The 144,179-nt window shown below is 38.5% G+C and overlaps 1 protein-coding gene and 1 long non-coding RNA gene across 6 annotated transcripts; one reads left to right on the top strand and one right to left on the bottom strand.

Moving 5' to 3' along the window:
• The first annotated feature begins 52,358 nt into the window (after nt 1–52,358).
• ZNF608 (zinc finger protein 608) lies at nt 52,359–140,382 on the top strand. Of its 5 annotated transcripts, none has more exons than XM_032676160.1 (10): nt 52,359–52,383; nt 57,427–58,473; nt 92,377–92,632; nt 129,038–129,125; nt 129,592–132,046; nt 133,780–134,197; nt 134,758–134,930; nt 135,836–135,989; nt 137,233–137,314; nt 138,353–140,382. In XM_032676160.1, the coding sequence occupies exons 2-10, from the start codon at nt 57,586–57,588 to the stop codon at nt 138,357–138,359; spliced, it is 4,521 nt and encodes a 1,506-aa protein (XP_032532051.1). In that variant the 5' UTR covers nt 52,359–52,383; nt 57,427–57,585; the 3' UTR covers nt 138,360–140,382. The 5 variants fall into 5 exon arrangements, with proteins under 5 accessions (XP_032532051.1, XP_032532050.1, XP_032532052.1 ...); XM_032676159.1 differs by lacking the exon at nt 52,359–52,383 and adding an exon at nt 54,107–54,421; XM_032676161.1 differs by lacking the exon at nt 52,359–52,383 and adding an exon at nt 55,378–55,396.
• LOC116780817 lies at nt 112,656–129,103 on the bottom strand. Its single transcript, XR_004354640.1, has 3 exons — nt 128,987–129,103; nt 128,759–128,824; nt 112,656–112,763 (listed from the first exon to the last, which is right to left on the bottom strand). It is a non-coding gene; the product is annotated as an uncharacterized LOC116780817 (long non-coding RNA).
• Nucleotides 140,383–144,179: the final 3,797 nt, after the last annotated feature.

The raw sequence follows: 144,179 nt of genomic DNA, 5'->3' as shown, positions 1-144,179 counted from the left end.
AGCTGGAGTGAAACCATGGCAGAAACCTAAACAAGTTGTTTTAAAATCCCTGCTTTCAAGGTGAGCTAAAACAAACAATATTGTGGCTTTGGTCAAGCTAAAATGTTAAGCTGCTGCCAGGTGAAGTTGTAAAATGTAGTATTCCCATTTACCTCTCAACTTCAGAGATAGAAGCATGCTGTGACATAGTGAACATTTTGGTCTCCGAGAACTTTCTTCAAATTTCAGAAAATAACCATGACCTCTTTGGATCTTTAAACTACAGTCTGGATAAAATGAAATGAATATGGAGTTGAAATTAATATCTGATCTTTGTCCAACCAATCTCAGCATTTTAACCTTACCTCTGGAGCTGAGACATCTGAAGAAAAGTGTCTAGGGAAAGCTCCCAGGTGGTGACTCTGCACTGGCACTTTGTGTGCCCTTTCAGTCATTTAGGTCTCACAGCTCAGTTTATAGCAGAATATTATCTAAACTAGAGCTTCAGTGCAGTTTTCCACATTTGCTTCCTCCATTTCCTTTGTCTGAAAGCCTGGCATGCATTCTGTACGAAGTCTCCTTCACACTGTCCATTTTGCTCTGCAAAGAAAAAGCATCATTAAGCTGAGTTCCTAATTTCCACATATATTTCCTGGTCATTCTTCAGTCTTGACTATGTACAGTGCTATACTATGTACATTTTAGTACATGCTTCCCCCATAGTAGCTGAGAAGATTATTTGTAGATTGTTCAGCATTTATTTCCTTCCCTGACAGCTTTCCTTACTTTAATGATCATTACTGGTCAATAATGCCACTGATCTGAGAGACGCTAAAAACAGTTTGGATACTTGGCTTCTGACACAGGAGCTTCTTTGCCTGGGGAGAGGGAGACTCCTTACTGTGAAGCCAGCAAAAAAAGACCCAAAACTCATCCCCTACCTTTTCAGAATAGCATTTTGTTTCCTGTGATCTGAAATGTGTTTCAAAACAGCATTCACTTAGTCCTGTCTTCTCCTACCATTGCTTTTCCTTTAAACAGTGAGTTCCTCTTGTCATCCTGCTGTTGCTATCTCTTTTTTCACTTTGCCTCTTTTCCTTTCAGTGTGTGTTGGTAGAACATGAGAGCTAGCCTGGCATTTGTATTTATAGCTTGAATTTAATTGAAAGTTTTGGATGTTTGCAATGAGAAACTGAAAATTAAAGCTGTGTCTTGACAGCTTTGGAAATGCTGCTCATTGAACTCCCTGAACAATTCAGAAAACATCTCAGCTGAAGAACAAAACATGGCTTATGTGACGGTGTTACAGCAGTTGGAGGAAAGTACTAATACTATAAATGCTTTATATTACTTTGCATAACTGGCATCCCAACCTTTGTTTAATATTCAAGTAAGATTAGACAGATAAAGAAGGAAGGCAAGAGGAGGAAAACTTAAGCAAGCCTTGGTTAAGGCAGTCTAAAGGTCAAAATTATAATATTAAATAAATCTTACATGCTTTTATAAACCTTAATTTATTGTCTATGTGCAACTGACATTTTAGCTTTGGGTTTAATACCAAGCACTTCAAAGTATTCTTGTAGAAGAATAGTCGATAACCCTCTTACACAGTATAATTGGAATTCTGCATGTTAGAACATTTGGTTTCTGAAAGATTTTTGTAAATGTTAATAGCTGTCTTTTAAAATGGTGTAAGTGTGAAATGCTATGAAAAGCAAAGGTTTAAATGTCACCATGTCTATAATTTTTATATTGTAAAAACTAAATAAGTTTTTACAATATGAAGAATCTAAAGGCCTGCTGCAAGTTTGAAGATATAAGCTAGCTCATTATTAGTTTTTTGAAACTGATATGACAGACACATTTTGTAAAACTATGTTAATTTTAGGCTAAAATACATAGTTGAACATTTAATTGTCTAGAAATGTTAGAAGTGCAGAGTCTTCCTATTTACTGGTATCCATGATCTGAGTATGGCAATAAAAGGACTTATCTGGAAAGCCTCCCAGGGTACCATTAGAAGTATTGTCCTCATATGGAACCACTGGCACTGAGACTGAAAAGCTACTTATATTTCTTTTGGTTGAGCACCATGATTTGCACCTACCAACAGGATGCTCTGGAATAGCTTGCATTTTTTTTTGGGAGATAGGTTTTGTCTGACTGGAATGGAAAGCATAGAAGTTTTAAAGGCAAGAGTGCAGAGCTTTTCCATTCCCTTGCAATGACTTTTTGGATTACTGAAACTTCAAAAGCCTGGTTTCCATAGCCTAACCCTCTGCATTCTTTGTCAATTAAGTTAATAGCACAGTAATGAACATGCCACAAAAAAAGAAGGAACAATTATTTATGGCATATTTATCCTGCTATATTTCAATATATTTTAACATTAGTAGCTCAAGACAGCCACAGTCTCAGAACTTTTTTGAGTGTTACCAAAGGTATCTTCCTTCCAGTCTGCCTAAATCAAAAGGACAATAACATTCAGGAAAACAGAAAAACCCTTACACATTATAAAGAGCAGGTAACACAAACAGAAATCACTCCAAGAACCCTTTGTCCTCTCATGTAGGTTTTAGGAAGCCAAAACAATCTTTTCCTCACATACTGTAATAATAAGGATTTACTTTAATCAAAACAAGATAATATTTGTGAGTTAAAAGAAAGTACTCTTTAAAGTGTCATTGCAAAGTCTGTGATTCCTCATTCCCTAAGATAATTTCTTTAAGCAGTAGACTTATTTGCAAGGTTTTTATCAAAAGAGTGCATCAAGAATTTCCACAATTTTGGCACTCACATCTCCATCCGGGAAGAAAAAATAACAGGGACAGAGAGCGCATCCTACAGCAATCAGCTACAGTGTCGAGGATGGGAGGCCATCTATCAGGAGGGACACACAACTGGTAGTTCATAGACTTACTGTAGCAGAAAAACTTCTGTAACTTGAATTGTTGGAGCTCATTAAGTACTTCCAGATCAGAAAAGGGCTGTGACATGTTGCGATGATTTCATTGCAATACTGTGTGCACCTTGGGCCTGACAAATCTGGGAATGAGGGGGTGGCAGGGAGCAAAAGAAGAGAGAACGTATCAACCTGCGTGTAGGGAATGTCACCATGCAACGGTGGACAAAAAAGGATGCTCTAAAGACTGGAATTAGGACAGTGTGGTAAGTTCTACAGCTTACATTGGAAGAATGGGTTTACTAATATTCTTTTCCATGGTTCCTTTTTACTGACTGCCATGTTGCTTCTATGCAACACAAGAATCTGGATATATTCTTATGTAGGAAATATGCTATTCTTCTCACTGTCCTAGAAATTAGCAAGGAACAGTACAAGGAGAGCTGCTCTAGAAAAGTGAAACTCAGTCAGACAGAAAATGAAGAATGGTTATATTAATTTAGCTTTTGTAAAAGCTACTGCTTAGCCAATCAGCAAAAATCTGAGGGTTTTTTCCCATCGAAGAGTATTTATGGCACCATAACTCTCTGCTATTACCTCTTTTTAATATATATTACTGTTAAAAGGGACTTAAGGTATATTCATTTATAATTTACAGATTTGTTTTTAATTCTCCTCTTCTCTTATATAATCATTCTAGCTATTTTCAACATTTGAAAATATTATATTACACATTCTGAAAGCCAATCCACTGACCTTAATAAACACATTTTCTCTTGTAAGAAGAGATTTTTTTAAAAATTATAGAGGCAACGTAAAAGACAGTTGCTATCATCAAGTTTCTTATTTACAATAACAATGGAAACCTCCATCACATGTAGAATCCAGTAGGCTAATATGAATATGCAGTAAATGCTAACTGAATTATATTACGTTGGAAAAGCACATTCGTTCATTTCACATCTTGAATGATGCATGATTTTATGATGACATTTCTCAGTCTCTGCATTTTCCTTTTTTTTCTCCAACTTCCATCTTTTTGGTTAAAGGAAATCATCCAGTGACCTTGAAATCTTCACTGGTATTTTCCTGACAGAGAAAGAAGCTCACTTTTCTCATTTGCAAAAATGAATAACAATTTGATCATTCTTAAAACTTCTAAAAGGTTAATTATGCTCTCTCCACGAGCACTGAATAAAAACCTGCTTTATCTCTGCCCAAATGAAACCCACAGGGCTCTCATTCTTCCATTCTGCCTGGAGACTAAATCCTGCAAGCTGTCAATTAACTCCTATCAGCTCATAGATCTGTGTGAGCTGCAGATGATTTTTTCATCCAAAAACTATGACAGCTCTCATTTACCAGAGCTGTTGGGTGACTTTAAAAAATTCACAGCAGGAAAGTGTTATCTGGGTTTGGGCTTGCTGGAGAGAAAGAGTGAGAAACCAAGAGGCAGAAAGGTCCTGGGTTAGAGAGAGTTCATTCCTAGCTGTAAGATTTCCGTCTGGTTGCAAAACCCCACTTGAACTCAAATTGCATGTTTTAAGCAATAATAGAAACTGAACATGGACATGTACCAGAGAGATGTTTCCTTGAGTGTTTGGTTTTGGGTTTGAGCTTGCTTTTTTTATATTGCTGCAAAATAGCAGTGAGCCACAGGCGAGACAATATTGGCAAAGGACAGAATTAGTAGAACTTTACCCCAGTGTCAACTATTTAGCATGCTGATATTACTTCTGGATTGAAAAATTGCTTTTTAATTTGGAAGTCAGAATAGTAATCTGAAAGTGAAAGAGTGAGAGACCATAAGAGTACAGTTTCACTTACCTTGCAAGATGAATGTTGTTTCCAAACAAATAGAGGAAGTAAAAAAATTGCACTGAGCATTAGGTGATTACTGTATTTCTGCCCACTTATTTTATTTTTGCACTGTAGGGTCAATTCTTGAAGAGTCAGCTACAATAACAACAAAGCCCTAGGAACTGGTGCTGATGGCTCTGTGTATGTTAGAAACTTGAGTTAAAGTAATTAATTTTAGGTCTATTTTAAGTTGATAGTGTTACAATTAGCACATGCATGGGACTTGGAAATCCGGGTTTTGCTCATGGCCCTGCTTTGACCTTTGGAAAACTGTTCTTTCCCACTCTCTGATACTAATGGGTTAGCTGTAAATATCAATGCCTACTCTTGTAGACAGGCAAAATAACAGCTCAGTGTACATCAGTATCCACTGCTAGACACTTACATCATTCAATTTGCAACTGAAGAGAGAAATAAAAATTACAAATCTTTACTGAATAGAAAAAAAAATGATCCATCTATTGCATTCTCATCATCTGTAAATTTAAAATGCAAGTGCTTTGGGACAGGCACAATGAGACCTTATCTTGTTTCAAAAAAAAACCCCAGTAGTAAATGCATTACTCTTCAGTTGTGAAAACAATTTGAGAGCTAATTTAAAAAAGAAATTAGTCCTGATGTAGTTCCACATTTATATTATATGAGCTTCCCTTTCTCTTTCTTTTTCTAATGTTTCCTGATGTGATGAAGCTGTCACCAAGTAAATCATTCTCAACATTAGTCAGTTGACCGAGCTCAGTACAGGGTAGGATGCATTTTATCTGAGTTGTAAAAAAATTTTACTCTGAAAGTACTAGGAAAGTCCCACTATTGTTAAATATACCAGGATTTCACATCAGTTCTAGCAGCATTAATAAATGAGACGTTCCTGGACAATCTGCAATTCTGTAATTGTAGACTCAATTGGTTAATAGAAAGGGAAAAATCAATATTTAAATAAATAAAAGCTAAAAGATAACTATATTAAGAATAACTTTTGAAAGCACAAATGTACCTAGAGAACTGTCTGATAACGTGGTACCTGATTTTAGGGAAGTTCCATTTTAGCCTTGTATATTAAAAAAATTATTAGTGTAAGTACTCTAATTTTTTGGCTCTAATATAATTAGAAATGTGGAATGAAATGATGAGTCCTTTATTTTTGACAAATTTCTGAAACAGACTGAAATGTGGTATATTAAAACATCTCCATGAGGCTTTATCATCTTTTCATGAGTCAGCAGCACAAACCGTCATGCAATGTATGTTGTTTATATGGCAATATTCTTCCACTTCTTTGAAAGGCTGCAAATTCTCAGTGATTTAATTACATTTTAAATGCATCAAGAAACTTTAATGAAAAGATTTGAACATCTTAAATATGCTATCAATATTACCTAATGCAAAGAGAAATGGAAAACCTACTAGTCAGTAAGTCATTTAAATGGCTGAAATACATTTGAAATATTCAAGTATTATCTGATTTCACTTCCAGGTTCTAACAAGTAACCATAGAAATCATCATCTTTCAGAAGTAGTCCTGGACAACACAGCTGAGAGCACAATGTCACTGAACAATGTTCCAGTGTCAGAATAAATATTAGAAACTGGAATTCAAGATGTAAAATCTCTGAGCACCTAGTAAACTACTAGGTATTTTTATTTGTTCACCTGTTAGTCTGTGTATGAAGAAATATCTATTCTTGCTTTTAATCCTCTATTTTCCAGAAGATTTTGTGTTTTCCTTCCTAGTCTTTGGTCATCCTTGTTTTCCATTCCTTTCTATCGCAATTTCTCCAGCTGCAATGTACTTGTTCCTGGTTACCTTCTTTGGGTTAAGAATAGCTTATTTTCCATCCAAAGTAACCAAATACGGATGCGTAGTTTTGTAATTAATGCACTAGCAAAGTGACAGGAAAAACATAGAACAATGTGGCAAAAAAAAGTCAATTACTTCAGTGAGAAATGTGTTTCAAAGTTACATTTGCCAGAGGTAGATGGCTCGCCACTGTGCTATATGCAGCTCATTCATTAATGGTGTGATTTTGGGATCCACCAAGTAAACAAAATCGAAGATAGCATGATCAGGACAGTACAGTCAACTGAAATACATGGTTTTCACCAGTCTGAGGGCAAATGGACGGGCTGAATGTCTAAATGGTTCATGGGAGACTCAACAGAACAGTTCATGCCTTGGATTAAACTGTGCCCTTCAAAGGAAGGCCTGACTTCTTCCAGATATTTTAAATGTCAAAAGGAAAGAATGTATACAGGGAAAGAGGGAGTCATTTTTTGTGTAGATTAATATTCCTTGCTGTGTTACAGATCTAACAATTCTCCTCATTACAGATGAACCAGTGACACTCTGGAGTTCTCTGTGGGTGGGTAGAAAGACATCGACAGCTCCTATCTGGGAAGCTCCACTTCTCTTGTCACCAGTATTCTCCTCTTCCTTCCATTTAGTCACTGGACTTGCAGATTCAACTGTCATTTCCAGGCACTCCTAGGAAGCAGTTGGAGCTTTTTGGCAAAGAAAATTTGAATAAGCCCCTGCTAGTCAAAAGTACTGTCAGCTTACTGCATTCCTTGTCCTGTGAAATCAGCTTTTTCATCCACTTTTACCTCAAAAGGTGGAGCAGAACTTGGAAACAACAGCTTATAGTCAAAGTTTGCTGTAACAGGAGGTGCAGTGCATCTACAAAGACCTGCAGTTGTATACTCCCACCAGGTCCAAACATGGACTTATAAGAGGAAGTTTCAAACGTTTACCAGTATTTGCCAGTTCATTACTCTTAGCTGTGTGCCAGTGCAAAACCACCCTTTATGCAGAGTTCAAAAACACTCGTGTATATTCAAGTTTTTATTTTTAATTTGCATACCATTTTTTTTGTTAATGCAAAGTAGGAACATATGAACCCCTAGAACATTTTTGCAAGTGCTCATAAACAGAGAACTAGTAAGCACACTCAAGTCTTCTGCCAATAACAAACTGGTTTTCCTCATTTTCCATTTTGCTTGTTTGTTTTTGTGTAAGGGCACTCTGATTTCCAGATAACGCTTTATGTAGTATTTCATGTTTCTAACAAATAGCTAGATTTGTGGAATGTATCAAGGATGTAATCATCTTGGTATTCACATTACATTTCTAACCATTTCCCATTATAATCAGGATAAAAATTCCCTTTGATTTCAAGGAGAGTTAGATCAGACCATGAACGCTTTATTTGTTAAAGCAATGTTAAGTGCTGCTGTTTGCTGACATTGTTTCCCAAACACCAGCGATTGTTCATTGACCTAGACGTGAACTTGGTGGTTTTTTTCTGCCTCTGTTTATAGACACCCTTTCCCTCTTGTGCTTAACTACTCTAGTCGGAGACCTGTTTGACTTGCTGAGAATTTGAGATGGACCAAATTAGAAAGCCTGCAAAAACTGTTTATAGCCGAATATGTCAAAACCAGTATTAAAAAAAGGCACAGAATTAATATTTACATAGATCAGGGACCTCTACTTTACATTCCTGTTGTACCATTAGTCAACCTTAGGAAAGAAGAGTAGTACTTGGAAGGGGAAAAAATAGCAGCTCACTTAGTAATCCCTAGACACGGGAATGGAAGCCATTCCCTACTGCTCAGCACTTCAAGGTGACAAGGCAATGCACTAAGTTTCATGAAATTCAGTATCTTTTCCAAATGCCTGTCCATAATTGTGCAGGACACAGAGACCCTTTTGCCTAGAAAAGGAATCTTTTTCTCTTTCTTTCTTTCTTTTTTTTTTTTCCCAAGCTGACAAGCCTGTGAAATCTGGAAAGGAAAGAGAAACAAAATAGAAAGAGAGGCATTCCTATCTGCAGATTGCTTCAGATGTAATGATTATGATTATAATCAATGATGACTTTTCATAGAACAGTATTTTTTGACCTCAGTTGGGTTCTATATGAACTTGCTCTTATACACATCAACACTACTAATGCGTCACAGCAAAGCTGCATGATGTTTCAAACTTTCAGTTCCAGTTGTGTTTGCAACAGGGTCCCAACACTAAAAAAAATTAGGTATACAATGATATTAAAGACTTACTGACTTCAGTAGAGTTACTTTGCTGGTGTAAATGAGCACATGGGTTTTTTTCTCTATTATTCATTTCATGTAAGATCAGAATAATTAAGGACATATCTTAAAGCTCTCAGGATATCAGTTCAGAAACAAAAAAGCCTTCCCACTTCTTTTCTTCATATTGCTATTTTTAAATATTAAACTATTTTTAAATTATTTCTGAGCTTTCTAACTAAATGAAAATCTCAGAAAAGTCAGAGCTCACTACCAGATAAATGCTTTTCAGTGCAAACTCAGCACAAGAGGTACATTTTATCAGGAATAAGATAACAGACAAGTTAAAAAATATTTCTTCCTAGTGAGAGACGAAATAATATCACCTTTGAGATCTGTCTTGTTTTCAAAATATTATAAAACTGATTATCATTTTGGTCAAAACTCAACAGTCGTCTTGAATTTTTGGAGGGTTTTCTTCAATTATGAGTGTTTTTCCATGATGCAAGGCACCCAGAAGCAGCTTCAGCGTGGGGAATCTTCTACATCCTCCATCACTGCCTCTAGTATAGCAGTGTAAATAAAGTAAGTGAAGAGTTTCATGGTAAAAATGTAGATGAACATTTAAAGTTTCTTTTTTTTCCCTATTAATCTTCAGACTAGATCAGTGCACACCTACCCTTTATGCTCACTGAAATGTACTGAGGAACAGTTCTGGTGTCTGTGCCCTATGCTGGTTCTTTGAAATGACCACACTTATCCAAAATATATTTACTGGATAGATATATTTTAAAACATATTGAGCAAACAATTGAGCTGACACATTTGAGTAGTAATCTTCAGTAGGAGAAAGGAGTAGAATAGAGATGAAGACTGGATATGACACCCTCTTGAATCAGACATGTCTATACATCACTGCTCTTTTTGCAAATATCAAATCACACTTGTAATTGATGTATGTGACTGTATTGGAAGTACAAAAACTGGAAAATATAAAAATAAACCTGGTCATTGTCCTGGTGCTCTCACTGACACAGAAAACTGTGCATTTAGAAAGTGCAAGCTTGTGAATTTCAGAGATTTGTATCCCTTATGCATTCCATTTTCTTTATACTAGTACTTATAAGTTTAAATAACAAGAAAAGAGACTTCAAAAAACATTTGAAGAATAGGTGTCTAAAACAATTGTAACAATTTTTGTCCTGAAGTACGTCAGACTGAACAATTTTTAATTAGAACATCAGTGGATTCTTTGCTGAAGTGCTCAATGCCTGATCACTAGTTACCTCTGTAAATACCTTACTGATAACAGCAGATTATTATCTGATTGATTTGACCTGAGTTTGTGAGTAATTGAATATACTTATTGCCTACTTCTTCCATCTTTTTGTGATACTAGAGCAGATCTAATGCCAGGCAAATACAGGCATGTTCACCTCACACCACTGTCCAGATTGTGGGAAGAGGACAACTTAAAAAAACTACAGTACTCTATCTTTATGCTCAGTAAAGTCAATTGCAGAGAGAATCCTCAGTTTCATATCACAGCCATTAAAGTGGCAATGGATGGTCTTTCTCTTTTGTATATAGCATAAAGCATTTCAATACCATAGGAGTTTCATTTCTGTTGTTTGTCTTGCACACTAGTCCAGGATTCTGTTTGTTGAAAGTACCTTTTCCCTCTGCTGAAAAGTAAATAGATGATTTTATTCCACAACATCCCTCTTGCCCATCAGATATATATTAATACACTTGTAGGCAGTCACTGAGTGAAATAGAAAGTTTGAAATTACACAGAGCTATCTGGAAGGTTTTTTAGCCAGAAAAAAAATGCTATAATGGATTTCCATAGCAACTTTCTTGCACAAAAGGCTATTCCATGTGTGAAAGTATTGTCTTTAAAGAAAAGGCAGGTTTACATTATGTTTAGACTAGGACAAAGATAAATGCACCAGAGAGGCAGCATGGCCTCTTGGAAATTGTTTCTGTGTAGGCAAGAGGAGAATGTCATGGAGTGTGGTGCAACTGGACATAGGCTATGTTTTGTGCTGTGCAGAAAATTGATTGCAGTCTTCCGAATACATTTACAATAACATTTGCTGGCAAAACCATTAATCTGATTGTACTGACTGTTGTGCACACAACCTCTGTAACATCTGTGAACAACACGTATCATTAAATTACTGTGCTGTAAGAAATACTGTTAAAAGCGAATTTTAATGGTTATTTCTTAGCAGCTCTGAGGGAGCACTGGCAATCATATTGCTTCTTCACGGGAGCCAGATGGCTTGAATCACTCAGAGAGGCTTTGCAGCACTGAAAGACAGGTTACTGAATTTAAATGATCTACTACAATCATTAGAATTCCTGAAAATGTCCACAAGTCATTGCACACAGGTATTTTCATATTACACCTTGAATACAAGAAGATTGGCAATGAAAAAAAGGAGATGGATATGAAAAGACCACCAGGCGCCCTGTCTCTGTTACAATAATGGACCCAGTTCTGGAGTTGCTAACTACTTTTTACTGCTATTTAGCAGTTACAGCTTCAAGAGAAATAAACAACACATACTAAGAAAAGCAAACCATTGTTGCATTCATGACCTTATACCAAACATCCTTCACATTCAAGCTCCACTGACTGGCATGCAGATTTGTTTCACAAACAAAAGTAGTGTTTTCTCTCTAAACAATTCATTGTGAGCAATTTGTCATTGCAAACAGCTTCTGGCAGTTGACCAGCTCCTTTCAGATAATCCTTCTTTAAACCAACTGGCCATCAAAATCTTGCCTCCCAACAATGGCACCAATTCATTCCTAATTGATAATTTGTCTGAATTTGCTGGATGAGATGGAATGAAGCTTGCATGTTATAAGAAAGATGGTGAAAACGAAGTTGTCATTCAATTGCCTTTCTCCTCATCTAAATAATGCCAGGTCATTTTAAATTCTCTCTTTTTCATGGGCAGCATCTGAACCCACAGCATCTTATAAGGCCAGAAGAATGTGTTTGACCAGAGCTATTGATTAGGCAGTACAGACACATACTTCAGATATAAGATCATTATTTTCTTTTTATTGTGTGGAAAAAACATAGTCCATAAAAAAAAAAGTTCAGAGTATCAAAGAAAGACCATGATTTAAATATGACACGAAAATAGGGAAAGAACCTGCAAGCATCACAATAAATGTAACACAACAAATGTTTGAAAACAGGTAACCCTCAGTAGACTGAGAGTCTACTCAGTTCATATTTGGGGAATGTGGAACTACTAATTATAGTTTGGAACAGAAGAATATGAATATTCATATTTACACTACATTCTTAAAAATCTTAAAATATGGCTTATATTACTTTATTTTACTCTTTTTTTCTCTCAGTCAGCAGATTTTCATTTTTTTTATCAATCTCAAATGCTGCAACTAATTGAAGGTATGTTGAGTCAAATCAATTTATATTGGCTGTATGTGTCAATCACCTCTGAAAAAAAGACTGTTAAAAATATGGTGTTGGATTGAGAAGTAGAACAACTAAAATTCATCTCATACTGCCATGGTGATCAGTTTCTGTTCAGTTTCTTGTGTTCTCTGTGATCTGAAAGAAGCCACTTCTGCAAGGTGTGAGTACAGTTTCTCATCTGAAAAATGAGGACACTAATATTTTTCATCTCGCAGGTGATGTCTGCTGCTAACCTCTTTGGTGTCAATGAAGGCCATAGGTAATTTGGAGATGAGAGCAACAGAAAGGTCTATAAATAAGACAAAATGAAATACGTGAAGGAGGAATTGATTTTAGTCAGGGCTGATAATATTTCTTGTCAATACTGACATATTAGTTTCATTTTCCATTATTTCTAGATATTTTAGTTAAGCTACAAAAACAGCCTTTCCATCAGTGTTTAAGATGTCTTATTTATTGGACTGTAATCAAGTTCCAGTGGCTGTGTAACTCCAGGGTAAGTTACAAAGTGTTATATTATATAAATATACACAAGATGATTATTCTTCTTATTCAACCCTCTAGACTATAGAATCAAGAACAAACTTCAGAACTAGTAGATGACATGAACCAGAGATCTGCCCTGAGATCTGAGAAGCACTCATGTCTCATTGGTTGTCCATTCCCTTGTCTGTGTTCCATGACACTACAGCTTTGTTTATGTACTTTTAAAGAGGAAAAAAATTGCTACCACGCATGAAAGTTGAAGTGCCTAAGACAATTAAGGCTGCTGTAATTTTCAGACTTTTCTTGTATTGAAAATTAAAAAGTTAACACGATTTTGGAAGGCTAAAGGGCTAGAGATAAGGTCAAGCCCAACATTAATGTAGGATTTTTTTTATTCTTAACATTTGTTAAACATTACTATGACATGAGCCAAAGTCCCTGAAAAAAATTGCATTCTCACTCTCAAATGCTATAGCAGTAAAAGACAAAAAAAATATACAGTGTGGAAATGGAAAATGTTGGTCTCACAATTTCTCTTTCCCTTTCTAGACATTCACGAGTATAAAACTCCATGTCCATTATGTGTGAGCCCTTAAGACATGAACTATGTACTATTTAATGTCCTGATATTTTAGATCATATGCTTTTTAGCTTGAGTTATCATGAGGTTCATATTTGCAAAGCTGAAGCAGTTTTCCCTTGGCATTATTGTCATCTATATGTTTAAGACATTAATCTAATAGACTGTGGTGAGCGTTTCACCATACCTGCCTTGGTAAGATTTTTTTTTTTGTTGTTGTTGTAGTCACTGGACATCTAACTTGTAGGTCTAGTGCATCCTATTGCATCAGGCCACATATGAATACCCTCCAAACCACATACGTAAGCATTTCTGCAACTCCCAAGTTCTGGGTAGTGTACCACACTACCTGCTACAGTCCTGGATCTCTCAGTGCCATTTTTCTCTCCAGATTTGAGCTGTACCAACATTTGCATAGGAATTGTGCTTAATTGGCTTGCTATACCACTGAAACTATTGGGAAACTATTGGTTGAGCAATCATTTTTCTCATTTCCTCTGTGGGATATGAATTCTTGACTTGTCTGGAATTATAAATTAAATACAGCCAGTACTATTGCAAGCACCTTTCATTTTGCAAGCTTGATCCTTGATACATGAATGTGCTAGTACCTGTGTCCATTATCCTTTCTAGCAGTTTCACAAGGTATCTGTAACAGAACAGCCAACTAAAAGGGACCCAGAAGAAAACGGTCTTAAAGTACCAGGTAGGCTTAATACACTTTCAACAAGACCTAATTCTCAGACCACATGGCAGCCACAAACCTGCTGAAACTACTGGAAACAAGGTTCACCAGAAAGCCAGTAGCCATGATTAAAAACATGTTAGTTACAGTCTCATAGCTAGACCCTGAGAAAAAGAGAGGAGTTACAACTTCTTGGATCAAGTGGCACTAATGTACCAAAGATCTAGTACAAATTTCATGTGCAAAATCTCAGTTTAGAATGTATATTTAAAAATATATCTTCATGCATAAGTAGTCTCAAAATAATTTTTACTAAAGTCAGCAAAATCTACTGCATGACTATGTGTAAAGAAACATAGTCTTGATGCATTTGTTCTACTTTTCAATTTTCTGATATATTCCTGAAATTAAAGACCTTATGATTAAATAAACATAATGTCTATGGATATGGATGCATATGTATTATGTGTATGTATACACGTAATATATACACATATATATGTGTATGTATACACATATATATATTTATATAAATATAATTTTTTATATACATAAATAGATATGTAGCTCCTTTCTGTTATCCAGATACTGATCATGTATGGAAGGAAAGACATTACAAGAATAATTCTCTAAGAAAATATACACTGATGCCTAAAGAAGCTGAGGAAAAAACTCCAAAGCAATTTAACTGGAGATGAGATAAGAAAAGGATTTAATTCGGTAACAAGACGCGCAAGCCCCCATGCCTCAGATGTTGCAATTTATAATACTGCCTGTCCAATCCAAAGTTTTCCCACCCTATGGCTTTTGCCCTGATCCACCCCCATCCTGCTCCCTGGGAATTGGGGCTGGGGTTTTTTTGGGACCCTCTCTTCATCAACCATCGTCTTCTTCAGGGTACCAGGGGTACACAGTGATCTAGTTCCTGACCATGTTCTGCAGTTTGGGCCAAGGTACAAGCATTCCCCAAACAGAACAGGCCTATCTAAGAGTGAGACTAAACATATTCTAATGGAATCCAGGTGTAGAATTGATATGGGGAGCATGGAATGGGGTAATAGGGTTGGGGAATGTGTCTAGTTTCTGTGCTAAGGGCAAGAGAATAAATGCTGCTGCTTCTAAATCTACTTCTACTATATAACTACTTATAAAACTTATAAAAATTAGAAAAGTCAAAAAAAACCAAAACGGACCTTAAGGTATCACACAATATTCATGTCCAGAAATCATTTTTTCCTTTTTTTTTACTGAGCATAGGAGCTCTAGGATTCTGTATATGATGTAGAGCTTTTGCTCTTATTTACCTATTTTGCTAATGTTATTTAACAATAAAAAATATGTACTTTTATTCAGATTTATGCAATGTCATTGAAGGTGACGGTTTACTTGAAAGTTAAGGAGAATAGAAAATGTTTTATAAGCCCAATCCCTTTCAATATAGAATATACTTGTAACTTTTAAATCCAAACAGTCAACTGACAATTCAGAAGCAACTAGTAATAAAAGCTGATTATCACATGGTTTCCATCATGTCTCCCTGTGTTTTAAATCTCTTAACTTCTTTCAGTAAGATCAGTCTCTGGGGCTAACCTCTCCCACGTGAGTAATGCTATAAGATTGCCTTCACTACAGAGTACAGGAGAAAATGTTTAAGTAAAGGTAGAGACTCTATAAATCATAAACCACTTTCTCAGATAAAGGCCATTAGGTAGGTCTGTGTACAAATTTGACACTTTGTTTCCTTGCCTTTGACAGCCATTTAGAAAGGCTTAAATATACAAGATCTGACTGAAGCTTTCAAAAATTCATCACGGAATATTTGTTAACCTTGCTCTCTATTATGATAGCTGTAGAATGAAGATAATGCTCTTCAAATGGAGATAAAGTACTGTCTTTCAAAAGATTATCACCAGTCTTAATCGAGTTTGCTCCTACAGCTGAACGGTCGGTGACCTTGTTACTCACACAACAAACATACCTGCTACCTTATGTTTACAGAGGGGGTACTCTAACCAGGCTGCTGAGAACTGCTCCACAGGTCTGTTATGGTTCTACCTTCAATAGATAAATTAGGGAACTTAGCTGAAGGGCAATATTTCAATTACCTAAATACCATAATGTGTGAGACTTGGTTAAATTTCAAATGGAGCTTGTGTATACTGATCAGCTGTTCTGGTATGATAGAGACATGCTGAGTGCTCAGCAGGTGTAAATCAGTGTGGTACCAGAGATTTCCAGGGTGCTGTACCACACCTACTCCTGCTTCAGCTGAGAGGCTGCCCAGACAGCTGGCTGCCCTTTCCTTCAGCAAAAAAGGAGTTCTGAACAGATAGTGAAGGATCTTACCATATAGCTATGTGGCTTTTCAAAGGCCCTTTTTTGGTTTTGTTTTATTTCAGCTAAGAGTACTCCTACACCTCCTTATTTGACATAAAAATTTCAACATCCATTTTTCATATTATAACATGTTGGCTTGACAGGAACTGCATTGCAGGGAGTTGACACTCAAGCCAGTTATGCCCTGGCTCTTGTTCTTTGCAGAGGTGTTGAGGAGGAGATAAGATTGTTATTATCTCTAATGGTATTAATTCCTGCACTGTATGAGTTTGGGACTGTCCATATCAGCCCAAGTTCAGCAGAATCAGATTAAACATCACAGGTTTAATATGCACTTTTGCAGAGAGAACACTTTTCTTTTTTTCTTCCCCCTATTAACAACGTGACCTTTATTGGAATCAGCACCTCTTGATGTTGCACAATAGCACAGCATGGTAAAAGATGAAGCTGGGGTGAAGGAACAGCTCTGTCTTTTCTGAAGCAGTCTTTGCATTGGTGGGCAGAGCTGTCTGAGCATGGTCCAGAGTCAGTCCTGACATGAAAGTTAAGCCAAGACCATTGTAAGATAAAGCATTTGGCATTACAGCTGGTATACACCTTGGGGTTATGAGACTTTCTCTATTTTCTTCTCCTGTCTTTTTAGTTTAATAGCTATTGGGTTTACTGAGTATTTTTTTCATACCTTTTGGGGGAAAAAAAGGCCTATTGAGAATGTTGTTGAACACTTCGATGCCTCAATAGCAGTGGAAGTCACCCAGCACCACACAGAATCAGACCATTAGCAAAGATACCTTCAAAAGTTGGAAAAAAAAACCCAACCAAAAAACCTTGTTGTACATTTCTCAAAATTGTAACCAAGGAAACAGTAATATTTTTCTCTCACCCTAGAATTTTGAAATGTTTCAAGGCCAATAATAATAATAATAATAAAAATTAACTATTCTCTCAGAGCATGATGACAAACCTTCATAAAAAACTGCAAAATTAAATTTTTTGTGTTTGACATACCTCTGCTCTCTTTCACGTCTGATTGGTCTTCCTTTTCTCATGATTTCTTCTGCTTTTGCTGTTACTAAACTGTCCCTGGAACTTTACCTTATACAATTCTACACCAGGATTTGGACAAAAGAAGTAAAAAATCCTTTGAGGCCTTTCACTCATTTACCCACACTGCTGCTGCATGAGTTGATTATCCCAGGAAATGGTTAATGGTGCTAAGTGTTTTTATATACTACAGCAAACTCCAGGATTTGACTGTTGCTTTTGTAAGTGAGCTCATGCGATTTTATTTTTTTTAGGGCAGAGGAAAGACTGTTTTAATCATATGGCTATGAGCTGAGCTTCATTTTCTAAGAAAACAGCACATGAGACTTCCTTCATAAAAACAACAGTAAAACCTTACATCCACAGGGTGGGGGTTTTTGTGGGTTTGACACAAAATTATTTTGCACAACCTCAAAATTATGCCTACAAGGCACAAATATGACAAAGCTAAGCAGATTCTAGTATTTATCTTTTTTTAGCTATGCCTTTGGGTCAGCTGAGCTCTGCTTTATGGAGAGATAGCTGTGAATGATCTCTGCATCCTCCTTCCCTTGCTTGATTTGTAAAACAGCCCAGGGCCCTTGGCAGGAATGCTGTACTTGTGGGAGTCACTGTTGCTTGGTTTGTAATTACAAGCAAACCCCATTAAGCTCTCTGGGTCTGAGGATTAGACTGTATTGCACAGCACAAATGCAGGCACAACAGCTTCATGCCATCAAGGTAGACAGAGCCACGGCATCAGTCACAGGGCCTCTTGTTCAGCTGCCTTCCAGAGCTCACAGCCCTATTCCCCAGAGCAGATATCACTCACCCGCAAAACTCTGACTCAGGAACCACAGTGGAGTGGCATGCTCAGGAAGTTCACAGCTAGCCTCCCTTTTACACACCCTCTCAGGCCAGTGCCAAATCTCTGATGTACTACTTGAGGACTACTAAGTTGTCTTAACACAGGGCTCCTGAGGGCACCTTTGTTATAGATTTTGGCTAGCAGATTTAGTCTGGTGAGGCATGTTAACACTCATATAAGCCTGTGCAAATAGAAACCGGCAGACCAGGTAGCTAGGCTTACAAAAACAAATTTTGCAAGTATCTGCAAATGCTTACTTTTGGTAAGCATCCAAATCAGCTACTCTGACCTTTCTTTTAAATTTACACACAAAGGTCTTGAGGAACTAGCACAATCAACTTTACAGAGTAAAAAAGCTAAGAGGTTTCAATTTTCAACTGAAACCCTCAGTTTGAAGAAAGACCTCACATTAACAAGGAGCTGCTAGAGAAGAAAGCTTTGTTTTCTTTGAAGAGATGACTCTGATAACTTCATCAGAGTACCTCTGGGTACTATGATAGCACACTATTGAATATTAGTGGATAAACTACAGAGGAAGCCAAAAGATCTTCTTAAATCTTGTATAGTGCTGAGGCTTTTATTATGTTGCACATCTATTGCTTGTAACACCTGAGTTTTAGCAGGTTTCCAAAGAACGCATTCTCTTAATTAATAACTATAACCGTGCTGTTGCTCTTCATTGCCATATAAGAAATTAAAATGGTTGAGACTAGCATTGTCTTTGATCTCCTGCACTCTTTTCCTGTTACTTGTTCTCCTGTCATTGTTCTATGTGAAAGGCTTGCTACCTTGCTACAGTAAAGTGGTTTTGGGCAGGTCATATGCATGGAGGGTAGGACTCAGTGCTTTGCTCTTGCCTAGAATCACAAGTGAGAAGGTGGTGGCCCAGGTTTCAAGTTTCTGCCAGTTTCTGGACAAGAACTTCCGTCATCAAATACAGGCTGAGCACTTTGATTGTTTTAAAGAGTCAGAAATATGTTGCATATGTAAGCACACATGCTCTCCAAAAAAGGACTGAGCACGTAAATTTAATATTTGTAGGTGGGGAGTTATGCAGTTGTCAAGAGACAACTGCATGCAGCAAGACTGATCCACTCTCAGCTATGGCAACTCACAACAGGTTACACAAGCTGCCGCATGCGAGGTTTTTCTGCATGATTGCACATTTGACCTTTCAAATTCAAGCCTGAAATGTCAGTGATAAATATTTTTGTTTGTTATACAACTGTAGCAGTGTAATTGTTTTTACTATTACTCTTTGTTTTTTTATTACTCTGCGGTTAACCCCAGGATTCTAGAGGAACTCTTGCTTGTTGTATTACACATGTTAATTTTGTTTATTGTGCACATTTTTTCTTTTTCATTACTCAAAAATAAGGCACAGTGAACCTGTTGCAAGTAGTCACAGTTAAGAAAAAGTCTATGACTCCACAGAGTTGTTTGTTCAAAGGGTAGCCAGGACAAAAACGGTTTGCAGAGCTTTTCCTTTTACAAGAAAGCACTCTTTTACAAAAGCATTCTTGCAACCTGGTCTGTAATCTGTCTCATGGAGAGTGTTTGTTTGCTTGCCTGTTTGTTTATTGGTTTTGCTTCCCTCTTTGCTGTTTTTATCTGTTCATCTCTTGTATGGGCCATTCACTTAAGAGATGGACTCAATGATCCTTGTGGGTCACTTCCAGCTCAGAATATCTTGTGATTCTGTGTCTTCTGCCACCTGAGCAGGAAAAATCACCCCTTCTCATTGGAAGAATGGAAGAAAAAACCCTTTCCTCCACTGATCTTTTCACACCAGGACATCTAGACAATGCTAGTTTTTGTGTAGCATTCAAATGGTTTAACTAATAATGAGCTGGAACTTGAGAGAAGTTACATAGAATTCTTAGAGATAGTCCCTAGAACTTGGATAATATTTATTACAAGCTATCTTAGGCCTTTCACAGTCCTTCCAAAAGTCTGCAAAGTAAAATATAATTCACTTACTAAATTTGTGGCAAAATTCGAATATTTTTTCACAGTTTTCTTGAAGATTTCACCTGAAGAGTACTAAAAAAATAAAATGACCATATCATTATCCTCAAGGGCAGGTCCTCATCTGCTATATACATATCTAGATAGACACAATTTTTACATGAAAACACATCTTCTACATTCTCTGAGTCCTTGCAAATGCAATGGTAAATCATTCATCTAACTAGCCAATAACATGACAGAAACCTCAATTTGCATCTATAACACAAGAATTCCTATATGATATTCAGCATAAACAATTTACAGCAAATGCATAAATTACATTTGGGATAGCCTGATTGGTCATATTATATAAAACCTCCATATGTCCAATACAGTGGTTCACCCAATAACAGTTGATCTTGGGAAATTATTATCATTAGGGTTTCCTTTCTGCCACCAGTGTCAGCTGTGTTCATCTCTATCTGCATATGTTTACATGCAACTATTTTAAATGTTGTAGAAGAGATCATAGTTCATTTAATACCCAGGAGAACTTGTCTTCTACCTCTGTGCTACCACAGTATCATATCACAACTGTTTTAACACACTTCGTAAATGAAATATACATTTTCATATCTATGGCTACTACACTAAGATCAATAGGTCAAGCATTTTATCAGCAAAATGACACTGGAGTATCAGTGGAATCTAATCCCCCAAACTGGCAGAGCGTAAAGGCAGTATTCCTTATATGTCATGCTATATATGCTACCCAGAGTGTTAGACTTCAGTGGGTGAGTCAGCCTGTTCAAGGACCTGCTTCATCAGGCAGAATCTATTTTTTCCTTACTAATTTGAAGGAGTAGAAGGAATATAGAGAAAATACCCTCCTAAAGCTAAGTGCTTTAATTCGGGTGTTTTTCCAAATTTTATCATGACCTGTCTTTCCTAGATTACTAAAGGTTAGATTTTCCAAACAATTCTAGCCACAGCAGACAGTTTTAAATTACCTGGGGTCCTTGAGAAGGGTTCTTAAGTGGGCTATATGGTATGCCTTTGAAGGGATTTAGGCATGTGTCAAAAGGGTGCAGTACAGCTAGCACATGTAGCACTGAATTTGCCATCCTAGCTGGCCAATTAGTACTGCAGCCTTGTTCTGAATCTTCAGCCTGAAACATCCTTGTGCAGAAGGCTGTCTGAAATCTTTCCTTTGAAGATCATTTCTCTCTCCTTTAAATATATCTATAAAGTATGAAACTTGCATAGAAAATCATCTCATCAGGTACCTCTCTAGCCAGAGGGAAATTAAACCAACACTTCCTTCTTCTTCTCCCCTATCAAAATCACCAAATGAAAGGGTATTCATTTGAGTCACTCATGAGCTTTTTTGCTGCAGCTATTTTATTTAAAAGAAAATAATACAAGATTGGTAGGGTTGAAAGCAGAGTGAAAGCAGATTGTCTAGGTTTTATTCTGATTTCTGCTTCAAGGTCTGTGCACATGTGTATGGAAAGGGCCAAAGACAGACATGATGAGTCTTATTAAACTGACAATTATTGTTATATTAGTCCACAAAGACAGAGTTAAAAGACTGTGAGACTAAATAAGCACATGAAATACTAACTTTAAAAAGGAGAAATATAAACGGGCAAAGCTAATTGCCAGCTTTGATGAAAGTACCAGGGAGGACCAGAAGACATCTACTCAGAAAGAAAGGACAAAAGAAAAGTAGAAAATTGAAGAGAATAGAGAAAAATAAAGCTATAAAGGCCTAAAGCTGTGAACAGTAAGAAAGGAGCTAAAGAGAATAGAAGAGCAATAAAAACATTTATGAAAAATTATGAGGCCATTATTCATTCCACTGTTAAAGCAAGATTGACTTTGTCTGATAAAATGAGGCTTACATCCATTTATTAAGCAAAAGAGCAAATGTAGATTATAACCAAAATTACACCACCTACTCTATGGATAATGATTCAGTTTTATCAAAAGTTACAAGAAGATTGTTGAAGGAAATTGAAGAAATACCTTTTCGCTCAGCAACTGCTAAAACTTACTTGAAGAAATTATTCCGAAGTTTCTTTTCTTTTCTTTGTGTCCCTTATATTCTGAAAAGGGAGGAAAATTAGCACTGCTGGTCCTTAGACTGAGTAGCATCCATCATAGACAAGTTGTCTATATCACTGAAGCCAGTAGGCGAGGAAATCATGCCACAAGCTTGAATTTCCAAATGAGCAGACCAAGCTTCATTGCACATTTTTGGGTATATTTTCAATTCTACTTTTTCTCATGAGAAAAGCACAGAAAATTCAGAGATGGTAGATACACTCAGTCATTAATTGTTGTTTCAATTGCTTCCTGTTCAAGACATTTCAATAATAGTCTTGTAAAAGGCAACACAGAACAAAAACTCAGTTCTTGACATTTTATTGGAAAAAAAGTGGAGCAAATCAACACAAGAAATTCTACTGGATTATTTTCTGTTTAGAGAAATGCTTCAAGGAACCACTGAGACTGTCTCCAGAGGACGTCTCCAGTAGCAAGAAAAAAAAAGTCCCAAAAATTGTATTAACTAGGTTAATCAATTCTTTACATTTTTATTAAAATAAGTAAATTAATAATGAGAATAACTAATAAACCTTAAATATAGTGATATCAAAATATGAGATACAAATAAACAGTAAAACAAAATATATTAGTATTTATATCAATTTATCTTTGTGTTATTTATTCGTTGGCTCAGGGATAAGGTGACTGTCCATCGTGTCTGAGAAAACCATCCCTTTACATTCTGGAAAGCTCAGGATTCAATGCCCAGTAGGATACTCTTGCCTGACATCCAAGTCACACTTTTGAGGAGCCATGCTGGGAGGTACCTCTGGCCCTTGCACATAAAAAGTGAGCTATATTATTCCCAGATTTTATAGAGTCTTCAGAGGGATTTCACTTAGGAGTAAAGAGTGCTGACTGGGAGAAACCCGTAAAAAGAGAAGCTGCAAAAGTTTCAGCGACCATATAAGCAGTCATTGAAAAGACTTTAGCATCATTGCTCACCCCCTCTGAAGCATTTGGATGCCTAGATTTATTGGAAAAAAAATAATACCTGTTCTCATGCATTTGCGGTGTTCATCTGAACACCCCCTCACAGGCTTTTCATTTTTCCCAAGACTTCGCTGATTCACTGCTTTTATTTCTAATAAGTTAACATCCTTTGTCCTGAAGTGTATTTAACTACCTTTAATGGTCTAAGAACTGGTCAGTCATTTATTGCTGTGGACTTCCTAGTATCCATAATAGCTCCTGCAGAATTCATAACAAGGTTCCATGCTATACTTTTGGTAAAACAACAACATATGGAAATCCATTTTTGAAAGGTAATAACTAACTGTCTGTTAGGTTGGACAACACCATCAGAGAAAATTAATCACAGCTTTCCTTGATACACCACTTGTGCATTAATTTATTAAAAATGTATATTGGTTTTCATCTAACAGCCTTTAATTAATAGAAGTCTTACAAAGTATGCAGGGACACAATGTGCAGTTTTTCCCTGTATGCATTTTCTTCTAGGTTTATGTAGAACTATTCCTCAGCAGTTCTCCAGGTTCTCCACCCCGAAGGTAGTTGTTGCTTCTTTTACAGCAATGAATCTGAAGACAATTTTTCTGTCTAGGTATCAGAGATGTCCTCTAAACAGTAAGGCCCAACTTTTTGTTTTTTTTTTAATAATGTAATTTCATGCCCTAGGGAGCAGCATGACCCTCCCAGATCACTAAATCATCCTTGCTGGAGGACCAACAAACTTTGGTGTGCAGGTAGAAACAAGCAGATGGAGGGAAGAACCTCTTGTTTCACCATCAAAGAAAACAAGCAAGGTAATTACCAGCTGTAGTACAGGCAGGTTACCCTGTCTTTTAGTTTCAGCGAGGAAAACATGAGATGATATGAGGCTGTGACTGGAAGCACTGAAAGAAACGTTGTCACAGCAGAAGTTGGACCATTTTCTATTTTAGTCTGTATGGTGAAGATGGTACTTTGGTGGCTGACAATATGCAGATGAGATGGCAGAGAAAGATCAGTGAGAACATATGCGGTTTATTATAGTGCTTCCAGAGGTTTATTCTTAGAAGTTGTGGGTTTTTTCTATGCAGTCAGAGGTAAGGATTCACTTCAAACAACAACAGTGAGAACCAGCACTGGTGACCGGTTGTTAAAGCAAGTCCTGTTGCCAATTTATGAAGAATGAGAGGCTGTTGGAAAGACATCACTGGAGATTTAGGTATTGCTCACATGGAGATTTTAGGCATGTTTTGGCGTTCTTCAAGGAGAATTTCATGTCATAGTGAAATCGTAGTTGTTCTACAGGTTGTCATAGTCAGATAATGATAAACCTCAAAGGAATTAAGTTTAGTTTCAAGAACAGTCTCTGACAATAAAAGACTTGACTTCACAGTTCAGCAAACTAGTTTCTTCCATGTCGCATGCTGAAATTCATTACTATTTGGGGCATAAGATAAAGTCCTTATCTTTTGTAGGTACTTAGCAAGTCTGCAAATTTGTAAGAGAAGGAGCTAAAGATTACAGGAGACTTTGGTTATTTTTTATGATGTGCTATTGCCAGGCCTCCTTCAGGGGTCTGTGAGAATCTATTAACAGTAAAATCCATAATAGGAAATTTAATGAATAAGGATTTTTACTGGGAAATGCTACATTTTCTGATTGGGTATTAAATTTTAGAGGATTCCAAGAAGTCTGGATAGCTACCAGAAAATAAAGTAAAATGAAATTAAATAAATAATTCTGATCAGTAAGAGATGAAGATACAAAAAGAGAGCAAGTTTGGACTGAAATGTTTACCATTGTTTAAAGAGCTCCATCACTAACTCTTCCCTTGACAAGCTTATTCCTATAGGAAATATTTTTTTAAAATATTTCTTTCCATGTGGCATTACCATATGTTTTATATTGCATAGACTTCCATAAACAGAGTACACACACATTTTATAGACTATTGATCTTTTTCCTGTCCTGAACAGTGTCCACAAGAGTTTTTTTCCCTGACTTTTGTAGGAAAGGTTTTGGGTTAGTTTTTGTGGGTTTGTTCTTGGGTTTTTTTATGGACTGAACTGTATCAGGTGCTGTTGGGGAGGTTAGTACTTTTCTAAGCTATTCCTTGTTGTGACTATGTAGAGTCTGACTAGAGTCTAATAGACTTTCTTGTCTGGAGATGTACTTCTGTCAGTCAGCCACCCTAAATGTTCATTTCAGTAAATAAGCTTTACCCTGAGCTCTGCTACAGTCACTAAGTGAGGTCAACTGGGACAAGTCTCCTTTGTGGGGGTAGCCCACATCTTCTTTTCATGCGCTGAGACCACCAGTTGGAATGCTTCCACTTCTACCATGAGACATATAAAGTAGGACACATTTTCATGGCTAGGCTTCGGAAATGAAGATTTGGGAAGGGCTCTACCCACATTTGTGACAAGCGCGCTGGTGGCTAAATAGGTCAATACAAGATAGACATGTCCAGTTGCAAAAGGCACAGCAGAAAGACTCCTTAGGTGGTAAATTCTGCAAGGCACGATTCTTTCTGCGTTGTCTTTTCTCCTCAAGAGTGATCCTGCATGTGTTCTCAAAAGCATCAACAGCGTTATAGAGGGTGTGTCTCCAGACCTCCCGATTGGAGGCCAGAGTAGGTCAGCGGTGAAGATCAACATGGCCAAGGCTGAGATGTTGTTTCAGGGAGTCCTTGTATCTTCTCTTTGGGGCTCCTCTCATGCGGCAGCTGGAAGCAAGTTCATCATAAAGCAGGATCTTAGGGAGGGGGTGGTCCTTCATCCTGGAGACGTGCCCTGCCCAGCGCAGCTGTGCTCTCAGCAACATGGCCTCAATACTTGTGACTGCTGCTTGTAAAGTAGGACACACTTTTCTGAAAAATTACATCTTTTAATGCATGCAGTTAAGCAATCTGAATCACAATCACTAATATATCTCTGAGCAGTTATAATGCTCTTGTCAGATACACTCAGCCAATTACCAGTTGCTTCTTTTTGCTATGATATTAGCTTCCTTTATATAGAAAAGAATTGAAGGAAGAGATCACAGAAATATACCAGGATGTTAAAGCCATACGATGAGGTCTACTTATGCCATCCCTGCTGCAGGAGAAGTTTCTGCCCTCCTAGGTGCTGGCTGATTCTCTCCAGACTGGTGTCACCTTACAGCCAGAGCCAGGAGGAGTGCTTATGTGCTTGTGCTGTGAGCCAGGATCAGAAAACTGATACAGCTGAAGACATGGAGAGCATGAACAGCCCAGCATGAACTGTCTCCATGTTTCAGATGGATAAGTTCCCTCAGCTGCTTTTAGTCTCTGCTTCACAAATGCTGCTTCTGGCATGCTGCTGGTTACTGGTCGGCACAGTGGCGGGAATGGGCAATGCTAGTGTGGGAATGGCTGTGATTTTGGCAGCACTGCCAGTTTACAGGTGTCTAATCCTGAAGCCTAAGATTTTCAATAAATGATGAGGCTTCATGACACAAGGGCTCCATGGATTCTTTTGTCTTATAAATTAGACAGAACTGAAAATTTCTGTATACTACTGAAACAGAACTTATAAATAAACTAGGAATGGAAAGACACAGGTAATACAGACTTAACAAAAATTTACCAGAATTCCATTTTTCTCCTTTCTGTCTCCGTTCGTAACATTAAGTCACTCAGTTAAGTCACTCTTTATTAAAGCAATCTCTTCTTAGTTATACAGGATGGCCTTTTCTTATCACCTGTTTTAATGACAGAAATAGTACAGATCATTTATGGATGCAGGATCTCCTTTGTTAAGAATACCTCAGGTAATGAAGAGGTGAGTAATCAATATATCTGTTTGACAGAGCAAACTTTCAAAGTGCATCATGTATATTTCTAATAATTTTAAAATGTCATTATGGTAGGGAAACATCCTCAAGAAGGGGAAACCAATGTATCTTGTCATATTCTGAAAGGATTGCGTATAATTTCTAGAATAGTAATGAGAAAGTTAACATTTGTATTCCTATATATTTCTCCATGCAGATTATCCAGCTTATTATAATTTCAGAATTTTTCCCTGTGGAACATTTTTACAAATGCTTTATTTCCTGTGACCTGTCCAGGAGAGATCAGCAAAGTTCACTCGTACTTAAGGAAAAGGGAATTAACAGAATTTTCCACTACAATACCATCCTAAACCATTCTTTTAAGGCCACGTCTTTTATGATGATAAACACCACAGAACTCCAAATTCATACTCCTTCCTTTAGCAAAGGGTAGCCATTGGAAAAACCATCAAACAAGAAACACCACCACCCACAGTTGCGAAAGCTTATGTGAACCATTTGAACAGAATTTGTCTCCAGCATATATCTCTAAAATGAAAGAAGAAAATGGTTACAAATCATACAACTGATCTTAAACACTGTTTCCAATGGGTCAAATGGCCAGAGAGATGTCAGAGCTGGTAGAGTTACAGCAGTACAGTCCACTGGGAGGTGAACAGCTTCCGCCATCTAAACAAATCCCTATTTGGTGTTGATTCAGCTGCTCCTGAATCCTCAGTTTGTTTTGCCTTGGCTAGGTCTAAGTTTTAGAAGCTTGCCTAGAGCAACGCTCTGTTTACCTGTGATTTGTAAATGTTGGCTGCTAATTGTATCGCGCTTCAAGAGATCTGAACTCAAAAGATTTGAGTGAAATTTTATGTCTCTTTTAGGCTTACCATGCAATGGTAACATTGCAAAGAAAAAAAAATCCTGTTGCTTGTCACAGTTAATAAAATAAATATGTTTCTCAATCCATTAGTGATACAGTGCTTTCAACAGAGGAGTGAATAATACCAGGTGTTCCGTGGGATAGAGACATTGTACTCACATTTCGTTTCATAGGAAACCATGGAATAAAGCCATGTTTGCATTCTATAGCTGGAAACAAAGAAGTGTATACTCTTGAAGTGGCTGCCTTCAGTGTGAAATGTGGAATGACGGAGGTTTTGTTTACTGTGAGGAATGTCACTACCAAGTTTCTTAATCCTTTGTCAACACTGAGCTAATTCAGCTTTCATAAAGACAGGGTAGGGCAAAGAGTAAATGGAACAGTTACATTCTTCTACTATTGCACTACATTAACATTAGAGTTTGCAGGTTGCTCTGCTGAAAGGGCTGTCTCAGATTTATGCATCACAGGGATTTTTCTTGGCTAAGTCTTTGGCAGACTATCCCTTAAGAATAAAAGGAAGCAACCGAAGATGTCTGTGAAACAAACGATGAATTTCGCAATGATCTCAACTATGCAGTAACAGCAATTAAAAGCTACAATACCACAATGGTCACTACAATTATCACCGCTAGAGTAATTAAGCCCAGCAGCTGTAGGGTCAAATAAAGACAGCTTTGTAAGGACAATATGGCAAAAGAAAATTACTGACATTTTTGTCTAAATTATATTCCCTAAATTATCCTCTTAATACTAAATAAATAAAGCTACAATGATTCAAAGACAGATTACAGATGGAAATTAGCAAAACTACTTATTCCAGAGTTGGCTAGTGTTAAAATCTAAATATAATTAATAACCCTTACTCACTGTATCTGGTTATACATGGTGGTTCTCATTTACATTCCTTTGCAATATGCTGACAGCACTAAATGTCTGAGAAGAAGGATCTCATCCACTGGAGGAAAATGGTTCTTCATGTTATAGTGCTTATAATGGACATGGTTGCTGCACTGTTCTAATAATAATGACCAGAAAAAGGAATGTGGGAGAGAGAGGCTCTGTGCTGTTTTCTTTTCAGTTTTGTGTTCCAAGCCTTTCCTGGAGTCAACGTGAAATGTAATTGCTCTTTTGACCTCTATCTTCTCTCTCCCCAGGTCTGAGGAAGAGCTACACTGGTTGATTATTGCAGGAATGAAAGGCACTCTGACCTTGCCGACCGAACGCCTTGCTGCTTTCAATGTTGCCCATTATGCTGAAGGCAGGCAACTCCTGGAGAGAGGCTGAAATCTACAGGAGAGCTGCTTGCCGGGCAGGCTGCCAGCAAGGGCTCAGCAGCCGCACGGCAGACACCGCCAGGCAGCGAAGGAAGCCAGCTGGGGGAGGGAGAGGGGGAGACTACATCAAAACATTGTTAGCACAGGGTATAAAGAGCCCTCAGATGCTGATCACAGACTGCTTCTTCATTAACAAGACTTTACATCATCCACCTGAAATGAAAAGTAACAGAGATGTAAAGGGGAAAGAAGAGTACAGTGATAATGTTTTTGTGGTGGAATGTGGCAGTCATTAAATTTTTAAAAAAATAAATTAAAAAAAAAAATCAAAGAAACCAAATAGCCCAAACCCAGTTCTCACAAGAATAGAGAGACTGTTGCTGCATAAGGATCCATTGAAAACACTCCTCCAAGGAAAACGGGTCAAATATTCAGTTTTTATAACTGCACTAAATTGGAAAACATTCACCATAAAATCCTCCTTAGAATATTTCTGGAGCTGTAAAAAGCTGGAAAACACACCACCTGGCAAACATCCTCTCTTCTTTCATGTGTCTCTGTGTTTTTATATCTATATATATTTCAGAAAACCAAAACCTCAGAATTCACAGAAGTCATAAGAAGATATTATTTGAAATTATTTCCTATTACTCTAACTGGAACTTTCTTTGCTCTGAGTCAGCTACAGTGACTGGTTGAATGAGGTTTGTAATTTGACCTGAAGATAATATGGAGACTCAGGTGGAGCTGTTGAAGGGCACTGATAGTGTCAAGATGCTTCCATTTTAAACTAAGCAGTCCAAAAGGATGTTCAAATAACATGGGCATTTCATTTGGAAGCAGAGTCTATCTCAGTAGGGTCACTAGTATTTCAATGTCATCATGACTTGAAGACTGCCTAGAGACTCATACAAAATGAATTAGTACCCTTTATTTGTTTGGGTTTTTTTCTCAGTTGTTTATCCCACTCATAGAAAAAAATCAACTAAATATAGGCAAGATACACTTGTGTTGTTTCCCCAAGCTGAAGCAAGGACTCGCTGATGGCTAGGTCATTCTCACACTCACAGAAGCTAATGCTGCTTACCACAGTGGGGGAGATGCTGCACCAGGATGACAAACGTACCACATATCATGCATCCAGTGGTCATGCCACACGTTCCCCAGCCCTGCTAGTTCCCCGTGTGTACTGTCAGGCTACCAACAGGGGTGATGGCTGCTCCTTGTGGCAGCAGGGCCAGAAGATGCTGGTAAGTGGCTGCCCTGCATTGCCTCTTGTCATTCCCCCTCTCAACTGCAGAAAGCAAGGCACATACTATGTCTTCACTTTCTACCTTGAGAAGATGATTATATCAGGTCACTGCTGCTCAGAAAGAGAAGTCCTGCACCACACTGATATTGCACCGCTGACCAAGAAGCCTGGAGGGAGAAAGATGGAGCAATCGGTTGAAAGTAATGACTAGAATAGGGCATATATTCCCCTCATTGCTTGCAGCAGTGTGTTTGGACCAGTAATGGAGAATCTATCAAAAATCTTTGCACATGGTTAATGACGTTTATTGTTAGAACGAATGCTGCCCATGAGGATGGCACTGAGGTGGTCTGAGTTTATCTCAGTTTATCAACAAGAAATTCCACGCAGTTATGTCTCTGATGATATGTCTCCATATCATCAAATTTTTGATTCCTTGTAGGAATTTGTGACTATGACTAATGTTGTCATTTAAGCTCTTTGTCATAAATAAAACTGACTGCACAGCCCAAATCTTTCACAAGAAGATTTAAAGACTGTTTTCCAGTCTTTAAATTTCCCTTCTGATTATTTTTTGCATTTTCTCTAGAATATCAACATCCTCCTTGAACACAGTGCTCTTGTACAAACTATCCTACTAAAAATATCTTGAACCTTATTTGAGAATCACCCAGCTTTGTTATTCAGTTAACTATTCCCCACAAGTTCATTTTCAGAGCTGCTGAAGTCTTCTTCATACCCTCAAATACTGGCTTCTATTTTTTGTTCCAGGCTGAATTGCTGTACGGTATGTCTGGTTCCTTTCTCCTTACTATTGTTGGAAAAACAAAAGCCATAGTATGTGTCAAAATGAAATAAACCATGTTTTAAAATAGTATGTGTAGAGAACCTGAGAGAGCAAATACAGAGGATTCTTTCATGCAGTTACCATGGAATGATAGTTTTTCCATGGAACAAATACAGATTACAGACAGAAATTGTTATTTCAACACTTCACCTTACAGTAAAAGGGCATTCATAATGAATACTATTTTTACTATTATTTTTATTAATACTATTATTTTTATTAATACCCTGTACATTTAAAGGAGCATTTGCCAGCTTGAGTGTGGGAAAAGGAAATATACTGTACAGGCAGAATTGACACATTAACAAGAATGAAGCCAGGTGAGCAGGAGTCTAACACACAAATGAGAGTAAATATATTTTTTCCAACACACTGAAAGAGCTAAATGACTTTTCCCCCATTCTTTACAGAGTTCAAATCCCTGGAAAACAGCTTGCTGCAGCTCAAGTTATTTTGTTTGGAGAAATCTAAAAAGGTTAAGCCAACTAACACCATGAAACAAATGGATCAGAGGTATTTGAGCTCTGGCAAGTCAAAGTATTAAATAAATTGTAAGTTGGTACTGTGACAGTTCTTAGTTTTCATTGCCTTAATCTAAAGGATGAAGTAAAATAAAAGTGTGTTAGATAAAAACATAACAAAATAAAAAAGGTATGAGTAACATGACATGACATATATAAAATAGAAAATAATTGTTTTCACTCAGTCAGTTCACATAGAAACTCAGCAAATCAGCTCTTTTTTTCTGAAAGCAGTTCAAAGAACACAACCTGCCATCTGTATCCTGTGTTTTTTGCATCTTCCATGCTTGCTACCTAAATGCTTTGTATTGTAGATACAAAATAGGAGTTTTGACTGGGAACCTGACAACATAGCTGGGGTTTTTTGGCAGTCTCGATAGGTGCAGTTCTCTGCAGTACAAGTACCCGCTTAACACAAACGGCTCATGAACGTATAGAACTGCATGCACTTTCAAAAACAAATATTCCTGAATGTTGAATGTGTTTTGCATCCATTGCTTGAGGCACAGATCCTTGTTTTGCCTGCAAATCAGGCAGGTACATAATCAAAGAGCCTAGAAATGCATGTTACATGACATGATCTCTTGCCCAGCTAGACCTTTGCTCTATTAAAAAGTAACAATAAATGTCATTTTTCTAAAGTATGGTGGTATGTTCACCATGAAATCACTGATTGATTAAAAAAAAAAGTTTAGAAATTACCCAGTATAGCTCTAAAAACAACTTTAGGAGGAACTTTAACTTGGTCAAAAAAGGAAAACTGAATAGCATTAAAACAGAAAAGCTACAAGCAACTTTCTAATGTGTGTGTACATTTTGGTGTGTAGTCTATTTGGACTTCAGTCTTTATTTGGATTTTTTCTCTTTGCTTTGATTGGCATTTTTCTCACCCGGATGACACTTTCTACTCTTAAAGCTTGAGACAAGGGTGTTAGTGAACTTCATAAAGAATGGAAACCCTGAAAAATACATTAAAATGTTGGTTCTTTTCCTACTTGTCAAACCTTGCAAGATGCTGGAGTTTTAATGTTGTGACTGAATTGACCTGGGAGAGATTTTACCTCTGGAAAAATCATGCACCCCTGAGGCCCAAGTATGTCTACGGGTTCAACAACTGGGCTTGATGCATACCTGCAATCTATGTTTGCTCTTTATTTTAAAGGTTGAAATGTGGCATTTCAAAAACATAATGTCAGATAAGTAATAAGTCTGAATGTTAAGGGTTTACTGAATATCAGATTTCATTCAAGGAGATAAGAAAGGCATAATTTCTGCAATATTTGCTAGATTAGAGCTTTTATTTTTGTAGGAAGGGTGGCTGGCAGCTCCTTGTCAGCAGACGGGCATGAGTACAAGAAGCTTCCTTGTGTTCAATATCAGCAACTCCTGTTTAATTTGCATGTGAGGGGGTTTTTTCCGTGGTGTGTTCATTTGCCAGTGAGTTAATATGTCCCTGCATAATCAGATAAGAATGGAATAGAATTACTGATGATAACAGGAGGTGGAATAAGGGCATGCCAGTAGAGCAGCCTTTCCTTCATCCACTTAATTTGAATAGACCATAATTTCAACTATCTCAGGCTTGGTCTTATTTCTTTTCCCAAGGTAGGGAGGTTTGTTAGTTTTGTGTTTTTTTCTCAGAGCTGAGTTTAGAAAATTAAATGCTGTGGATTGGGTATGACAGCTACTACTTCATTCTGAGAAGCTGGAGAATAAAGGACTCATGTTTGCAGCTAGACAAACACGTCATTTACCTTCTAAATCAAATCCAAGAGCAAATTAATTACAGCAGAGTAAAAAATATTCTCTGCGAAGCATGAAGGGAAAAAGAAAATCAAAAAAGCCCTGAAAAATTTTGGTCCCAGTGCAACATACTCTTAATGTGTGCAAGTCAATAGCCATAATTGCATTAGAGTAAATGCAAATGTCATAAGCCTTTAGGGTTGTAATGTGCCATTCATTGGGCAGCCTGCACAGTGAAGGAAGGAGGGCTTCCAAACAGCTTTGTCAGCTGCTATTGTGCCTCTGGGGCTCAGAAACTATGTTGTGAGCAGCAGTGCGTGAGCTGCCCTGCCAAACTCGTTGGTGTTCAAGAGGTGGTGCCTTGACCTCACCCGGGAGGTTACAGCAGCACCGCGGGGGTTTGTGTTGCAACCAAGGACGATGCTCCAGGCTGCTTAGCAATGCACTTGTGGGCCCTTCTGTAACGTTTGCTAAGGGGCACAGTGACCAGCAAAAGGCTGCAACACGAAGCTGCAGCATGTTGAAACATTCCACAAAACCCCATGAATTTACCACTAGTAAATTCATACCTTCTAGGGTCTCTTGGGCAAAGCAGCACTACAAACCTGCATGAATTTTATGTTGCATTATTACTTCTAAGCTTCTGTAACTCAATACAGATTATCCCTTTTAACTGAAATACTTTGTAATGTAGATGAAGCTACTTTTGAATCAGAGAGACAGGTGTTAATGGACAAGATGCAGGAGGCCCAATTTAAACTCATGTATGATGTAATTTCATTTGGATTAACTGAAATCCTAATTTCATTTTGTCTGTGAAAATTCTCAGTGAACTCAGTGAGCTATACCATTTAAACAGAATAGTTAAAACAGAAAGTGGATACTTCACACATTTATTAATTCTGCTTTATAAATTTCACAGTGATTTTAACATAAAACCACGAGCATATATGCCATAATATATCAAAAGTGTTATGAATATTCATAGCAGTATATATGCAGTTTGAAAGAAAGTAGGGGTGATGAAGGAAAAACAATTAAAAAAAGAAAATAAGGGTAGGGGGAAGAGAAACAGGAAGGGGAGGGGGAAGGAGAAGGGGGAGGGGAGGAGGAAGGGGAATAGGAAGGGGGTGGGAAGGGAAGGGAAGGGAAGGGAAGGGAAGGGAAGGGAAGGGAAGGGAAGGGAAGGGAAGGGAAGGGAAGGGAAGGGAAGGGAAGGGAGGGAAGGGGAGGGGAATATCATCTGCTCAGCAGGAAAGCTATGACAACTATAAACTATTCTGCCTAAGTGACATAAACCACATGACCTTGCACTGGCCTTTGCAATTATTTGGACCAATGATGTGTTTAATTGGGAATTTAATGAGCGAAATAGATGTTCCTGTGGTTTTCCAAACCATAATTATGGTCTTCTGCTTTTACTTCCAGATAACTCTACTGACTTTGAGGGACACATACTTTGGCCAAAAAAAAAAAAAAAAAAAAAAAGGGCAGTGCAACAGGCCTAAACTTTGTGACTGCTAATCCTGTTCCTGTTGAGCATTGAAGAATGCTTGATCCTGTCATTGAAATCACAAGCATATCCCTCAAGCCCAAGAATTACCCTAAAGATTACAATACCATAGTCCTTTTTGAAGAGAGCCTATGCTTGATGCTACCAAGTTCAGCCTTTATAGTAACATTTTTTCTAAAATCTCTTTTCTCAGTGATATAATTGAGAAAAATATATAGCTGTCTCAGCTGAATAGATTTTTTACTCTTAGTCCATCATTACATTAGTGCTTGAACATTTAGTACTGTTTTGAGAACGGTAGTGGTATCTATCTACATATAGAACTGTGGGATTACTCAATCGTATAGAAGTATGCTTCAGAAATCACCTTCAAAATTCAGACTATATAAAAAAAAATCTAGGTTTGATTACCTCCAAAGTCACCTCATAATTAGCAAACCACAGAGAAGAGGCAATATGTAAGACAGGTAAAGGTCTGAGACCCAGTACAGCAGAACACAGAGCAAAAGGGCTGCTCCTGTGGAAACTGGAGGACATGAACACATCTCAGACATTGGCTAATGCACAGGTGCCAAGCTAAGGACACCTAGCACTTGGGATAGATACTCATACACCATAAACAATCCAAGTAGGATGCTTATTCCAAAGTCTAAAACAGAGAGATTCAGACTATGGACAGCATGTTCAGATCACAGAGAGATCAGGAGAAAAAAGTGTTGCTTCAAGGACAACCTGCTGTGCAGAGTTTCTACTTTTTCATTGCTTTCTGTTGATGCCATTGAACTTCATTTAAAAAAAAAAAAAAGTCATGGTCTGAATTTGCCCACACTAGTATGACAATGATTAATTGCTAATTCTTTGTCCTCTCATGGAGTTTATTTACAGTAGGCAACTGATAAAATGACAAGAACTACATGCCTCTGATTTTTAAATATCATTTTGTTCCCTCTGTACTGAAGATTCTTTTCAAGCCCAGTACATCACTCAGTGAATCACTAAACGTTCAAGAATCTCAGGTCCACACAAAATTTTCAAAAAATAGGTGTAACTAGCTTTTGTACTTCAACTTTCCCCCAGTTCTGTCAGGGACTGGTGTTGCCCTTCTGGTAACCAGACAATGTCTGGGAATGTCTGTGATCTTTAGAATATAGAATTCCAGCTCCACTGTATTTGTACAAAAGCCAATTCTACATTTTTCCGTAAGACATAGAAAATGTCAGAAGTCATAAGGCACAATGACAGGTCAGAATTAGAGTTCCTGCTGCATTATTTATACACATTAAGATATGTCACAGCAATTGTCCTACATAAAGAAGCTCAAGAAGCTTCTATTTTTAAAGGTCTTCAAGTGGATACTTACATGATAATGCTTGTGAAGACGTAATAGGTGTGTTCTGCTAGGAAAACCTCCTTTCTGCAACTGGCAAGAAGTTTTTACAAAATGTTGTAGGAATGTCTATGAAGTTGCTGTCGCGCAGTCAGAAAAAAAGAAAAACCCATGTTTTAAGAAGGTTTTATTCATTCACATAAGACTCTAAGGCCATAAATGGCTCTGCCATGCTGTATGCTTCCATTGGTTCCAAAGCTGCTGCATATATTTAGTGAATTGGCCCTTTCCAGTTGCTAGTGCTAGTCAAATCTGACCATTTTTTAACTAAAAGGGGAAAAACTAATTTTGTTTAAATAGGCCCCTAAGCTGTGGTCCCCAAAACATACGTTTAGGATCTATCTTATCAAGTCTCTTCTCTAAATTCCAGCAACAATGTAAAGGCAGTGTTTGAGACACACAGCCTTAAAGAAAGTTATGCCAAAGCATTTGAACCACAGGGATTTTGATTCAGCAACAACAAAGATGAATATCCATTCCTGCCTGTTGGTGAGCCACCAGAAGGTTTCTAAAGAAGTTAACTTCCTTGGAGAAAAACCATAGACTTAACAAACTGGATAGTAACAGGATAATCTCTACTAACTGAAAGGCATGGACGATGGTTTCTGTGACTGCACAGTAAGGTGGAAGTATCAGACTTTCAGTACATGGGTGAACCTCCATTGTGTTGTGAAGGTATCTGATCATCACTGCCCAAGCAGCTTCAGGGACACCTGCGGGGTTGCTGAGCAGGTCTGTAGAGACTGTGCAATATGTCCAGCATGCCTGGGGCTGAGCTTCCTGCACTGTCTGTTGGAGCCTCTGTGAATGGAGACCTGCAACCCCAGGGACGCTTGCTCTCAGTTGATCTTGAATTTAAGACCAGTAAGAGTGAGAAGCACTCAGAAACAGATTCATTATCCTTGTTGATTGTTTTGGTCAATTCTTGCTGAGTTGTGAAAAGCAGACAAAGGGATCACCTTTATGCTCTTTAAATGTATGTGGTGAGGACAGGCATACATAAATTCTGCCAACAAAGTTAATTTCCATTTTTTCTGCCTTAGTTCTTCATGGTGACCTGTAAAAAAGTCCAATGGGCAATAGAAAAAATACCGTGAAGATGAGGGAGATGGTCTTATCAATCAGTTGTTCAAATATTTGTTCTTTTTTTCTCCAGTTCTTTGTCAAACAAATGCAAATCAAAATCACATTATTTGAGTGCAATGTCTTGTATGTCATTCTGTATTATTGGTCCTATTGTATTTCTTCAGTAGGACAGAACACACATCAACTACTATTTGCAGGTTTGGAAATGCTACATCTTTCTTGAAAGGCTTGAAAATAAAAGTATTTTCATTTAGCTTATTAACATTATGCAAATGACAACATAACTAGTCTTGGTTTGCTGCCACTACCTTGGAAATATTTAAATATTATTATTACTTAGCTCAACCTTTCAGTTTTATCTCTGAAATTTATGCTTTTCGGCTCAATTTATGCCTGTCAACAAATAATGATCATAGATGCGAGCTGGTTCATAATCCAGAGGTACTAGGTTACAATGTGTTGCCATGGAAACTGTGTTTTATTGCATTTTCTCTACTTGATTTAAGACATTTGACAATCATAGCAACTGTTTGCCTGTCTTCCCATATCATAAAATATTCAAAAACACAAACAACCAATGGGGGACATTCACACAGTTATTAGACCTCACTGTAAAAATAAAAAAGAAATTACAACCTTATATTTAATAGGGACCTTTTGTGAATAGTTTATCTCACAGAATGTCAAAGAGTGTTGGAAAATTCAATCAGAGGTTAGTCATCGAATGGACCTGTCTTGCCTGTGGCTCATTTTGTTTATTGCATCATATATCTTTTATGATCACTGGGACTTTAGCCTGAAACAGCATTTTCTTTAACAAGAGCCATGTTTCCTCTAACGTTGTTTATTGCATCTGAAACATTACTCTTTGAAACCACAGTACATTTTCAATTGAGCAAAGGTCTGTAACAGAATACAGCATGTCTGTGTTTATTCAGGATCCAAGTAAAAAATATCCCAGTTCATGTAACATTAATCACTTTGCCAATGTTCAGCTGAGGTCATTGCCACATTCCTAGCAGTATTAAGCCAAGTCAAGATTAATCACGTACATTAAACCCTGCAAGGAAAGCACGTGCAGCAGATCTGAAATTAGACATTTGGTGAAGGACTAAGAGAGCACTGTAACAAAATATGTTACAGGGCTGTAGCAAGCTTTCAGAATGATTTGAGATTTTTCCCTACTATGTTCTTGTCAGCTCATCTATATCTAAGGCTTTGTTGTTGTCTCCTTCATTTAACCCATTTTTAGAAGTACTAAATAAAACCATTAAAATCCTTTCCAGATCATATGAATTATTTTCCCCCCTTTTTTATTTATTCTTATATTTAAAAAATGCATTAATGTATTCTTATGTAACTCATATTTGGCTTCTGGGATTTTTAAAAAACAGGTAATAAATTCCTGTAATATTTTAGGGAAGAAAAGTTAATAATCAAGTAGTATTTTAAATCACTTATCCTTTCATACTTTCTCTTCTTTCTGTATGTGCATATACGTTAGTACCATAAAGCTTTGCATTTCATGCTGATGTTGCTGCAAATGTAAGAGATGCTTTTTACACTATACCTTTATGTTCTACAAGGTAGACTGTAACAATTCCTTTGTCCATTCTTGTAAAATTCCATTAAACATTCATTTTCACTATGTTACACAATCAGAAAAGGATAATTGAAGCACAAATAATTTTCACTGAAAACCCCAAAGAGAAAACCCTATTGTGACATGAAATTTGCAGTCAGTTATCTCTGTCTTGAGAATATATTGACAGGTCAAAAAGACTAGATTAATGTTTTTTAAAAATTAGGGAACTACAACACCGGACAAAAAAAGTCTGCCTTGGACAAACTGGTGTGTCTTTCCATATTTGGATATAGGTCTTATACCTGCTGTAGAATTTGGGAATGAATTCTGTGGGCTACAATGTTTCAGTAGTATGTAGAATACATATTCTGCTGCAATAGCAGGGATTTGTATTTCTTGTACAGTGCCCTCTCCAAACCTGCACTCTGGTGATCTCTTACAAAACAGCTAAGAATTCAATGATTTTGATTGTGCTCCTAGTTCTGCCACAGACTTGATACATGATATTTGAACCTGCACTTGTTCATACTATCTGTCTATCTAGCAGTTTGTCTACTAGATATCTCTGTAATATTTTGGGCTTCTGCTTCATATTCTAGAAGGGTGCTTATGATAAATAAACCAAACCAAATCTTTGTGGAAAATAAAAGGTAAGAAAACTTAAAAGAAAAAAGAAGTATTAGTCTCCCTTTTCTCTCTTTTGTTCCCAAAAACTTAATTAATGCAAGTTAGAAGTCAACTGACAGGGCTTTGCATGCCTGCAGTGCCACATTTTCTCTGGAAATCAGTTTACCACTGGTTTTATCCAAGACTAAAGTCACAGAACCATAGAATTATAGAATACATTGAGTTGGAAGGGACCCATCAGGATCATCAAGTCCAGCTCCTGGCCCCGTACAGGACACCTCAAGAGTCATACCATGTGCCTGAGAGTGTTGTCCAAATGCTTCTTGAATTCTGTTAGGCTTGATGCTGTGAACACTTCCCTGGGGAGTCTGTTCCAGTGTTCAGCCACTCTCTGTGTGAAAAACCTTTTTCTAATAACCAACCTAAACCTTTCCTGGCTCAGCTTCATGCCATTTCCTCAAGTCCTGTCACTGGTCACCACAGAGGAGAGATCAGTGCCTGTTCCCTCAGCTTCTCCTCATAAGGAAGTTCTAGATTGCAATGAGGTCTCCCCTCAGTCTCCTCTTCTCCAGGCTGAACAGATCAAGTGATCTCAGCTGCTTCTCAAAAGGCTGCCCCACCAGGCTCTTCACTATCTTTGTGGCCCTCTTTTGGATGATCTCTAACAGCTTAAGGTTTTCTTTTATATTGTGCCACCCAAAACTGCATCAGTGCAGAGCAGAGCAAGACAATCCCCTCCCTCGACCGACTGGCGATGCTTTGCCTGATGCCCCCCAGGACACAGTTGACCTTCCTGGCTGCCAGGGCACTGCTGACTCATATTCAACCTGCCATTTGTACTAGTACCTGTCCCACTGGCTTTAGGTGATGCCATAGTATTATGTAGGGTTGGAATTATTACCACAGTTAAAGTTCCATCACCATAACAACCTGACAATGTTTTTCTGTGTCTTTTTTTTTGTGTGTGTGTTCTTTTTTTTTTTTTTGAGCAATTGATTAATTGAATGACTGATACTCCATTATGGATTTGGAATAAATACTAAGTCTATATCAGTCCTAAGAGTAGGGATGCCTTTTAGAGATATTTATCCATGCTCAGCTTTAGAGATGAAGAGACATAATGAATGTCAGCAATGTCACTAAACAGTTCTGGTTTTGCTAAATTCACTGTGAAAAATAAGAGTGTTGAAATCCTCTGTGAAAGAATATGAATCTGTGGCTCCTTGTGTGTCAGTGAATGCATCCCAGATTGCTGCACTGAGTGCCAAGGAAGATAGAGCATGAAATAGTCCTCATGGATGAGTCCAGTCAACAGATAAACAGCCTGCCTGAGGGCAGTGGTTATAACATGCAAAGAAATCAGGTCACTTTGTGATACACTTCACCCCCAAGTCATACCAAGATTTACTTTAGATTCCTAAGGTTTCTTACAATTTTGAAACCTTCTGCAGTCAATAGCCTGGGCCTGAATATTCTCTGCGACTTTTCCAAATCATTTTTATTCCAAATCATTTACCATCTTCAGCTCAGCTCATCATCTATTACATTTGTTGATCCAACAGCCAAACCTCCCTAGTCTGCTAGGAAAGCTGGTTTATTTCTTCCCTTCTTTTGCTTAGGATTTCCCAAGTGTCCATGAGTTCCACCTTGATTTTTTCCTTTTTTTTTTTTTTTTTTTTTAACTGAGGAAGCTATTGCAAAGTATACTGTTGTGAATTTACAGCACAGTCATTCTTCCACACTTAATCCCTCACAGCGCTGATGCTCTAAGGACAGAGGCAGATAATTTGTTTTTACTGTAGTCATGTCAGAAGAAGGGGTTTCTATCCCTAGGGACTGAAAGTTTTTACCTGTTCTTCTGAATGAGATGCTTTTGTGAGTATGTCTCAGCCTGATTTGGGAAAAAAGAATGGGACTGGGTTATGTCTAAAATGTGGGAGGGTTTTTTTGCGGGTTTTTTTTGCAATTTGACCCTCAGATCTGGTGATGGCAGGTCTCTGTCCTTTGGTACAGCGAGATGAAATTACATCAAATCCAATTTGATGGTTTACTGCAACTAAAAGGAGTAGTCTTACTCTGTTCAGGCCTCCATTTCCTCACACTCACTCCCAATACATGCTACCGCTGACACCTTTAGAGGTGACACATCTTGTCCTCTGACTGCGGAGTGTGCTCATTCAGTTCACTGAGCCAACAGCAAAGTAACCCCACAAAACAGTCAACAGTTTTTGTTGGCTTAACAAACTACACTGACTCACTTAGGGGTCAAATGAGTGCCAGAGTTGTGCAATGGAGAGGATGAGACCACACAACTTGAAGGGCTGGAGAAAAAGTGGGAAAATGGGGCCCTAGAGAATGGGACTGCCCCTTTTGGCAGCAGCTAGCAGTTAGAGTAGCTGAAGTGTCTGTGTGACCTGCACCCTTGCCATGCACAGAGGATGCCGACATGAGAAAGTGCAGTAGTGTGCTGTAAAGTCACATCCCTGCATACTTTGCAGTAACTTCACTTGATCCATAGGTCTTTTGTTTTGTGTTTGTTCTCCAAATTCCCTCCCTTCAGGCAGGTAGGGGAAGTAGCCTCAGCTGATCTCCTTAGCATACCTGTTGTCTGTCTAAAGTACAGTCATCATGTTCAACAAGCCTCCATTGTAACGAGTCTGGGAGAGAAAAGACACAATTCACGCGAGTTGTACACCCATTTGCCAGGGCATTCGGAAATACAGCTAACCTGCAAGCTCACCACACTGAGCAGAAGTCCTAAATCTCACCCATTCATCCCACCGTTGCATTATGTCAGAGTTCAAATTACTAGACATTGATTAGGTAGGAGAAAAGTTTGCCAGAAACTTTTCTGGCTGAATGCACATACATTGCACAGTAGAACATGTCGGGGCCCTTATCTAATTAATTCTGTAATTAACAGACTTGCCCTGTTCTGGAGAGATCAGCCTTTTTGTGAGCACAAGTAATGCCAGTGACTGGAACAGAAAATGTGGGTTCGAATTAAATTTTCAGTGACCGGTTTTGACCTTATTCCCTCTAGTAATTAGCAAGAATATTCTACTAGAATCAATGGCTTAACAACAATAGAGGCAGCTCGAGGATATGACTATTGGGCTGTAAACAACCATTGCAGATGAAATAGAATTATTTTCTAAGTCTATTGCGACTTGTTTATCACTGTACTCCCATGTCTCTTCCCAGAAATCACTAAATATCACCTCTTCCAGTAAAGAGCCCCCTCTAAATCACTTCTTCCTAAGTGGATTCAACTACTTAAACAGTGGGGAAAATAGTTTTGCTAATTTGCCTCATTTTGGTTGGAATGATCTAGAGACTCTTCAGCTTAAGGGGGAATACGACATACCAACCCCAGACACATGATGGGCTGTACCTCTTCCACTGGGACAGCGATTGGCAGAGATTAAATGTCTATCTCCATTGCTGCAGTCTCCCAGGGAGACGACCACTGTAGCAAATGTGCATAGTGCCTTCCCAAATCTTCGTTCGCAAAGCCTAGCCATGATGAGATATATATTGGTTAAGCCATTAAAACATTTTTTTTTCATTTTAATGATTTGCATCTGGAAGAGGATGTAAATTAGTAATGGCTTATCAAGTTTTACAGTTGAAGTTATTTAAAAAGACCTCTGAATAGTATGTGATTAAAAAATTATATATATGTATGCATACATAGAGTCACACAAGCACACACACTGCAGGAAGAGCTCAAATCAGCTTAGGATTTTTTTGTCTCTCATAAAAGAAATGGTTCACACATGTTATCCAGCTTGAAAATTTCCAAGAGAGCTGATTGCCAGAAATTATTTTATAATTTATGGTGCATTCTTTCACTATATTTGGTTTTGTTCATATGGAGTGCTCACTGCAATACAAAGGTCTGTAGAGGTTTGGAATTCCTATATTCCTCCTGAGAGCTTGCTGTTAACAGAGACTGCTTAAAAGAACTTTTCCATAGCTGCTGGATGTTCCTGAAATGCATAACAACTAGATTTCAAGGAAAAAAACAAAAGCCGAACAAAACAAAACCAAAAACAAAACAAAACATAACAAAAAAAAAAACCACAAACAAAACAAACAAAAAAACCCACAAACAAAATCAAAAACCAACCAACCAACCAAAAAAAAACCAAAATAACAACAACAACAAAAATCCCAAACCAAACTAAAACAAACTTAAAAAGGAAAGGACACTAATTTTCCTCATTCTGAGTAGGAGGTATAATGTCTTTATAAAGTAATAATTAAAAAGAAAATACAAAACAATGACTGGTGTCTTATCTGGACCTTGCAGCTGTACTTCCCAGTTTTGCATTAGCAGTGTGTGTTCTAAGGTTATGAAAAACCATGAAAATTGCAGCTTAAGAGGAATTTTATTCTTTTTCCTAGGATTTGATTGAAACAGACAGCTACATTTTGTGTATATATAATTAGGTAGTAAAATAGGCTTTGAAGGCAGATTTCTGTTTAGTATGTGAGTCACACGCACAACAGTCTTTCATTCAGCAATGAAAGACTGATCTTTTTAATGCCTCAACTCACTCAACATGTTTTCTGAATGCTACATCTTGCAGGAGGGAAAATAAAAAAAGGAGAGAAGGGTAAAAAAATACCCACCAACAACCCAAGCAGCTTTAAAGCCGTATTTCTCTACTTATTTCTGGTTTTTCCTTGTTTCCCCAAATGAAAAACAGTCTGAAAAGCCAATCTAGCTAGTCTGTAGTGATTTAACCTTATGACAAACTGATTTTTATCGTCTTTCTTTCCAGATTGTTGTCCAGGGCAGCATTGAATGCTGCACCAGCTCTAGGCGTATCTAATCCTTCTCATAAAAGGCCATTGTGGTAGTTAAAACTGAGACCAATGGCTTTTTCACTCTCCACATCTCAGCTCTCCAAAGTAATGGCAATGGGGTCTTCTCTTCATGTTTTTCTTTTCAGATGCATAATTTCTCCTTTTAATAAGGCTAAAACAGAAAGAAATAAAAGGAACACAATCACTTTTTCCTCAAAGCTCTTTCTATAAATACCTTCTGGAGAACTGAACTTAGGAACAATTATCTGTATTCTGAGTTGTTGTGACACTGTATGAATATAGTGAAGTACTCGTGGAAGGTTCTGATCATTATGAAGTATGTGAACATACTAAAATGTTGGGCAGATATTACTTATGTATTTTCTGCTTAAGGTCATGCTCTGGCATTCTTCTTCATCCTAAACCCCGTGGAACTATTAATATGATAAGGGCAGTGCTCAACACTCATACTTATTTCTTGCAAAATAATCACGTAGAAGCAATTGTCCACTTATTTTCTGCACTTGCAATACATTCTTGTCAACAATATTTTCCCCAAAAAATAACCTCAATTTTTAACAAAGAATAACCAAGAAGCTTAGACAGCAAATATTCTCCAGAAAAAAGGGCATTTCCCTGTTTTGATTTGTTTTGTTTTTTTTTTTCCTTCACCTCAGTGCTAAATGTTTTCATTAATAATATGTTAACAGATTCTATTTCAGAACTAGTTCACCATTTTGAGCAGCAGTACAAGAGAGAGTTGGCCTGCATTTGATTACAAATTTTTATTTGACCTCAGGGGAATGCTTTTAACCAGCAAAATACAGTGTTAGATGAAAAGATTTACAACTAGAAACAGTTCACATGAACTCATTTCTCCAAATAAAAACAACTTCATTTTAATACACCTGATTAAAATTAATGTACTTACAGATATATTTTAATATCACCATTAAAATTAAAACCCAACAACACTGTTTAAATGCTATAAAACTTTGCTTTGAGCAACATATTAACACAAATGTTTTAATTCTGAGGGCATTACATTTGTGTACTTATAGAAGTGCAAAATTAAAAGGCAAAATTTTATAATAAAAATCATTTTAATCATAATAATAATTTAGTCATAATTTAATCCTAAATTTAAAATCTAGAGAGAAAGAGAAGGAGTGTACTCTGCAAAATAATATTCCATGATCCAGAATATGGAATAGTTCGTAAGTATCCTTGTCTTTTAAGTACAATTTGGAAATCCTCTGGACATTTTTTATAAATACGAGCTACGATACAATCTGCAGAAGCAGTGATCCTCACAGAGTTTCTTCCAGATTCTTTTATAGTCTGTCTGTGGGAAGATGGTTGAAACAGCACTTCCGGCTCCAGGACACCACAGAAAACCTTAGAGTCCAGAAACATTCCTATACATCTCCAAGGGATTCAAGATTTCTTCCACTAGAATCACAAAAAGTGCATCAAGTCTTTCTTATTTCCACATCCGCAGGCAGTTCAGGGATCAAGACAAAAAGTCTGCTGCCATCTTTGCTTAAAGGGTTTGAAAGCAGAGAGCATCTTTACATAAGACAAATAAAGCTGAGAGCCCTGGGTGACTCTTGGGACTTGTCATTCTTTTCTCTAGTCCCAAAGAAGAGAGCAGTTTCAGTCACTGGAAGCTCTGCTTTAATAGTAGCTATTTGCAATACATGTCTAAATCTAATGCAGATGTTCTTAATCACATTACACTTGATCTCAATATGCTTAACAAACACAGTCCTCAGGGCACACTGTAAGGTAAGTAATCACTGTTACATGAAATTACAAGCGAGGAAGCAGAAGCTCCGTAATGAGAAGACCCTCAGGTTTCAAAGTCCAGATTGTCAGCAGCCAAACAGATCACCTCTGCCTTGTTGTCTGACACAAACCGTGCCAGCTTGAGCACATGTCACTGCTCTAAAACAGACATTTGTGATGCATTCAGTTTAGCTACAATCACAACTTTTTTCCTTAATAAGAAGAATGATCAAGCAGGTATAATGATGTTTGTTACTTTCTTGTACCACAGCTGTTGTGTGTAATTCATTTATGGCTGGGCTTCGCGAACGAAGATTTGGGAAGGGCTCTACCCACGTTTGTTGCAAGCACATTGGTGGCTAAAAAGGCCAATACGAGATAGGCATGTCCAGTTGCAAAAGGCACAGCAGAAAGACTCCTTAGATGGTATATTCTGCAAGGCACGATTCTTTCTGCGTTGTCTTTTCTCCTCAAGGGTGATCCTACGTGCGTTCTCAAAAGCATCAGCAGCGTTATAGATGGTGTGTCTCCAGACCTCCCAATTGGAGGCCAGAGTAGACCAGTTATGTTGATCAATATGGCCAAGGCTGAGATGTTGTTTCAGGGCTGGAAGTCAACTTAAAGAAGACAGAAGTTCTCCATCAACCAGCACCTCAGGAAGTTTTCCTTCATCCCCATATCACCACTGGTGAATCAGAGCTCAAATCAGTCCAGCAGTTTAATTACCTAGGCAGCCTCATCTCCTCGGATGGTAAGATTGACGGAGAGATAGACAACAGGTTAGCAAAGGCATATAGTGCCTTCGGAAAGCTTCATAAAAGAATTTGGCGAAATAAACACCTGAAGAAAAGTACAAAGATCAGTGTTTACAGAGCCACAGTGCTGTCTACTCTCTTATATGGATCTGAATCATGGGTCATCTACCGCCACCACCTGCATCTCCTAGAACGCTTCCATCAACACTGTCTCTGTACAATCCTAAACATCCACTGATCAGATTATGGGACCAATACATCTGTTCTAGAACAAGCAGCTGTCACAAGTATTGAGGCCATGTTGATGAGAATACAGCTGCGCTGAGCAGGGCACGTCTCAAGGATGAAGGACCACCGCCTCCCTAAGATCCTGTGTGTAATACAAGCTAAGCTTCATGGCCCCTGCTGTCATACAACTACTTCTTACTCTGTGCATTGTTTGGAGATTTTTTTTTTCTCTTTATTTATAAGGTTTCTTCACTTTTTAAATTAAAGTTTTGCAACCATGCCTCTGCAGAAAACATCTAAAGGCTGGATGAGTCATCTCAAACTTCAAGAATACAGTTCTCTAATATTTCAGGTAGCTCCATAGAGAATGTAAACCTTGAAAGCGAGTAATGTATTACCTGATGGTGTCTCATCATCCACTCAGAAACACAGCTGCATTATTTTTCGCTAAGGAATTCAGGATGTTCTAACGTTCATGCATTGCTTTAGTTACCACTGCAAGGTAAGATGGCCAAGTCACAGGACCATGGTCACATGCATGACACAGCTGAGAACAGACTGCCCCAATTCCCCATCCTCCACAGTAATGAGATCATTCTTCCCTTTTTGTATTTACACTGTCCTCTTTACCGTCTCCCTCTCTTGGTCTCAACCCCCTCCCCCCTCCTTCTTTCTTACTGTCTTGCTCCCTATCTTCTCATGTTTCTTTCCCAGCAGGTCCTTTTTTGTGCAGTTGACAGAAGGAAGCTCTCTTTATGTTTCTCTCCTGCCCCAATACAGCAAAGGAAACAACAACAGACCAGCAAGGACAGTCAGGAAAGTAAGAGGGCACAGTTGCCTGCTCTGGTACACGTAGACACGTTCTTAGGGATACTCTCTCCACTTGCAGCTCCAGTAGCCCACACACGTTTTTAAAATGCTTCTCATTCTGATTATCAAGGTCTCTCTCAGGCATTTGTCTTCTCCCAGAGCATGTATTTTTCTTCTTCCACACCACTGCAGTCTTTAATTCTACCAGGTGTCAACTCCCAAATACATTCTGATAACTTCTTTGGTGAGTTTTCAAGGCTCATTCCTCTTCAAGCTCCTTTCTGTCAAAAATCTAGCAGGATGTTTCCTCCTTCCTCCCCTGAGGATGATATACCTAACCTTGGCTTTGAAAACTTTCATAGAGTCATTCCTCACTTTGCCAGACATTCCACACTCTGTGACTCAGGCAACTTTATCTTATTCCTTGTATATGATATCTGATCTTATCTCTTGTCTTTTCCTTCTGCTTATCGAACTTTATGCTTCTTGTTCTCCTTTCACATTGGATAAATCCCTCTCAAACCCACTTCTCCTACAGACTCCTTATGCCTAACTGGCTATTTCTCTGCAAATTCCATTTCAAGACTCACCTTTCCTCTCCCTGGCCCATGATTCCTAACCTTTTCTCTAATAAAACAATCCGACCCTGTTCACTAAGCCTCAGTTTCATTTCCCCATGCTCAGTAGTTCTCTCAGAAAATCTGGAGTATGGCACCCAGTCACTGTCCTTTTGTATATTTTTCACCTTAGCACAACTATAATGTGGATGCTGCCCTACTAAAATACTGAATATCTGCATCCATCATTTCTATTACAAATTATAATCGGCTGTGAAACACTAAGCTATAAAGTGCTAAGGCTATGACAAAAGACAAGTTTTAACGTGTATTGCCCTTTCTCATAGCACACTCTCTATTATACAAGAAATACTTGTTTTTAATATTATCTGAATGTTTACACAAAGCACTACATAAATAAATATGCTGCTTAAATTATTTGACTATAAATTGACTATCTATACAGTGACCCAGAGGCTATACTCATCTCTGGGTAAAAGGTTTGTAGTTCAAATTCTACAGCACAACTTCACAGAACTGTTAAGTTACAAAATAAAAAAGACTTACTAGGTCATTCAGTCAATTCTAATGCCAAAATGGAGTAATTCCCCATAGTATCTATTTCTAGGCTTTTTCCAGGCTAGTTTTCAAATCCTAAACCATGGGATTTAAGAACTTTGGGATATTATTTATTTCACTGATTAGCACATTTCACTGTTAGGATTTTCTTTTCCTCTTCTCTCTTCTCTCCTCTCTCCTCTCCTCTCCTCTTCTCTTCCTGTGCTCTCAGAAGGATAGTTTCTATACTGTTTGCCTTTTACACTCTTCTCTCCCCCCAAATAAATACACACACACAGAGACTCTTTCATAAATTGTTCTTTCTAGTTGTCAGTTGCCAGGCCATTTTTGTCGCTCTTCAATAAACAACATAGTGGCATTTTGTTTCCCTATATAACCTATATCTATGTGCTGAAACATCAGAGATACTGACCTCTAGATTAGATATTAAAGTGAGACTCCTTGGGAATACACAGATAAATGTAAAAGAGTCTATGAACTGTTCTAAAGAAGAAGGAAATATTGTTACCATTACCAAAAAAAGAAAGTGGTATCAGAAGTACCTGCCAAGTGTATAATGACTCCTCTGTACGTTTGTATCACCAGTTCCCACACTCTGGTCTACGGATCACTGGCAGCCAGCAATGCTGTCATAAATTACCCACAATTAATCCGCAGAGCCACTAGTTTGCCCACATCAATTAAAAGTTGTCCATAAGATTGTGGGTTAGGTCTGATACATTCTGAGGGTTCTAAGGATATGCTAATCCAAATTTTTTGGATCAGTACAATTTCCAGTGTACTATTTTTAAACCTGCTGTGAGAAACCCTTTATGTGCAAAACGTTGTTCGAGAGAAAAACACCACTCATTGCTTACCCAATTAGTCTAACAAATAAGTCCTGACAAGAAATAGGTTTTTGTCCTCTCTTTAGTGCAAAAGTTGAAGAGAAAGAGAACGATGGTTCTGCAGACATGTCTGCAGGCATGCTGTTTGTAACGTTGAGACTGGAAGCACATACATGTACCCGTGCTCCTACAGGAACAAAGGGGTGCAGCAGAAAGAGGTCGAATGAGGGAAAGTAATTAAGGCTGTGCTGCAAATGACAATGGGAATGGGTGACATTTTCAGACATCAGTAAATTTAACACTAATGATCTTAAAGTTCTTCCTATTAGCGCTAAAGGGGCCCCGGCGAGGACTGAAAACAGCCCTTCCCGAAGCTGTCGGTGGACAAGCACTCGCTGTATCCCGCGTTTTCCCCGGGAATCCCGCCTGTGGACACAGGTGCCCCGGGCCGCCGGGAGCGCGGACAGCGGGAGCGCGCGGCCACCGCCCGCTCCACGCCCCCGCCCTCGCCCAGCCAATGGCAGCCCGGGAAAGCGATTTCTGGCGCGGTGATTGGGCGCTGCCCGCCGGGCGCCCGGAGGCGCGAGTAGCGCGCGGGCCGATCCCTAAGGACAAACGGGGGGCTAAACCGCCCGGCAGGGAAGGATAAGGGCTCTGCACCCCTTCAGCTAAAAAGGGAGACATTTGCCGGCAATTTTGCACATGCCTAGCAAGATTAAAAACAAAACAAAAACGAAAAGGGGGACCGGGGAGGGTGGGCGTCTCTTCGGGATTATTAGCGGTGTGCAGCTGCACCAATTAGCGCCGGATTTCCCATTTTAGACAAACATCACTAATTTATTGGCCTTCTGTCTGTCTCGTAAAAGGTACAGGAATACAAAGTTGTGATTTAATTTGGCGAGCAGGTAGAAACTAATTCGGGAAAACTACTAAATAATGCAGCGGGCACTGGCCGCTTTTTGAAATACTGACGTTTTCAACCTGAGGAGACAATGTGAGTTAAGTGGTCTTTTTGCAGCCGCTCCTGGGAATCGGCTGCTGCAGTCTCCGGGCCTGCGAGCAGTCTTCGTGATTTCTGCCACAGAAATGGACAAATAAAACCCTGCTTCGGTAATCATACAGTACGCTGGGCAGGCTCCTTCCCTGTGGAGTCATACACAAAAGCCAGGAGGGAGAAGGGCGAGAGGGGATGCTCCCCTCCGAATTTTGTGATCTGAGGAGGTTTGTAACGATATTTTACCCATCAGTTGTCATCTGTGGTTGGAGAAGCAGCTCTTTCACTGACCGTTGCTTTTGAAAATTAAAATGATGGTGTAAAGCAGAGGCATTTTTGCAATCTCTCCCAGTGACTGTTCCTTGGCTAGTTAACAGACCATCTATTCAGAAACAATTTTCTTTGGGCTGAAATTATGTGCTGACCGTAGCAGATCACTTCCCATAATACCCCTTCCCCCACCAAACGCTAAATACAAACTGTCTCCTACTCACTGTATAATAATGTGAAAATGACTGTAATTTTGCAGACGAGAAGCAGCCCAAAGTGAAACGTGTCTAAACAGAGGTCGATACTGAAAAATCAGGGCCATTACCTACATCTCAAAAATACATACAGTAGAGGAACAGCAATAGTGATGCACGACTAAGTAGACTAAAAGAAGTAGGTTTAGTGTTGCTGATCTTAAAAATTTTGCTAACCACTGAGTGACATTAACCAAGAGTTATCCCGGGGAAACTGTGATTTTCAATACCTTGTAACATTATGCATACTTATTCCCCCACGAATTGCAAATGCTGTGGCCCCTCCCTGGCCGGAGGCTCCCAGTGTCTCCAGCCTTCTCCGCTGCCACACCGGCTGGGAAGCGGCCCCTCGGAGGCCCTCCTTGCAAGTATCCTTGGATTGTCTGAAGGCCCGGGCAGGAGGGCAAAGATGTGTTCACTGTTCACACCTCCGCATTTTTTGTTTGTGCTACACACATGCCGTGCCCTTTTTTTTTTCCCTTCTCCCTTTGTAATGGCTTAAAAATTTAATGCGATCGAGGGCCTCCTTGACAATGAACTTATCCCTGCTAATAAACTCTTCGTTATCAGACCCTGAAAGGGAAGTGTTTTTACACCAGAACTGGAGCGGGTTTAGTTCGGGCAGCTCCAAGGCCTCCCAAGGGGGCGTGTGCTGGTGACCCCAGTGCCGGCAGTGTGAGGCTGGAGGGGCAAGCGGGAGCCGGGGCTCAGAGGACCGGGCTCAGGGCAGCCTTTCCTCCCGAGGCCCGTGGTCGTGGTGACCTGGTGGGTAAGGCATGGTCGGGTGCCACACCACGGGCGGATTTTACCCCCACACGGCTTGTTTCACCTTCTGTAAAGCCCTCGCTGCGAAGCCGGTTCAGGGAGGTTTGTTCCTCCGGTACCTCTCCGCTAATCGCCCCTTGGATGGGAAGTGTGTAAAACGGGGGCGCGAACGCGCGTGCTTTGCTCAGCTGGATGAGGTCCAAAGGAGGTATTTTGTCACCCTGTCATGGGTGTGCAGGACATCGTAAATGCCACGGTTTGACTTTTCGCCGGAAACCTTGACTTGGGCAACGCGTGCGTTTGGCAAGAAAAACATCCCGTATCGATTTTCACAGGGAGATCAGTCCCAGAGAGATCAAGGGAAAAGGCGGGAGGGGGGAGGGGGGAGAGAGGAAAAAAAAAAAAAAAATAGACCGTGCTTAAGTGTATGAAAAGGGACAGGGTGCCTGCGGGGCCAGAGGCCGTGTCCCGTCCCGCCCCGCCCCCCCGGTGCCCGCGGGCGGCCGCCGCCGCCCCCACCCCACCCCACCCCCACCGTCCGCGAAGGGTTAAACGCAATTTAACGCAGTGGTGTAGCATAATGGCTCCCAACGTAAACAAAAGGAATGATTAAGGGGGATATTTTCGAGCTACACAAAGCCCGATAGGGAAGATTTGTGTTACTAATTCCTGTGAAAGGATGTTCACGTGGTAGTTATAGGGTCGCTGGCATTCACACTTCAGTGCGTGCGGCAGTAAATCAGCAGTCTGGAAACAAAAGGGTTATTTTCTGCTCCCCCTCCTTCCGAAAAAGAGGGGGGGGGGAGAAAGGAAGAAAGAAAGAATAAACCCCGACCTGCCTAACTTAAGCCATGTTGTAAAAACGAGCATGTAATAAAATACGTGAGGAGCTGTAGAAAGTTGATTCAAGAAAGAGGGCTGATTCGAGAGCAGAGTAGCGGCTGGGTGCCTCCCCAAGCAGAGGTGGGGGTGCTGCCCTGCCCTGAACCTCCTCTCAGCCCGTTCCTCCGGACACTGTTTGCTTTTCTCCTCCACTAAGCACGAAAATAATCGCACATGTGTATCAGCAGCCCTCTCTCACTGGCTTCAAGCTGTTATAATCTTGAATGAGGGGGCATTTAAAAATTATGACTGAGATTCTAAATTGCCTCTTTGAAACCGGCACAGAAAAATCATTCATCATCGCTTCGAAAACTGCCCTGAAATTAAATTAAAAAGAAATGAGGGAGTCTTCCTCCCGACATGTGAGTCTTGGCAGAGCTGCTCTGCACCTTGGTTTTCTATTTTTTTCCTCCTTCCTCCCGCTCTCTTTCCTCTTTTTTTTTTTTGTTCCCCCTCATTTTTTTTTTTCTCCTCTCCCTAAGCCCTAAATGTTATATAGGATAATTGAAATGGGAAACACGATTTGCAGCTGGCTGCAGCGAGGAAGCTGCCGGCTCGGTGTAGGCTAAGGGCTCCGTAGCGAGGGGCTGTGTGTGTGTGTGTGTGTACGATGTGTGTGTGTGTGTACGAAGCGTGTCTCAGCGAGTGAGTGAGAGCCCGACGTGCGAGTGAGCGAGTGCGTGTCTCTGTCTCTCGCCCTCGCCGGCAGGCAGGCAGGAGCGGCGGGCCAATCGGAGGGCCTGGTTTCATAAAAGCTGGATTCTGATTGGGCGGCAGGGAAAGGGCATCGCGAACAAAGAAAAGTCCCTCTCAGGTACCGCGCGGAGCGGAGCTCCCACTCCCCCGCCTCGGCCGCTGCCGTGGGGGCAGCGCCCCTGTCCCCTGTGAGCGTGTCAGCCTGTGAGGGGACAGACACACATGCCGTTTTTGCCTTCTCTGCCCCGTTTTTATTTTGTTTTATTATATTTTATTTTTGTTGTTTTAATTTTGTTTCTAGAAAGAAAGGAAGGTTCATGGTTATTTGGTGCTGTCTTCTTCCAAACACAATAAATCTGTTGAAGACATTAGATTTTTTTTCCTAAAATAAAAAGCGGCTGCAACAAAAACACACTCAATGCAGTTAGAAGGAAAAGGTCAACTCGATCCAATACAGACCGTAAGTACGGTTGCGTGGTGTGTCTATAGCACTTAGAGGGGATTTTTTTTTTTCTCTGCAAAGGGGAGTGTTAAAGAGTTTTGGGAGTTAAGTAGGGTTCTTTGGGATTTTTAAAAGAGAAAAAAAAATAAATCCCACAAACAGGGTGAGTTATTTGAGGGAACTAAGAGGGCGAAAGCAGTGTAGCCACACAAATACTTGACGGTGCACTTGGGGGGGGGCGTTAAAGCGTAGTGCCTTTTTGGGATTTTAACTAAGCAAGGGGGGGGGGGAATAAAAGTGACACCATTACAGACAACCCTGTATAGCTCCCCCGCCCCCCTCGGTCCCGAGAGCACGGCGCTCGCTCGCAGAAGCGATGGGGCACCGACGGACGGGGAGGCACCTCGCCAGTCACACGGAGACACCAGGAACGCGAGGCTGAAGCTGGGGGGTGCGTGTGTGGGGTCGCCCGTCGGTGGCTGATGCCTTGGCCGATTCCAGCGCCGTCTCGGTCTCCCTAGACCCGAGGCGCGGGGAAGGGAAAGCCCCGAGGTGGCGGCGCCCTCCGGGGAGACGGCGAGGGGCTCCGCGGGGCGTTCCTGGGGGGCAGCCCCGGGGCTCCAGGAGCTCCGGCGCGGGGGCGGCGGTGAGCGCCGGGGCGGGCTGGGTGTGCTGCTCGCGGTCACAGCCTCGCCGGGCCCGCCGGCCGCGCTCGGCTCCCATCTTGGCGGCGGCCAATGGAGCCCGACGGCGTCACATGACGCGGGCGGCGCGAGCGGGCGGCGGGACCCGCCGCGCCTCCCCCACACCCCCCGCTCCCGCCCTCCCGCCACCGGCAATTCATTACGGCTTTTAGCTTCCCATCGCCGGCTAATTAAAAATACTAAGCTAAAGCTCCGAGACCGTCTGACTTGGGGAAGGGAGGGGGGGAAGGGGGGTGGGGGGGAGGGAGAAAGGATAGCGGTAGACTGCGAGGTTTGCCGAAACAATAAGGTGGGAGCGATCTGTCCTGACAGAAAGGTCGTCTGCTTTATCTCCTCGGACTCTAATTACTGAATTACTTACCGCATGACTGATTAGCCCAAGCTCACGGGTTTTTCGTTGTTATTATTTTTTTTTTTCCCCGAGACAGCAACTCGAAATTCTGATGCGTGCCTGTGCTTTTTTTTGTATTCCTATTTTTAAAAAGAGCTGATCTAAGGCTGGAAGGGGGAGGGAGGAACGGACGGGGACAGACACCCCTCTCCCCGAAATCTTACCCCTGGGAAAATTTACTTCGTTTGAGAGCACGCAGTCCTTCCTCCCCTCCCACAAAATGTTTTGATAACCGGTTTATCAGATCAGTGATTCCCCCCTCCCGCTCCTCCTCCTCTTCCTCGCCCCCCCTCCCCCTCCCCCACCTCCCCCGCCCGTTTCCCCTCAAGTTACTTCAAGAAATCAGATCTGTCAGGACGGGCGAAAAAAATGCCACTTCCCAACTAACAGGCGGAATCCAGCCCAGATTTTCAGTCCTTTCTTCTTCTTTTTTTCCTTCCTCCCTTTCACTAATTTATCCCGATGTTAGCACATTCTGTCTTGTAACACCCGGGCGCCTGTAGGTTTGTTTCATGGGATCATTACTTACTGATCAGGATGGCTCCCGGGTCCGGGGCTGAAGACGGAGTGTGAAGTTGGGGAAACATTTTTTTTTTTTTTAAATTACTGTGATGATTATTACCTCTCGGTGCTTATTCAGGAAAAGCAAACAAACAAAAATCTGGTCCTTGATGCTTCACTTCCGAATGTGAAATACTACCTACCAGCTGGTAAAGTTGTGAGGCACAGCATTTTTTTTCTTTTTTTCTTTCCTTTTTTTTTTTTTTTTAAACAAGGAGGAAAAAAACCTAAACAAACAAACAAAATCAAAAAAGGACTTCTGATCCGTGTGCCAAACTAGGGGGAGATATGTTATTGACCGATTTATACTGGCTGAGATGATACTTGCTTTCTACTTCTTGATCACTTGCTCTTTAAGTAAAATGAGGCACAGAGTTGTTGCTGAGACGAGTGGGAACAGCATTTTGATTTGCTGGTTTAATTAAAAAATTATGAAGGATTAAAGGTAAGCATTATGCATATATATATGTATAAATATTTCGGCAGTCGACTGTAAAAGGGAGAGATCCCTTTAAAAATCGTTTTAACTAAGCTTTGTCAAACACACACTCATTTGCGGTCACTGAGGCCACCTTGGTGCAGATCACTTAAAGTGTATGTCTTAATCAGTTTCCTGTACAGTCAGTAATACTATATTTAACAGACCTAACAATTTTGTGACCTAGGAGTACCTTAGAAATGCTTTTAGAACTGTTATCTTAAGAATATTTTTTAAAGGAAATTTTTATTTCTTCTTTTTAACCTATGGAGTTTAATATTTTCCAGTAAACATTTGTGTTTATAGGTTGTTGTTTTTAACAGAAGCTGTATCGTGGCAAGGAAAATGAGGTTTCCCACTTCCCTTAGCGCTCTCTCCTCCCCCTCCCAAGAGATTAAGTGGAAGAGGGGTAAAAGATAATATAGGAGAGTCACAAAACTTCAAGGGTCTGGTTTAAAGCCACAAAATCCATGGAATGCAGTGAAGAGTGAATCTGTGTCCTTCCTTTTTTCTCTTTCGTGCCTAGGTGGTGGTCCAAGGGGTTAGATTACAACATGTGCTCCAACAGCTAGGCACCACTTCTAAGACTGTATTTCCTGAGCTTTGTGGATTTGAATCATGTAGTTAATTTTTTCTTTCTTTTTCTCTTTTTTTTTTCTTTTGTGGACATAGCTTCTTAAGAGAGACTGTGAATGTTGGTATACAACTAGATTAAAGATGCTCAGTATAAAAGCATTGCAGCCACTGCCTCAGGCTTAGGAAACTTAAGGAAAGAGTGTAGCAATGGTGAAAGATTTTGCTTCCCCCTACCTTACTCTTTTTTTATTGAGTCATGTTATATTCTGGTAACACCTAGACAAGAACTATTTGACTTTTTCCCTCCTCACAGGACAAGGTGGACGTGGACTGCACGTTGTGAGCCTAGACACACCTGAGGGAGGAAGACAAGAGTTGAACTTAAGAGAGAGCCCAACGGAGATAAACGAATGTCCCCACATCTCCAAAGGAAAGTTCATCAGATTTTTACTCTAGAGATCTCATATTCAGGATGTCATTGAACACTTCCACTGCAGGAAAAGGTGTGGATCCAAACGCAGTTGACACTTATGACAGTGGCGATGATTGGGAAATCGGTGTTGGGAATTTAATAATCGATTTGGACGCCGATTTGGAGAAGGACAGACAGAAATTTGAGATGAATAATTCTACTAATACCACCAGCAGCAGCAACACCAGCTCCAAGGATTGTGGGGGTCTGGCTTCCAGTGGGGCTAATGCTACCTCAGCCTTAGCTGATGGCCTAAAATTTGCTTCTGTTCAGCCCTCTGCTCCCCAGGGGAATTCCTCTCACAAAGAGACTAGCAAATCAAAAGTGAAAAGGAGTAAAACTTCTAAGGATGCTAATAAATCTCTGCCTTCTGCTGCCTTGTATGGGATTCCTGAGATCAGCAGTGCTGGCAAGAGGCAGGAAGTCCAAGGGCGCCCTGGAGAGGCAACTGGCATGAATTCAGCACTGGGTCAAAGCCTGAGCAGTAACCCAAACGGCAATAATAACACCACCAGCAACACCACCACCATTGCCTCTTGTGGGAAAAACAAAGAGGAGAAACCAGGTAAAGCCCTGGGGAGCAGAGGCTCCAAGCGGGATAAGGATGCAGGAAAATCCAGGAAGGACAAGCAGCATGACCTACAGCAGGGCCACCCCAATGGCAGTGGGGGTGGCAGCAGCCAAGTTTCCTCTGGGCACCTCTATGGCTTTGGGGCCAAGGGAGGCAGTGGTGGAAGCAGCAGCCCCTTTCACTGCACCTCCTCTGCTGTGGGGGAGGGGAGCAAAAGTACCCCGGATTCAGGGTTAATGGGGAACTCTATTTTGGTAAAGAAGGAAGAGGAGGAGGAGGAGAGCCACAGGCGAATCAAGAAATTGAAAACAGAAAAGGTAGGACAAAGCTCCTCTCCACCTCTTCTGTGTTTCCCTGTGTCTATAATAACTGTCCCATGACCGTGCGTCTGGCGCCTGTGTCCTCTCTCCTGTGTATTTGTAACATGCGTCTGTTCTTCCTCTTTTCTTTAAAAAATCCAAACCAAAACCAACCCAGAGATCTCTTCCCTATACAGAAGACACCACGTTTTCAGTATGCTGTTCTTCCTTATGATTTCCTCTCCCTGTTCTCAGACTTGGAGAATGTTTCTCTTTTGTCTGTTCCTTTTGATTGCACTTACTCAGAAGGAGAAACCCCGAGGTGACCCCGACTTAACTGGCCCCAGTCTTAGCAGAAAGCAGCGGTATCTGTGGGATGGCATGTGTTCTCAGGCTGGGGTGTGCATAGCTCACGCTCCAGGAGCAGCAGCTCTTGTATGTGCTGACTCTCTTCCACAACACTGGCAGGCATTTGTGGCTGTTCCTCTCCCAAAGTCTAAAGGAACCCCTCTCCCTTCTCTGACCCGCTGTCTGGAGCTGAGATTGTGCTTGGGGGAGGAAACAGGAGGTATCAGCGGAGACTGAGGCTCCGCTGTTGCCCTTTGTGGAAATGCAGGATACTTATCATGTTAAGGGGTCTTGTGGTGCAGGAGCCCCAGAGGCCCCAGAAGCTGGTGTAGCAGACTGGGAGGAAGGAGCTAGCCGACAGGCAGTGCCTCTCGTCTTCCTGGAAGGAGGATGCTGGGAGGAGGGAAATGCACTTTGTGCTGAGATATGTGTGTGCAAAACAGCTTTTGGAACAGAGGGGTGCAGTTTGTCTCCTGTCTGGGGGAGTTTTCCTCTCTGAACTGCTGGCTCTTGGATTTGAACTATTCCTTTGTTGAGTGGTCGAAATGTATGAAAGAAATAAGACAGGGGTGTGTGTTTTTATTCCTTTTTATTACATTACGAAGGATGCTTTCTGTAAGAATAGATGGCCATGACTCTATTCTCTGGGAAGGGTAGAGGGAGAGCTTGTTGTCTTTTGTTAACTGCTGGTTCCAGGAGATTCTGGTGTTGGTGGGAATTGTTCTGTCCCTAGGGCAGAAGGCATCTTCTGCGGGACCTGAGCGTGACTGGTTGCCCAGGATTACAACTTCAATGAAATCTACAGGTTGTTAAACAAAAGTAACCTGGTCTGCCTGAAAAATAAAGCAAACTAACACCTTCCAAACGAACAATCTCAGGATGTTAGAGTGTAACTGTATTGTCAGCTGTTGGTCTTAAATTACCTGCTGTTACAACTTCCCTGCCTGAATGTTCAGCGATGGGAAAACTTTTGGGTCGGTGTTAACTGGCCTGCATGTGTCTGGGAGGGCTGAAGGTCTCCGGGGAAAAGTTATGTCTTTTTATGACCGGGATACTGGCTTTTTGTATTTTGGTCATGTTGGAGTTTTTGTAATACTAAGTCGACTAGAAGATTAGATTTGGGTGTTTGTGACACGAGATATTTGTTAGTACTAGAAGATAATTTCAAGGGCTTTTGTTCAAGGCGAGGAACAAATTAAATTTTATATTGTATGCATATTATTGCTTTTAAGATAGCATATCTGTGGTTGAATTTGAATGAGCCTTGTGACCTTTTCTAAATGCAGATGAGAAAACCAGATTGCTGTGTAATTCACGTGTACATGTTTGTGCTTTGATTTATGAAAAGTGCTGTTCGCGGTGGAAAGGTGTCCTAAAATCTCATGGTCTCTTTATTAACTTAGTACAGTAGGCATTTACTTCTGTTGCCAATAGTCTTCAAATTGCAGTTCTCTAATCTGTTTTAACTATCTAGATAAATTGCCCTAATCCGGTCTTCACAATGGCTGTGGTTAAAGAGTCAGAGCCATTTGATTGGATTCAGTGGCTGCCTGGAATGTGGGAGGTACTGCCCTTTTGCAACCTCCTTAGCCTTTTAATCTCTCAGCCAAATGTTCACATTCAACAATTTTGTTTAGCTGGCAATCTGAACATTTCAGTATCTCAAAGGCTGCTGCCATGGCAACAGAGATTAGAGGGTGGTGTGGTTTCTCCCGGTTTTGTGTTCTTTCAACTCTATAGTCACACAGGAAATTGTATGAAGAATCCATAAACGTACGAGTAATCTTATGTGCAATGTAAATGGGATGGCATGCAAATTTAGAGCAAACATGTATGGAGGGGTTCAGCGTCAGTGTACACTCTGTGTGTTGTAGATGTCGCTCCAGGAGGAGGTCTGGAGCTTGCATTTCCAGCGACAGCCACTGCTGTTGGCACACACCGGCTTTAACATAGGCTTTGCACATCAGAGTCGTGCAGCCTTGGCCATTGTCTGGCACAATGGTGTGCTTGCTTTCTGTCTTAAGTAACATCCCTTAGCGTTTTTCTTACCCAGGAATGTTCTCTTTTAGACGAACAGTAATGCTAATAATACAGCTTGTTGCTGACAATGGTTGATACCTGAAGTCCAGCTAGCGGCAATATTAGTGACACTCGAGTGTTTTATGTTTGTTGTTATGGCTTTTTTTTTCCCGAAATGATTAATAATCACTAGGAAGATATTTTTAAGGGGTTTATATTCCCGAAGTGTTATTGTTTTGACTGTTTATGCACTAGAACATACCTGATGTGCTTGAAAAAAGCACTTTGTGTCTGTAGGTAAATATATGATTTTCAAGCCTGCATGTTAAAATCAATTTCCAGTTATCTTACTGTTGTGCAAGACATACCTTGTAAATTTGGAAGTTTCCTCTTAGAATCAAATGAGTTCATGCCTGCTGATTCAAAATCTACAGGTTTTTATATGTGGTGTGGAATATAATATTGCATTTGTTTACTATTTGTGAAAAGCTTGGAACAGATTCCCAGGAGTTGTAGTCACTGTTTAGCTTTCACAGCATGCTTCAATGTCTATTTTTAGTCTATTTATTCTGTTTCCTTGCTGCGGAAAGTCATGTAAAACATGATAAATTGGATCTTATGAAACCTAATTAAATCAATGACTGTGTTCTGCTGGCTCTTTTATGCGGAAACCGCAAGTATGTTGTAAAAGTCGCCACTCCCCTAATATGTGGATAAAGTCAAAGTATGCTAAGATATTTGAGCTATATTTGTGCAGTCCATTTTGTGGTTAAGCCACCAGTGACATGTCTGAATAAGTAGCTTTGACAGGTAGGCTAACCACTCCTAAGATTTTTGGTGTTAAAACCTATCTCCATTTTCCATTTCTCATCCATACCATTTTTAGCACAGTTAGTGACTGTTTGTCAGCATGAACTCGTCATCTGTTTCAGCTAAGTTTTTCTGTATTTTTAACAACTGTTATATTGAAAAGTGTTCAGGGTATCTACAAAAACTGCTTTGTGTGCATTGTGAGGAGATTTTGGGATTCAGTCACAGTTTGAGATATGGGAAAACTGTATTTGGTATGGGAAAAGCAGTATGTTTACATTAAAATAGTAAAGAAGACACAAAGCTATAATTGGAGGGGTCTAGTTACAGTTCTAAATGTATCAGCGTAGTGATACTCCAGGATTGAATTTTTCTCTTTTATTAGCTCAGCTTCTCATTAAAACTGCATTTCTCATTTGAAAGTTATCTTCAACAAATTAACGTTCTTGGCTTGTATTCTTTCATTCTTTATTTTATTTTCACTTTTTTTTTTAATTTAAATGCAGGATTTGAGGGTGTTTTACACTTCATCAGGAATCTCTGGGTGCATTTTCCTGTTGATGTAAATTATTTAAGTACATGCTTTGATTAATGATGTTATGGAGATATGCTTTTCATGTACTTTTCTTGCTGGCCTTGTGTGTAGTTTATTCACTGTGAAATAAAAGGGCAGGGAGGTCACTTGCTGTAATTAAAGAACAAAGTCTATTGTTGTTTGACCGCAAACTGTTTTGAAAGCTACATAAGGGATTTAGCTGTTAAAAACATTGATAACTATGGATGTCTAACAATAAGCACAGCTCAAGGTTCTTAAAGTTCTGTAGTGCTGTCTAGTAGTGTGACGGTGCTTTTTAAGCTGGGTGAAGAGGTGTTGCCCTTTGGCTGAGGAAAGCTTTCCGTGTGAACCTGCTGACCTCTGCCAATATGTATGACCAGGTCTGCTATTGAATTCCTGTGCAAAGCAAGTGTTAGCGTAGCACAATGGAGGCTGGTCTAGAACATCTATCAAATCAAGTAGGGAAGCCGTCTGATAACCGTACTCGGAACTACTAGAAAAATATTTCATTTTGGGCATTGGTAATTTTACAATTTTAATAACTTCATAAATACCCAGTAAAAAGGAAAGGATTGATTGTCCAGATGTCATGAGGTTAACCATGTTCTCCATGTTAAAGGGCTTTCCTGCAGGACTGTTTTAATTATAGCTATATAAAGACTTGTTTTTCCAAAGTAGCATTTTATAGTCCAATAAATGAAATGTATGTTAAAAGTGCTAAGCAAAATCTCCCGTAACCATAGAGGTGTTCAATAACCAGATTCAAGTAACATGGAAAGTACCATCTGTTCCTAGTTTTCAGCATAAGCCCAGGAATTGAATAGCTGAGATTTGTTAGTATTTTTTCAACTTTCTTTCTTTTTTTAATTATTATTATCATTATTTTAAAAAGTTCACCTGGCACTTTATAGAAGCTTTCTGAAATGCAATAATACCGGAGAGACTGTGAAAACATATGTTCGTACCTACAGTTAACCAGTACTACTTTCATTTAAAGAGATTTCCAGAAGCCCAGTCATTGAAAAATTTATAATAGTGAATCACCTCCTGCAGGCAAACACAATAAGGGTCAGTTCTTCAAAGGTCTTACTGTTCAGGTAGAATCTGATTTACTGTGTCTTTCCTTACGAAGTAAAAGGAGGTGGGAGGGGAGGAACACCCCCCCCCCTCCAAAAAAAACACACCAAAAAACAAACTCTCAAAGGATAACTTTAGCAAGCTCTTATCAGTCACCTAATTGCATATGATAAAACCATTGACTAAAATTTTCCATGTATATTTTTCTGCTCTTCAGAGAAGTGTTCTAGAATTGTTGATATGGAGAAAATTACTCTTTTAGAGATAACTTTTTCTAAACTGCTAGGCAATGAGATTCTTGGCTGCAGCCTATGAGCCCTGGATAAAATGCCATCCGGCCTTTGTTTGAGGTCTTTTGCTGAAGCTAATGACTGGTCTTGTGCCGCCCTGAGATAAATGACATTATCTCTGAGTGGTCTGACAGGAAACAGACATGTTAATGGTGAAGCTGCGGGGAGGATCTGCTGTATCTCTGACAAAAGAGTAAAGCTTGGACCCCTGGTTGTGATCATTAACACAGAATGCATTCCAGCTTCTTCTACGACGGCCTTCATAATTGGAAAGCTATTTTATCGACAACAATGTAAATCATAAATGTGAAATGTGCAGATTTCTTGCGTGCTAAAACTCGTGCCATTTTTGTTTCCTTTTTTTTTTTACCCATAAGAAATGGATGATCTCTGTAGTACTGACATTTCTGGGAGATCTTGGGGTCTGCTTTCTGTTAACTGGGCACATCCTTTGCACGTTGAATGCAGGTTACCCTTTCTGTGTTAGCCATGTGATTTGCATTTCTGAAAGTAGGTTAAAAGAATAAAAACACCAATAAAATCTGTGTTTCTCCACATTTCACATGGTTATTGGTGCATGTGGTATTGAGCAAGTATTTTACAAGCATCATCAGAAATATCATCTTGGAAGTACAAACATTTTAGCTATCCTTCAACTGTGGTTCCATTTTGGATAAGGACATATATTTTGGATTTCTGTTACCCACTCTTGAAAAAGGTTAGCTTGCTTCTGCAGGAATTTAGGCAGCTTTGTGTCATTGCCACATGGTCTGTGTTTCTCAGATGTAGTAGTCACTTTTTAACTGGCATGTCAGCTACATGTTGCAGATTTATTTCATGATATACAGTTGGAATTGCTGTTTATAATGAAGTTTTAGAGCCTACCCTGCTCTGAGCTAAGATACTTTGTACAGATAATCCAACAGCCAGGTTGGATAAGCATAATATTTATGTAATATGCTTAGCATTGTACTAGCTTTGTATTGTACCTATATGATGTTCTAATGTAGATGGTGATATATTGCTGTGTTCCCTGAAAGGGTGGAAAGGTTATCTGACTTCTTACCTGTACTTATTTCTTACAACAGAAATACATCCTCCCATGAGTCCTCAGATAGGGTCACACCTGTGGATCTGTGGATGCATTGGCTTCAGTTGTAGGGCTGGCCATCGTTTTTACTAAAACTAGTGTTTGGTTTAGTGTGTTTACATGACAAAGAGTTTTTTATTTCCTAACAATCACAGAAAATATACGGATTTTTTTTTAAAAAAATGTGATCTGTACGTAAAATTCACTGTTTGAGGAAAGAGAGCAAAATGGTCTTCCATGGAAGTGTCCGATCATGCATAATTGCAAAAAGTAAATACCTTTTTAACAATCAACAAAGGTAGTTTAAACGTTTTTACTTCTTTTGCACCAGAGCGTTTCTGCCTAGTGCAGCTCTTTTGTAGTGCAGCCTTTCACCAAAGTGAACAATAATGCAAGCTATCCTTCTTTAATTTGCTTAAAAATAGGTTTGAAACATGGTAATTTTAATAAAGATGACTACCAGTTTTCATAGCAAGACTTGAGGGGCTTTCTTAAATGAGATTTTAAATCATGAGATTTTTAAAATTATTATTACGTTCTTGAATTAAACCCACAGTTTACTGAAGGCCATTTGGGCAAATAGGAAGGTCAGACAATGACTTTTGGTAGTGCTGTAGGATTTCAGTAAGCACTCTCTACTGCACTTTCTCTTTCAATTCTTACAAAGCGGTCTTGGCAATTGGAACAAAGCCTTTATATTTGAATGAAAGTTGCAAAACTATCCCGAGCCACTGGACTGACGAGCAAGTTCTTTGTCATTTTTGTTTTCTTTTTTTAAAAAAGCTGAGAGAAATATCAAGGCGGTGGTAATAGGTAGTTTCCTCTGATGCCCCTGTTTGCATATACATGTACACATCCATAATATATATGCTTACATATACTAAGACTACTTGATTAAACAACCTAAGTGAGCGCACAGGACAAGTTGCATGGAATGAAGGAGGATTGATAGCTGTATAGATAGGTTTTCCAGGTCTAGGGTCAGTGTGGCACTGATTAAATTTTTAAAATCTAATCAAAATAAAATATTGCCTTTAGTGAGAGATTTGTAATGTGTCTGCTTTTACTCTAATTTGGCAAATACTGCTAAATCTCAAGATGAAAGGATGAACTTCTCTAGCATCCTCCTGTATGTAACATCTACTGGGAATTAAATATGAAGCTCTTTGTTTCACTAATTTTGATGTGAAAATGTGCTACGTTGAATTGTATGTCCTTCACTATAAATCTTCCTCAGCCGATCTTCAGAAAAAGGATACCAAATATTTGGTTCCCTTCTCCTGGTTTCTGAGTCTCCCTAGCCTCAGTCTTATTGTGTGCACGAACCCAGCTTGGCCGAGGTGTTTTGTCTCCTGAGAAACTCTACCAAATAATAATGTAAGGAAAGAGACCTCATGACGATGTTTGAAGCAGATGCCAGTAGTGGCATGTGAATGCAGTTTTTGCAGTCAAAAGAGCAAACTAAAATGTATTGATTGTGGTTACTTGGTGTTTTCAAAACACTAGTATTCTAGTAGTTGAATTGTCATGTTAACCAAGAAGCAGATGGCATAACACCAGAGAAGTGTATTTTTACTTAAAGAAACTGTAGAGGTTTTGATGTGTTTTCTTTTCCTCTTATTTCCCTGATGGCTTTTTTTTATTGAAGAGTAACATGAGGAGACCTGGTAGCAATTTTATTGCTTTCCCATAACAGTTTGAAATAATAGCTTGGTCTTTGGTTGCCAGTCAAATTTCTACCAGTCAGCTTGATTCTGTTTTTTATCATGTGGCAGTGGAATATAAAAAGTATATGTTTGTAGTTTGCCCTCAGAAACTGGCTCTTTTTTTCATGCTTCAATTAGCAACAGAAGACTAAGCTCCAATTGGTCACACTTTTGTAAACTCCAAGGGCTTGCTTTCTTCATTCTGATAAAAGAAGACGCCAAGTTTAGGCTCTGTTTCCCAGGAAATTTCGAGGCACATCTGGCCTCTTTAACTGTGTTCACTAGACAGTTTGATTTTGCACACATTTAGTCATTTGCATTATCCATTGAATTAATTCAGGGGTTTTGTTAAGCCCATCCCCCCTCCCAAATACAAGTTCATGCTATTCAAATGCCACCTTTATTGATGAAGTTCATTGATGCTATGCTGAACTGTGGTAGAAATAGGATTGTAGATACCACAGTTGCCTGTTACGTAAGCACAGCTTCTACAGTTTTCACCACTTCCCTCAAGCAGTAAGAAGAGTGAAAAGCAACTTGTAATCTCCTTTCTCATAGTGTGTAGGGCCAGACCAAATTATTTTTGGATTTCCTGTCACCTCCTTGGCTGATTTCTGTGGATGGCTTATGTTAAAAGCAACAATAATGTTTGAATTGGAAGGGTTTGGCCTTTGGGTTTTCATTCTTCATGGAGAACTGTTTATTTGAGTGTGGTTTGCCACACTACATGGATAGTACTATCAAATCTGTGCTTTATTATAGGCTTTTAGCAGTAAAGCAATGGCAGTAGTTGCATGTTTCGGGGTTTAATGTTCTTGCCAACTTTTCCTTTTTGAAGGAGAGAAATGAAACTAGATCTGTATCTCTTCAACAAAAGGTAGTAGTTAGAAGCAAATACAATTAGAAATGGACCTCATTACTCCATGAGTAAAACAAAAACTTTGTTTTACTGGCAGGAGTTTTAAATCCGATTTAGTAAATGTTGAGGGATTTGTTCTCTTAGTTTGCACTGACGACAAGGATCTAATATTCCAGGAGTATTTATGGATATAATGAACATAATTTGACATAAAGTTTTACTACTTAATTTTGTCCTGGGTTTAATGCTAGGCACTATATGTTGAATTGCACTAGAGTTCTGGAACGTGAAGGAAAAATACTGCTGCATTTTGAGAACAGTGAAGGTGATTGCTCCACACCCTATGTTACTGAAAAACCTAAATTCATGTTCTTACCCATTTCAGCCAGTAGTAAGGTGCAGCTATGTAGTAGTGCTACTCGTTGCTGTTCAAGGACAGGATTGTATACATGTTTGTGTGTGAATGTATATCAATATATGCTGGTGGTGTATATATATATATATGTATATATATATATATGTACATACATACACATGAAAAAAGAGCTGCTACTGTTTTATAAATACAGCAACTGAGTTTTGGCTAATAGTTTTATTTACATTTCATGTCCAGATCTTTTAACAGTCTTTCCTGTGACGCTGCAACGGATGCCAAACACTGAAGGAGAAAGCTAGCAGCTGTTTCCATTACAGCATTGGTACATTAGCCTCTGCACTTTTCATTTTATAATCTCCTCCAACCTTTTCTAATCACCCTCTCCTGCCTTTGATTTATCTGTCTGCAGGGTTCTGTGTTATTCTTAGCTTTAAAAATGTAAAATCTGTGTGATTTTTTTTCTCCTACGAGCTTAAGACTTTGACTCTTACTCACACTGAGCAAGGGCTCCTTTCTTAAGTAACTTGAGTTGTGTCAGTGTAAGTTTTTACTTGAGGTGAATCCAGGCTACAAAACAGGGCCCAGTATGACCAATTTCATTATTCTTGTAGCAACGTGAGCCACTGTATGAATTATATTTTTTTGCACACCATCCGAGTAGTGTTTTGTTCATTCTTGCTCTTTCCTTCACCATCTCTCTGAAAATAATTGTTTCATGGCTGTATGCTCTTATTGCTGAGATATGACTGAAAACTGCGTACAGTACAGTAAGGCACATTCATTTTCATCTAGTACCCGTTTATTGCCTTGAGCACTGTAAATCTGTCAGCTCTTCACGATGCTTTCACCTCTTTCTTCATTTGCTCCAGCTTCTAGTTTGACAATGTTCCCCTGAGGCAGAGTTCTAATCTGCTTTCAATTAGTTGCAAAATGTGACTCAAATTTCCACATTATGGCTGCTGTTTTACTTGCACGCACACATCTAGAAACAAATTAATGCTCTTGAATATTTATTTTTGAGCCTTCAGATTTACTCTGGGTGGAAAAGTTGCAAACTATTTTTAAACTACCTCCAAGACTTTTATTTTTCCTCAAACTGAAATATTTATTAGAAGTTTAAAATGCCTCTTACTGGTTAATTTTTACAAAACCTTTCCGGCTGGTCAGTAATTACTGAAGATACATTGATAAAGTTAACAATTCATATACTTAATGCTTAAATTTGGATGTGATTGCTGTGCCAGTTTAGGATAAGAGACGCTTCTCTGCAGTGTTAAGCACTGCTTATTTATTTATTTATTTATACCTTTAACTAGTTTTTCAGGACAAACATACTTACCTGACACCTGTCTGACTGCCATCTATTATCTGCAACTCCAGAAGTTGGCATTTGGCTGAGGGGGGTGGAAACAGACTGGTGAATCTTAATAGGTATAGCTAATTAAAAGATTTTTGTGTGTCCTTTTGTATATGTCTGTGCTTATGTGTGCATGAGTACGTGGGTGTACCTTTAAAATCTTATATATAAATTGAGTTCTAAGGGGTTTTCTGTGGGGGTCATGTTACTACGAGCAGCTGCAGTAGGAGTATGGCCTCTGATGTTGTATTCATTGGGGAAATAGTGAAATTTTGAGTGGAAAGTGTGGAAATTAGGACTAAAACACTGAGGAGAAGATGAATCTAAGTGGAAGTCTGAATTTCCTTATTCAGGCAAAACTAGCATTAGAGGCTCCGTGACAATTCTGCCCTATTACCTATCCACCTCTAATGCCTTATGTCTGTAGTTGCCTATATAGACAAACACAGAGTATTTAATTCAAATATAACAGTAGCTAAACTTGTAAGTGAAAATCTTTATGGAGATTAGCACGCTAAAGTTTGGCAGATTGATGTCAGCATCTGTAATAGACTTTGAATAGATTTGTGGAATTGTATTGGAAGTTTAATTCTTAAGTTGACGTTGCTAAGTACTTCTCATTTCTAAATGCGATTTACACCTGTAAATTTAGCTTTTCATTTACAATAATTCACTTATTTATAGATATGTTTAAAAAAAATATTTGTCTTTATTGTCCCACATTGAGGTGGTAGCCTGATAGCCCCATGTTGTATGTATGAGCATCTGCATGAAGTAAAGCACACATGAGCACACCAAAACATGCTGTGTTTTGGTTTGTAGTCCCTGAGAACTTATTTTCTACTAAGAACAAAAACGTAAAAATAGAGATAAAGGAGAATTATCTTGATGTTATTTTATTTTCTCTTGAGTCATGAATGACTCTTTAACTGCAGAGATGAAAAAGCTAACATGTTATTTATTTCTCTAAAGGTTTTACTTACTCTAATAGACTCCTGTGATTCATAACATCATTCTGTAAAGAAACAATATTTGCAAACATTGTGAAATACTGCAGCAGCTTGACATTTTTTTCTCATGCAACATCAAAGCGTTTGAGGTTCAGCCACGGTGAATTGCAGTTCCTGTGATTGTCAATTTTTGAGAAAAAAGTACACAGACAATTAAAATTCAAGTGAAATGCATGTATTTGTAGCTTACAATAGCTGACTTAAAGACATCCAGAGTGAGTAACCAGGCCAATATATAAAAAAAACACCTCCACACATACGCATACATACATATACACATGCAGCCACAAATTATTAATTTTTCAGGCAAAAGCCACAGTGCTTCAGAGAAGCATTAAATGCTTTTGTTGATAGCTTATAGTTTTATAAACTCTAAATGAGCTTATTGCCTTTTAACCAGTACTAAATAATAGGAGAACCTATGAGCCTCCACATTGGACACCAGCCAAGCAGCCAAAGAAAGAGAGGGGAAAAAAAAGACAGAAGTGAATGGTTTAATTGTAGAGCAAATCATTTGTTTACAGATTAAGACCTATTTGGTAGCTAAATCCTATGGACAAGGAGGTGAAAGAATCAGGCACTAAGGTACAGGAAATGAGCTTTACATTTTGTGACTAAGGCCTGCTATTTTTGCTTCCTCCTAAAGCAGAGGAGACAAGGAAAAAATGAATTGTTTAACAGCAAAGACTGCTGAACAAACTGCACATATTAAGTAGGAACAAAAGGGTGGGAGAAGGGAAGTGTTGCTGCACTTTCGTGCTGACAGGAACCTGACAACTGGAGCTGCTTCCAGCTAAGGGGCACCGGTTGTGGCAAGAAGAGCTGCCCTATTTTGTTTTCCATCTGAATGGGGTGGGGGAGAAATGCTTCTGTTAATCTGAGCAAACATAATACATTTTCTTGAACCTCTTTCCCCAGCATGCAGTTTGGCTTGCTCACTAGAACTGCCCCACCCTTTTTTTTTCCTTCTCTCTTTTTCTCCTCTGTTCTTTTTAAGAGCAAGTTTTTTAAATAGGCCTTTGTTTAAGTATCATAATTAATTAGTTGACAGTTCAAATGGTTAGGAAGTGCTTGTGGTTTCTGCTTTATTGTTGTACAACATTTTTTTAAAGAGTCGCTTACTGGTGGCCTGTAAATTTGAAGATATCATTTTCATGAGTCATTGGTTTAAAGATCAAAGCCAAGAAAGCATTATAGCAGAAGTGGAGTAACCTCTGCAGTAAACATTGTTTAAGCTTTTTCAGTTGAACTTCCTTTTTTCGGTAATTTATAACCTTTCAAAAATTTTTTCTGTTGAATTTTCTGACTTATTCACTGTAATTTTTCTCATGAAGTGCTTAGCAATGCTGTGCATTGTTTCTTTTCATATTGCTTGACTGAAATTCACTGACAGTATATAAAATATTGCTCTCTGCTTATGCATAAACAAATATAGAGAGGGTTGCCAGTAGGTTATGCTATTAAAAATATTTTTCCCTCAAATTGTAGTCTCCTAAAGAGTAACCTTAGGAACAGTACTCTTCTTTATAGCATGTTTCTTTCTGTAAATTTAGTTTCTACTGCATTTCTAGATCACAAGAATGAGAGAGAGTGCATGGTGAAGTGCATGTAACTATTCCCAAGTAACAGGCCACTTCCCCCATTGTATTTAGGCACAGAATCTGGTTGCTTCAAAATGAGTAGCAACATGAGCACTTACATCTCTGCAAGGAGAATGCTGCCATGAAAGTTATGTAAGAATTGTGTGTTTTACATGTAGTCTAATTATAAACATATTTGTGTATGTTTATGTCCTTTTGTACTCTCAATAGGCTGTGAAAGGATTATTTCTGTTGGAACATTAAACCAGACTATTATCTGATATCTGTTTGGTAAAATGAGCATTGACATATTTTAAGTGATTGAAAGCAGTGTTCTATGGTCATTAAAGAACTTTATGTGCTGATATTGTGATTTTGTTCACATCATACTTTAAAACCTGTATAATGTGACTAGCAAAACTATAAACTCAGTCTTTAATAAGAAATTTGCAATAGGAAATTTTAACGCATAAGTATATAATTTTATTGCTACTGCTTCTAACAGACACATGGATGGTCTTCATACCGCAAGTTAAAAATGATAACATTGAAATAACAGGTGAAGTTTCATAAATTCTTAAGACAAAATTATTATTTCTTTTTTTTTGGGGGGGGGGGGGTGAGCATTAACTACCAGTAGGCAAATTCACTCCAAGCTAAGTCTTCCATTTTTGATCAACGTAGTGAAGTATGTAATAGAAAGTTAAGGGATTACTTCAGCAGTAGCACCATAACCAAATGTCTTACAGACTTTATGAACTTGTCTGTATCCTTGGTAGAGTATAACCAATGATTAAGCAGTGTTGCCATGAATGTGGGTCTCAGTAAATTCAAAAGGAAATTTGCAGTCTAAATTAACAATTTAAGACAAAGAAATTATTTAATCTCAGAATTTTGGGAAATTTGATACAGGTTTAATTTTTTTTATTGTTGTTCTTGTACTGGAAGCCAAGAAGATGATTAAAGTCTGAGAAAAAGGAAGTTGCTGACAATTTAACTCTGTAAGTTAACAATAGTTCTGGATAATATGGTGGCATAAGAACTCCATTTTCTTATAATTATATTTAGCATCTTTTAATCCTTTCAGGAAGAGCCATGCAAATAAAATATTACATTCAGAATTGAATGTGGAGTGAGTGGTGTAACTTGCACTAACAAATTTCAATATTTTAGAAGGGACCAACCTTTCTTAAGTTTAAATATAGAGGGGAGAGTACAATTTCCTCTGTCCTATTTGGCCTGCATTTTTATTACCCATAGGTGGTTTTGATCTGATCTTGACACTGTGACACAAAAGAATCACTGTGTTTGCTTTTCGTGAAGAAAAATAAGCTCAATGAGAAGTGCAATTCCTTTGTGGTTCATTCTTGTACTTTTAGTATTTTCAATGTTTTGACTTAGAGAGGGTCATCTGATCTGGCAGTTGAAAGTCCACCAGTTTAAAGTCTACTAGGTTTTCCAGGCAATTAGGCTAATTTGTTTTAGTCATTACTAAATTTGTAAAGCGTTCGCTAACAGGCCAGGCTATGATCAGGGAGGAAATACTTGTTACTTTCAGATTAAGTGAATTTCCTTTTAAATTGCAGCTTTATTTAAAGTTAAACTTATAGCCCAGTTTAGAGTTGAATTTCTGCATTCATTGGTTTGGGGTGCAGTAGCAAAATGCCATTACAAGTCTTTAAAGTAGGGAAACATAATTTCTTAGGATGGTTTAAGTCAGGCTGTGCTTAGAGGAACCAGTACCTCAAGACTAACTCCTCTTACAGCACTACAGAAATTCTTTGATATGGCTTCTCCACTGTGGAAGTGGGCTGTGGTAAATCTTGTTTTCTTCAGTTCTGGACACAAAAAGTCACATTTTTGCTCATTTCTCCCACAAAAGGTTTTGCACAGTGGTCTTACAAAAGAGTGCCTGTGAATGTCTTGGCTGTACCTTAGTCCTTGCATCTGGATAAGCAGTGAAGCTGCACCTGTGAAATGTGTAGGAGTGGAGCAGTGCCAGGACAAACTGGAAGCTGATTACCAGAGCATACCTCAGCCTGCAGGTATTGGTGAACAGTTTTGTTAGGTTTCTGAAAATGAAACTTGAGCTGTAATCTCACTCAGGGTGCTAACAGCATCTACCCAGAATACTATCAATACTCAGCACCGATGTGCATTTCTACAGGGTGGGTCTTTTCTTAGCCTGCTTCAAAAAAAAGGTCTTGGTGATCACAATTGTGTGCTTTTTCTGACCACTGTCCAAGTTGATTGGGATGAAAGGTGAGGCTACATGGGCAATGAGAAGGGAAAGGCAGTGATCTCCAGGATGGGTGTGGTGGGGCTGGTGATGAGTAGCTAGGTTCAATACTCTCATTTCAGTTTACCTCAGCTGCAACTGTAAAAGGTTATGTGACTACAACCTATATGTATTGAGTTTATTTGAGCATTTAGTCTAACATTTGCAATGTCCTGGAAAAACAGAGCAATTTATTAAAAAAAATAAACATCACATTGCCTGCTTTCTTCATGAAGGCCATTACATCACATTACGCATTATGTGTAATTATTTTTCCTCCTTTCAGCAGGATGAGTGATAATTCTGACTTCTGCTTGCATTTGTGAGATACCAGTTTCTTGCCTTTTAATCATACATTGTTGTACCTTTCTAATATTTTCCTCATCTTTTTTCTCTATTCAGTGGTAGCAGAAGAGGGGGGATATAAGGAGAAAAGTCTCCTTAAGACCCTCCTGTTCATTTGATAAAGTGTATCAAGTCTCTAGTTCTCTGGTGTACACTGTCAGTTTCCCCTGTTGTTTCTGTGGACTTACTAACTGGTTGCCAAGAAGAGAAAAGTATTTCCAAATTAATAGGAAAATGTGTTGTGAAACCGCAAAAATGTACAGAAGTCTCCAGGGTAAGCTCTGTATCTGGAATGCTCTCTCAGGGCTTTCCTTTTTAAAAAGCTTTCATTAACCTGAAGGGACAGTGCTTGTAGAAACCTCATTGCTGAAATCCTTGTCTCATTTACTGCCCTGCTTTGGACGTCTCCATCTCTTTGGCACCATTCCTTTAGCACCATTTGAAATTTCTTACCTGGCTGTCTGGTGGTTCTGGACATAACTAAAAATATCACAGCAAGAAGGACAGAGTTTTCAGGCATAATGGTATGAGCTGGAACTTAGTCACTCTGTCTAAATGAAGCTTACTTAGATAAGATGAAAATTCACCCTTCAGTTCTTCAGGGGAAGCTTATTTTTTTCTTTTGGAGTGAGGTTAGGGTAGGAGGAGGTTGAGCAACATCTGTCATGTGGTCATAAGGAGGGGATTTTTTGATGGTTTTGTTTGTTTGTTTGGGTTTTTTGTTTTGGTTGGGGTTTGTTGTTTGGTTTGGTTTTGGTTTGGGGGGGTTTTTTGTTGTTTTTTTTGGTTGGTTGGTTGGTTGGTTGGGTTTGGTTTTGGGTTTTTTTGGCCACACTTTGCACACTTGCCACTAGAATTTGGAAAACCTTTTTTGTAGCTGGTACAAGGCAGGAACAGCCTTGTCTTTATGGCATGTTTGAGTGTTAAAGAGTTTTTTGGTCCTTCACTGGTCTGTTGATTGCCCTGTGTACCCATGAGATAGTTAGTGGTAACCTATGGAAATACATAAGCATTGGATTCCTTTTGCAAGTATTGCAATTTGACAAATTCTGTGTTTATGTGCAAATCCATGCTGTTTAGGGATCCAGGTGTGACTGTGGAAATGGCATTTTGTTCTTCCGCATTTAATGCACATTAGCTAGCTTTCTCTAAGCTATTCCATGATGAGAAATAAAAAGGCACCTCTTTGTAAAGGAAGAGGAAGCAATTGTAAGCCTTTGGCAAGGGATGGACAGTCTCTCCACGAACTGTGTTACCCACTTGAAGTCATGGCACAGAGTGACTCTGGGCTTCCTTGTCCTTCTGTGGCCCCAGCCAGATATTGATGGTGCTGTGTTTAATGCTGAAATGCAGCTTCTCAGTAACCATTATAAATCAACAAACATTTTGTTTGTTCATTCCTCTTAGGTGTGTTTTCACAGTGCAGAGCATGTTATGCCACTGATTACTAAAGAGTTTGTTTTTTTTTTTTTCAGTATGCCACCATTTTCGTATAGATGCTTATGTTTGTAGTAACTTGGATTTCAAGCTACTTTCTTCTCAGCAAGAGAAGCCTAAGAAACACAAGAGATATACATTGATTGTATATGCACTGAGGGCTGAAAGTAAAACACTGTCCTGGTTACAGTTAACCTCTGGTTGAACTCTTGACAGCCTAAAGTGGCACCATTTACATTTCTTTCAGAGCTTCCTCTTCCAAATTTGTACATACAGATATGGTGGGAGTTATTATGCTGATGACAGATGCCATTTACAGTGCAGTGGAGGGCTAGCTTGTTTGACCTGTCCTGAGGAATGTGCTTTAGGTAGTTGTAGAGACAAAGATATTTAATGTGTGAGGCAAACAAGCACAGTAATGACAGCAGTTACCAGACTGTATTTTGTCTAGCCTAATTAATGATCCAGATAGTTGTTTTAATACTAAGCTACAGATATGTTTTGTGTAGAGAGCCATAGTTGCTTCCATAGAACTAAGCTTGAAATAGTGTGCATAATTGGAGTCAGTATTGTGGTGTGATGTGTATGGCTATAAATCTTGTGCATGCAAAAAGGGAACGCTATCTTTGGTTTACCTACTGTAGTGGGTTTCTGTGGCTGGGTTTTGGTAGCAGGGGTGTGTGTGTGTGTGTGTGGGCTACAGGGGTGGCTTCTGTTAGAAGCTGCCAGAAGCTTCCCCTGTCCCGTGGAGCCAATGCCAGCTGACTCCAGGATGGACTTCCTGCCGCTGGCCAAGGCCAAGCCAGTTAGGAGTAACAGTAACACCTCTGTGATAACATATTTAAAAACTGAAGTTTGTTGCACAGAAGAAAATTCCAGCCAGGGAAGAGCGGAGTGAGAACATGGGAAAAACAAAGTAGGCACCAGGGTCAGTGGAGAAGGAGGGGCAGGAGGTGCTCCAGGTGCTGGAGCTGAGGCCCCTGCAGCCTGTAGTGCAGACCATGGTGGAGCTGTGCCCCTGTAGCCCATGGAGGAGCCCGTGCTGGAGCAGGTGGATGCATGAAGGAGGCTGTGACCCCATGGGAGGCCCAAGATGTAAGAGGGTCCTGCTGGAGACCTGCAGCCCATGGGGAGGGAAGCCCATGCTGGAGCAGGTTTTTCCCGGGTAGGACTTGTGGCCCCTGTGGGGGACCCACGCTGGTACAGCTCATTCATGAAGGACTGCACCCCATGGAGGAGTGACCCACAGAACAGCAGTTTGGGAAGAGCTGCTGCCTGAGGGATGGACTCACGCTGGAGAGGTCCATCAGGACCTGTTTCCCGTGGGAGGGACCCCACAGGAGCAGGGGAAGGACTCCTCTCTCCAAGCAGCGGCAGAAACAACAACTGGCAGTAACCCCCATTCCCTGTCCCCTTGCACCGCTGGGGGGAGGAGAGAGAACATGGAAGGAGGATGGGGAGGAGGTGCTTTTAAGATTGTTTTGTTTCTCCTCTTTGGCTCCTTTCCTATTAGTTGTGGGAAATAGAGAATCGATTTTATTCCAAGCAAATGAGTTAAACAAATCACTAACGTAGGAGTTTTTCTTTACTAACCTATAAAGCATATCACGGAGTTGTAAGACGCCGGATTCAGCCTGGAACCGGTGTCAGGGAAACATGCGGACGGGAATAGGGAACTGTAAAATGAATATTGGTAAGGAAACCCGTTATACCACATGGCTGGTCCTGGGAGCCACCATGCTGCTGGACACTCCACTTCCCAGCACAGCCAGTCAGGGAGAGGGGAACACCTGTTCTATGACGTAAACAGGGTTGAACCTTAAGAATGTTTAAAAAGTGGGACTTTTGAATTGGAAGGTGTGTTCCTGGGAATCCTGCATGTCTAGGACACCCAACACGTGTTGTAATTAATTTTTCCTTTTCGTTTTATTCCTTTTGTTTTGCAAACTTTTGCCGTTTTTCTAAATTTAATAAATGAGATTTCTCTCACATTAGTAACAAATTTAAGTACTATCCCCACTTTGAGTCTGTTTTGCCCGTGAAGGTAATCAGTATCTGACCTCTCCCAGTTGTTATTTCAACTCATGAATTCTTAGCTGGTTTTTTTTTTCTCTCTCCTCTGTCCAGTTACAGAGGTAAAGTGAGAGAGTGGCTTTGGTGGGTACCTGGCATTCGGCCAGGGTCAACCTGGTACACTTACAAAATCTGTGATTAATCTACTGCATAATAATGTTGCCTTTGATTATCAAACAGTTTCAAAGTATGGTGACATAATGTTTGTTCACAAGCTGTTAACTTTCTGAAAAGTCACTGCATCTCAGTTAATTAATTATGTTTATAGGATCAGTTCAATAAGCAAATTTTTCACGTTAATTAAAACGTGTTATAATCTTAAAATACAATCATCTGACCTTTTAAAAGAACTGTTCATGTGCTACTCCGTGCCACCGTTATAATGAATTAGAAATCAAAATCTAATAATGAGTACATTTTCTCTCTGATGAAACTAAACGTGGAGATCTTTTCCCTATGTGTCACTGCTGTTACAGTCAAGGGTGTTGTCAGTTTTAAATTTTGAATACCTCCTCCTCAGCATGACGACTCACCCTTAAGGGGAAGGTGGGTCGTCACACTTAGTCATCACCGCTGAATAGAGTTATTTTTGATTGTAACTTTACAGATTAGCAGTTCCTTACTTCCCATATTGCTCTCCAAAGCACGGGGTAGTCTAAAATGGCTGCAGATTATGATGTATGGCTGCTCTTGTGAAGCTGCAGCTGTGAATCTCAAAGAGGATGTAACCATGCAGAATCGCTCTTTTAGATGGTCATTAGCGCTGCATAAGTACAAGCCTCTTTTTCAGATAGCATTTATTCTTCACGGTTCTTCTACTAGTATGTGATGGCAATGTCATTTGCCAAGCACTGAATAACAATGAACGTTTTATTGAAGTACAGTATTCTGAACCAGTGCCTTTTTTAAGCTGTTTAAGTGCTTAATTTTCGTTCGACTGCTCCTTTTCATGCAAATGGGAGTGTAGCAGAAAAAGCCAATACATCCTCCTCCCTTGTGCTTACGTGATGTATTGGACAAAACTGAAGGCTTGTGTGTGGCAGAAGAAAACACAGCATAATTTTTCAGTTATCCAGTGGCATCCTATCCTATTCAAGTTTTAGTGTCTTTTCTTCATTTTTTTTTAGAACATACACGTCCCCCCCCAAAAAAAATCCCCCACCGACCAAAACAGAAATCTTTCCGTGTGATACTAAGGAAAAAAATTAGTCAAGAAACAGTCTCTTCCTTGCTTCTAAAAACCTCCAAACAGTGGGAAGACTAAATACAGTATTCCTTTTTTGGGAATGAAAAATGGAACTGGGTCTAAATATTTCAATGCATGGTTATTTCATTCTTCTTCCAAGTATCAAAAAGCACTTGGAGGTATTACAAGTTATTTATGAAGGGCAGGTTTTTAATCTGGTTAACACCTACAGCTATGGTAAGATTTTTTTGAACAGGCTATCACCTACTTTTGCCATTATGAGAATCTGAGGGGAAACTCATGCGCCTAGTGTGCTTTGTCCTTTTGAACACCTGGTCCCTTGTTTTGATTTGTGAGCTGTATTTAAAATCTGGCATCAGTTCTGGGCTTTAAGTTCTAATTAAATAAAGTACACAATCTGGCCGTAAGCTTCATGATACACTGAAGGAAGGAGAGGGAAAAGAAAGCTTCCTCATTTTATAGTCAGTGAAATTGAGATAGCAAGATGATAGAGTTATTGAAAATGTATTCAGTATTTCAATACTGAATAGTTCCTTCAAAAGTGTCTTCTAGAGCCTAAATATAGACAAAACCAAATGAGTCTGGAATCTCAGAATTACTAGCTTTTAGAACCACAAAGCAGTGATGACGTTATGGCATGAAAATAAGCCGTGCCATGCCATAGGAATTGACTATCCATTCCTGTATTGTAATCAGACTCTTTAACATGATTTGGGAATGTGAAAAGATATTCACTTCTTTGTGGGCAAAACTACAGATATGGTATTCTTTCTGTGGAACAGCAAACAAATACAATTTAAGTGCCACAGTACTAATTTTAATGAAACCCATAATGATTTCCTTCTAATTATAAACAGTATTAAAAACAAGTGGTCAGTCTTCAGAAGATACTCAAGTTAATCCAGTGTAGGGTAGCTTAAATACATATTTCTTTGCTATGTAAGAGTGAAGAGTTTTCTATATCATGCCTATTGAGATCAAAGAAGCTTTTGTTTATCTGATTTCTTTTTGTCCCTTTTTCTCTGCAGCGAAGCTAGGTTTGAAACATAAAAATGGATATGAAGTTCTTTGGTTACATTCAAAGATCCACTAATTCTGTGTCTGTATCTTGGATGTCTGTGTATGCTCTTTCCAATGTCTCTGTGTGTGTGTGCCTTTTTTCTCTGTCCTCCCACAAGTAATGCATCATCAGGTATCTTTGATCCAGTCTCTTCTGGTTGGCCATTAGTCATATTGATTTCTCAGTAATAAAGAAAGCTTTGTTCTCAATGCAGTTTTAACAGTACAGTATCAAGGTCTGTCACATACTCATTGTTGATATCAAAGAGACCTTGTGAAAATGTGTATTTTGTGAAAATATAAACTGAGTTATATTTCACATTTTGTGTTTGAGCCAGAGAAAGGAAAACTGACTAGGTTGGTTTTAATGTCCAAGAGGAGTGAAATTCCAGAAGCAAATAAAAACAATGGCAATAAAATTTAACTTTTTAATTTTCAGTTGCCAAAAATATTAGTAATAATACAAGCAAGGTCACTTAATTTTTAATTTGTTGGTATTCCTTTTAGTGTATTTTACTATTGATACAATTTGCTACATTTTCTGATGGAGTAGCTCCCTCAAACTGAAAAATAAGCATGCCATTAATTTCAGCATGTGAAAGTAGCGTTTTGGACCACTTTGTTTGCAGGTGGGCTTTGAACTAAAATACTGTTTACGTACATATTGAGAACCGTTGTCAACTTAGTGCACTTTTTAGGTTTTATTGTAGTACAGTACTTGCTTTAATCCATTTAATCCATCCAAGACTCAGTCCAGTAAGAAGGAAAAGTAGCAGAGGTGTAATAAACACTGATTTAATTTTTACAGCACAGTATATTATAGAACTATAAAATTGTGTGATTAGCCAACTCATTAACACTGTCTTAAAGCAAGTAAGTGTTTAGAGCTTGACACACTTAGTGCTGAAAAACTTTCTAATAGTAAATTTAAAAAGTATTCAGTGTTGCTTGGAATAAAGATCGTGCTGCTGTGCATCATCAGGAGCTCTGTATTAGGGCTGTCATCTGATTATTCCATTCTAATGCATTCCCCATTTTACAGCACTCCTGTCTGTACTGTTTTGACACTTCCTTGAGAGTGGTGCCATGTAGAACCTGCAGAGCACTTGTACAGGATTGCCACCAAAAATAACTTGATTTGAGTGCTGCCCTCCACTTTATAAAAGGGTTTCTTTTCACTTGTTGTTTTACCCTGCATTTCGCGGTAGTGACTTAGGAGGTATAGTAAGAGCCAATCTAAGAGTCATTGCAGTCACCTAAAATCTCTGTTTTTCTGGTAGGATCCCATTGATCCAGAGACTATGTTGTTTATGTTCTTAAATTTTTCAATGATGATTTACGAGAGATCTAATTGCCTAGTATGAGACATCTGAAAATTCCTGGATTTTTGTGCGTAGATTGTTCAGTGCTTTCTGGAAATGTTGTCTTTAAATCAGAATCTTAAAAAATTGATCCTGTTTTGAGTAGTCTAAAAATAGATAAACAGTCTCTTTTTTTTATTTGCTAGATACTGGGAGGTCACTGCTGTCAAATTTACCTCATGTCACTTTGTGCATTAAATCCAACATTTGCTATTAGTTTGTAATAGTGCATTCAAATTTGAAAACAATGTTAGAGAATGCTTAGAAGACAAATTTCCTGTCTCAACCAACTTAACAAAAACATGGCCTCAGAATATTTTGGGGTTTTTTCCACCATTATCAACTGTACAATGGTTGAATCACTTTCTTGTTTCATGATAAACTTAGGAAGTTACTGCTTTGGAAGAGATCTACCTGATAAATGTTTTCCCAGGTTAACTTTCAAGCAATTGAATTGCAAAATCACTAGTTCACAGAGAGTGACAGAAAGAGGGAACACACTGAAATTAAAAACTTGAGATGTTTTTGGGTGAGGCTCATAGCATGGTGTTCTTTTTTGGGTGTATATCAGAGAGAGTCTTTTAGAACAGTAGAGATACTCTCAAAACATGTCTAGTGTAAGAAAAAATGTATTTCTAAAATTGTGTCAGTTGTTAAGCTGCAGGTGATAGATCTTTAAGGACCTGGTGTGTTCCAGGCATTGCTTTTGCTATGGAAAAATAAGTGCAAACCTAAGTTAGCAAAGGACTCTCCTACACAGTATGAAGCTATCAAACATCAGCTGTGCTTAATCAAGTGAGTTTAAGATGTTTCATTTCTCTAGCAGTTGCCATCTCCATGGCTGTGTTGTCAGAATGGTTGTGTGAGTCTTCTGTCCCCTTCCATGCAAAGCATACACATAGGCTGTGGTTCCACCTCTGAAACCGATTTCAGACTGAGCTATCTCTGTCACATTTTCCCATGGACCTTTTTTAATTAACTGGCATGGCAAAATGAATACCACCAAAAGTGTGAGACAAGTTGTGGGATTTTATTCTGTCCAGATACAAGTTGTCCACAGATGCAGTAACACAAGGAATGATACAAGACTGTACCCTTAGTTAAAATTGTCATTACAAGTGTCCCTGAAGCAATAAAGCTGTGGAAGCTAACATTGCCATAGTTGCTGGAGCAAACAGTCTGGGACTGATCTCTCTTTGCTCCAGCTGTTTACTAAAGGGGGAGTTCCACAGTGTGAATCTGGTGCTTGAAACACTTCCTTGCCTGTGTGTGCTTCCTTGAGTAGTTAAGACTCTCTTAGCTATGTCGATTTGACAAACAGTGCGTCATCCTGCAGTAGGATGTGTATGTGTTATACTCCGCGTAAGAACAAGTGAAGGAAATGAGTGTCTGGAAGACGAAGTGGGTTCATCTGAAAACAGAATATGTATTGTGGAGCTGTGCCTAAAGCTACTGGCTCTGGAACAGCAAGGACAGTTGACAAGGTTTCTGCATCTTGCTTCCTCTTTGCTCAGAGGTTGATTGATTACTAGCAGTAACTGAGGCAGCTTGTATAAAGGGAGCTCTGGAAAATCCCCAAAAACGAAGTTCTCTCTTCCCTTAAGTACACAGTATTGGTAGAATTGAATGCGGGTTTTTTGCAGCCATTCTCTAAGACCTCTATTTTTAGGCCCTTGAGTAGAGACCAGAGAGAGTGGACTCTCACCGGCCACTGATGGGATTAAACTCTCCAGTTAAACTTGCTGCATTAAAAGTGCCAGCAACAAGTTGTTTGACATCCATCTTTATAGGCATGTTTACTTTTGTGCAGAGGAATAACTGTTGCCTTTGGAGTTATATTCTTGTCTCATTTCCATTCATTCATATGTAAGAACAGTAAACCTCTAGTCAACCATCCTGCATAGAAGTCAGTAAGAAAGGCATAATTTTGGGATTTTTTTCACACATATGAACACCAAAATGAACCTGAAGATAAATTGGTAGTATTTATACATTAGTTTTTCAAAGTCATTAGCAAAACAGAGTAAATGGATGCCTTGAAGGCTACCTGCTTTGTAAATAGTAAATAGCTCTGGTTTTGAGGGAGAGAAAAGTCATCAAGCACTTCTGTGCATGCATGTTCATTTCCAAATATCTGAGTAATAGTTGCAGGATTGATACATCCAGGAAAGGAACAGATAGAAATTGTCGCCTTTGTCCACCAAATAGAGCTTTTCCAGCCTTTCACAACTTCCCATATGTTAATGAAAAACATTTTCTGAGAAATTGGCAGCTTCATGCTTTGTAGCTGATGCCAGCTTTTTTCATGGACCAGTTCAAGGCAGAGCAAAGGGAAAAATGCCTTGTTTTAGTGCATGAATTACTCTGACAAGCTTTCACATTGCCCCTCCTCTTATTAATATTCTTTTTGATGTGAGCTTGTAAAACAGAGGATTGGCTGTTAATCTCTGGGATCTCAAGGGCTTTTGGCAGTGGCCCATAATTGATGTGTTCACATGGCTGTTGTCTGACTACTAATGATTAGACAGTAGTGTTATCTCCCAGCTAAATCAGTGTTGCTTATAAATCACACTTGATAAACTGCAGTTTCATTTCTTCAAAGGTTCTGTTCATGTCTGTATAGTTTGATACAAGTGCCAGAGCCATTTCATGATTTCATGACAGCTTAGATTAAGTTTATTTTTTTGAGCAAGACATTTGAATTTCTACCAAGCATAAAAAAGTGGTGTGGTTTTTTTTTTTTTGGTGTTTGTTTTTTTTGTGTGTGTGTTGTTTTTTTTTTTTGTTCTTTGTTATGAGCTCATTATGCAGCGGATAGAATAGAGAGGATATGCACAGTTAGGGCAGAGCATAGACTAGAAGGTGCAAGTAACTGGAGAATATAACACATGAAAAGTGGAGTACTTGAGCCGCCGATTTCTTTTGCTTTTATTTGAACAGAAAAGGAGCTTCTTTTGCTGCAGGTGTTGATCATGCTGTTACACTATAAAAATAATCTATGAGAATGTAAGAAAGGACATACTGAAACACAAGGTGTTTTCAGAAATGGTGTGTGGGATTTTCTGGGTGAAGTGAGGTCCTTTGCTTGCGTGCATTGTTTCTCAGTAAGACAGGAATGATAAGCCCTTACTCTTCAAATATAAACTTTTGTCTGTGTTTGAGTTCCTAGAGAACATGCTAGTGAGGATCTCAAGGTACTAAATCTAAATCACTAGTGAAAAATGTTGTTGAGGTAGGGACATGAGAACAGAGATCTCAAGGCGACCTCATTCTAAGCCACTGAAGGGACAAGATTTGGCTGGCTGTTAGGTAACCTGTAATCAGATAATTTCATATTGATAGTGTAGATGCTCTCATGAAAAAGAACTACGAGAACACTAAGTCTGGGTTTCTTTGCTGAATGGCAAGTGGGTAAGCAAATTCCAAAGGTCTTCCCTGCTGATTCCAGTTCTTGTATTTGCCTTCATACTGTAAGATTAATCCATCAGTCTCATTAAGGGTTATTGAACACTTTGCATCAGTATTGTGTTCAGTTTAGAAAAAGAAAAAAAAACTAACACTAACCTAGCAATTTGGAGGACATGGCAGTTTCCTCCTCATAAGGATTCTTTTCCTTTTAAAAATCTTCACTGTACGTGTATGATTTTCAGAATTTTTTTTAGAGCTCTTATTTGAAATGCTAAGTGGTAAAACAACTACTGCAGTACAAATGCTGCCTGTGGTTAAGGTTGAGTGGAACTACTTTAGATTAACACCAGCGAAGGTGTACACCAGTTGAGAGGGAAAAAAACAACAACATATATTGTCTTTCCTGAAGATAATGTAAATACATCAAACTGCATTTGAGAATTAAGATTTTATTTTTAACTATAGATATCCAGCAGTAGGCAGTTTCAGGGAGAGCTAAACACTAATGCTTCAGCTCTTTTTTCAGTTGAACTATCACAGTGTAAAGGAAAGCTGAAACGTCATTTTAGAGGTGTTTCCTTTAGTGACTTGCTAAATAATAATGTGTACATCCCATTCTTAAAAGTAATAATACTGTCTTGTCTTTTAAATAAAATTAGGACACAATATTCTACACTTCGTACTGTTTGCAGCTAATACCGTAAAGTTGGTCTAAGAAATATAAAGAAAAATGAACTGGTATGGGATCTGTACTCTATCAAAAAGCACAAGCCGGAGACGTATATACAGGAATATATTAGCCAAAGACCCACCAGTCTTGCCTAAAAAACCTTAGGACTAGATAAATAAAAAAGTTTAGGGTCTGTAGATGCCAATAAATATGGGGCCATCAAGTCAAATGCTCTATTTTCAGAACATGCTAAAAGCGTCATCCATAAGAATCTAGTCAGGCAAGTAAAAGCTTTTGGTATACATAGAACATCAAGAAAGTTCGTTTCTGAAGATGATAGAGGTTCTTTGACAAGCTTTTGGAAGAAAAAGTAATAGTTCAGTTCATTTTTTCCAACAAAATTTTATTGAATTGTTGAAGAACAGCCTGAGTCATAATGTGCGCAACTTCGCACTTGCAAAGTGAGTGGTTGGCAAATGGCTAAAAGGCAGTTGACATGCAGAAAGTTAAAAAGGTGCAAGGAAGCCATTTCTCTTCTGAGTTTTGTTTGCCACTCTATTATACATTGCGCATTCCTGGAAAAACTCTCAAAGTAATACTGATGAACATTTGTAATGAAATTGTTAAATAGTGCAATCAAGTTAGCCATTATCTTCCTATATACAATTAAGAGTGAGAAATTTTACCATGGTCGTGTGGTGTCTTGATATGTCATAGAGCAACCATGCCTTCTTTCTTAGGTCAACGTCTCACACTTGATAGCAATAAACATTGGAAAATGCAGGATAACATTTATTTAATGTTTATTTAATGCTGTGAAATTTCCATTTTCAGGCTCAGAACTCTGAAAGGTTGAGTGTAGCAACCTAGTGGAAGAAAAAGAGGTGATTGTCATCTTTAAAATGAAGGGTTTTTTTTCTTCAAAATAAAAAGCTCCTAAAGGGTCACATAACTTGAAAGAGCAGTACCCAACCCTTACCAACAATGCCTTGATTTTTGCCATATTCAGTTGCATGATACTGACAGATACTGGACAACATCTTAATCACATTCTGTCTAATCCCAGACAGATTTCAGAGAAATTCCTTTTTTGACTGGCCAGAAAAATTCATGTCTTGACTGTAGAATACAGTGTACCTCTCTACACAGGACAGGTATCTTGAGAGAATTTTAGTACTTGTTTATTTTATATTAAAGCATGCTGACTGTAGAAAAGTTTGGAAGAATGAATTGAAGAGCTGACAAGAAGAAATCAAGATTCAATTCAGAAAGGTGTTCTAGAGACAATTATCTCAATGAACATGATTTTCTTGGGCTGAATGAGAAGAAATGTCTTTACTAGAAGTGTGCAGGTGGTGATATGGGCATCCTCCCAGGACTCTGCCAAACATTCAGGTTGACATACAGTTTTTCACAGGCGCAGTCTTGGCAGAAGGATATCACTGGCAGCTGTCAAATGCTAATCTTTCTCTCAGTAAAACGAGTGAATGGCTTTGGGAAATCCCAAGCATCTGAGCTAGAATAGGAGATATAAGAGAGGACAAGGAAGTTTTCTTGTCTTCTGTTTAGCACCATTATGCTGCATTAGACCCTACTCAAAGCTTTGACTTTTCATCATAGTCTTGATTGTATATTAATGCTGTCCTAAAAATAAAATATTACCATTGTCATGTTTGTGGAGGTGCTGCAGATACAATCTCTTAATGTCTGAGGAGATCCGAAGGTCAATATGTAGGAAGAACATGTAACTGTGGAAAGATTAGGAGTTTGCAGAACTGTGAGTATTGGTTAATGCAGCTGATGCAGGTGGCATAGAGTATCTTGAGTACAAGGGGGATTTTTTCCTTGTTCCATATACTAAAAGTTTATTAGCAAGTAAGAGTTTTAAGTGGATATTTTTTTGCTTAATAACAAATGTTCAGAATATTGAAATCATTCTAGACATGATGATTTGCTGCTTTACTAGGAAAAATAGTGTGAGTTTCTGTTAGTGTGTCTTTTTGCTCTCTCCTACTACTCAGTTGACTGGAGAAGTTATTTTTAAGATTAGAATATACTTGGAAACTCCAGTTAGATGCTGCTTGTGTTAATCAGTTCAACACAATTACACATTAGGTTTCTTGTCCATAATACGATATTTGTAAACCATAAGCTTTTATTATTATTATTATTGAACATATGTGTAAATCTTCTTCATCCTAATTTTGTATTTAAGCTCTTGTGTTTCTCAATTAAGTTGACCAAAATAAATAACATTCTTAGTACTCTGACCTGCCTATATTTTGAATGTAAGGCTTGTAATGGATATGTCTGCCCTATGACAGAAATTCTTTTCTACATCTATGTGTTGTAGTATTTCTTTCTTATTTTCTGTTCATGCCCTTCATGTCACTGACCTTTTTTTTCCTCCAACAATTTGATGTAGAACATTCGAAGAAACAAAATATAATTTCTGCTAGGCATGGTGTCAAAATGCTTCTGAGATGGTGTCTAATGTGAATTTATATGCGAGAAATACTGAACTGAGATTAAATTGAGATAATTCAGCTGAAATGGAGATTCTTCATAGGGTTAATTTCTGTTAAGTGGTAGAGCATGAAAGAATAGCATTGGTTTTTAGAGGTGCAAATTCTTTATGGGGCAAGATTTGTAACAAGAAGAGTTTTAAAGATCAATGAGATGTCTAGAAATGCAGACACACTGCTGAGCACACAGACATTTTTTCATGTCACATTCTCCCACATTTGTTTTCTCCTGAAGTAGTTTCATTGATTTCATTAGAATTACTTCTGATTTATGATGCTGTGCATGAGATTACAATGAGGTCTTCTGAGGTCACTCTTGCTTTAGAAAATTGAGGTAGAGGCAAGCATACCTCATGTAAAAACAAGCTACTCTTCCTTTCACCTTAAAATCTAGAGAAAGCAATTTGTAGGAGATAAACCACACAGGGCTGAATTCCTTTATTTCCTGTTTTCCTTTTCAGACATAGTGATTGTTAGAAGTATTAATTATAATTCTAAAGAACTTGTCAATGTAATTTTCAAGGTTGGAAGTTTCTTACTCCTTTCATTCTTTATGTTGATGTGTTTTTAAAGGAAGGATTTAGTTTTGCAAAGGGTCAGGCTTTGTTTTTTGGGTAGATCCTATAATAGGATTCTGATCTTCTTTTCACATCCTTTCTGCTAATGCAGATGTTCCCACTGAGAATGCTTACAGCAGATTTTTTTTCTCAATTTAAAAAGCAGTACTTTCTGGGAAGGGCTTATGCTTAGCCTTAAACCTGCTCCTCTGCCTTTCTTCAGGCTGTGTATTGGTAGATGGATTCAATGGTTGTTGGCATGTGCAAAATCACCTGGTGGGTGACACTGCAGTAGTGTATGACCTCATTTGGTCTTAGATTGGTAGACTATGCCATGGTTGAGGTATATCTTCAAAGACATACCTTGATTAAATCAGGAAGGTGAATTTTGATAACCCGAAATTGATTCCAACATGTAGAGTGCCTGAGCAGCTGAAGGAGAACCTTGTTTATTAGAAAGTCTTGCCTATTTTTAGTTAGGATAATATTTCCTTTCCCTTCCGTGTGCTGTTCCTCATACTGACTAATGTTATGCATCCACTGATAGATTTTTTTTTTTTTTTTTTTTTTTTTTTGGTGAGTGTTCAGGTAAAGGAATGCTCCATGGAGCAGTGACTACATTGCTAGGCACACTGTCTTCATTTTCTGTGAGCTTTCTGCTACTAAACATCATAGCTCTCTGATACAGTTAAACACTTGGCAGTAGAAAACTGCCATGAATAACACTGCAGCCTCGTAGCCTTTGTCAGCAGTCAGTTCTCAAAAGCTCTTGGAATTAAATGAAGTAAATATTACTTGAATATTTCTGTCTTTTTGTACTCCTTTAATTGTGTATATAAGGAGAGCATCTGTGTAAATAACTTTCCTCAGATTCAGATTTTCAGTCTCATATTGGAATATCTTGTGTGATAAACAGCAAGGCTACTGCTCAATATGCACCAACACCTGGGAATAATAATGAAAAAATGACAGTGAGAAACTGCAGCACATCTGTTCTTGACATTAACTTTCCTCAGTTTAACAGACTGCCACCACCAGATGTTAGTCTTATGTGCCTTTTTTCCACTGGATGTTGGGGGCCTTTCTGCTTCTCTTTGCCTCTAATGGCTTACATCAGTGCCCTTTGGAGAATTCATGAAAACAACTGTGTCACCAGAATGATCCCTAGGAACCACCACTTTGCTGTGCTGATGTTATGATTATCAAACAACATGGGATAATACTAAAACATGGTAAAAATTAGAGCAATATTTAAGTTTAGCATATTTTTTTTCTTGTGACTGAGGTCATATTTGTGTAATGAGCATGCACCTCGGGGACAATAAATGTCCACTTAATTCTTGACCATAGTTTTAGTGTTTTAATTCACAGAGAAACAGCCTCTTTTAGTTCAAGAACCACTATTCGGCCTTGTCCTGGGTGAATGTTTCTAGTGGAAAATATGAACTTTATTAGTAGGTCTAAATAAGCCAGAACTGAGTACAAATATTTGTAACAAAGAACTTAATAGGATACACTGTTAGATCCATGCTTTCTTTAGCTCCCCCTCACTGTTTATAATACTGGGAAAATGGAAAACACATCTGCCAATTTAGTCTACATCCGTTTAAAACATTGGCTAGTTTAGAATGACAATAGCAAACATTTTGGAGTTTTTTTCCTCTGGCTTTGTGATGGAAGAATAATGTTGCATGTGTAGTAGGAGATTTTGCACAACTCTAACAAAACTCCATGTAAACTATCAAACAGGCCATTCATCAGCAGTTCTTGGGTTTATAAATGGATATGGCTTAGCTTTTCTCAAGTGCTAGGCTCCATTTACCTGCCAGTTACAGATCCGGATTCTCTTCTCATTTCAAGTAAGGTGTCTTAAGAACTCCTCTAAATTCTGCCTGGGGTACACGCTGACCCATTTTGTTGACATAGCATCATTACACAGTCAGTGCCAGGGAGCAGGGCTCTGTGCCATCCAACCATGTGCTTCCACTTGGCATCAGACAGCCAGAATCTGTGTAGCATAGAATCAGTGTCTCCCCATGCTAGGCATACACAGTTATGGTTTTGTGTGATGCGCACCATTAGATACTGCAAGTAACAGCTGCTCCTGGGGGCCAGTTCATATTTGACTTGCTCGAGTGCATTCAAGACTGCTCTGCAAAGCATTCTGCCTGTGCTTTAACTCTGCAACTCTGTTGGTATAAAGAGAAGAATAAAGATACCATTGCTTGACTGCAATGTTCTTATGCTGTAGGAACTCTGCTTTAATCAGTTTTGATGGTATGCTTTTAGTATTCATATTTTGCTTTGGTTTCAGTGTTGTCTTTTTTTTTTTTTTTTAATTTCTCTTTTCTTTTTTTTTCTTTGTTTTACCTGAAGATTTAGTTCTCAAAAAAAAAGAAACCCCTCTAAATGAGGACTAGTTTGGAGAAGATTGTGGTTGTAGGTCACTCCTCTCTCCTCACTAGTTCTAGTGTAATTGAGATTGAAATCCAGGCTGGTCATACAAAAATCATACAAAACATTTTTGCTATGTTCTTGGTAAGTATTTAGCATGCTTAAGGCTTGTGTGCACAATTAAAAGCCTTGGCTCTCAGTTCGTATGTATGAATAATGCTCAAAGCAAAGGGCAATAGTAACAATTGTTACACTTTTTAAAAAGTTCTTCTAATTTGATTTCCATTTCATTTTCTCATTATGATGAAGTGAGCTGATCTGTGATATGAAAATTTTATAATACAAGGATGATACTCTTTAGTCTGTCCTTCTCTTTGTATCCCCATTTTGCTTTACAAGAAAGGAAAATTAACTTTCATCTACATTAAGATACATTAGAAGGAAACCTAGATGATGTACAGTGAGTCATTATGTCTTTTCTGTTGAGTCTACTTGTGATGTCCAGTCTTAAAAACTGCAGCCTTGAAGATGTGATCATCTGTTTGAATGCAGCTAGAAAACAGCCATTTAAAAAATCATTAGATTGAAGGGTGATTTCTTTGTGTGATGTCTATGATCCAGTGGGCCAAATAAACATGAGTTTTAGGTGGTTTAGCTGTTTGAATGGGCACACTCATATCCTCATCTAGCTATTTTTTATGTGGCAAAGGACCTTATGCCATAGTAAAACACTGAAAACCCTTGGGCCAAATCTTTATGCAGAAAATCTGCTACTAAGTACACTGAAGTCATATGGGAAAGACAACTTCGTTAGTTCATATATAGATACTGTGTCTGTGCATTGTCTGTGTACAGACTGCTTGTCTGGCAAGTTGTATTTTTCTAAATACGCATTTTGGAAACTCAGAAATTAGATGATTTGGGTAGATTCTTATAAAAGTCCTCATCTGTTATTTGAAGGAGAAAGATGTAAACGTTGTCTGTAAGCTGTTAGGTGGGTGATCCTAATGTATTTTAAATGATTGGAAGACAAGAGATTATATTTGCTGCCATATGGATATTAGAACTGTTTCAACTGCTAATTTCCCTATGATGCACATGAAAGAATGGCATTTATGTCTTTGTACTGTCTTTATAAATGTTTTTTTAATAGAAAATGAAGTTTCCAGTTTGCAAAATTAATTTCCACCCACAAATCAGTCTCTGTTAGCACCAAGAGAAAAGTGACCTTAATCTTTGTTTCAAAAATTTATTATTATTTTGTACTAGCAGTCTATGACAACAGGGAATAGTCTAGTAGAAACTTAGCAAGTTGTCTTGTTAAGCATGATAGATATTTTTGTACTAAATTTTTCATGTGCAGCATTTGGTCTGATGTCAAAAAAATTGAACTCATAAGACTGAAATTACTTGTGATAGACCAAATCCCTGCATACAGAAATGTAGTCTCAGCAAACTAGGCTATTACTTTTTTTTTTTTTTTTTAACTCTCACAACACCATTATAGTAAGTTTGTCTGTTGTTTTCAGGTTGATCCCCTGTTTACAGTGCCTGCACCTCCACCTCCGATTTCCAGCAGTATCACACCTCAGATTCTGCCTTCCTACTTTTCCCCATCTTCATCCAATATTGCAGCACCAGTCGAGCAGCTTTTGGTACGGACTCGTTCAGTGGGTGTAAATACTTGCGAGGTTGGAGTAGTAACAGAACCTGAATGCCTTGGACCCTGTGAGCCTGGGACCAGCGTGAACTTGGAAGGAATTGTGTGGCATGAAACTGAAGAAGGTAAATTGTTTTTTCCACTAGGTTTGTCTGTGAGATATGTTAAGAAGGAGGAGACTCTGCTGTATGTGCCTTGGTGCTAACTAAAGGCTTGCTAGTCTGTTGGGATGCCATTATGTACAATGGCAGTCACAGCTTTATGGCTCACCTAGTGAGTTTTTCTTTTAAAAACAAATGGCAGGTTTTTTATTATTTAAAGCAACTGTGTTTTCCAAATGACCTACCATGTAACCCAAGCTAACAATAGAATTGTTTCCTCTTGCTGTATTAAGCATATGAAAAAATTGCTAATAAAATAGCATAAATGTGCTATTTAAATATACATCATGAGGGTGTGTATATGTGATGAGAGTGGATATATGAATATGTTAGATGAAAACTTAGAAAGTTGAATATTTTGGAATTCAGACACTATGATAGGAAATGCCACCATTACATAAAAATAGAAGCCCCAGAGACCCCATGGAAATTCAAGTTGATGTGGTTATTGTTTGCATTTTGGTTATTTGAAATGTAACAATTTCAGATGAAAGCATTCTTGCTTGAAGAAAAGTGTTCCATCTGGTGAAGAAGTGCTATTTAAACCAGAGTGATTTCTTTAATATCCTTTGAAGGCATTTGTCCAAGTAGGAGTGCTGGAGAGCTTTGGTTAACACTAAGCATTGATTTGCTATGAATTAGAACAAAGTAGGAAGAGGATTATGCTGTGATATGCAGATTTTTCCATTTTGGTTTTCAAAAGCTCATTATTAAAATACCAGCTTTTTCCTGCTAAAAATACTGCATGTGTACACTAAATTTCTGCAATTTTTGGTTTAATAATAGCATAGTCTCCATTTATACCTGTCTGAAAGTCTTCCTGTGATTTTTCTTATGTTGCTTTTGAGGATTATTTAATTTTTAGTGATCTACCTTCCTCAACAGTGAAAACAAGATTATTTACAAAATCATATAATGACAGAATACAGCAGTGTAATGCTTCATGATAAATCCTGACATGCTTCACACCATATGCAAAATGGTATTTGGTCCTTTGCAGTGATATATAAGACCTCACCAAAGTGCTTTACACTGTCCTTTCAAAAATCAATAGAGTCAGATTTACTTGCTTTTATATGCTTTCATCCATCCATCTTTCTCTCTGTGTACGTCTGCAGCAGATTCATAAGCCAGATTGATCCTTTTAGATTGTTTTTAAAGCACAGTATAAATTCTGTTTTAAAATATCCCTGCAGAGATGACTGCCCTTAGCAACTGCAATCTTCCTTGACTGGCCTGCATTAACTAGAGTTGGAATGTGTGGGCGTTAACTATGTTGACATGAAAGAGCAGTAGCTGTTAATAGTGTTAGTCTTGCTGAATAAACTAAACTTCTGACCCCCACTGAATTTAAGAAGCCTTCCTTGCGAGTGGTTTGGCACTAGAAATGAAGTATTAAAAAGAGTGCATTCTGGTCAGGATAACATTCCGTTTAGCAGTATCTCATCACTCTACTGGTTTAAAAACTCTTGTTAGTTAATGGGAATTAACTACCTCAGCCTTTTCCTAGTTTGTCTAAAAAAATCTTCTGAAACAACTCAGTTCAATGATGGCATGCTTGAGCGAAACAGTTTTGAATGTGCCTGTTTTCACAGCTTTACAAATACTGTTTGGCAACACTGCAGCTATGAGTAACTACAAATACAGATAAAACGGGATTCTAAAATACTCTAGAAATATAGCTAGAATGTAGATTAAGAGACTGAAGATAATTGATATGATTTCATATTGTGTGGTTGGTACTGTGCTCTTTGTGTTTGACTGTTTCAGACCCTGCTGACTGAAGAAAATAACATAAATTTGACTGTTTATTCCCAATGTTCACAATCAACACTGTATTATGAAAAATGAATTTGTAATGATCATTTTTGCATTTTAATTAAGTTTTGATGTTTAGGGCACACATATAGGTATATATTTAGCTGAATTCAAATTTTCTGACGTGTTCATGAAAGCACTAATAGCAGCTTGCATGAAGCCATTTCTGCCAAATTCTAGGAAATAGGGTGCAGATGGGTCTTCTATTTATCTTTAAGAGAAAAAAGATTATCAGATATTCATTTACTCTAGTTATGATATTGATTTTAGGGCAGAACATGACCTTTCCTAAACTGGTGTAAATTCAGATTACTCTAACTGAAATTTTTGTAATTAGGCACATCTAAAACCATCTTGATGTTCATAATGACCAACTAACATACAAATTTCTTTTATGATGTTAATATGTTTATATGGTACTCACTCCCTTTACTGTTTTTGAAAACTTAATAAAAACATGTATAATCTGACGTTTCTCTAGCTGGCTATGTATCTGATAGCTTTTTAACATAAAAAAATTCTAGAAAGCTAAGGTATGAAAATTCCTAATCTTGGCTTGTGTTTTGAGATATTGGAATTGTTCTTTATCTGGTTTAGCTACTCTGTGTAAAATGAGTTGTGAGGAGGTAGGAATAGGCTTGTAGGACGTCTGCATCTGTGGCATATAAGAACTGTGAACCTAAAGTGCTGCTGAGCAGCCTTCATGTGCTGCAGCAACTAGGTGCAGGAATGCAAATACAGACAGGATGTGGTGAATCACAGTTATTGCAAAAAGAATAGTAGAGTGAATGGAGAAAGATCACAGAATCGACCGGATTGGAAAAGACCTCCGAGATCAGCGAGTCCAACGCTTGATCCAACACAACCGTGGTTGCTAGACCACAGCACTAAGTACCACATCCAGTCCCATCTTAAAAACCTCCAGGGATGGTGAATCCTGCACCTCCCTGGGCAGCCCATTCCAATGTCTTGATTACTCTCTCTGTAAAAAATTTTTTCCTAATATTCAACCTAAACCTCCCTTGACACAGCTTAAGACCATGCTCTCTTGTCCTAAAATCAAATAGTTTATGTAGAACTCATTATTAGCATAGATGTAATATATATTTTATAGAAGAGAAGGCATATACTGAGAATTTATGTTATGAAGGTATGTGAAATAACGACTTTTCTTTTAGGTGTGTTAAACAAGTAGTCACATTCTGTTGCATTTGTTCTTTGAGGTCAGAAAAAGGAGTATATTTGGATGTACTAGTCATATTTTTAAGATAATCAGTCCAAGGGAGGGGCAGGGGAAGAAAGTAATGTTGGATTTCAGACGAAACTGTGGAAGATTAAAAAGAGCATTGTTACTACAGGTCTTTACATTTATTGTACACTGGTCTATTCAGTTAACTTGATTTAATAACCTTTTTTTCCAGGGTGTTTTAATCCTAAAATGCTTAGAGGAAAACTGGCATCTGAAGTCTGTGACATTTAATTACAAAGGTTGGTAACCATAGTTGGTTACTCATATAATTGACTTAGACTGCTGGTTATCATGTCGGTATTTCTCAGTTGCTCTACTAAGTTGTGTAGTGTTTAATTTCTACATATGTATGCTGTAGGCATTGTCATCTGCATAGCAACCTTGTTTGGATATAACTTGATAATGTTTCCAAAGTGAAATTAATGGCGTTAAAAAAGAGCATTGAAGGAACCAGCTGAGGTTTCCCTATAGCAGCGGAATAAAAAATTGTTATAGGCAAGTCAACTTGAAACTGGCAGGTGATGCGGATATTTGACACCAGAAACCATGGTGCTGTAAAAGTCCTTCACAATAAGCAGCTTGGTAGTGTTAATTGGAGTGTATATTTTGGTTTGTTTGGTTATGTTGATTCTCTGGGAAACAGCTGCTAAAAGTCTGTATTGTTATAATGAGAAAAAAGGTTTATCTAGGATCGGGTACTTACTAAATCATGTAATTACCTTCTGGGAAAACAGATTGAAGAGAACATTAATTGTTTCTTACTGCCTGGAGGAAAAAAAATGACCCAGAAAAAAAGGGAAACCGCCAACAATCTTTCTGAACTGCTTAGAGCACACTTTTTGGTTTAGCTTGCCCTAGGTCATGTCCTGGTTTTGGTTCTACACGTAGTAGTAAAGTCTACCTTTAGAAGTGAGAAGCGCTAGTTCTGATGATGTCTTGTTTTCTTGAAATCTGTGTAGGAGACAGCCATTCGTCACCTTGCTGCCTTTGTGTATAGAGCAAGCTGCCTACGTGCGGCGTCGGAGTTCTCTCGTTGCTGCACTGACATTCTTCCTCTTTTTGCAGTTTTGGGTACAACCTGCTGTTGTTCAGTAATAAATAATGGGGAAATTAGTTGTATATTTTAAAGGGTCATCTTATTGGGGTTAGCTTGTTGACAAATACAAGAAACAGGAATCTTCTGGATCTCAGAAATCTCACATGGGATCATCTCCAGGGTATTCCAAATTTATCATAGCATCAGTTCTGACACTATTTTGCAGAAATTTTCAGTAGAAAGCAGAAGGCTTTGATGACAAAGAGGCATGCTGATACTGTGTGTATGGTTTCCCAGCCTGCCACTTTTGCAACTAATATGCATAGATGTTTTGAAAACATATCTATTGCACAGAGCTGATGTGGATTCCTTCCTGCCTTACTATGTGGCCTTAGTTTTCCAAAAACTTCTTTAAAAAGAACGGTCTGTTTGAAATGTCTTTGGTTAGATATGCATTTGTACATGTGTCTGTAGGTAAGGGTGTGCATGTGTCAATAGAAACAGAATTAGAAGAATGAGAGGTAGTCTGACAGCCTGTTATTCCTGTTAGCCATTTTTGTGGTTTAACAACCACATTTTCTTCCTTTCATAAATACAAAGGCATGATGAAACAAAGAAACTTGTAATATTGAAAGCCATGTCAAATATGTAAGGAAACAAATGTAGACATTAAAAAGTTTTAAAAAATCTGTTTTATCAAAGAACATTACAACAATTCATAGAAATTCAGAGAAAAATAATTAAATCACACTGTTGTCTTGAGCTCAACCAAGGTTTATTGAGAGAGGCAATATTCTTTATTAAACCAAGTGATACCATTGTAAAAAACAGATACTCTTTTAGACAGGGCGCATTTATATTCTCTCCTTTCTGTGTGATCTAGACCACTGCTTGCTGTGTACAGCAAGTGGAGGTTTGATCTTGTTAACCACCATATTTAGTTCAGAATTGAAAGACAGTGGGTATATGTATATGACAGAAGCATAAAGTTAGACATTGCTCAAAAATGAGGCTTTGTTATGTCCATGTTGCAGAGAAGTGGTCTGTGGAGAAAGTAGTGGTTTTTGGCTAGCTACATTAACAGAACACCTAAAACACAGCTATTTTCTAGTGTCGTATGAGTCATCTGCTGACCCAGTATAAACGTCGACCAGTATCAAAATGTCATCTATTCAGAAAAAGCCTTTACATGTATTTATATTTTGAGATGTTTTGTTTAATTTTTCCTCTTTCTACTGTTTGTGATACCAGACCCAGTAAATCAATGGATTTAAGGAGCCTGAGATACAAGATTCTTTATAGACTTAAAGGCACTTGGAGTCTGACACCTAGTACCCGTTACACAGAAACTAGTAACAGAAGAGAAATGGGCTGAATCTCACAATGGGAAGCCACACTCTGGCATAAAAATGTATGTGGTTTATGGAAACTCTATGTGCTTTACAAAAGGAGTCTGGAGATTGCACTTTAGTACACAGACTATCTGAGAAAAGTTTCAAGAGTTTAATGTTACAGGATTCAGACTGCAAGATGGATTTAGCTGTAGTTAAAAATCTCAACAGCGTGCCCAACCTAATCAGAGTATTTAGGGACATGCTTAGGGACATAAATTCTGACATTGTCCTGTAACTGGCTTCTGCACTGTTTCTCATGAACTTCCTTGAAGTATACAGTGCTGGCCAGTGTTTGAAGTAAGGAGTGCCTACTACTCGTAGTCTATTTTTGCTGTTTCTATCTAAAGTAAATGAAGCAAATGGTAATTTTAGAGTATCCACAGAAGCCCCTCAAATGATTTTAAACCACTGGGACTAACTATGAACCAGGTGCACATGGTTGTGATGTGGCTCTAATGAGTTGCCATGAATCAGCTGGGCTGTGGTAACCAAACCTTTGCAGGCTCTTTGTTCATAGCAAACAGTAGATAAATCATGTCACTGTAAACCCTCTCAGTGAAGCAGAAATGCAGAATAGGTTATGGATGGTCTCTGCTGGTAGAGGAAGGGAAATATGTGTCTGATAGGAAATATTTTTACTTCCTTGAGTTTAATTTTGATTCTTTTGCAAAACACTTCTTTTTCCAAAAATGTTCAATTAGTCATTCATTTAAACATAAATTTAAGTTTAAAGCTGTTTGTTTAGGTAATGGAAAGCCTCACAGATTAGTGAAGATCTGTAAAAGAAAAAGAAAATAAAAGAAAAAAGAAAGAGCTGAAAGAAGAACCACTGCTATTTCTCAGTGTGGCAGAGAAATTATGCTAGCTCATCACTTCTTCCCTTCCTTCCTAACACCATTGCTTCAGCTTTCTGAAGACTGCAGACCAACCCTGGAAGAAAAGTACTTAGGAAATTTGTGCTGTTAAATGTTAAATTTGGTATTTAAATGTCAGTGTTCCTTCTTGAACATAAATGTACCACAGGCTCTAACTAGTGCTAGTCCTTCAGCTTTGTTTAGAGAGGCTGCATGTCTCTATTACATGGAAGGATGTGAAATTTGTTTACTCCCTAGTGCTTCTCCTGTTACTTCACTCTTAGGAGTACTGATTTAATGCTAAGCAGAGCATAGCCAGAGTACAGTCATAACTGACCAAAAATATCAGAAGTGTCGTATTTACCCTGGGTAGTAATGGCCAGCTTATCTAAATGGACCTTGCAAATGCCATATTTTACAAACTCAATGAGAAACTGGGTGCAATTCTCTTGGTATAACCCAAAGCAGAGAATGAAAAAACTTAACAAATTCCAGACAGTGCTTACATAAAACTGTGGATATTACCAGACTGCTACAGAGGAAGACTCCCCGTGCTGCTTGTACATACATAGAAAATTTTTCCTTTTACAAACAAGCATATGGGAGCAGGGAGGGTGCCTAGAAAAACGAAGGAGGATAATTGAGGTTGGAAACATTTGCTTGGGGCTATTTGAATGTGAAACTGAGCCTGCTGGAGCAGTGAGGTTATGAACACTGAAGGAGTTGCTTTAAGAAAAGCAACCGTTTTGAGCATTTAATACTCAAAAGTGAAATCTCAACAGCAGTAGATTGCTTCAAAGTGAGACTGTTCCAGTACATACTTGGAACATGTTTGGATTTGTAGATAGCAGGGGGAGAGATGACTGCTAATGAAGTGTGTATGTGTGCAAGTGTTTTCTTACTAAATAAATACCACTAGAGTAAGGGATGAAAGCACAACTGCAATGGCACATTTAGTTGGTGTGGTTCAGGGATTAAAACACTTATTTAAAGTTGTTCTCACAGTCACTCTTAATTTTGTGCATAGTTTTAGTTAGGACAAGCTGTTGTCTTCCAGTTTTGTTATGTTCCTAATCAGTGCCAATCTTGTGCAGTGGTAAATGAGAGGTTCTCTCAGTTGCTGGACTACCTGTTTTTGCTAATACAGATTAATATAAAATTGCAAAATAATCCTTTTTTTTCTCTGTTTCAGGCTGTGTAGTGAAAAGTTGTCTTTAGCATCGTGACTAGCTTTCCTGTGTAAGATCAATGTCTGATCTAACATCCAGCTCTTCATTTTTTACAAACAGTGGGATATTCATAATTCTTTCCAGTTATTACTGCTGTACTAGTAACTTTTGGTAATTTTTGGTAGCAAGTGGCAATCCCAAAAGCAGAAGGAAAAACACAATTTAAAATTTTTGAACAGTGAAGAGCTTTTTGACCTTTAGGGTTAATAAAAAATTACGTCTTATGTTTTTATTCTGAAGGAAGGAGACAGGAAATGTAGACGTTGAAAATGTAGAGGTTGAGGGTGAAGAAAAAGAATACATATGTACAAAAAAAGAAAAGCTCAAGGCAAGTACTTTCTTGATTTAGTCTGAAAAACTAGATCTAGATTTACTAAAGCTAGTGTTGCAATGGAAAATACAACTGAAGTTCATCGATCTTAAATCCCCAAGGGCCATGAAATTTAGGGTTAAAAGAACCCCAGAAGCATCTGGGATAGAAAACAAAAGGCCAGTATTAGAGCACTTTGCTTTAATTTGGGTTTTATTTATTTTTTCTAAAGAGAATCAACTAAAGCAAAATCACTTATGTGTCCATCAAAATTAACACTGGTTTGTATTTACTAGCTTCAAATTTAAATCTCAAAGGAATTTAAAGGGGATATAGCTATGGAAATAAAAGGCTGCAGAATTAATTTCTAAGGGCAGATTTTACCACTCTTGTTAAAGATGTAATCAACATAAAAAAGAATATTTAGGAAAAACCTTCTTTTTCTTCCCCTTGTTGTGAGATGTCAGTTGCTTCTTAAGCTTAGTTCGCCTGTTTACTAGGGCTTTGCTTGGGGCAGTATTTTAGTGTATTTAGTGTTTTGTTTGAGTTTTGTTGTTGTTTCTATTTGAGGGTTAAAGGCGGATCAAGCCGTTTGCTATTTCTCTAGTGATTTAGCTAATAGTGTAAACATCTCCTTTAATAAAATGGAAGGGACATTAGTTGTCAGGAGATGGCAGTTCTGCAGCCAGACCCTAACACTGAGGATAAATGTTGTGGAGAATCAGTTTCAAGCAGGGGTAGTTCCAGATCAATCTTCAATTAATCTAGAGGTGGGTTTTTTTTCCCCACAGTCACTTAAAACTTCTGCATTTAAGTACGTTGAAACAAGTAATTACGTTTTACTGCCTATTTACTTTCCCCTGCAGTGACTGAACCTGTACTTCTTAACCTTGCATTCATACAGAGCTGGCTTTTGTGGGTCTTTGAAAGCCCAAGGCTACGTGATCTGCTCTAGCTGGGATTTAGAAACAGTAAGAAGAGTCTCAGGTTTCACTAAAGGAGCTGTTTTTCTTAGGGAAGAGACAAGCTGATGTCAACGAGTATGACTTCTAATGGTTACAGATTTTAAAATGAGGCTTACTCTATAGGTTATCCTCTACAGTTTTATGAAAGTCCTGAAAGTTATGACTGTAGGTTCTGTGGAGAAAGTTTTGCAATAAACTAATATTGCTTCTTGAGAAATTTTGTTCAGATGTCACCTGTGACAGTGAAGCCAGTACAAGTTTGTTTCCATCCAAGCCAGTTTCATCCAGAAGAACCGCTACTATCGGTAGACTCCATGTAGCTTTAGAGTAAAAAGAATCACTGGTTACAAGACTGAGCAATTTAAAAAAAAAAAATATTTTTTCCTGTGTTGCAGCAATTCCCAGCTAGAGACCTATGTTTAGAGGTGATAAAATCTGAAGGAAAGACAATGCTACTAATGTTCATTACTTAACGAAAATTGGATTATTTTTGTTGAATTCTGAAAGACAGAGTAGCATTTCCACATAGCCTGCACACACGAGAAAGCCTTTCACTTTACTGCTATTGTGTGAAAGAAAGAAAAAGTTTTCCCTGATAGTCTTATAAAAATTGATAATTCAGCATTTTTAAGCAAAGCAGACATGTGTGACTTTTAAGTGGTAAAATAATTTAGTTCTCTGACAGTAGCCAATTTCTGAGCTTTCTCAAATTCATCAATTTTTTGCAAACCCCATCTAGTCTGTGCCTCTTCCAGGGTACAGGGCTACTTAAGATGGGAGTGAAAGATCTTGGGTTTAAAATACAGTGACATAGTAGTTTATTCATTAAACTGGCTAGTCAAGGTTGGTTACAAACAGATTTATCTGGGAAAGTATTCAAATATACTTCACGGGGGAGAGAAAATGTGGCAGCAGTGGTGTCTTCCCATCCTCCCAATTATTAATGGAAGGCTGAGATATCTCCACAGTGTTTGGGCTTCCGCTGGCCAGTGCACAAGGGCCATTTATTGGACCACAGGCATTTTCATCCAGTTCAGCTCTTTTGGAAATTTCCTAACTTCCTGGGGTTTTTTGTTTTTTCTTTTTTTTTTTTTTTCTTTTTCTTTTCCTCCTTTATTTTTTCTTTCTTTCTTTTTTTGTTGTGTGTGTATCCTGAAAGCTGGACAGAACTGATTTCCTTGAATTTTCCTTATTCCAGCATTTCAGTTCTTGTGGCCTCAGCAGCTGCAGTCTTATGCCAAAGTACTGCTTCTTGCTGAACAGGGAAATTGTAGGTGCCATAGAACCTGAGATGGATTTTAAATGATTGCATCTCCCCTGCGAACACATTCCTATTGACAGTGGAAATGAAGTTGTATAGCATTTTAGTAATTTATTTCATGATACCACTGAAGGGTTTTCTACCAGAACTGACAGTCAGTTTCTCCCTTGGATAAAGATTAAAGGTGGCACAGAGATTTGAATTTATCAACTGGTGCATTTTTATGAAACATGAACGAGTAGGCTAACACCATTTCTTTTTACTTTGATTCTGCCCACACAAGTGGCACATGAAATTAGTAAAAATAAGGGGGAAGAGGGACGGCAGGAGCGAATGTGTGCTTGGTTTTGCTTCGAGGCAGTGGGTGGTGATTGCATTACAAATGGTTCTGTTGCTCTAGACAAGCAAGTGACAGGAAATAACTTAGAGAAAATGTTTTTGTATCCCCAAAGCGTTATCTTTGAGAAGCACAGTTAGTAATACTGTTGTGAAAAGAAACTTCCATTTGGACAGACAGCTTGATGTAGGCAAAGCTGCTAATTTGTTTTCAGCTTCAAGGAGATTTAGAGTCTTTGCATCTTTGGCAGTAACACACAATGTAATTGTTTCCCTTCCCCTTAATCTTCAGTCTAGATGTATTGGCTTAATGTAGCTAGGAAAGGCTGGAATGTTGAATGTCTTTGCTGCACCAGATAGCTTATCCTAACAGGCGAGGAGAAGTTATTCCAGGACTCTTGACTTTCTAGTGTGTGAGGAGAATGCTTGCTGTTCTTTTCGTCATTACATCTAGTGGCAGAAATGCTATTGCTCAGAATGGAAAATAAATTGTTGGGTATGAAAGGAGGTGACAGAATTAATGTTCTTGCACTGGCAACGTTACTCAGTTATTGGGGGCTCTCTGTAAATAACAGCTTTGCTTTCGTCTATTTTCTGCCTTTTTCTTTCACAGAAGTAATTTTGTAACACTACAATTTTTAAGTAGTTTAAAAAAACCTAACTGTGCACCGGCAGGTTTGTTTACATTCCTGTTACTCAGTTTGGCATTGTTTGTGGGCAGCAGCTGCTTACGCTTTTGGAATATGTGCCATTAACATACCATTGGTTTAAACCTAGCTCAATTCACCAAAACTACAATCTTCAGAGAAGGAATATAGCACATCATTGAGCAATTAAAATATTTAGTCAATCCAGTGGTTAAGCTTGGGTCAGCTTTGAAGGGTAAATTTCATTGCTGGGATACATTCTTGGCTATGAATGAATGCATGAATAATTCGTCTTTGAACCTTAAGATGCACAATAGACACAATAACTCTTGAGTTGAACTCTTGAGAGTGGTTGATTTATGGGCAGCTGTTGAAAGTACTCCCAGTCAAATTATTTTTTAATCTGTGAAGTAGAAGCCTGTAGTATATTAATTACTGTATATCATTGCAATGTAGACAGAAAAAAGCTGTGCACGTCTTTACGACACATTTTTAATTTATAGATTAAGAGGAAAAAGTAATGATTTTGACATGGTACATTGCCATAAACCGAAAATCACTTGTCAGGGCTCCACCAGACAAATAGCTGAAGGCATTGTTGACCTCAACTGCTCAGCCAGTTGATCTTTTTAAGTTACCTTCCATTTAGCAGAGGCAACAGCAGGGATTGTGTGTTCTCCCCAGTGCCAGGAAGTTCACAAACCTCATAAGCCAGGTCTAGTTTCATTTACATTAATGTTGTGACCAAGGATCTGACACACATTGCTCCTTTCCCTGCTCCAAGGCCCATAGCCTCAAGCAAAGGGCTGGGGCTGATGTACAGGAAGGTGTAACATTCATTATACCAAGATTTGGCCAAGTTGATCTGCTGGAGGGCACCGTTTGCTAAAAGAATGAGGATGTCTCTTGTGTGATCAGCAACAGTGGCCTGGCACAGCGTCTTTTTAGTACTGGGGAGGAGGGAGCTGTTCTTGACTCAATACTGCTTTCTAAGCTATTGTGTCTACATTGCACAGTGCTAGCAATGTTTGTTGATTGTTTTAAGACATTTTGTATAATTCTGAGAATTTGTTACAGAAGGAGCAATTTGATATTATTTTCTTTCAGCTAACAGGCCAAGCAGATGGGAAAGCAGACCTGGAGTAGTTTTGCTGGCTGGCTGCCACGATTCTGTGAATTTTGAGTTGTATGGATATGTAACAGTTTTATTTTTCCCTTTTTGGAAATGTATGCCTGTAAGTCTTTGGGAAATTAATTACTGGTTTCCTGCGAAATGTGCACTTTTGAAACAAATGTTGTAGCAGTGTGCCATGGAGACTCTGTGTTGTGTCAATTAGGAAATGTGACATCAGCAAACTCCATAGACTGTCAAAGGCTAAAGCACTTTTCAAAGCATCATTCCTTCACAATTCTCTAGAGAAAGGATTAAAAAATGACAGAAATTTGAACTGCAGTACAGTATAGAGTTATTATTCGCCTTTGCCACTCAAAAGGCACAGGGCTTGTAATTCTACCCAAATGAGATTTTTAATGCCATTTGACTTACACTATTTTGTCTTTGAAATTAATAAGACATTCAGATTTTCAAACCTGTATTAATAATTGTGAGTTGATCAAAGCTTGGAAATCCTAAATTTAACATTCCACAGGGGGAAAGAAGAAAAATACAACCCATGTTTCACCTTTGGTCTGTCTCCCATCACTTCGTACCACTCCCTGCACCTCCACACCACAATGAACAGCAAGAAAAGAGTTACTTAAGCATTTATTAACTGTGGTATTGATGATGACATAGCCACTAATTACACACCAAGAGAGCTACATTTAACAGTAAAAAATGCTAGGGTTTTAAGCACATGACTGACAACCTGGGTCATAGTTCTTTTTTTGTAGCTTTTTCCCTGGAAATTTAAAGAACTCAGATTCTTACTGCTCAGCATTTGGATCTTCGAGATCAAAAGGCCTTTTCTTCAAAGAGTTTCATGTTGTTATTTAAATGGTAATTGGATCTATCCTCCATTTGACTTGTGAGCATTTTAACTTTAGTAGACTTGGGATTTTCATTATTTTCAGTTCTGTGCTTCTAACGGAGGAGGTGATTTGGGGAATGACAAAGATTAATTGCAAATTTGGAAGCTAGTTACTAGAGACAAGAGCTGATAATTTTTGGGAACGGATATAAGCTAATTCAGCAACATGTGTTCCAGAATGAATGATTTTGCTGCTGTAATAATCTGTCACCTTTTTACTGGTGACTTTTGCATCTAGAGTAGTTCCTTACTGACAGGTGAATGTTTCTGTATGGTGTGAATTGTGAAGTAGACATAAATTATGGGGTTTGTTGAACTATTTGCCTGCAAAATTCTGATTTAATATGGCACTCTCCGGAGAGAAGGTCATGGCCACGAAACTGATCTCCAGGGAGGTAGTGCTTAAAGACAAGTAATCTTTGGTGTACACTTTCTGCTGTAATCTTCAGTACTTTCTGGTGTAGACAAAGTAATGGTCTCGTTATGTGTTTGGGAGACAGAACCAACATTTTGCTTTACTTCATACTCGCTCTTTACTGAATTGGACTTCAGTTCCTCTGTTGTTCAGTCTATTCCTTCAGCTGTCTGTGTGATGAAGAAACATGAAAATTGCTATCCTTGTTATCCAGGAAAGACTAAAATAGTTTCCCCGACAAATGTATTGCTATCTGATATCACTGTTGTCGGCGTATGAAGAACTGCTACTGAAGAGCATGATGAGACATAACTGTATTTTCTGTACTTGATGACTTGGTTTATATTTTACTTGAGGGTGACCTCAAAACACCCTCAGGTATAATTACTGCTTAAGTGGCTAAACTGTATTCAGGATTAAAATGTCTTTGTGCTAAACATTTAACAAGAACCTGCAGACCTGCTTCAGAGAAACAAATAGTTGAATGTGACAGTTTTCAAAATGCAACAATACAATTTATATATGTAAAGGAAAGAGGCATCTGTGGAGCCTACAGAGAGGTCTTTGTGTTGGTGGTATAGCAGTAAGGGCTGCATTAAGAACCTCTGGTGTTTTCTAATAATGTTAGATGTATCTTCCTATTGACAAGTTCATTTTCTATCGGCTTTAGACCACCCAGCATCACATCTAACCTGCAGCCGGTTTTCCCCTGCAGTCTCTTTCCTACCCTCCCCCAAATGTATGGTGCATGTGTATTCATGGTTTTGCTTTCTATTCACGAAGGTATCCAGCTGGGAAAATATAGTGTGTACAATACTTTCTGCCTTCAACTGACGTTTCTCATAAATTGCAACAGAAACACTGCTATCAGCAGCTAAATAGCAGGTAGAATACAGCTCTACATAGCAAGTCTCAGCAGGACACAGAAACTATGGTTACCAAATTTCCAAAGAGAAAAGGTGGTGAGGGAGAGTTTCTATATAAGAATAAAATAACTGGGGAAGGGGGATGAGAAATATTTAAATTGGCTTCATTGAAAGCTGCCTTTTTAAAAAAAAAAGGGCTTATAGGGACTGACTCAGTGGCTTCAGCGTTCGCTTTTTTCTGAATTGTTGTTTTAGAAGACCTCACAAGAGGTTTCTATTATAAGCAGTGCAAAACAGTCTTTCCTGGTTGGTCCTTAAAAAAACCCCTACCCTCCACACCTATTCCTTGAAGTACTTTTTGGAAAATACATCATACTTAACTGCTGCTGTAGTATAAGGTGTTTATGATAGAAAGGCTGGGTCAGCCACAATGCATTTATGCAGGAAATACAACTTTGGTGGAAATAGGCTAGTAAATAGCATTATGTTCCTAATCACAGGATTTAATAAGTTTCCATTTTGCCCTCAACTCTATTTAAACCCAAATCTTGACTGCAGAAGGTTAAAAAACAACCTCACAGCATAGCTTAGAAAATATATCACAGTACTGATTTAGGTTTTTTAGGTCTTTTTCATGTCTGGGTTTTAATTGTTGTTTAGTTGGTTTTGTTGTTGTTCTGTTTTTTTTTTTTTTTTTAGTTGACTGGGGAGGATATTAAGTCAGCTGAGATCTTGTTTATCATAGATAGGTCTGTTCTTTGTGACCATGGCAGAAAGGACAGGAAATAATGATCTTAAATTGTGGCAAGAGAGATTAAAGTGAGACATTAGAAAAGCATGTCTAACAGCAAGGATAATGAGGCTGTGGAGTAGATTGTCTAGCAGCTTGTGCAGTCTTCCATTAGTAGAAAACTTATATGAACATTTTTTCGGATAAATAGTGATACTGCTTCAGAAGTGGGAGTGGTAGACTGATCCTCTTAGCTAAGTCCTCTTAGCTCTGTAGTCCAATTCTGAGATCAGGATAGTTCATAATTGATTCTGGGTTTGGTTTCATTTTTGTTTGGTTGGTTGGTTTTTGTTTGGTTTTTGGGGTTTTTTGTTTGTTTGGGGTTTTTTGTTTGTTTGTTTTTTGTTTGTTTTTTGTTTGGTTGTTTTTTTTGTTTGTGGGTTTTGTTTGTTTGTTTGTTTTTGTTTGGTTTTTTTTTTACTTCTCACATGGGAATTTCCTAAGCAATTAGGACATGGTGTGTCACTTTCTTTTTTTTTTTTTTAGATTTAAAATTAGTTGAAGAGAATTAGTGAAATATTTTAAAATGACCACAAAAAGGAAATTCTGCTGCTTAAACCAGGGCTATATATAAATTATAGCAGACAGCTATTAATCAAGGGCTCCTGGGAAGCAAATATGGAACAGAGAACAACTCTCTTATAGACAACCTAGTAATGAAGAGACCAACTGTTGAATCAATATAGCTGAAGGAAGAAGAAGGAGAGAGTGCAGGTACACTTTGCTGGCCTGTTACCCCTATGCTTGGCTTAAGCTTTAATTTTTCATAGCGATACCTAGCTCGTAAATATCTCATTATAATTTTGAAGGATGCTTCTCCAGTAACCTTTGCTTTTCTGTAACATAATCTTTTAAAGCTGTCTTATGAGCAATGAGGGAAGACAGTGTTACAAAGATAGCACAGCACATTGAGATCCAAGAATACTATTGAGTCTGAGTGAGGCACATAAATAACACTAATCTTCCTTCTGAGAGGACAGCCATTTGGTTTCTGTTTGGAGAGTAACAAGGATGTATGACTCTTCTCCTTCAGTTTATCAAACTATTTTCAATGACATATTTTTCCAGCAGTAAATATTTATTAGCATTTTTGTTTGTTTATTTCTTTGAGGGGTATTGGTTGTATGCTGAGTTTTGCTTGGAGAGAAGAAAAAAGACAACTCTTTGAGGTCTCAGAGATATGGTCAGGTGTATTTTATTTATGCAATCTCTAAGACAGTTGGCAGACAGCCCTAAAGAGGCGAAATCTCACCCTTAGTCTTTCCACTTTGCTCATTCTTTCCTATCATCTACTGGTAATAGTATTTAAGGTTTTTCTAGTTCTATGTTGTTTTCCCTATAGCTGACTTCCCTGTGGCAGAGAAAGAGTAATAGTGAGCTTTACCAATAATGTCCTCTTTGATTCATCATTCGTTTGGGTTCTTTCTGCAGTTTTCCCATGCACTCCTGAAGTTTTATGAAGTCTAAATATCTCATATGAATTTCTCAGTTGGTCTGCTATATACTTTTGTCAAAGAGCAGTTGTTATCCATTTGGTTATCTAACTGTGAATCTTCTTGACAGTGAGCAACTGGCTTAGAAATACATTACATTTCTCTCTGTCTACAGTCTTGAAGAAAAAGCAGATATTTTCTCATGGACAACAAGAGAAAAGCCCATGCTTTTCTGATAGTATTGAAGATAGATAGTTTACTAGTTTCCCATTGAGAAGACCTTGAAGAAAAGAGATCTTTAACCAAGAACACACAACTTTTGATTGTGCCTGCTACATTCTCTAGGCAGGACACATGAGGTGTAGAATCAGAAAAGTAAGTTTAAAGCAGTTTTATCTAAACACAGTTTCATCCTTTGTGTCTGCAGTGGCTATCATTGAGAATATCTGAAATCCAGATAAATTTAGATGGTTCTTTTTACAATGTCTTTGCTTTTAAAAACAGAGACCAAAATTGGCTTAGATCTTTTTGGAAGCATTATCCTTGAGTGTCATGGGACTGATAAATATGTAGGAGGGAAATCCTTTGGAGAGAATAAATTATCTTTCAACTCTCTGAATATTTCTAATAGTCTTCTGCAGAGTCTCCTACAGTCTGCTATCTGTGGATGCGTGTGGCCTCATTTTCAGCAATTCTCAAATATACTAGAAGTGGATATACTTAACCCATGATTACAGACATAACAGAGACAAAACTACGTTTTAATTTATCTAAAACCCTGGCAGTTGATTTGGGAAATTTAAAAGTACTTGAAATAAACTTAGTGGTAATTATGCATGGAATTATTTCTGAGCTACCTTAAAGTCTAGCTACTGAAAAAATCATGTGCATTTACTTGGCTTAAGGATATTTTACTTCCACTTGCCAGTTTTTCAAGTTTACCAGATTTACCTTTTGACATTTTTCATCTGATATACTGAGTCAAGTCTTTGCACTAGTCCTTAGATGATTAAAGATAATTTAAAAAAAAAAAAATCAGGAAAAAACCCATGAAACTTTTTGAAAGGAATGGTTGTTAAATTCATGTTTAGAAAATACAAATTATTTCATGAGAGTGCTTATACCTTCAGTATCCTATCAGTGTAAACAAAATATTAACAGTCTTTATGATCTCTTTGGTCAAGTTTGCGTTTCTGATCAACCAAATGCAGATTTTGATGTTCTCAGTAATAGTTCTTATTCATGAAACAGTTTCATCAAGAAAAGGAAAAAAGGGCCTTTTCAGAGGACAGAAGCTAAAAGTAGTGTAAACTTGCAAAATTTAAGGAAAGTTAGAATGCATCTGTTGGGCAACAAGGAATTTTCGCCATAGAATCCTACTATTTTTAAAACCTTCAAATGAAGGGTAAAGGTAGCAGCTTTCTAACAGCCTACCAATACCGACAGGTAGAAAGAGATCACAAAAACCTGATGTGGGTTTCTTTAGGTGTAGCTCTTCTGTATCCTCCAGCCTTCTTCCTTGGCTTCTGACTCAATTCATCAGGCAACCTTTTTATCTGTCTATCCCAAAAGGTTTCCTCCTAAAAAAAGGATGTTTCTGATTGTGCATTGTGCATGGGTCTGTGCAAAGAAAAATAAGACTTCTTGTAAGTAATGCTGACTGGATCTGGTATCTGTAGTATAGTGAAGGGAAAAATACATAGCCTTTACAAATGTTTTCCATGGACAATGATGAAAAACCTAGTATACTTTTCTTTCTTATTCTTTTTTTTTTTTTTTTTTGAGTAGTCTGGTAGCTATTTTGGATGGTTTCAGATCTTTGTTAAGAATATATCAGTTCCTGTTATTAAATCTGTAGTCCTCAAATCTCCACTGATGTTCCTCGTTTCAAAGACAAGTCTCTTCCTTCTATGGTCTTTTCATAGATAATTTTCTTTCTCAAAATTACATTTGCAGAAGGTCTTCAACCAGAACAGTAAAGGTCTTCTAGGATAAAACATCCCCTTACCAATGGACACCAGTCCTACTTTTGCTCAGTTCCCAAGAGGAAGAAAGATCCTATGTTCTTGTGTCACTTAGTAGTTAAAACAAATGTATGTTCTTACCTTGATCTCTAGTGCTCTTTTCTTTTTCTGTTACAGAGGGAGGGTCCATGAGAAAGAAACCCCGCCTTTGTAATCTAGGTAACTAAAATACTCAAAGATCATTGGCATAACCTCTGAACATAGCAAAACTGTGAGGAAAAGGTACCACAGCCTTGGCTGCCTTCTGGGTGAGGAGAGAGGTTTCTGCCAAAGATTTGAGATAGGCAGCCAACTGTCATTCCTTTCACACCTTCCCAAAGTGTTACAAACTTCTTGTCGTGGCATCTGTTGTTACTGCATTTGGTTGTCTACTGCTCAGAGATGCGATCCATCAACAGGAACCCATGGGTGGAGACATATGGAAGTCTGACCTTTTTCCCGCTGCCAAACTTTCTCTCTCAGTGCTGCCTTCTTTTCTTGATGAAATGTCCTGAATCTGAGAGATTCTACTCCATCCTTCCCTCTAAGTGGCCTTAATCTGCTCATGAATATTGCAGAAAAAGTACAAGGGAGCAAAACCAGTACTGATTAATTTTGTGGTTTCAGATGGTCGTATAATCATAGAGTACACCGAGTTGGAAAGGACCCATGAGGATCATCAAATTCCAACTCTTGGCCCTGCACAGGACTCCCCAAGAATTACACCATGTGCCTGAGATCATTGTCCAAATGCTTCTTGAGCTTAAGCTTGATGCTGTGACCAGTTCCCTGAGGAGTCTGTTCCAGTGCTCAACCACCCTCTGGATGAAAAACCTTTTCCTGATACCCAACCTAAGCCTCCTCTGACTCAGCTTCATGCCATTTCCTGAAGTCCTGTTGCTGGTCACGAGAGTGAAGAGATCAGTACCTGTCCCTCCGCTTTTCCTCCTGAGGAAGCTGTAGACTGCAATGAGGTTTCCCCTCAGCCTCCTCTTCTCCAGGCTGAACAGACCAAGTGACCTCAGTCGCTCCTTGTATGGCTTTCCCTCCAGACCCTTCACCATCCTTGTAGCCTTCCCTTGGAAACTTTCTAATAGCTTAATGTCTTTTTTTATACTGTGATGCCCAAAACTGCACACAGGACTCGGGATGAGGCTGCCGCACTGCAGAGCAGAGCGAGACAATCCCTTCCCTCAACCAGCTGGTGATGCTTTTCCACATGCCCCGCAGGACACAGTTGGCCCTCCTGGCTGCCCGGGCACTGCTGACTCATATTCAACTTGCCATTACCCATGACCCCCAGGTCCCTTTCCTCAGTTCTGCTCTCCAGCCTGTCATTCCTCAGTCTGTACCCACAACCAGGGCTTCCCTGTCCCAAGTGCAGAATCTGACACTTCCCTTGTTAAGCTTCATACAGTTGGTGATTGCCCATCTCTTCATCTTCAGATGAACTTGTGTCCTGAAACACAAAGACTCTATAAGACAGATAGGTGAGTTAAAAGATCCTAACAACTATACAAATAGTGTGGAGAGCAAGGAAGCAGTCTGTCCATGCAGTTGTGTCCCAGCCTAGAGAAGGGTGTATATCCACCTCAGTGAACCCCCACAGTCTCCAGGGATATAAGGAAAAATACATTAGCTAAATGTATTTTTGAAACCACATTCACAGATTAGGACTGAGGTAGCTGGATTTTATAAGGGTTAGATACATCATACTGACATTTCATGAAAGGGGAGGTCTATTTAAGGTATGCAGATTATTCCATTTAGTAAATGATGGCATCATTTCCCTTGCTTCCATCCTGACAGAAGCCATTAGCTGTAGTGGATTAGCTACTGTCTGAGTGGAAGTTGTTCTGACAAAGATGATCATGTAAGGAGTGAGCTGTAGTTTTATATTAGGAGAGAGATCAGAAAATTAATGCATTAGAGGATTTGAAGAAAAAGAACAAAACACTCCCAGAAGCCTTGCTTTTGCGGCCTGTCAGAAGCATCTTTCTTTGTATGGTCAGAGAGAACATAAATGACAATAAAACATGCAGTGAAGAATTGTATTTAATCTGACTAAATACTATGCATAAAGTCTTCATCAGTCTTCTCTGCTCCTGCTGTTACAGGTATATATTTTTGGACATCCAGTTCACTTTCCCCTCTCTCCCTCTTATTTCTAGTCAAGAGTTGCAAAAATTCAAATTTGTTGACATTTTCATTATCATAAATAGAGGATGAAGGTTAATACTAGTATGATCTGGTGAGTTAACCTGGTTCAGATGTGACATTCCTTTCCTTTTGCCCCGCCAAAAATTACACCGTGTTACTAAGCACAATTCACAGTGTAGTGGTGATCTGAGTTCACAAGCACTGTCATCATAAAGATGGGAAATTAAAATATTCCTTGCCAAACTTTATACAGAAGTAGTGGGTGAGGAGTGGAAATCAGAATTAGGCTCTCGGGGCTTTTGGTCAGTGTACAGTGCTCTCCCCAGCACCAATCTGCATAACAGAATGAAGGGAAGAATTTTCCTCATTAATTCATGTGACAAGGAAGTGAAACAAACCATGCAGCTTGTACTACAAAGTTTTTATTGCTTCATAAATTTTATTGATATAGAAATTAACCAGTTTCCTCTGTGTTTTAAACGGAGTCAGTTTGTGTTTATTGACACAGGGGAGGTTCATCTGTGTTCAAGAGCAGATCTGTTTTCTGTTAGAAAAGGCTGCACTTCAGAGATATTTTCAATACTATAGTGTAGTAACTTGATGCACCATGCTTAAGAATCTATGGTTTGGGATTTTTAATGTAACAACAACAGTTTTTCTATCTGATTGGTTTTATGATAAGCAGTGAAGTATCATGAAAGAGGTATCAAATTATAAGAAACCCACTGTGAGCTGCAATGGATGTGCCAAAGTCAAGAAATATTTATATGTGTTTCCAAAATCTTTTCAGCACAGCATCCACATAAGGTCTACTGCCATGTTTACTGAAGCATTTAAACAATATGTTCCTGCTCATTTAGGGAGGAATGTATAAGCATGGGCATCTTACATTGTGGCAAACATATTCAGGAATGTCTTTCATTTAAGCTATATTATTCATTAAGAGTTTTAAGCTGCCCTAATACATAAGGAACTTATACAGCTTCATTTGGGTGCTTCAATACAGACATGTCCCTATTTGAAATGGAAGCTTAATGATCTGTGACTATCTGAAAAATGAAAACTTATAGGCAGAGCCATCGAAACATCACTGATTTTTTTTTTCTCTATTTATACAATAATGATTGTACAAGATGGGATTTGTATCTCTGAGCAATGAGTTAAATACTTCCAAATTTCCTTAAAATCAGTCTTGTGTGTTCATGCATGCAGATTGAAAACCATGACTTTGAGACTTACGTTCTGTGAATAAAATTTACGTTCCCTGGAAAGCAAAGAAGGCTGTCATTTCATGCTTCCTAACCTTCATTGTCTATTTTGCTTCAGCACACAGAAGCCCAGCGCGCCTGCGCATAGTCTAGAGGAACAGATTTCTACTCTGTCAATTTTTGTTTTATAAAAACCATGTTTTCTTTATTACCTTTATCTATTACATCTGTAAAATTTATTTAAGCAGTGACAGATTTGTCTTTTGGGCCTGGAGTCCAAAGGAATAAGTACCATCAAGCTATTGGTAAAAGATTTGTTGGATATGACTGTTCATTAAATTGCAAGGAGCTGTGGGTAAGGCTAGCTGTCTAAAGCTGCTGAGAGTAGATGGGTTATGGGCTGTACTTAGTGAATATACATCATCAGAGAGATAAATGTGCTTCTGCAGCCTTTTGTTTTGTTCAGCTAAAATGGGTGTTGATTTTGGAAAGCTCAGCAAAATCACTGTCATTTTTCTAAATTAGATATCATTCATCCTACAGAGCATCCATGAAAAACATCATTTAGGTTAAATATAGCAGCATTACTTTTCAGTTTTATAAGTTGACAAAAATAGCATTACATTTATTTGCCTCAAAAAAATGCTAAAGCTGAATGCAGTGCCTGTGAGTGAGAGCTAACTGACAGCACTGTAAACAGGAATCCTTGCGCACTACAAGTCATGGGTGTACAGTCATGGGTGCTGCAGTGCTTACCTTTTCATACTACTTATCCAGTTTTTCTCAGCCATGTCCCTGTAGGGACAAGAACTTTAACATTGGTACTGTTTTAAAGAAAGGGAATAAGAGAATATCCATAAGAATGAAAACTTAAAATTACTAATACAGTGACTGTTTGATCCACAGCAACTACATAAATAAATTGAAAGGGTTGCTGTATTTTTAATTTTTATTATGCTATTCCAGCACCACCAGTGCTTACTGCTCTGTTTGTTCGGGTGTCCACCAAAATAAATGAAACTTTGTCTTCAGCACAATCTGGAAACAAGCTAGTTGACGGACTATGAATTATGGGTTCTTCTCATTCTTCTGGGCATAAATATGCTTTCAGCTGAAAGCCTGGGAGGGAAGGGAATCCTTCATTTGAAACAAGTTTTAGTCTGCACTTGATCTCCTCTGGTTTTGTATGAAAAGCCAGTTTGGACTGAATGACAGCTGAAAAGGCAAGCTGCTGTGTCAGAGGATTTAGCAGAAGGAAACGGCTGTTCTTTCAGCCAGCACCTTCCCAGAAAGCTCTCTGAATCTTATACCACTGGTTTCAGTGCCCTTATGAAGTCGGAGCACCAAAAATATGTGGATAAAACAGTTTAATTGAAAATATCTCTCACTGTCTTAGTACTGATACGCGGGTTTAAGAAAGTAAATAAATCTTCACTTATGTCTGTCAATTTCTTCTCTGTAATTTAAAATACGATTATCCTTTCCTAAAAGCTCAGTTAATTAAAAGAAAAACAAACAAACAAACAAAACCCACAAAAATCAAACCCACTCTCTTCCTTCTCTCTCTTCAATATCAAGGAGAACTAATCTCTTGTTACTGCAGTTGTTTTCTGCTGTTTGGTTAAAAGTTCCATTCCTATCAAAACAAGTCCATAAAAAGCAGCCTTTATTTTATTTTGTTTCAGTTTTAACTTTGATAAATAGGGAAAAAAGGCAAGGAAGACTTGCCAACTGTAAAATCTAGTCATGTTACACAGTATTGAAATTCTTACACAAAAATGGTTTTCTGTGTATGTGGTGACAGCACCTGTTGATGTTAGTAAGATTTATGCATGCAACTGAAATGATACACAGTTGCTTAAACATAATAGTAGTAATGAAAGGTGAATGTTTTTAAAGACAAGTCAATATTCTTCCATGTCAGACATGCAGGAGTCCCACTTAAATGATCTTCAGACTGCAGAAGAACACTAGGAAAAAATAATGACGTCATGATTAGTTCTTAAAATGTTTTTCCGTTTTAAGCACGATGTGATATTGATTTTGAAATAATATAGAGTGACTAAAGAAGAACATATCCATTTGCTCACAGCATAGCACGATTCCACGAGGGATATTTTTAATCAAATCTGTTATGGTCACTGATTTTCTAATGCACAAGCCATGTTACGGTACATGACAACATTTATACGACAGTTCTGTTTGACTGAAAGGTTATCCTTTTTGTTGTGCATAAAATTATCTTTGGAAATCTTTCTTAGTATGTAAGAATGATCAGTCTAGCTGTTTCAGTGATATACCTTTTTTCACACACGTCTGAGTTTTAAGGACTGATCTTTGTTACTGATGATTATTAGCAATTAGGAATGTGTTACTTTCAGGAAAAAGGCTTTGGGGCCATTGTTGTAAGGCTCAGAGTCAATAAACTCCTAGCTGCTCATAATAGCCTTTCTTTTTCATTGAAGCCTTGGACTTGCTCTAACTTCATCAGGGCACAGGAAAAAAAGAATAATGTGAACAATAGGAGCCATGGAGTTTGATTTAGGCTTAATGTGAGGAGGCTGTAAAAGCTGTCAGGGAGCTTGATTGATTGGCTCTTGGGTTGCAGTCCTCAGTGCAAAGCAATAATGTTCCTGCCTCTTGTGAGAGGGCTGGATGTGTCACCTGGGGTCAGAGCTTATCAGCCTCCGAGGCCAACATTTCAGATGAGGCCAAAGTGCAGTCAATAATTTATACAGAAATTTGTGTGTAGATTCTGGAGTAAAACAAGCTTTATTTTGAAACTGTTTGTCTGACCAAGGAAATAATTAAGTCATGTCTGAAAGTCGTGTCTTATTTTTTTTTCGTTTTAGTGGCATGGGAAAATAGTCTCCCAGTGTTGAAATATTGTTTTCTGTCATCATGTTGGTTCTAGTTTTGATGAGGGTGGGCATGCCTATGGTAATCCTTTGAGGGATGTTACATTGCCAAAACAAATGTAGAGATTTTTAACTGATTCCTAGAATCCTAGTTTTTGCTTACATTTTATGCAACACTGGGCTGTGTTCAGTGTCTAAACAGTTTTGTTTCCAAACTTATGAGAGTCAAAGGTTGACCAGCTCTAGTACATGAAAAAGCCAAGAGAAGCTGTAGTAGAGTCATAGATCACAGCAATTCTGGGTAAACTAGCCAGGCTGTTATTAATAAGTGGAGAAAATGGGACAGCATGCACAAGGGACACTTAACAGGAAAATTGTTCAACCAGTTGCTGGTGAGAAAGGGAAGCCTCAGAGAAACTGTACTGGTCACTAGTGGGAAATTGTTTTTCTGGGAGCTTGCCTTTGCATTGCATCAGTATAGATGAACAGCTGGAATAAGCCCACTGGTTAACTAGATGTTTTACTAGTTTATCTGCTTGGGAGGTAATTTAAAACACAGGAGGAAAATCATGGTGAACTTTTCTGCAGAACTTTAACACCTATGGAAGTAGGTTAGTTGATAAGTAGCTCACTTTTGTTCTGTCCCGGCAGAATGACTATTTTGCTTCAGTAGATGCTAACAAAAGCCCTTTTACCTTTCTTTTGCTCAGGGAGAACACTGTTAGTCACAGTTCATTAGGCTTATTTACAAAACTGAACTGGTATCTTAAATGTGTAACTGAAATACTCATAACTGCTTGGGGCATCTTTTCCGCCATGAAAATACAGGAGTTTTATAACAGAAGAGATAGCACTGCCTATTATTTTTCAAACTGAAATAACCAGTTTGTAGGACAAGAGCTGTAAAAATTATGTAGCATTTAGCTTTGGCAATGTATAATATTTGTTTTGTGGTTTTCAAATTTAGGAGGTGGAGTTTCAAGCATAATTTTGTTTTTAATCTGTTAATTATAACAACAAAAGATCCTAAAATGAGATTACACCAAATCCTAAACTGAAGCAATTGTGTAGGAAGGAGAGTCTCAGATGTGTAAGGTTCTTGATCTGCTTTTCCTAGACAGAGGAAAAAGTAGAATGCTGGGCCTTACCATGCTAAATTGATTCCTGTTCGATGCATGGGTGGGAAAGAGGTAGAAGAAGCAGAATTCCTCATTTACGGTTGCAGTTTTCATAGAACTCTTATATACACCCAGTTCTTGACTATACACCACTTTTATCTTTATGTATTTTGCTGTGAAGTTTCATGGTGGCGTATTATTGTATTAAGATTTTAATAAAGCTTATATCTACAAACATAAAGGATGTGTCACTGCAAGTCCCACAAACTGAAAAAAAGAAGAAATACTTGTCTCCTGTTAGCCATAATAAGAAAATCCTAGGGAGTTCTACAAAAGAAATCCCAAATGTTTTTATTTCCCTCCCCTTTGTTTTGGTTGTTTACCTATCCTTTTCCACGGCTGAAGACAGCTAAGTTTTCATGAAATAAGTGAAGCTTAATGCAGAGAGAGAGAGATGTAAAATGCGGTTCAGTAAATTTCAATGTTTTCAACCACTGCTTTAAATTGCTATTTTAAATTACAGTGAGTGGAATAATAGAGAAGTTATCATGTCTAGTAACTGCAGTTACCCTTTGTGAAGAATGGCTTGTTAGGAGGCTTTATGATTTACTGAGGCCACAGCTGGCTGCCAGCAGAGCTACAGGAGTGTGTTCTCTCTTGGGCCTGGTAGCTAGAGATGAAAAGGATCCAAAGCTGGCACGAAAGCAAATAAATGCTTTGACTTTAAATAAAGCATCATAATTTATAAGGGGCTCTGTGTCTCAATCCCAATGAGGTACATGGATCAGCAGCAGCTCTTTGAGGTCGAGCGGAATTGTCTGCCTGACTCAATTGTAATTCTGGTATCTGCAGTCTACAGATTTGGAAGCATTTTCATAGTTTGGGATGGGAATTGTGTCTTTATTCACGCTGTTTCTTTTCCACAAATTTTCTCTCTTCTGACTTTCATTCCTTTATGTTTCATTAGCTACTTTACTGTTTGTACCAGTCTTTGCACCTGGCAGCTCTTTATCATGATGTAGAGCACTGAGAAACTAATCACCAAAGACATCTGAAGGTTTATAGATGCATTTAGTCATCTGTTATTTACTTGGGTTTTACTCATCAAGTAAATTGTTCCTAGAGTAGCAGAGTTCAGAGGGGGGACACAAACTTCTGTTGAGAAGTCCTAATACTTACGTTAGGAATAAAAACAAAAATGTATGGGCTCCTTAAGAGGTTTTTGGGGTTTGGTTTGCCTTTTTTTTTAATGTATAGATACACACACAAACACACACATAAATTTATACCAGCTTCCCTATTTCTGCAGCTGTTTCTCAACAGTCTGCTGATGAAAACAGTATTTCTGTGGTCTGGTGTCTGAGGTGAAGAATAGAAATGAGGCAGATAATTCTTAAAAGGAACTCATGAATGCTTGTCGGGGTGAGAAAAAATTGTTTTGGTTTTCCCTTTTTTTGGTCTTACTTCTCATATTAAAATAATAGAGCTTTTTTCCCACAATCCAGGCTTGTTTTGCTTTGTTATTTACTTTCTTTTAAAGGAGAAAAAGTTTGGGAGAGAAGTAAGAAGCTGAAGAGATCCTGTAATTAATATAAAGTGCAGGAAGCAAGTGTGACAGATTAGCTGAAAAGCCCTATGTTCTATTGCTTATCTCAAGTGACATATGGTCCTAAATTAAAAGAAAAGGCAGTGGATTGTGAGGCTTCTTTTTCTTTTGCTGTACAAGAGGTCGGAAGAGTGTCCATGTGTTCAACAGGCCAGCAATGTAGGAGCTGAAATAACACTCCTTGAGAAGCGAGTGGAAAATTCAGTGGACTACAGAACAGCATTTCCTTTTTCTAAGTTTGAGACTATGTGACACTTTTCAGTGACAGGCAATGTGAATCACAGTTACGATTACTGAACTAAAGGAGAAAAAAATCTGCTAGAAACAAAATACTTTATTTCTGAAGCAGATTTGGTTTTCTTCAGAACACACAGATGTTAAATGGTTTTCAACTTGCATTTTTAGTATCAGCTGAAATAAAGTAAGACAGCAGTTTCATTCTCAAGTTGCAGTAAAACAGAAAAGTGGTTCAGTTACTCTGGCCAAAGAAAAGGTATGGTTTGCCCAAAAATAAAATCTTTAGTTGTACTCCCGATGTCAGAAACCTATGGTTAGTTAATGATAATAATAATTGCACATTTTCCTGTAAACACTGCAAACATGGTCTGTCATTCAAGAGGTGTAACAGCCATTTATCCAAAAGTTTTCCTAGTTCTGCCAAAATCTGATCAGTTTGATATAAATCTGGCAGGGTCGCTGTATGGGTTGCTGTGGCTTTTCGAAATCACCACTCTAAGTAGCTCATATTTTAGTAGAGCTATTTAGTTGTGGATTAATCAACAAGCCATTTGGGAACCAAACTGATGTACTTTCTGGGGTATTACTCTGTTTTCATTGAGTCTTTTATTGGTCTTTTAATGAGTGTGAAATTTAGTCTTTTATTTGATTAGGACTATTAATATTTCTTTCAGCTCTCCATTTGCATTTAGATCTTGGGCATTGGTTATTTGTTAAGCAGACTGTCTTTAGGAGAAATGTACACTGAAAAAAAATTATAGTGTCGTTGTTATTGTAACTAGTAAGGGACATGAGCTCTTTGATTAGATGCTATCTTGTTTTCCAGAGCCAACCTTTTCCCAGCATTTCAGTCCTAGCTTAGTTCCAGAGTAACTACCATTTCAGCTTACCCTCAGCAGTATGTCTTTCTAACATGGTGGGGGTTTTTTATACTAAAGCTGGAAAAGGGTAATGTTGCTAGGAAGGCAAGAAAAAGAAATGAAACCAGAGCTTCTTTTAGCTGACCATTCAACTGAATATTGACCAGCTGTCTTCATGAGAAAGAAATAGATGGTGGTGAATAAGCTAGAGTCTAGTTTTCCAAGAAGTTCAATGATTTTCCCAAATCAATACAGCCCATCAGGCTTCAGAACAAAGGCTGCAGGAGACATGACAGTGATAAAAGTGGCTTGTGTTCTTTTGTGTTTTAAGCACATGGGCTCACAGGGAAACCGTATTTCTTCAGTTATTTCAGTGTTTATTCTTCTATCTGCATTGGGGTAAATTTCTAGATTAAGAAAATCTGTTACAGTTATTATTAGGTGGAATGAAAAAGTTGTTGACTCCTTGATGGTCCAACTCCATGGTTTCAAGAGGAAACTGTATAATTCCTGCTGCTTTTTTAAATGTTAATGGGAGTATGTAATGCAAGTGCAGGGAACATATGCTGTGTTTGTATATTAGTAAAGATATAACAGCTTACTTTCAAACTAGGACAGTGGCTGCTACTTTCAATATATTTTACCAATGACTTCATAATGATGGAGAAAAGAAAGTGTATCCATGAAATTTAGGTTATTGTTACTCAGAACTTAACTAGAAATCATACAAATATGAACCTACTTTGTTATGCTGTTGCAGAAACTGCTGTAGTTTAAAGCCCACCTTTAACCACCAGGGCAACAATGTTAGCAGGGCAAGGTTAACTAAAATAGCAGGTTTTAGCCTCTCAGCCCAGTAACCTTTAAGCTTGCTGTGCTTTCATAAAATACAAAATTAACACCACAGCTAAGCGCCTCAAAGGTTTATGACTGTACCAGCAGTATTTGATTATGCCTCTTTTCCTTAATGCTATCCAGTCTTCTCATCTTCATTGCTGTACAGTATTTATTCAGATAAAGTCCAGTGCTCAGGATGACTAATTGCAGATCTGTGCTCCAGATGGTTTGATTACAGGATGTGGTTAGAGTGACTTTTCAAACATTCACCACAGCAGTAGGGCTCTTAAAAAAAAAAAAAAAAAAAAAAAAAAGGCCCCGTAAACCACATAAACAAACCAAACAAAAAACCCCCCACTAGTCTTGCATTTCCAGGCCACCTGACAATCATTACATTCTCAGGCTTGCTGATGTTGATGCCTGTTACACATGCACCTGCTGTAGCTGTAGTTAAGTTCTTGTGCCATGCTAGACCGAGAGTGTGATTAAAGTAGTAAATAAATTGTATGTCTACCAGATCAGCGTTCAGTGTAGAAGACTTGGTTTGATACTTAGAATGCTTACTATTATTCTTAGAGTTCTTTCTTGATGGAAGTAATCAGTGAGAAGTAAGCCATTTTCACCGCAAATCTAATATAAACATTGTTCTGTGTTTTTTATGCCTGGATGAATTGCAGGTGTATGTGAGGATCTGGGATTGATGATGATGTGATGGATATGATGGTTGTGAGGTAAATGAGTTATTATGCCCTTACTAAACCAATGGCAACAAAAAAGCTTGAGATAATCCTAAGATTGTAGATTTTCATCTTGCAGCTTTTTGCACTTCATATACTTTAGTTATTGCTAGAAAGTGATGTCAAATATAGGACTAAGAAAATTGAAGTGCCAGATGTAGAATAAAACATGTTTAATCCATGGTGGTGGTGTACTCACTGATGACAGGTACGGCATGGTTTGGCTATCCCAGGCATGTCTGTATTATTTGTGCTTGGCAAAATTGGGACAAAAGGTAAATGGACTTTAACTTGCAAACAAATTTGTGGATTCACTAATCACAAAGATGCAAGGAGTTGATTTTGCTGTAATCATCAAGTGGTGTAATCGTCTCAATACTGAGAATTGCATCTCAATCTTAAAGAACTATTATGCCACAGAGATTTTTACTACAAGAATGTATCATATTAACTTTTAAAGAAGTAATCTTACAAAGAAATACTGCAAAACATAGTATACTTTGGAGATCTTCTCTGGCATGAGCAAAAGTTGTCTTAAAATGATACTCAGAGTAGTAAAGACAGTATGCAGAATGGTTAATTTTGGAATTCTGAGCACATAGGACTCCACTTATATTTAAACGTAAGTGACTTATGTGGCTTTTTAAATATACATGACTTTTTAAACATACATGACTTTTGATGCCTGAAAAGCAGACAAATGATTTCTAGTTTTGAAAGATAGTTTAAATATTCTTCAACAAATCAGTTACAGAAGTATTCAGAAAGATTTTGTGCAGATCTGCTTTTTCCAGAATTTTGCAGACACTTTTAGCCAGATTCTCTGCTAAGAGCAGAGGGAACACCTTCTTTTACAAAATTGAAAGCGTACCCATTCACCCATGCAGATAACTGGTCTTCTGAGTTCTCTGGGAAAACAATCAACTTGAACTAAAATAGGATTTTGTAGCTTTTGCTTTGATCTGAAAAAAATCCCAAAAACCAAAAAAGCAACCTATGCTGTGAACATTGTCAGGCTTTCCAGTCAGATTAATTAATATCTATTTATATCGGAATTTGAACAAGTTTCTTTTCTAAAGCCAGGATTTTCAAAAACTGAGGCCTGCATTTAAGATAGGAATGTGATAATTTAATTCCTGACCACCTGATCTCATTTTCAAAGTCTTGAATACAAAGCCTAAAAATTAGTGGCTTATGTTCATTGCAGAAAACAGAATCAAGAATGCAAAGAGATTAAAATCTGTTTTAGACTAGATACTTCAGTCTTTTTTGTTCTTTAGATGATGGAACACCTGCAAGAGTAGATCTGTACAGGCCTAAGGTGGCTGCTAGAAGTGCAATGCCAAAGTAGTCAACATGAATGGTACCCTTGCTTGGGTACTGAAGATGCTTTGAGATTGTGATGTCTTTATGTCAAAATAGCACATATGCATTTGTTAGCAAAAGGCTTAGGTAGTTCATTTCCAATTTGTGATGACATATTTCATTCTATGAATACAGTTAATATTAAATAGCAAATTTTAGGTCTGATCTGTGTTATGCAGTTGCTGAGAAGGAGGAAGAGCAAACAGGAAGGAGAACAGGTACATCACATCCACAGAACTCATAAAAAGTACTTCCTTCTGTGGGTTTCTGAAATTATTTTATTACAGATCGCTTTTATGACATGTAACCTTTCATACCATAATAAAATCCATACACATCGTCACAGTTGTTTTATACATTTTATCTATCAGAATTGCTTATGTAAAATGGTTTTGTGCTCCTCTAGGCATGTGTTGGTTTTTTCCTGTCTGGGAAATTTTTTGCCATAAACATTGTGATTATGAATATGATGAGTTAAGAAAAATAGCTTATAATAGTACATGCACTGTGAAGGAAAACAGCAAAATACAGAATCTTTTCTTGCTCCTCGTAGGCTAATGAGATTACCTCTGAGGGGCTTCTATTGACAGTGGTGGGCACCAGGTAACATACCGTGTGTGCCATTGTCGTACATTAATGCTCTTGGGTATGATCCTGCCTTGGCTAAAAATGGATTTTGGCAGAAAAGGTGCAGTAGGTGAACATGACACCATTTTCTTGTCTTACCCCACATATAAAACATTCACTGCTTACTGTGTCTACTCCTTAAGGGTAAAAAGTAGCATGGGTAGTAACTTTAGAACTTTTAATTTTCTTACTCTTGATTGCTTTAATTCAGGACATATGATAATAAATACTGTAGAAGATATTGCTAATTTCAGATATACTGTAACTGTGAATAGATACATACTTTGCAAATGAAATGATAAACCAAATTAACCAAGAAGTTTACACCCTCATTTGGGGAGATAAGTTTATTACATCTGACTCTTGTGAACTGTCCTGTGGTAATTGGCCAAACTCTTTGAGTTGACACCCTTACTTGGTCAAAGAAGCATTTGCATGTAGTCTAAATATATTCACTGTTGTTTCATCCAACTTCACAAGAACAGGATTAGATATTTATCTAGGTTTCCTCCTGAACCGGAATCTTAAAGTGTACCCTCAGGTACACTACATTAGAAGCATCTGATTTTTTTTTTCCCCATCCTTCAGTAATAGGTATTTTAAAAAGTTTAGCCTTTGGGGTTTTTTTAAGGGGAAAATACATATCTGTATTCAGACAATATGAAACTTCTGGGTTCCTCAGACTCTTTGAATTTTCTCTCTTATTCAGGCAATGCTAAATATATTATTGTTACATGATGTGTAGTCTAATGTATAGTGTAATATAAGAGGAAGTCTCATTACAGGGCCTTATGACTTGACACAGCCCCAGTGAGGTTTGATCCTGTGTGTGATATGTTACTTCACAAGATGGAGGAGATGTGTGGGCAGCTATGCCCTAGGACACACATGCACAAAGAGAGAAGCTCTAAGTAACAACTTAGAGAAGGGTTAGTGCATCTGTGACTGCGTGTGCAGTGTACTCAGAGACAGTACTTGGAGGTGAGGTGAAGACTGCTCTAGTACTATTCTTGTACTGTCTCTGAGACAGAGCAGTCTCAGCAGAGGTTCTTGTTTGGAGCTTGAACTCTGTGCCAGGACAAATAGTATACCCTGACTTGGTGCAGCAAGAATAATCCTTTCTCTTCAGGACTACATTATCGCCTCAGTTATCATTTTCCAGTACTTTGATCCAATAAACCTCCACCAGTTGCATGTTTTGTTAGATCAGTCTTACCTCCCATGTTACTTATATTCTCTTAACCCATTTCTGTGATAATCTTAGAAAGGTAAATGAGCTACCTTCACTGCCACTTCTGTGGAACCTTACTTATGGCTGAGCAATGTGCTGTCCAATAGGGAAAGGAAATTTATTACTTGCCACTGTAACACAGCATAGACATTAACATTCTCTCCGATTTACATGGGACCTTTTCTAAGACTAACAAACTTAATGAGATGCTAAATGTAACTAACTTTAAACAAGGAACTTGAGTTTGCTTTTGAAATACTGACTTTCTTACACTGGAAGGTCATTTGAATGTCTGCTAAGAATTACTGAAATATGTATTGATTTCAGAGGCTTTTATTATTATCCCTGTTCTATGCCTTCTACTTTGTCCTCTTTTCTATCAATAGGTAAATAACTATCCCGAGATCTGGTATATAAAGTAATAAATGAATAAAGTGCACAGAGATCAACAAGACTACAAATATCAGGGAAGATAGATGCTGCAGTCAAAATAAACCTTTATTAAAAAAAAAAAAACACACCCAAAAAATCCCCAAACTCAACCCCTCCCCAAAAGTAACAAAAGGATGAAGGTGAACTATCTGGGGAAAAATAAATGGCACAGATAATTCTCCAGTGATACGCTGTGGGATGTCAGAAAGCCCTCCTTGCTTTGTCCATTTAGGAGACTGGACAAACACTGGTACGTGGGCAGGAGAGAGCAACGGTGCTGCTGCAGGGAGACGGGCTGCATGACATAATAGAATTTAACAGTGAAAAATATCTGTGATTTTCTCTTGGAGCCTTATGGAGTCACAGATGACAAGTTGTCACAGTGGAAGGAGGTCATCGAGGTTACTAGAGAAACACCTTTTTAATCTCCCCTCTCTAGTGTGTGAGTGGCAGGTGGGAACATAGCTTGGAGCTGCTCGTTGAATGAAACGCCATTTCCACCAACAGGTATTTCCTCTGTGGATGTACTGGGGTGTTCTCCTTCTCCTCCTCCCAACCCCCCAGCACCCCAGGCTACCTCCACACCTATGGAGGGGGTGAGGCTAAAGCACCCTGGGAGTCTCTGCAGGCCGCCTAGTTGGCATGGGTTGTAAAAATACAGCATGATGTTTAAACCCTGATAACAGAATCACAGGATCAGTTCGGTTGGGAAAGACCTCTGAGATCATCGAGTCCAGCCTAGGACCAAACACCACCATAACCAAACACCACCACGCCAACTAGATCAGGGTACTAAGTGCCATGTCCAGTCTTTTCTTAAACACCTCCAGGGATGGTGACTCCACCATGATCCTTCTTTGAGCCAGGTATTCAAGTTCTGGCTCTGACCCTGGCTGGAAGCGCTCTTTATCTTTCTTGCTTCAGACCAGGTTGCCCCAGCAGAGAAAAGTGCAGTCATGTAATCTTAAATCGCAACGAAAAACCGTATGGGGGATAAATTTCAAATCTGTTACAGAGACTTTTCAAGGAAATCCCTTCTTCCCTGGTACCTCTGCTAACAACACTTAAAATTACTTCCCTGCTGCTAAAAGACCCCCAAGGAAATAAGTGGCTGGTTGTGTGTTAGCTTCACCTCGGTGCAGCAGAGAGGGATGGTTTTAGTGCAAAATTAGAAATTGTGCTGGTAAGACAAAGTAAAAAGACAGGCTGGAAACATTCTGGCACAATGCCATCATCATATCTCTTACAGAAACACTGCAGATAGAATAAGGGAAGTGTAGAGGAAAAACAAGTCACAAGGCTGGCAGCTGCGAGCTGGTGTCTTCATACCTCTCATAAATTGGGAGCATTTTGTATTGTGCCTTTCTTTGTTAGGTAAAATATATTTTTTATTTCAGTGTGCGTTCTAATGAGAAGAGATGTCTGGTTCAATAATATTATCTTGTATTTATCTGTGGCAGTTAATGAATTAAAGGGGTCATTGTGCTGGCTAGTCCATAAACATGATGATAAATTATGTGAAGAAGTGTTTGAGGACAATCTGAAAACATTTGAATGACATCACCCCGCATTTATTTTCTTGTTACTTATGATATCCTTACCGTTCACACATTTTATAGGGATAATACAAATAAACCAAAATTAGAATTCTGCTTTAGATGAGCAAACAAATTTGCATTTAATGAGCATCAAAACTGGAAAAGCAATTAAATTACAGTATGTTTTTAAAGGATCCCTCTTCCTATGTATATATATTGCAATTACTCTTAGCTGTACTATGTTTGAAGTTTCATGTCTAGTCCTTTGTTTTCCACAGAAGAAAAAGCAAGGCAAATAATACATGTTTTCAACTGTATCTGCTGAACAAAACATGCGGTGCATATGTGTGTGTGTGTTTGTGTGTTTGGATATGTGCAATTTCAAATAAATAGAAGCATCATTATCATATTGTTCAAAGCAAAGCAGATTCTTCTCAGTCACCTACTGATTTAAACACTGTAACTGGTGCTTAGTTTATGCTGGCAGGCTGCCAAGTGAAAGCAATTTTGTGCAATAATAGCAAAATTAAGAGGTGAGTGTTGCTGTTTTACAGCAGGACATGGCAAAACCCATTTCCTTCTGTCAGCTCTATCTTGATTACACACACAGTCACACAGGCACGCTCTCTTACACACTTACATGTGTGTGCACATGCTCTTGTTCTTTTTGTTTGCTGTTTTTCCTGTCGGTTTTAACTTGAGGTCACTGAAACCAGAAAAGAGGAAGAGTATATACCACAGTGTTTGAAAGCAAATGAGAGTAAAGGTCTCACTTTGTGAGGAAGGAGAACCAAACAAAAAAACCCCAAACAAACAAACAAAAAAACCCACCAAAAAACCACCAAAAAAAGCAAAACAAAAAACCTACCCCGACTATTGTTCTAACTGTGATAATACTTTCTTTTACTCCCACTGGCAGGTGTCCTAGTGGTAAATGTTACATGGAGGAACAAGACTTACGTGGGAACACTGCTGGACTGCACAAAGCATGACTGGGCCCCTCCTAGGTAGGCAAACACTGTGATTCTGTTTTTTCTCATTGTATTTTAACCCCCAATCTCGGCCAAGAGACTGTACAGAGATTAATAAAACACAACTGGTTATAATTGAAAACATGCACCAGTGAAAAGAGCAGTTCCGGATTAAAATGTGGGGTGGAAATTCTTTTTTACTTTTCTTTTGTATTTTTGAGAAGGAAGGGGAAATACAGGGGACTCAGTCAGATGGCAATTACTTTAGAAATGCATTTATGTAAGTTTTGAAAATTTTTCACTCCAGTGTTCTAATTAGTTGTATGTGTCCTTACCATTTTTGTCCTTTTTTAATGACTTTCCCTTTGAGACTGTAACACTCTCATTTATCAGAAAGATATCATTCCTTTAAACATGTATGAAGATTCTGTTATGGGAAGGGGTGGTGTTTTTTATTTTTTTAGGTCATGATTCCTGATGATGAAATCTCTTGTTCGTGCAGGTTTTGTGAATCACCAACAAGTGACCTGGAAATGCGTGGAGGACGGGGCAGGGGAAAGCGGGCAAGGTCCGCTGCAGCTGCCACTGTACCTGGTAATGATGCAAGTTTTGCAGAGTCCAGAGGGCTTCAGAATAAGAATCGAGGTGGTGCCAATGGGAAGGGGAGGAGGGGCAGCCTTAACTCAAGTGGGCGCAGAACACCCCCCAACTGCACCATGGATGAAGTAAAAGCCAGCCCCTCATCCACGAACAAGAGGAAAACTAAGCCTTCTATGGAGCTAGATTTAAACTCCAGTTCGGAGGACAACAAATCCGGAAAACGTGTTCGTACTAACTCTAGAAGCACTCCCACCACCCCACAGGGGAAACTGGAGACTAATTTTTTGGACCAAGGCTGCTCTTCTCCAGTGCTGATTGACTGTCCTCACCCCAACTGCAACAAAAAGTACAAGCACATTAATGGATTACGTTATCATCAGGCTCATGCACATTTAGACCCCGAAAACAAGCTGGAGTTTGAACCTGACAGTGAAGACAAAATTTCAGACTGTGAGGAAGCACTGAGTAATGTGGCACTTGAATGCAGTGAGCAAAGCACAAATTTACCAGGCTTTGATCCACTAAAAGCACCAACATCTCCTTCCTCCATTGCTACCCCAGGGACTCCCAAGGGAAAGAGGGAACTGACCACCAATGGCCCTGGTTCAGTTATCAGTTCCAAACCTGGAAAGAATTCTGGCAAAAAGAAGGGTCTGAACAGTGAACTGAACAGCCTTCCAGTAATTTCTAATATGGCAGCCACACTGGATAATTGCTCAGTAGCAGATGGCAATTTGCAAACTGAAATGCCGAAATTGGAGGCTGAAGGCTTAATTGACAAGAAGAGTTTGGGTGATAAAGGCAAGAAATCGAACAATTGCAAAGTGGATAAAAACCTTTCCAAACTGAAAACAGCCAGGCCCATTGCCCCAGCGCCAGCACCAACTCCTCCCCAATTAATAGCTATACCTACTGCAGCCTTTACAACCACCACTACAGGGACAATACCGGGATTGCCCTCTCTAACAACTACTATTGTTCAGGCTACACCAAAGAGCCCTCCACTGAAACCTATTCAACCAAAGCCCACAATTATGGGAGAGCCAAGCACTGTAAACCCAGCTCTCACATCACTCAAAGACAAAAAGAAAAAGGAGAAGAGAAAGCTGAAGGACAAAGAAAGCAAGGAGACGGGCAGCCCCAAGATGGATTCTAAGCTGGGAAAGCTGGAGGATTCAAAAGGGTCTGGGAAAGACTTATCTGGACATTTTTTAAAGGACCATCTCAACAAGAATGAAGTGCTAGCTAATGGACTGTCAGAGTCTCAAGAGAGCAGGATGGCAAGTATTAAGGCTGAAGCTGATAAAGTTTACACGTTCACAGACAATGCGCCCAGCCCTTCCATAGGGAGTGCCTCCAGGATGGAATGCAGCACTTTGGTGAATGGACAATCTGCTATGGCGCCACTGCATGTGTTGACACAAAATGGTGCAGATAGCACAGCTGCCAAAACCAACAGCCCTGCTTACTCAGATATTTCTGATGCAGCTGATGATGGTGGCTCTGACAGCAGGTCAGAGGGCATGAGGTCAAAGGCCAGCTCTCCGTCAGATATTATTTCTAATAAAGATGGTGTTGTAAAAGGACATTCTTCAACCACAGCACAATCGGCTCAAGCAAAAGAGTCTCATTCTCCCTATTACCATGGCTATGATCCTTATTATTCCCCAAGTTACTTGCACTCTGGACAGGTCAGTGCCCCAGCAGCTGGGAACAGCAGTACCCCACAGACACTGAAGATCAAAAAAGAGGCTGAGGAAGAGGCTGAAAAGAAAGAGAAGGCAGAAGCATCAGATGCCAAGAAAAGCGAAAGCACTTCCTCTAATTTGCAGCTGCCACAACATCAGTCAGTAATAACGCAAAGGCACCCTGCACTTGCTCAGTCACTTTATTATGGACAGTATGCCTATGGGCTCTATATGGACCAAAAGTCCTTAATGGCCTCTAACCCTGCTTACAGGCAGCAGTATGAAAAATACTACGAGGACCAGAGACTAGCAGAACAGAAAATGGCACAAACTGGGAGGGACTGTGAAAGGAAGAATGACCCCCCCTTGAAGGAGATTGGGAAGGATGACAACAAGCAGAAGAATATTCCATCTGCCACTATTTCAAAGGCCCCTTCAACTCCGGAGTCCAGCAAAAATAATACTAAAATAGGGTCATCAGTTCCTAACAAAGGTGAGGAGACAACCAAGTCACAGATCCTTTCCAATCACCAGCAGCAGCTTCAGTCAGAGAGTTTCAAAGCAAAACAAATGGAAAACCACCAGCTTATAAAGGAGGCGGTGGAGATGAAATCTGTTATGGACTCCATGAAGCAAACAGGAGTAGATCCGACCACAAGATTTAAGCAGGTGAGTTCACAGGAAGTGGAACAAGAGAGTCTTGATTTATCTTTAAGTCATGTGAGATTTTCTCCCTGGTTCTGATATGTTCTTCTACCTCTGCAGCCAAACAAGCTCCACCATCCTTTTTTTACGCCAGATAGTACTGTAGTCTGTGAATAGACCAGCAGACCTTCCAGTTGAGCTATTTGAAAAGAATAAAAAAAAAATTAAAAATTCTAGTAAGGTGGTGACAGAATCTAGGCTTAAGACTTGAATAGGCTATTTTAAATTATATGCATGAATAAAATAGAATTAGATTTCTCTTTTAGGTGTAAATTCTAAGCATTTTGCTTAGTTGAGAAATAAGAAATTTCAAGAAAAATAAGCAGTTTTCATTGCAAGAGGACTTAAAGTAGATTTGAAACATGAAGTGTTTCTTTTTTTTGTTAAAAGACAGTTGGCATTTACTAAAGATGAGTGAGCTGGTTCTTTGAAGAGTTGACTTGAAGCATAGCTCTTTATCTTAACCCAAGGTGACCTTCTTGAAGCAGTTAAGTTCCCCTTCTCCCCTCAACCAACCTCAAGCCCCTACAGACCTACACAATGGATGAAATCCTCTCTCCATTGACGTCAGTGATAGTTTTGCCATTGACTTCGGTGGAACCAGAATTTTGTCCAGTGCTTCATGCTGACCTTCCTAGATGTCTTCATTTGAGGCAATGCAACTGTCTCTGTGCATTGAACTGGAGCCTCAATGCTTGATGCTTTTCATGTTCTGGTGTATGGTACACCCCAAACTTCACCCTTATGCACTGTCTTTCAAGATACAGTACGGGAGTGGGAGTTAACCCTAAGCAGGAGAATATTTCTGCTGATTCAAATGAGTATTTGAACTAGACTGTCCAAGCCTCTAGTTGTGTGCTTATAGTTTTGTGGCATGTGCCATAAATGTCTGTCGATTGGAGAAAATGTTTACAGTTAGCTTTTGCATTTTCTGTGTTAGAAAAAGAAGTTTTCCTGTTACTTCTTGGTGCTGATTTGGTGTGATGTTTTAAAGAAATCACATACCTATGATATGTTTATAAACTGGTGTAATATAATGTGTAAAAAGGTATTTACAGTGCCCAGTACATGCTCTTTAAACCATGTGGTCCTAATCCTATAATTTATAATTACCTATCTATAATCCTATAATTACCCATGTATAATTTTACGAACTTGAAGTAAGACTGTCAGCTGAAGAAGTCTGCCTTAATGTCTGACTTCTGCTGATTCCCAAATGGGAGGCAGCATCTTTTCAGCTAGATCAGTTTTTCATGTGCATTGTTCCAGGTATTCTAAGCGCTCTAGCATAATATTAACCAGTTTTAATTTTAATTTTGTGGTTCACAGATATTTTTTGCTCTCTAGTGGGAAAATCTCTCTGTAGTCTTTAATTAAAATATTTTATGAATAGCATGGTTTCAGAACTTTCTTACAATGCATATGTATTTCATGATTAAACTAGTTAAAGGTATGAAGAAGGATATAAGATGAAGCAATTGAATTAAATTTTGATAATAGTCTCTTGCTCCTTCATGGGAATATTGGTTTGACTTTGAGCTCAAGGCACTCTGTAGCAAGCAAACCTCTCTTTTCTGTAATATGGATATGGTATTAAAACAGCTATTAAAAATACATTAACTGAAGTATGGGAAATATCAATAATGAACTTATTTCAACATCTAAGTTCAGAACAATTTTTTTCTCCTCTGTATTAGGATCCAGATTCACGAACATGGCATCATTATGTCTATCAGCCCAAATACCTTGATCAACAAAAATCAGAAGAACTTGATCGTGAGAAAAAGTTAAAAGAAGACAGCCCTAGAAAAACACCTAACAAGGAAAGTTCCCTGCCTAACCTTCCTGTCTCATTAGCAAGCATTAAAGAGGAGCCTAAAGAGGTCAAGCGTTCTGATTCTCAATCAGTGGATGAGAGCAAGATAAAAAATGATGATCAAAAGACTCCTGTAAATTGGAAGGACTCTCGGGGTGCTAGAGTAGCAGTTTCCTCACCAATGAGTCAGCATCAGTCATATATCCAGTACTTGCATGCTTATCCGTATCCACAGATGTACGATCCCAACCATCCAGCCTATCGCGCAGTCTCTCCTGTCCTAATGCACAGCTATCCTGGTATGTATTCTGAAATTTGCCTTGCACCAATAGTTATAATTTTCACCCTCAAGTTGCAGTAAAGCCTACATTTTAATATTTCTTTTAGTAGCTAGGGTAAATTAGAAGCTTCATGGGTGGCGTTGTGTTGCTTGTGCTTCTACTCAGCAAAGTTCTGTAAATGAAACTGATTTAATACAAGATGGTCCTTTTATGAACTGTCACAGTTCCCAGCTACAGGTTTCTCAACCCTTGACAGTCTGCTATTGCTGTTAGACTGACAGATAGTTTATTGCCTATAAAAATATTCTAAGCACTTACTGTCAGAAACGTTATAGTTACTATTCCTTTCACTTAAAGAGGACCCATAAATGTCTGAAATGGCTATCAACTGAACTCTCTTTATAACCTCCATTCATCAGGGTAAATTAGGTGATGAAATTGAAGAGCAAAGATGCCATTTGATAGTCATGTGATCTGCTTTTGCTGTTATGCTCTGTTCTGACATTCCCTCCTCCTACCTTGATATAACCAAAATGTAAAAACAGTAGCTTGATGCGGTATTTATTGTTTACCTGCAGGAGCCTATCTCTCTCCAGGATTTCATTATCCAGTTTATGGGAAGATGTCAGGGAGAGAAGAGACAGAGAAGGTCAATACCAGCCCAAGCATCAATGCAAAAGCAACCACTGAGTCCAAAGCACTGGATTTGCTCCAGCAGCATGCCAGCCAGTATCGCAGCAAGTCACCTGTTGTAAGGCTTCCTCAGTTGTTACTGAAGAGGGTTACATATGGGCAGGGGTAGAGAAAGAACATAATTTTAAGAAGCACACAATCTGGCATCAAGCTGTGAATGTATGATTCTTCTTTATAGCACTGCTTAAAATAAAAGCAATTTATGATCAGGATGCTTCCGTGGCATAAACTGGAAGTGACACGTAGCACAGTTCTGTCCTCAGAATCTTCCTATCTTGAATGGATTCATACAGAAACAAAGATTCAGAGGTACTTCCTGGGTCATAGCTTATTGTAGTTAAATGGGAGGCTCCTGTTTGGAAACAGATAATGAAATAAGAAGTTGGGCTATGGGATTTGGTAATATACCCTCCTTGTATTTGCCAAGAATCCACATCTTTCAAGGAGCAGATTACCAGCCCCGATTTCTGAAGATTTACATGTTGGAACAAATACTGATATTTCACTTTCAGATAAGTTGGTGCTAGTTTTAATTGTCAGCAAGTCACTGACTGTAATTATAATTTGTAAAAGGTTCTCTGGCTATTCAGTCAGGCTTGAACCCCAGAGTGCAATAGAGGCTTGAGGATTCATTTACATCAGCTTTCAGCAGCTCAGCTAGGTTGTCCACGCGTTGGCAAGCCAGCCAAGCTTCAGGGAAAAACTAGAAGTCATTGTGGTGGCTTCAAGCTGCAGTATGTTGCCTCAAAATCTCTGTGCCTTGGAAAATCTTCCATTAGCTAGAAAGACTAGCTTTAGATAAGAATCAAGTGCAAATAATCAGTAGAGAGACTTCTTCAGAAAAAATTAGCTTTATCATTAGTATTCAAAAAGTGTCTGACAGGTAGGGGTAAGTGTGGTTTTCTTGTGATTTCATCCCTTCTAAAATTCCCACATCAGTTTTCTTTCAATTTCTATTACTAGCCTGTGGAAAAATCAGCAGCTGAGCGTGAACGGGAAGCAGAAAGGGAACGAGACCGCCATTCTCCTTTTAGCCAGCGGCATCTCCATACGCACCATCATACACATGTTGGAATGGGTTACCCCCTCATACCTGGACAATATGACCCATTTCAAGGTGAGCAGAAAACTTCCAATGGTGGGATTGGCTTGCTTGTAGGATTGTTGCCTTGACATTGGAAATCATGCCTACATGAAGCATTTTGAGTAGAGATCCCACTGTTAAATCAGAAGTGCTGATTTAGGAAGAAGGCTTGAAAATTCACAGCATGTACTAAGAGTATATTAATAGCTTCATGTCTGAGAAATACCAACTTTTGTTTCCGAAACCGGGTGTCAGAGCATTATTAAAGATGTACCAGTTAGGCTGTCATTCACATGAATGTTTTGATTCCTCCTGCAAACTGACATTAACTGGCTGAAAGGCAGTAAAAAATCCAAACCAAATAACCTCCTTTTTGTATAATGAGGGTTGTGTAAGCAACCTGTGTAAGCAAGTGTAGCAAAGACAAAAGCTTTTTATACTGAACATATTTTATGTACAAGGCATTGCAGTCACAAGGGTTTGCGCTTGTTATAATTTGACCGTCTGAAAGAGGACTCTTTGTATTTTGGCAAATGCCGTGCACAAAGTTGCAGTCAGGGAAAAAGCACAGTAAGATGCAATTTATTCTCCCTAGGTTTTATACCAGGCTTTGAATGTTTTTTCTCTAACTGTGGACTCCGGCTGAATGTAAAAGAGATTTCCTCCCTTGCAGCAAAGTATGTGCTACCGCAATCGGTGGCTAAATGACATTATTTCTTTACGTTCACTTGATGCCTCAGTACTTATTTTTCCTGTGTAAAAGTCTTGACATTTCTCAGTTTGATTCAGTGATTCCATGTGCCTTTTGGGATGCATTATGCTTGTTCAGTGGCAAAACTGTAAAAATTGTAACTTATTATGAAAGTATTGTATTCTGAGCAGCTGGCATGTCGTTTCTGTAATTCACTGTGTCTTTTGATTCTTGTTGTTTCCTGGTACCTGTAATTTCTACTGAGCTTCCTATTCAGGAACTCATACAAACCACTTAGCATCATGCAGTGCAGTATTTGGAAAGGAATGCAGTATAAGTAGAAATGCTGTAATTTCTTGTAAAATATCTGTCAAGGACAATTCAGTTTATTAAATAAAGGTATATTGATCACACTGGACAGACTGTCTTAACAATGTTGCCTGGAACATTTGCCATTTATATAGTGTTAAGCCCCACTATTTTCTGGCTGTTTGCCCTAGAGATGCTTCCTACGATTTCTCTGAGCACAAAAATCCATTAAAACCAGACGTACATCAACATTCCTTTGTTTCTTCTTTCCCTCAGGATTGACCTCTGCTGCCCTTGTTGCCACTCAGCAGGTGGCTGCACAGGCATCTGCATCTGGTATGTTTCCTGCACAAAGAAGGTAAATAGCCAGTAAATTATATATCATATCATTGAGAGGAGAAAGCAAATCTTAGATTTTTTTAACCTGATGGTCTGCAGTTCGTTGTATGACACAGTTTTTAAGGTTGAGGAAAAACTTGGTATTTTGGGTTAATTGCAGTTTTGTTCTCTTTAGGGTGACATTTTGTCCTTAGTTGTGTCCTTTAACTGTAACATAGATCATTAGGAAAGAATAAGTAGTCTGTCTTCTGAGATTTTCCATAGAGAATCCTTTAAGCGTTTGTATTAAGATAAAACAAGTGATTATAAAATATAATTTAAGATAATAATAATATTAAGATAATAATAAGATTCAAATTTTTATAAAATTAGTTTAAAATTAATGTTCAGTTGGTTCTATTTATGACTAGGAAAACTTAGGATTTTATCTATTCTGCAGATTTGCCTTGTTTGCTGATTTTCCTTTCAGAGAGGTTTGCTTGGGAGCTCGTTAGTGATGACTCTTATTTAAGTTACTTCCACACATTTGCTGCTCAGTTATTTTCTATGTTTTCAGTTGAATTTACTCTTCAATTATCATCATTACTCTTCAAGAGAAAAGAGACTCTTCTGTATTATAATGATGCCATCTCAAGTGAAAAACCCAAAGTGTCTTTAAAATTAGGATTTTGTTCATCACTACCATGTTAAGCCTCAGAGTTTAATGTATTAAATAGTGCTGAAAATTCCAGGGTTATGGATTTCCTTCTGAAAGCTAACTCTGAAAACAAGCAACCGTGAAAGGCTCTTGGCTGGAATTATTTGAGTGAGAAAGGTTTGTAACCCTTAAAGAACTGATGGATAACAGGGCATCAGAATCCATAAGATAACTTCCAGTACAGGTTACTTCTCCGTATGTTGTTCTTGGCAGGGGACGGATTAGGACATGGCTTGCCATTTCTGCTGCTTGAGTTTGAGAATACTAGTACAGATTTCATTTCAGGATGTATCCAAAGTGCAGAAAAAAAGTAAGAAGAAGGAATGCTGCCTACTAAAACATTCTTCTTTCTCTTTTCAGAGAATGATGAATTTGGGGATGAACATTGTCATGTGACTGGATCACATGAGGAAGCGCTTTATTACAGACATCAGTTCCATGGTGTTAATTTGAAATGCCTTAATGGCAGGCAAAAACCAGTCATTTCATTTTTGTAAATTGCAGATTTTATCACAGAGTAACAAATGTTGCTGTAATTAGACTTCTGTTTTTATATATATATATATGCGTATATATATATATACATATATATATAAAAATATATATATATTCTTTACTTTTTTTGTATCAGTACCAAGGCTCGCACACAGGGTCTGCTGCTAAGTTGCGAACCACACAGTAAATGGAGATATGTATTTGTCACGTTTAGAAAGCGTTAACCGCAAAAGGCTGTTGTTTCTTTTCTTCCTTTTCTTTTAATTTTTTTCTTTTTTTCTTTCCAGTTGTAAATAAATAATGTTATGTATCAGTGTGCCTGAACCTTGCATACCCTTCTGATATTTCCCACAAGCTCTCAGAGAGGCTAACTGTGATGACACTTTGGTACAATGTAGATGTCTATTTGGTGGTTCCTATTAAGATGCATCAGTGTAAAATGTTACTGTATTCACTGTTTCATTGTAATTGTGTATTGTGAAAAATATACCTTTGGAAGGCATGGGGATTCTAGTACCACAAAAACTGTGTTGTATATAATGTATAGATTTTAAATGGAGATAATGAGCATCTGTGAATAATGAAATGTCTTTTTTGATAATCTTGAATGGCAGATAACCTAATAGCCTGCATACAAGAAGACATCTGTGATTGTTCTATTACTTGAATAGTCCTGCAGTCTTTTTTTTAATGTTTACAATTACCCAGATTTAGAGGAGAGACTTTAATGCCATTACCTGTTTACTTGTTTTATGCTGTAATCTAGTTTATTTTATGTAAAACGTATATCGAATGCTTTCATTTTTTTTACTTGCCTTAAATAATTTGGCAATCAGAATAAAGAAAAAAAGTTGCTTTTTTTTTTAAATTTCTGGGTGTCTATGGGCCACTTTGAAAGGTGTGTCATAGCTGTAGGTAGCAGAGGCTGCAGCAATGACACAGCTACAAGTTGTGCTCCTGCTGGGCCTGTGCTGTTGTCCTGTCCCAGTGGGCGATGCGGAGCCCAGGCCAGATGGCTGTGGGCCTCTTTCAGTTGACCCTGATAGGTTCAAAAAAGGCCCATAGTAACACCTTGGATGGTATTAGTGGAACTGAAATCTCTAATACCTGTTTTAGAGCAGCTCTGTATGCTATAAATTATAGGCAAATTTTTCCTATTATGTCTGTATTGTCCCCCTTCCCCCCATTTTGAATTGATGCCTAAAAGCAGAGGAGCTGTCAATTAAAAAAAAAAATTCCTTTGCTGTGCTTAATCTACATTACCACAAAATATTTATGTTGTTTTGTTACAATGTGGTTAACACAGCACATAGTAATATGAAATCACTAATCATGACATGAAAAAAAATCAGATTTACTGGTCAGTGTTTGAGGCTTTAATTTTGGTCCTTTTCTGCATATCCCAGTTACATTGATTGTCAAAACTGGTTTTTAAAGTTTTACTGTTTTTTTTTGTTTTGTGTTTGTTGGTGGTTTTTTTGACAGGGTGAATTACTGCAACTTAAAGGTTGTTCTTGAAGTCAGTTCCATTTCTTCTACCTTGTGAATACTTAATACAGAAGGATGAATTAAAGATTCCCAACAGACAAGCACACTTGGACTTTTTATATTACTATGATGAATCTGCCATTAATATTGCTATAATTGTTTTATTTTTATAGGCATAAAATCAGTTCCCTTAGTGAATAGTTATAAGGTTTATTGATTTTTACTACACATCATTCATCTGTGGCTTACTATTATTGTCTTGTTCTGAACACATTCAGAAGTCTCATAGTGGTGACATACTACAAGTTAGCCTCATAAAAAATGGGAAGGAAGGGGTGTTTTCTTTGAAAAAGGGGATATTGTGAATGCAGGGCTCTTGAAATAATAAATGCCTTATTACTTCTATAGTAAAGGCTCAGATGGCTTTTGTGTTGAAATGTACCATTGATTTTTTTTTTCCTGCGTAGACCAGTAATGCTTCCAGAGCAAAACACATCTTATAAATTCACACCATTGGTGATTTTGATTTAGTGTGGTTTGAGTGTCATAAGTAACTGGAATGAATGACTCTGATTGATACAGAGTAAGCAACAGTTAAAACTGCAATTATTGTTATAGCTTTATTGTATCCTTGAGGTCTGTAAGAGTGGCTAACATCCATTACCATTTATTGTCTTCCTCCACTTAAGATTATTGTCTTCCATCTGGTTTTATTGTCTTCTGTTTGGTTTAACACTTGCCATACTGACCTCCTTAAAAGCTGTGCCACAGTGAGCGTGACTCTGTGGTTCAGCACTCCCCAAAACCAAAAGGTATCCATGTCTGAGCATAGATGTGCAGCTACTTGGTCATCTCACCACTGTGTGAGCATCCAAAGGATGAGTAAACAGAAGCAGTTACACAAGGAACACAATTTACACACATGGGAACTACAGAGGCTGCTCACTGAAAAGGGGCAGCAGAAGCATCATGATACAGATATATTTGCACTCTGTTTTCCACAGGATGAGCTTATACTTTTTATAACCTATAGCTGACACATTTACCACTCTACCCTTCCAGCAGCAGCTGTCAGCGACCTTGCTCCTGTTCTCCAGGTGTTGCTGGATGTCTTGAAAAGGTGAACCTGGGCTTATGCATTACACTTAACTTGAGTTTCTAGCCTGTTCATGCAAATGCAGCTAGAGAAATTAAAGGTCTGTAAGTGCAAGCCCATCAGACCAAAAAACCCAGCCAGGGACCTGCTGCCTGTGTTGCTTGCACTGGGAAAAAATGGATGTGAACAGAGAAGGGGTGGGGTGTTTTTTTAACAATTATGTAGCTCTAGGGGCTGAAAGAGGACAGGGCTCTAACTGAGAGAGCTGGCTAGCTATCAGGGCTAGACTAGATCTGGTAAAAAATGGGGACTAGGAGTAACATTTCTCCAGTTTTGTAATTTTAGATTCCCTGGTGGCCTGGGGTAGCACCTGAGAAGTCACTGAGCTAATTCTGTGCCCTGCCATCCCATCCTTGTTTCTGACAGTTGCACTGGTTAAGCTTAACCACTGGGTCAGTAGTCCCACTTGTCACACTGACAAGTGCTGTCAGAACAAGGGCCTCCAAAGGACATGAAGTTAGAGAATCCCCAAATCCATCCTAAAACACACACCAGGGATTGTTAATAGCACAAAACCTGGCATAAGCACAGGACACCACAGTGGCCTTCTGTAGCTCACCACTGTGGCTCTTCTCATGGAACCAGTGGAGTCAAGCAGGAAATCTAGTTCATATTTCCTTCTGGCATCAGCTGTCTTGTCACTATCTTTATTACAACTAGCAAATGTATTGTCCTCAGCTTTCTGTCTCATAATCTCACTCTAGTGTTTACTTGCCACAGTCTCTCTCTCCTCCTTTCTCCTCTCCCCTCTTTATGTTACTTGCCCACTTAAGGAGCCCTCTTACATCCATCTCATGTTACCAAAATTCTACTTGCACATCTAAAAACCTTCTGCATGTATTTGTTATCTTGACCCTTGATTAGTTTCTCTTTCCTTTTATCACACTTCTTCCTTTAACTTGTGCCTTTTTCTGTAGCTTACACTGTGCCTCTCTTTAGCCTAAAGTATTTGGGACAGAGAACATACCTCACTTCAAATTCATACAGCATAGTTCATATCTATAGTTACCTCTGAATAATAGCTATAGCATCTCGTAGATGATAGCACAAGATGCCATGAGTTGCTAGTACAGACCATTATTAACAAGAAGCTTAAGGTAACTGACAAAAGACATTACAGTTTTCAAAGGTATTTTGAAACCATCTAGTGACTCAAAATTGTGAATGATACCAAGCCCACATAGGAAGTCTGAAGCTATATCTGCCTGCATCAGAGGGAACTGGAGACATACAGTCATTACTTAATGTACCAGCTTTGTTCTGCTTTAGAAAGAGAGCTCTGATTTCAGTTTTAGCAATTTAGGTAGCTTTCTCTAGTAAACACTGTAAAGCATCAGTGTTACAGCGCTCCATTGTGAAGTTTTTTTCCTTAGGTTGTTTTTGGAGGCAGGGTGGAAATCTTACTATGACCAAGAAATGCAAGAAGCATTCATTCAGGAGAGGAGACATTAGCTAAAGATGTACATGTTCCAGTGGTGTAGAGATAGACACCATTAAAATTCTTACACTGGCTGTTAGTAATTTTTTGGGCAATGTATGCTAAATAAGGCTTTTAACTTCAGTAGCAACTCTGAAATTTCTTCTCTGCTCTGATAAATTAGCAAACTTAAGGATTTAGCAACAGTAATTATTATTTGCAGCCTAACAATATTTGTCATGCAGAAAACTTAGTCTCCACCATAATATGATAGAGAAGTGCTCTGGGGAGTTTGAAAGCGGATTTTTTTATTGGCAAATGAACTCCAGCAGACCAAGCTGATACCTGTAGTTCAGTTCCAGAAGCTTCACAGATGTTTCAGCAGCATTCTCTGGTCATTTTGGGTGTATAATGATGTATGTTAATTAATTACATGATTTCTGTCATTTGAGTTTGCTAATGGTAGGATACTGCTTACTTACCACTATGAGCATAATGCCATAGGATTTACTCAGGAAACAGTGGAGCAACACCTGATAAAAAAATAGAATTAAATCAGTAGGCAAAGACTCCCTGAAAGCCTGTTTAAACCCTTAATAGGGGAAACTAATTTTAAAGCATCCATCTTGACAAGTAGAGTAAATTACTGCAGTTCTCTTAATTGTTTCCAGTGCCCTGAGGGCATTTTACTCAACCTACCCAGCCTCCCATGAAGCTTCCTCCCCCCATCCTTCCTCAGCCCAGGTCTCCCATTTCAGTTTAGGCTGTCTCTGTTCATCCCTAACCCAGGGATAAAGATGCCTTGGGCCAGAGCTGCACTGTAGTTGTCTTGCCCCCTGACTGGTGTTGGTGAGATGGGACCTGCTAGCCTCCAGGAGCCCCCAGCCCTGGCTGAACCTTCAGAACGAACAAGGATGTGCCATTTCTGCTCTTATGGCTCTTGTGTTTAGGCTGTTTCTTTTAGAACACTATGCAGGGAAAGAGCTTCAGTGAATCCCTTGCTAATATTTTCTTAAATAGACAAATATAAGGTTAAAGAGAAATTTTGTCTTTATGTGTTTCAAATCAAACTATTGCAGAACACTGGAAACGAAATGTGGAATAAAAAGGCCCAGACTGAAGAACCTCCTGCATAGTTAATGACAGTCATGAAAAAGACAGCCCTTTTTTTCCTTAATTTTTAACCCTTTTTTCCTCAATCGTATAAACTTGTGTTTAAGAGTCTGAGTGAAACTAGAGATAACTTAAGACTAGAGGGGCATTTTTTTTCCTCTCCCCTTCCAGTGTGGATGACTGAAAAGGACAAGATTTGCAATTAGCTGTAAGAGCAGCTGGCTCTTAATACATGTACTCAAACTAGGACCCTTCCTTACACAGAACATATTTTTTGTTGACAAGCTCCCTATTCACCAGCAGTCAGCTCTGCTAACTGCTTCAGCAAATTGACTGCCTTCTTCCTGTGTGGTTCTCTGTTCCCCAGAAGAGAGTGGGAGAAACCAGATCCAGGGCTACGTGGACTGCAAGGACAGTTGAAGTTTATGCTTTTCCTTTGCTTATGCTTGCCAGACCAAGATTTTTTGTAATATTTTGTGCACACCTTTCCCCATTCTGTCACTAAGTTAGTGTAAGTA

This window comes from Chiroxiphia lanceolata, chromosome Z (genome assembly GCF_009829145.1).
Source record: "Chiroxiphia lanceolata isolate bChiLan1 chromosome Z, bChiLan1.pri, whole genome shotgun sequence".
Classification (NCBI taxonomy): Eukaryota; Metazoa; Chordata; class Aves; order Passeriformes; family Pipridae; genus Chiroxiphia; species Chiroxiphia lanceolata.
Note: the sequence above shows the minus strand (reverse complement) of the source record. Positions and strands in the feature narration are given on the sequence as shown.

Excerpts from the sequence above, each read along its gene's own strand:
- ZNF608 (XM_032676160.1), top strand. The coding sequence starts at position 57,586 with ATGTCATTGAACACTTCCACTGCAGGAAAAGGTGTGGATCCAAACGCA. Across the intron at positions 129,126-129,591 it reads CATGACTGGGCCCCTCCTAG|GTTTTGTGAATCACCAACAA; the intron begins GTAGGCAAACAC and ends TTGTTCGTGCAG. Across the intron at positions 134,931-135,835 it reads ATCGCAGCAAGTCACCTGTT|CCTGTGGAAAAATCAGCAGC; the intron begins GTAAGGCTTCCT and ends TTCTATTACTAG.